The sequence below is a fragment of the Scardinius erythrophthalmus genome, assembly GCF_964197995.2.
Source record: "Scardinius erythrophthalmus genome assembly, chromosome: 7".
NCBI lineage: Eukaryota > Metazoa > Chordata > Actinopteri > Cypriniformes > Leuciscidae > Scardinius > Scardinius erythrophthalmus.
Window position 1 is genome coordinate 19,835,371 of NC_138227.1, and position 144,179 is coordinate 19,979,549.

The 144,179-nt window shown below is 38.8% G+C and overlaps 5 protein-coding genes across 6 annotated transcripts; 1 reads left to right on the forward strand and 4 right to left on the reverse strand.

Moving 5' to 3' along the window:
• Window positions 1-8,058: 8,058 nt before the first annotated feature.
• rpa1 (replication protein A1) lies at window positions 8,059-57,032 on the reverse strand. The gene is made up of 17 exons (XM_081371185.1): window positions 56,832-57,032; window positions 56,343-56,390; window positions 55,800-55,878; window positions 55,313-55,421; window positions 54,586-54,674; window positions 53,193-53,273; window positions 51,740-51,857; window positions 51,527-51,629; window positions 51,384-51,452; window positions 51,073-51,265; window positions 50,369-50,505; window positions 49,222-49,370; window positions 36,203-36,332; window positions 26,508-26,684; window positions 25,813-25,920; window positions 25,420-25,506; window positions 8,059-8,704 (listed from the first exon to the last, which is right to left on the reverse strand). Exons 1-17 carry the CDS (start codon window positions 56,862-56,864, stop codon window positions 8,600-8,602), a joined length of 1,815 nt encoding a protein of 604 aa, XP_081227311.1. The 5' UTR covers window positions 56,865-57,032; the 3' UTR covers window positions 8,059-8,599.
• A 632-nt stretch (window positions 57,033-57,664) lies between these two features.
• serpinf2b (serpin peptidase inhibitor, clade F (alpha-2 antiplasmin, pigment epithelium derived factor), member 2b) lies at window positions 57,665-62,050 on the reverse strand. Of its 2 annotated transcripts, XM_081371723.1 has the most exons (10): window positions 61,990-62,037; window positions 61,212-61,310; window positions 60,959-61,030; window positions 60,790-60,867; window positions 60,405-60,705; window positions 60,134-60,277; window positions 59,339-59,527; window positions 59,022-59,164; window positions 58,733-58,937; window positions 57,996-58,536 (listed from the first exon to the last, which is right to left on the reverse strand). In XM_081371723.1, exons 3-10 carry the CDS (start codon window positions 61,013-61,015, stop codon window positions 58,205-58,207), a joined length of 1,449 nt encoding a protein of 482 aa, XP_081227849.1. In that variant the 5' UTR covers window positions 61,016-61,030; window positions 61,212-61,310; window positions 61,990-62,037; the 3' UTR covers window positions 57,996-58,204. The 2 variants fall into 2 exon arrangements, with proteins under 2 accessions (XP_081227848.1, XP_081227849.1); XM_081371722.1 differs by lacking the exon at window positions 61,212-61,310 and having other exon boundaries at window positions 57,665-58,536; window positions 61,990-62,050.
• A 645-nt stretch (window positions 62,051-62,695) lies between these two features.
• Window positions 62,696-76,966, reverse strand: wdr81 (WD repeat domain 81). The gene is made up of 12 exons (XM_081370132.1): window positions 76,832-76,966; window positions 75,400-75,808; window positions 71,408-74,943; window positions 71,161-71,268; window positions 70,847-71,040; window positions 70,471-70,652; window positions 70,206-70,371; window positions 67,956-68,121; window positions 67,042-67,869; window positions 66,213-66,358; window positions 65,895-66,077; window positions 62,696-64,632 (listed from the first exon to the last, which is right to left on the reverse strand). The coding sequence occupies exons 2-12, from the start codon at window positions 75,756-75,758 to the stop codon at window positions 64,306-64,308; spliced, it is 6,195 nt and encodes a 2,064-aa protein (XP_081226258.1). The 5' UTR covers window positions 75,759-75,808; window positions 76,832-76,966; the 3' UTR covers window positions 62,696-64,305.
• Window positions 76,967-81,108: 4,142 nt separating this feature from the next.
• slc13a5b (solute carrier family 13 member 5b) lies at window positions 81,109-85,694 on the forward strand (the record flags this gene model as incomplete). The annotated part of the gene is made up of 11 exons (XM_081371385.1): window positions 81,109-81,222; window positions 81,311-81,447; window positions 81,563-81,774; window positions 82,459-82,630; window positions 82,710-82,832; window positions 82,913-83,125; window positions 83,357-83,463; window positions 83,588-83,709; window positions 84,354-84,515; window positions 85,100-85,237; window positions 85,569-85,694. The coding sequence occupies exons 1-11, from the start codon at window positions 81,124-81,126 to the stop codon at window positions 85,692-85,694; spliced, it is 1,611 nt and encodes a 536-aa protein (XP_081227511.1). The 5' UTR covers window positions 81,109-81,123.
• A 7,497-nt stretch (window positions 85,695-93,191) lies between these two features.
• LOC308693216 (zinc finger MYM-type protein 1-like) lies at window positions 93,192-95,602 on the reverse strand (the record flags this gene model as incomplete). The annotated part of the gene is made up of 2 exons (XM_081370008.1): window positions 95,509-95,602; window positions 93,192-95,433 (listed from the first exon to the last, which is right to left on the reverse strand). The coding sequence occupies exon 2, from the start codon at window positions 95,322-95,324 to the stop codon at window positions 93,192-93,194; it is 2,133 nt and encodes a 710-aa protein (XP_081226134.1). The 5' UTR covers window positions 95,325-95,433; window positions 95,509-95,602.
• Between the last annotated feature and the right edge of the window lie 48,577 nt (window positions 95,603-144,179).

The following is a 144,179-nucleotide window of genomic DNA, read 5'->3' on the forward strand; positions in this document are numbered from 1 at the left end:
CTTTGTTTTACTCTCAAATATTCCAGCTTCCCCTTTTGAAAACCCTTGTCTTTTGATAATATTGTTTCTTCTTATTCCACCAGCAAGATTATGTCTGAACAAAACTCTTATATTTGTTTTATTTCAAAAGCATACTGTTGATCTTGTACAATGATATTACCTTTCATTCAACATTCATGAAAAAAGAAAAGCTCAGGTAAACTCAAATAAAAGTTAAACACACATTATCTACAACATCTGCATACATCTAAAAATATTTTTTGAGATTATCAAAAGTTGGACTATATGACTTCAAAGTTAGGTTTTAAGGAGAATGTAGACGCGCCGGTGATGTGACACAACTTTGATGTTCTGCCTTTGTGTTATGTTTCTTTTATGATTTATCTGACTTTCCAAACCCTTCACCTGCTCAGCGCCAAGAAACAAAACCTCTAGACAAACACATTTTTGACAAACACAAATCAGTCTACATTCTCCAGACACAATAAATAACAACAGAATATGGTGTTTTATCATAATGTCTCTATTAGTCTCCATCTCATAAACTGCACCCTGTGTCAATTTATCTCTGTTCAGGACAAGGCAGTTTAGCTCGGTTAACTGAATTGCAATTTGAGTCACATGGTCTAGTGCTGGAGGACCAGAACAAAAATGATCAGTCTTGGACTGATCTCATAACTCATACTCTGGCCTGTCAGATAATTTTGTAACCATTTAGCGGATATTAAATATTCATTCATTACAGCGGCACACTTTAAATTGCTCACTGCAGTCTCCTCATCCATACATTACAGTGATATATGCATGCTAATAGTCCTGCAAGGGTTTAAGACAGCTGAACATATGTTAAGTCCTCAAAGCCTTTTTGTTTGAATTGCATGAGCCTATTGTATGATAATGCATGCAGACTTTTACAACATTTTGTGACAAAATATAAACAGCTAAATTTAAATAGTAATTTTGTATTACAGTTTTAAGCAATGCACAGCATTGCATCTATCTTGCCTGTGTGTTTAGGGGCAATTGTAGCACTATTTAAATTCAACTGTATAACTGAATTAAAAATTGAGTCTGTAAAATATGTAATGAACATTATTTAAAGCTGAAAAATCATGAATAAATTACATTTTAAAATGGTGAATGATTTTCAGTGTCTTCAAATGCACGGTTTTGAAAATTTTGTGTCTCTGTTGCTACAAAATTCCATCCACGTTCAAATTATTGTCACAAGGGTTGTGCGGATGGGAAGGATGCTCTGCGAAATTGTATTTATTTTCACAGACTGACACTTACACAAGGATTTACAGACTAAAGCTGAATAAAAAGGAATGATCCACATTTGGAGTAAAAAAGCTCCTGTGTGGCAGATATAGATGCTGCACGGGGAAATAACAACGCTCACCCCTATTGCTGCCAAAATGTATTATTTATTGGCATGAAAGAAGACATCTGAGTAATCCGGTGTCTGACAATAGAAAACAAAAACACTATCTAGAGCCTAATCCAATTACAGAAGAGAACAGGAGAGGAGTCACAATGTCATTTGTATCTACAAATTCAATCTCAGCCACTTTTCCGCAGGATACGCAGCCGGTTTTCTTTTTATCTCAACAATTATAAAAAGTATCTGCCCTGCACCTGCCAACCATGTAACTGTCTGTGGAATTTTCAAAATCTAATTGAAAGGACAGGACAATTTAACTAACTTACTCTAACAACAGAATGTTTTGTCTGGCAATGTTAATGTGTGCATCTCAAACCCTGCTCAGACTATAAGGCCTTGGTTAAGTCTTACTGACACCCGCTTTCTCTCTCTCTCTGATTCCTCTTCTCCAAGCCTCCGCATCTGCAGCGGGCCCATGAATCTTAAGTGAGACGCCCACATACTGTTCTCCCCTCTCCATTCATTACAATTATGGTCTCCCATCTGAAGCCTATCTCTGCATTTGTCTCGGGCATGCTTCCATCATCAGTACTGCTGCTTTACAGTCTGTTTAAGAGTCAAATCACATGAACGCACAAACAGAGACAACCACTTCCAAAACACCTGTGTGATGCTATTTGCATCATTTTTATGCCACTAGTGACACCAAACTATGGAAGCCAGTTTCCACCTCAGGGTAAAAAATAGAAGAGGAAAGTTATATATTTAAATATATATTTCTTAAAATAAAATAAAATAAAATAAAATAAAATAAAATTCAGTTTTGCCTTTAAAAATAAAATAGGAAGGTTAAATAAAATAATAAATAAATTAAAACAACAACAACAACAACAACAACAACAACAGACCAAAGTAATAATAAAATGAAAATGCCACTAGTGGCACCAAACTATGGAAGCCAGTTTCCACCTCAGGGTAAAAAATAGAAGAGGAAAGTTAATAATAATATATATATTTCTTTAAATAAAATATATGTTTCTTTAAATAAATAAAATAAAATAAAATAAAATAAAATAAAATAAATTTAGTTTTGCCTTTAAAAATAAAAGAGGAAGGTTAAATAAAATAATAAATAAATTAAAACAACAACAACAACAACAACAACAAAACAAAGTAATAATAAAATGAAAATGCCGCTAGTGGCACCAAACTATGGAAGCCAGTTTCAACTCAAGAATAAAAAATAGTAAAATAAATAAATAAATAAAATAAAAACAAAAATAAATGAAAAAGTAAATAAATAAAATAAAATAAAATAAAATTCAGTTTTGCCTTTAAAAATAAAAGAGGAAGGTTAAATAAAATAATAAATAAATTAAAACAACAACAACAACAACAAAACAAAGTAATAATAAAATGAAAATGCCACTAGTGGCACCAAACTATGCAGCCACCTCAGGGTAAAAAATAGAAGAGGAAAGTTAATAAAATAACTTTTTTTAAATAAAATAAAATAAAATAAAATAAAATAAAATAAAATAAAATAAAATAAAATAAAATAAAATAAAATAAAATAAAATAAAATAAAATAAAATAAAATAAAATAAAATAATTAAATTTCAGTTTTGCCTTTAAAAATAAAAGAGGAAGGTTAAATAAAATAATAAATAAATTAAAACAACAACAAAACAAAGTAATAAAAAAATGAAAATGCCGCTAGTGGCACCAAACTTTGGAAGCCAGTTTCAACTCAAGAATAAAAAATAGTAAAATAAATAAATACATAAATTTATTTACATAAATTTACATAATACATAATAAAATAAAAACAAAAATAAATGAAAAAGTAAATAAATAAATGAAAAGTAAATTAATAAATTACTACAAGTAAATAAATTATAACATTAATTAATAAAAATAAATACAAGAAACAGTCACTCGGTGAGATATAAATTCATTTTCAAGAAATAGCCACATTGTGAAAAGTAATTATGAGAAATAAATTTGTAATTTATGAGATGTAAAGTCACTTTAAAAAAAGTTGCAGTAATGATATACAAAGTTGCAATTACCTTTAGTATCCTTTTTAACCTGGTTTATAGGATTACTTACTAGTCCGCACATTAAACTGGGATGGGAGAATATATTTTAACAGTACAAAAACACAAAATTCACCTTTAAGGGAAGGCAAGTGGAAAAGATGAATTCCCACAACGCCCTTCACAGTTAAAGGTATAGTCATCAATTACTCGCCCTCAAATTGTTCCAAACCTGTATGAATTTCTTTCTTGAACTATCCCTTTAAAGTCAAAGTTTGGTGCAGAGGGTGTGTGCATCAACTTCATTTGATAGAATGAAAACACTTGGTGCACTATCTGTGCTTCTCAGCCTTGTCACAATAAGCAGGGCTAGACCAGTGCAAGCCTAAAAGATATCTTCATCGCTCCCCTGAGCCAAATCACTGTTTACGGTCTTAATCAGGGCGGAAGGCTGAGCGCAATGCAAAAACACAACTGCAAGCAACCAGGCAACGGGCATCTTCATTATCACACTCATCTTCCTTTATCTGCCGTTCTGAGACCTGCCAAGAGCACTTTCGTAGTCTGGGTAATAGCAGAGTGCATCTCCCTCCAAGGAGTCTACGATAATCCTCCTGCAGAAACTTCTTCACTACTCTCTTCTCAGCTGTTATCACTTCAGTGGATTTATAAGACTTTTCATGGTGTTTAGATTTTGTTAAGTGCAGCTGACAAACCGTTTATCTGTTTGGCTTCATCAGGAGATGTCACCGAAGAATACAAACATGAAAGAACAATATAATGACGCAATATAGAGCGCAAAATGGTTCGGGATTCTGCCAAAAATGTTCAAATATAATGTAAACAAATGTAGACTGATATAGAAGAATAAAAATGTTTATTATTTCATTTTATTTATTAATTATATCAAGTAATGAATAATTATTTTTACGTTTTATTTGTTTATATTGAGGTAATGTGCCTTTCTTTACTGTTTTTCCCCTTTACAATTGAATTGTCATTATATATGAACTACTGTACACAATCAGAAATTTTCAAATATAAATGTAGAGAAAGGTAGATTGATGTAGAAGAAGTTGTTCTATTTATTCATTTTATTTATTATTTTTTTCATAATGAGGTTTTTCAATTGTCATATTTGAACAATTTATTGTGCACATTTAAAAAATAAATGCTTTTATCTACACCACGCTTGAATACAAATTAGACCCAGAGAAATACAAACAATGCCAATTTTCCATTTTAAATTATTGTTTGATGTTCATACTAATGTTTATGCATGTTAAGTTCATAGCCTAATGAGTCAATTAAATAAAATACTCCGAAAGCATAATGGTCTTAAGGCAAGACACTACAGGGAAAAACACTGTTTTGTTTTCAAGCATCTGTATATTATGAGATTTTGGGCTTTTCATCAAGTTTTTTTTAGACTAGTGGAAAGAAAACATCCAAAATACACTTTTAAGTATATCTTTTATAGCACTTTAGCTATTTGCGTCTGCAGATTTCATTTACAGTACATATCTTTAAAGGCTGTTTTCTCAAAATGAGTTTTTTTTTCTCCTGCACTGAGTCAGAAATCTCCACTCCAGTAGCATTTACATACACCAAACTTTACAGTTGTATGCATATCTATATTCTGAAGGCTTTTACAGAGGGGTTTGTTCATATATTTGCCTGGTTTTATACATTTTATTCCTAAAAGAAAATGTGAAAATGTCCAAAAATCCCCTCAGTAAAATCTTTGACTCTAATGTCAACACAATGAAATAAGAATTTTTAACTTGGCTTTATCCAATGTTCAAATATTTGTTCAAGAAATGTATGCAAATTAGTGTATATTTAATTAGATAATGCCTAATTTGCATATTTAAACAGAACATTTCAGAAAACTTGTAATGCATTTTTTTTGTTGCAATTATTAATGTAATCAATCAACTGGGGTAGTATGGTGATATCTATTAGTTTATTTATTTGTTTTACCCTATTCGCCTGGGGTGTCTTGCCTTAATTATTTCCACAATTGCACTATCTAGTGATTAACAGTAGCATAGATCACTAAGGCATTGAATTATTTTGACAATAACGCTTAAATGCATGAATGTTTCGCCAATTATTATTACATATTCTGGTCTTAAGCGAACCAGACCTATATCTAACATGGATGGATGAGTCTCTACCTGTCGCGATAATATAAGTCTTCTGATATTAGAGTAACAATTACAGAAGAACAAAATAAAGCATATTTTGTTACCTTTTGGAGCTTGGAAGGGTTCAGATTGAGCAGATGTTTTATACCATCATCACTTTCCTCGTCAGAGGTTATTTCACAGTTCATTCAGCATTTGGCTCATATTCGCCATCTCAAACATATTCACTTATTTTCAGCATCTTCACCTGATCCACACAGTGACAGTGACATTAATATCTGACTGTGTTCAGTACTTGCTCTGCAGTGAAACGTTGAGCCATTTCAAGTTTTGCTGATGATACTTCCTCTTCTTTTATTTTCTGCTTTCGGTAACTATGAGTGAAACGTCACTTCATCATTGTGTATGACATTGCCACCTTGTGGAATAAAGGTAAATTGCACTTATTCTGTCATTGTATAACTTGTATTAGATACCTTTTGATGTCTAATGAGTTATTATTAATTTATTTGTTATATTATTTATTATAAAAAAATTTAAAAGAAAAGAAATAAAGCCCAATTCCAAAAGGATATATTAGTTCTTGCTCCACACTTTAGTTGAGGTGGGACGAATAATTGATAAAACAATACATTGCAATGTGGTTTCTTGCAATACATTATCAGTATCCTGGCACTAATGCAGATTGCAGCTTGCTTTACTGTATACCAAAACAAGCATTTCAGTTCTTGAACAGCTAAGAGTCAGTTTAATCAACTCTAATATGTTCAGTTTACAATTTTTGCAAAAAACGAATGGGAAAATGGGCATTTAGAATTTTATCCTTTTTTTTCTTGTTATATTGTTTATAATTAATTGATTGAGGAATACTAATAAGGTTGGTGTCAAAATTGTGGGGGAAGTAGTAGTGAATGACATCCAGGGTCACTGAAGACCTGAGGGTAAGCGTTTAAGGGTTAAAGCAGTTTGTGTGAAACAGGGATATAACCGCAACTGGGAATTGAATCCTTAAATTGTAATGTGAAGAAACACAAGCTCAGTACCACTTTACCAGTACAAAGTTATTGGATTTGAATGGAATATACAGACTTCAGATGGAAATATTCATAATATTGACTAAAGTGAGTTCAATATCACATTAAAAAAAAAGAGAAAATAAGCCATATTTTAATGCTGTTCTTAATAGCCAGGGGCAAACTTAGAGGCGCAGACTTGCACTGTGTGCGCCTGCCTCCATCCCAAGCCTGGACTTGCCCTGAGGCTTAAACAAAATACATATCACTCATTATGTCTCTATAACTCACGAAAACTACGTTGCATTAATAAGAAGCATTAAGCTATGGATGCAGTTTTCACTCAAACGTCTTTAAATAGTGCGCAAGTCACCGTGACACTTGCTACTCTCCTTGCACAGTTATGTGTGAATAATAGGAATGAATATGAGCGGGCCTTCGTATTCACAAACAGATTTGTCAACTAGATCTTAAGAACAGAAATATAATACCACTAAAAACCATAAATCACAGCAGGCTGGTGAAGGATGTGCCAAGGTGAGGTGACAAAGAAAAAAATAAAGGATAAAAGGAAAACAGGTTGTTTGGCCTTCACGTAGGATACAACACAGTACCTCTGATGTTAACAGTGTGCCAGAACGATGTTTATGTTGTGTTGTTTGCTGCTGGGGGATTTCACCAGAGCAGGTTATCATCAGACAGCTATAGACAGAAACAGTTTTAAGGGGCCTTTTTAGAGATGTCTTGTCACCAAATAAGAGATTTTGTATTCATCAGATGTAATGGGAGGGAAAAAACAAGTCCAGAGTACCAGACTTTAAGAGATACACCATGACACACAATCTTTAAACATTAAACTTCCAACAATACAGGTGAATGGCAGCCAAATTTAGAAGGCAACACTTTATAAAGCGGTGTAGAGGAAGCATTATAGCTTAGAAGGTCTGCATTTTAAACCATAAACTTGAAATGTAACAGTGTTGTTTTCTACAAGGTAAAAAAATAAAATAAAAAATGCATCAAAATGTATAGATTTAACTCATCACCATGATGCCAGGGCGTTTCAATCCAGCAAATAGGGTGTTATGATTTTGGTTCGTATATATGGCTCTCTTCTTTAATCAATAAGTATCACAAGTGTGACACTACTCAAGGTGCATATAATATGGTGTTTAATACTTAAGTGTTTGTGCTGTAAAGTCTGTCATATACCTTCAAGGTTACATTAGTAACAATTTTGTGTGTGTGTGGGGGGGGGTTGTATAAAGTGCAGATCATATAGAAGCCACTTTCAAAACAACTGGCTTTCTGTTGACAAATGCATGGGAAGATAGTTAGCCTGTACGCAAAATTCACAATAGCATGGATACCCTGAAAATTCACAAACGGTAAATGTGACAGCACATTTAAGCTCCCAACCCATTTTATGAAGCAGAAAATTCAGAACGTAAAATAAAGCCAAAAAAATAGACTCGAGAACACAAACAGCTTTATTACTTGTACAACAGAATTAGAAGAGACATACAGTGTCTCTATATAAATACAGTGTGTGCATTGCAAGCACACGAGTGGAGTGAGTATGAATAGGCTTATCAAGGTTCTGCAGGTTTGGTCCAGGCATTCTTACACAAAAACAGGGTTTGTACTTTCCTCTAGCCAACCTAAGATCACAGCAGCTGACCTCTGAATGTACACTGATCTATAATTCTCCAAACTCCAAGTCCCCTAGAGTCCCGCCTCTACTTTATCACAAACCGCATCAGCATTTAAACTTAGAGCCTTTTCAATCAGTCAATTCTGGGGGACAACTGCACAAACTAATCTGGTCCTGCAGCATTTAAAAAAAATGAATTAAGTTTTTTTGTGAAATTAATGGCAGAAATACAAAATGGGGAAAAACAGCAACAGAAAAGAAAAAAGAAAGAAAAAAATTAGTACACAAGATACTGTAAGAAACTCAAAAAAGCCACACAATGGCTGTGGAATTTGTTCTATGTAACTATGGCAGTTCTTCTACTGTGCAGCCATCTTCCTTATGTTGATGATCAGCCGTTTGCTGTATTCTCGGTGGTCCACAGGCTTGGCATCCACCACTGTCACTTTAATGCGAGATTCATCCTATGAAGACAAAACAAAAGGGATTACAATCCATGTCCAACTCCAACTCAATCCCATCCAAGAGTAGTTGTAAGTAGGGATGTCTTGATCGAGTTTTTCAAGCAATTTAAAACCATCATGTTGAACAGTGTGCATCTGAAGTGTCTCAGCTTTAATATATAGGCCAAATTTTCTTATCGGGCCGATAACATTAACATTAAAAATTAACATATATCGGCCAATACCGATATGGTGGCCGATATATTGTGCATCCCTAATATTGAGTATCTGCAAATACAGAGTCCCGATCCGATACTTGTATTTTCTGAGTGCTTGGTGTACACTTCAATTATACACAAGGATGTGCAGAGTTTCTCAGGGGCAGGGGCTCAAATATAAAAAAGGGCCATCTATCACTATGGAGTCATTTCAATATAACAATTATTACTACAGTAATTATATTTAAAGGTCTATATTATATTATTCTAATAATAAGATACTATATATATATATATATATATATATATATATATATATATATATATATATATATATATATATATATATAGACACACACACACACACTGTAATTGGTAGATGGTAAACATTTTACGATGTAGACATTGTAAACACACCGTGTGGTCACAATTGTGGATAACATGAGACCACTGATATAAACTTAAAGTAATTTATTGGAACAATAAGCAAAATTGCTAATAGGATAAAAAAAAAAGTGGATTTAAAGTTAGAAAGCATGAAGCTCGCGTTGCCAGAATGCCAGTCTGTCAGCCACTGGATGATTTATGAAGCAAGTAAAAAAGCTGAGTTTTACGTGTAAATAGACTACACTTTTGCAAGAATGATGAGCATCTTCTAACAACCCCTGTGGAAATTCCTATCACCATTTGTTTAACCTAAAAACCTATTTAGCCACAGCTGCAGGCATTAAACATCTTTAAATGTGATATTGGCTCAGGGACAGATAGGGCAGACTAAAAGCAAATCTGCCATACATTAATAAGCTTTAATAAACTCATTCTCATTAAAATCCATAAGATACAAATTAAAAACCCATAGGATACAAAAATAATCAAATTACATGAACCTGAATAAGAAGCATTTAAAAGATTTTGTTGTTTTGGCTTTGCAGAACTAGGGTTAGCACAAGCATTATTGCTGAAAGCAGATGATGGGCAAAAATACAATCCACTGCCTGTATTTTAGCAATCTGAAAGTAGTCAATTGTAGATTTAAACTTCCTTCTTGAGTCCTTGATTACATGAAACCCAACCAACGATATTAGGGCTGGGTATTTGCAAGGGTCTCACGATTCGATACATATCGCAATACATGTGTCACAATGTATTGCGATACAATACATATTATAAATACTTTTTTTTTTATGTCAAAAAATAATAGAGCTGAAAATACAACTTGCTGTGTATTCTGTTATGTGTATCACATTATATTTATAACTCAGCAGGAAAATAAAAACTTCCATTCCAATTTATTAGCAAAGCTATTTGCATTGCACAGTGTCACTGCACAGTGAACACACTGAAATGTATGATGTACACTGAAAAGTGCATAATGTGTCACTGAACACTTAACTAAAAATGTGGATGCCACAATATTTGTAAAACTGAAGTAGTATGTTGTAAATAAATTAAGTGCATTAAGTAAACATTCATAAAACTGAAATAGTCAGTATGCTTAATATTAAACAATATTATTGATCTGCCTGCATTGACACCATTGTATGAGAATTGAGCTGATCGATGACACTGTTTTCTCCAGAGCTGCTGTATAGATAAATTAACTAAATTAATAACGAATGATTTTTACAACCTAAATGAATCAAGTACTTCAAGAGCTAACGTTACTGTAAAGCCTAAACAAATGTTTCATTAATTTCTGCAAGCTGGAGGCACTCTTACATCGCCATGCTCGCTCCCGCTTACTTCTGAGACATTGGCCGTATGAATGTATATGACGGGCAACTGTTAGCGTTTTTAGACAGCGAGTCAGCGATCTACAGGAAGAGGAGGTTGTTTAACAGAGAGATTTCATGAAATGTTAACGTAATTTTAAATCCGTTTAAAACAGGATTTTGTTATTAAAGTAAAGTATCGATACTATAGGTTGGAATATCGATACACTATAGTGAAAAAAAATATTGCAATAGTAAGCTGTATCAATATTTTTGCTCAGCTCTAAACCATATACACTCCTGCCTCAAGCCACTGACTGAATATTTTTCAGAGATGAACTCTGAAATATCTTCCCAGAAACCTTCATATCTCATATCTTCCCAGAAACCTTACCAGACAGACATTCCTATGCAAATCCACATGATGAAGACTGGATCCAGAGGCAGGAAAATACTAAATACTATTTTGGGGTCATGTGGGTTCACTGGTTTCATTTACTAATTCCATAATAACAACAACAAGAATTATCATCATCATCACCATCCACCCCACACAAGAGTAATTTTTATATAATTTTTTGGTAACACTTTACAATAAGGGTCATTAGATAACATTAGTTAATGTATTTCGTAACATGAACTAACCATGAGCAATGCATTTGTTACTGTATTTGTTCATCTTTGTTAACGTTAGTTAATAAAAATACAGCTGTTCATTGTTAGTTCATGTTAGTTCACAGTGCATTAACTAATGTTGACAAGATTTTAATCAAGTAGTAGTAAATGATGAAATTATCATTAAAGATTAATAAAGACTTGATACGTGCAGTTAACTAATGAAGTTAAACAAACTAACCTTATTGTAGTGTTACCAATTTTATTTATTTATTTATTTATTTATATATACTTATAAATTATCCTTTGATATTGATTAATAATAATTTCCACAAATTTTCCAGGTTTGATAGTTCAATCCAGGTTATTAATACTCCAAACAAACTCATGTCTGTATCTGGAGAAACTCCTAAATTGGATAAAATCCATATTTTTTATACACCCAAGTTAAAGGTGACCTTCACAAGTGCTGACTTTGGCCTTGTATTCTGATTTTATTACCTGAACATGCAATTTTACGATCTCCAGCAATGTGATGGCTGGAAATTTGGATACTGATACAGCATTTCAGACGCATACTAATTTCCCTGCAGAATAATAAATCGCATTACACAAAGATCGACTGCAGCTCCGCTATATGTCTAACTCAATTAAAGAAATAAGCTAGCCAATTTAAGGCTATACATTATATGTAGTGAATATGGAATGTTAAAATTAAGTTGCTTTGAAATTTGAAAAGTAACATCAATATCAACTCAAGGAAAAAAAGGTGATGGCAAAGAAAATAGCCCTGAGATGTTCTTTGCATTGGGTTTTGTGACCAGGTGTGTTTGAGGAAGGCAAATGAAGTAGGTGGGGGTTTTGGCTTCAGGTTCACAGAAACACAAACATCCTTAATATTCACAGCTAATCTATCGATGGAGTTCTTACACAAATCTTGTGTAGCACGTCAAGCAGAGAAAGAACAAGGCACGGAGCAATTTTCATCAGCAGTGCTGTGATGGACGGGGTGGCAGAGATGCTGTGTCAATTTCCATAAATCTCAATCACATCAAAGGTGCGAAAAACATGGTGATATACACATTTTGTTGAACTTCAAAAAGATTCCTTCCACCCTGATCACTCTGCAATTTTAGCAAATATTTTGGCTTGAAAAATAACAACAATGAAAATAGAAAGAGATACAGCATGGGTCTTCAAAATTGTTCAGGCCAAGGACCCCATTGGTGAAGAGAGATGGAGCAGTTTGTAACAGTATGCACCAATATGAACATTTTGGCCGATATCAAAAATGATTTATAGTTGAAAGCCGATATCCGATATATTGGCTGATAAATCTAAATTTTGGTATAATTTTTTGAGAGCCTGATAACGAAAACAAAAGGCTTACCATTAAAAGCCATGTCCCAAGCACTTCAATAAATTAAACATATACAATACAGTTGCCTAGTTTGAACCAGTGTAAGATTCCTTAACTTAAAAGTTGAAATTTTTTTTTTAAATAAATAATAATAATAATAATAATAATAATAAAAAAATGAACTTTTTTAAAAATGAAATAATGCCTAAATAATGCAAACACGTGATAGGAAAACACATATAAAGAATAAAAATGCATTTGCCATGGATAAATAAAATGGAATAGCCAAGGCACGGACAATAATGACATTATTTTAATTAAACTATATTGATGATAGGGGTTGCACGACTACTGATTTCTGCTAGTCGATTTCTTATCAAAACAATACTCGAGTTACTCGACTACTCGTCGTTCATGCTACTGTAAATGAAATAGCTAGATCTTATCAATAAACATTTATTAATTCATAGCCTAATGCAACAATTACATAAGTAAACTCTCAAAACATTATAATTATGACATTTCATTTTTAAATTTTCATGTAACAGTCTAAAGCCAAATAAATAGCCGTTCTTGCCTTTCATTTCAGACGTCTGCTTCTAGGGGCCGTTCACATATCGCGTCTTTTCCGCGCTCAAGGTCGTTATTTCAAATGTAGGCGCGCGGTGAGCGCGCTCATAATGAAAGAAACATGGTGCGCTAGTTTTTCCAGGCGGGTTTTTCCTTCTCATCTCCAGAAATAGATCTAGTAGTAAAGCTAATGCAAGGGCTAGAAATAAATGAATCCTTTGCTGAATGATAACTTCTTCGTCGTCATCATGGAGAGCGCAGTTTGGTTGCATAGCGACGACAGACGCCACGGGAGCGCAAGCGCTTGTAGGAGACAGCGGCACAGCCACGCGCGCTTTCCACACGTTTTAGACGCAATATGTGAACGGCCTCTTGCAGAGTTGGCCAATTACAATATTTTTGTCATCCTTGATGAAATACTTCCACACATCTGACGCGTGGTGTCTGTTGGTGACGTTCGCAATTTTTAATTCATTTATGGTTAATGGACGCTCGAGTAGTCGATTGTTTCCGACAGCGTCGACTAGTGGTTGAAGTAGTCGATCTATCGACTACTCGACTAGTCTATGCAAGCCCTAATTGATGATGAAAATAATATGAGAAAAAAAAGTGTTAATTAATAATGCATCAATATTTCTTGAAAAAGAAACATCTAAAATTAATATTACCGTTTTAAATAACAGCACTGCTGTTTGAGCTGCGCTGAAGTACTGAAGTGCTGTTAGCGGGTTAATTAACTCAAAACGCATCAGATATTTATAAAACAAACATAAAATCTTAAGACACATGCTAGTCAGAAAGTGTAATTCTTGATGTGGATGCACTCTTCCTGTAACAACCCACTGTATGCAAACTAAACCCAAATAATTTACGTTGTGATGTTTAAGCTGCATTCGCTGAAGCTAAAGATGGTCATGCTTTACTACTGCATGAATTAACCTTACCAAACGCATCCTATATGAGATCAGATATAATTTATCGTCGCTGTCGGGCGGAATCCTCGCATCTCCAAAATCGTTATTTTTCAGGCATATTAAAAAAAACAGCATATTTTTTGAGTTATTAAACATTGTATCGTTAAAGTTGGTATTTTACCTTATATTGCTACCATATACTGTAATTGTACCAACATTAACACAACATTTCCCCAAAATTATGTTTAATCGGAGATACAAGATTTATGACTTGGGAGCAGGGAGATACAAGGTTACGCTGTCGTTGATAAGAATGGTACGGACAAAAACGTCGCTGCTGCCAGCAGTGTTCATCAAAGTCTGCGGTCGCGTTGAGTCTTTTGACAAGAGACAAGGCTTTAAGAGTTAATCAAAGCTAATGATTGTGGTTACATACATCTTTCTAAACTCTATTTTAAACGTTTAAGAGCTATGAGTGATGCAATAAAACGATAAACCGACTAGGCTGTCTAAAGCCTAGTTCACACTACATGACTTTAAAACGTCAGGCTGAACTGTGCGGTTCACACTACATGACTTGCTCTCTGTGAAATCAGGAGTGTTCAAGTTGTTGAGCTGTTCACACCACACGACACAACGTGATTGATCCGCAACAGGAGGTAAAACACTACAGGAGTTGACAACAACTCTGTCACCCAACCATAGGCGTAATTTGCGGGTGGGATGGGTGGGACATGTCCCCACCACTATTTTCTAAGGTCGATATTGTCCCCACCACTATTGAAACATCTCATGGCACGAATGTACCAATACAAATAAACAAAACATCTTCAGTTAACTAGCAGAGCATTCATTTTGTTCGTTTTGGGTAAAGAAGACGTCTTTCTTAAATAAGACGCGATCTAGCGCTGAAATATGTGGGTTTTTTTAAATCAACTGATCAAAGTGCTCGTTGCCGCTGCGATCAGTGGCATGGATACTGTGTTTGTTTCTGGCTCGCGCACAGCCTTCACTCAGACGTGCACTTCAATCCGTTGTGGAGAGACTCGGTTCCGGTGCAATTAGAAAACAAAAAACACACAAAAAAAGTGTCCCTGCCTGATATACAACCACTGAAAAACATAATCGGTTTTGATGAGAAAAAAAAAAAAACTTTTGCCTTTTGACAACCGAAAAGGCTTCAATAGTTAACCAAAGCTAATGACTGTGGTTACATACATCTTCCTAAACTCCATTTTAAAGGTTTAAGAGCTCTAAGTAATGTGTTACGACCTCAGTGTGGGTCATATTGTGTGGGTTTGGTTGTCCTCTGTCATTTGTTTTGTAGGTTGGAGTTGGAGTGAGTGACGTCATGATGACTGATGGTTTACACCTGTGTTAGAGCTGATGCCGGCAGACAAAAGCAGCTTCCTTCAGTCGTGACAAGAGTGCTCTCCCCTCGTGCCATTCCGTTGTTGTCCTAGTTGTTGTTTTGTTCCCGTTTTGGTCTATTGTATTACTTTATTACTTTTACTTTAATAAATGTTATTTCTTTCGTATATCACTTCAACGTGTCATCTCCTTCTTTGTCGCGGCTTGCGAGCCGGCCGTGACAAATGGGGGCTCGTCCGCTTGTTTGCTAACTTTTGAAAATTCCTGTTATTTGTCGACATGATTTGGAAGCGTTTTTGTTGCGTTCGGTTATTTTGTAATGAACTTGCCCCGTCCATTAACTGAACGTAAAACCGGAAGAATGTTGTTTGGGTAAACGCTATTGTTTGGGAGCTTATTCGTCGTTTGGAAGGAAATGCGCGTTGAATTTATTTGTTTTGAGGACACATGTTGCTGTATCATCAGTTAGCTGTTCTGTGTTGTTTCTAAGAGGTAAGTGATTTTGCAAATCATTTCGTGGTGAGAATATTGTTGATGTTCCCTTGTTAGGTGTAGCTGCTTGGTCCCTTTTGGAACAAGTAGGTAATGTAATTTTTGTTATTTTTGTGTGGCGACCGTGAGAAGAGCAGTTGTCTCGGGAGCATGGCCGTGGTATGAGATAGTCGCCAGCGTGCTGGTTGCTTTTCTTGTACCAGCGGGAGTTGGTGCTTAAATACCCCTCGCCAGTAACCACACGAAGATTAGGGGTGAGTTAGTTAGTTTATTTTTTTTATTTTTTTTCCTATAGATAGGGAAAGGGAACTTTTTATTCCTACCACGTGAGGTTTGTGAATCACACTATATTAATTGTAACGTATATTCTAGAGGAAGTATGTCTAATCTCGTAGAAGATTTTATTATTTCTCCCTCTGAAGCGTTACTTGAGTTGTTTACAAAAGATCAGTTGTTTAAGATTGCGGATCATTATGAAATCGAACTTGAAGATAAGAGATTAAAAGAGAGTACAATTAGAGAAACAATTAAAACAAAATTGATAGAACAAGCTATATTGATTGAAATGTCTGATACAGCTACTGCTAGTCAAATTAAACCACCAGTGGCCTTTTAACTTTTGAACAGCAAGAAAGGTTATTGCTCTTACAGCTTGAACAGGAGCGTGTAAAGTTAGAAATGGAGCGTGAGAGAAATAGAACTAAACAGACAGATATAGAGCTGCAAAGATGTCGCTTGGATATGATTAGAGAAGGCAGAGTCGATGATGGTTCAGATGATGCTTTTCAGGGTGCTTCTAAAATGTTTGACACTGCGGGAAACTTGCGTTTGATGCCTAAGTTTAGTGAACGAGATCCGGATACATTTTTTACCTTGTTTGAACGGATTGCGGAAGCGAGAGGTTGGCCTAGTAGGGAACGTACTCTACTTTTACAGTGCGTGTTTACCGGCAGGGCTCAGGAAGTCTATTCTTCTCTTTCAGTCTCAGACTGTAACGATTATGACATCGTAAAAGCAGCCGTTCTGAAATCGTACGAGTTAGTACCAGAAGCGTATAGACAAAAATTTAGAACTTTGTCTAGAGGTGTTAATGTTGCTCATGTTGAGTTTGCTAGAGAGCTCAGTACTGCATTTAATCGCTGGTGTACGGCATCTGAGGTAACCACGTTTGAGGAGTTGACTGACTTAATCGTGCTGGAACAGTTTAAGAATTCTGTACCCGCTCGTATTGCCACGTATATAAATGAGCAGAAAGCGGACACAGCTGCTAAAGCTGCTGAATTAGCTGATGATTATGTGTTAACACACAAGAGCTTTGAGTTTCGGAGAAGGGATGAATTTTTCGAAGATAAGGGAGATCGTATGTTCAAGAATTCGTCTCTTATCTGTAACTACTGCCATGGTAAAGGCCACTGGAAAAATGAGTGCCCTGTGCTTAAAGCCAAGAGTAAAGGGGGAAAGGCTCCTCGCATTAAACCAGCTGCTCTTGTGGCACCCGTGTTAAGTCCTGTTAGTTCATTGGGTGAAGGATTTCCTAAATTGGGTAGTCTTTTGGAAAATGGTGATTATGCGCCTTTTATCACCTATGGACATGTGTCGATGATTGGTACAGAGATAAAGATTCCAGTAACAATATTAAGAGATACAGGAGCCTCTGAATCTTTTATATTGGAGGATGTGTTGCCATTTTCAGTTTTGAGCGACACTGGCACTAGTGTTCTTGTTAGAGGAATTGGGTTGGATGTTATGTCTGTTCCTTTACATAGAGTAATGTTGTCATCTGAGCTTGTGAATGGGGAAGTGGTGATTGGGGTGCGTCCATCATTGCCCTTGGATGGGGTGGATATAATCATGGGGAATAATTTGGCAGGGGGTAGGGTGTGGCCTGATACCTTTTCACCTCCTGTGGTTTTATCTGTTCCTCTTCCAGGTTCTGACGAGAGTTACAAGAATTATCCGGAAGTGTTCACTGCATGTGCGGTAACTCGTTCCATGACCTCTGCTCAGCCAAGGGTAACCCCTGATTCTGCTGTAGTCAAACCATTCTCCTTCCCTGATGGCTTTTCTGTTTCACCTTCTGAGTTACTCCAGGAGCAGCGACTTGATTCTTCTCTCCATCAATTGTTTGAGAGTGTGATGTCTTCTGATGAAATTTGAAATGTTGCTCATGGTTATTTTTTGCAGGATGGAATGTTGGTGAGAAAGTGGATTCCTCATGGTACGGATTTTGCTGGGGATCCTATCATGCAGGTGGTAGTTCCAGAAAAGTATCGCTCACTGGTATTACAGATTGCTCATGATAAACTTGCAGGTCATTTAGGGGTGAAAAAGACCTATCACCGGATCCTCTGTAATTTTTTTTGGCCAAAATTGAAGAAGGATGTGTCACAGTATATCAGGACATGTCATACCTGTCAACTAACAGGCAAACCAAATCAGAAGATCAAACCTGCTCCATTGTTTCCTATTCCTGCTGTCAGCCCGCCATTTGAGCACCTGATTATTGATTGTGTAGGCCCGTTGCCTAGATCAAAGTCGGGTAGCATTTATTTGCTCACGGTGATGTGTGCCTCTACTCGATATCCTGCAGCATATCCTCTTCGTACGATCACTTCCAAGTCAGTGGTGAAAGCCTTGACTCAGTTCATTTCCATTTTTGGTATTCCAAAGATTGTGCAAAGTGATCAAGGTTCCAATTTCACTTCTCATTTATTTTCTCAGGTTTTGAAACTGCTGCACATTAAACACAATAAAGCCAGTGCTTATCACGCCCAAAGCCAAGGGGCTTTGGAGCGTTTCCATCAGACGCTGAAGTCTTTACTGCGTTCTTATTGTACAGAGATGGAAGGAGATTGGGAACAAGGTTTGCCGTGGTTGATGCTGTCAGCACGTGAGGCATGTCAGGAAAGTACTGGGTTCAGTCCCAATGATTTGGTGTTTGGGCACACAGTTCGGGGACCGCTGGCTGTACTCAGAGACCAGTGGGTTGAAAGTGCACCACCAAAAAACTTGATAAGTTATGTGAATGACTTTAAGCGTAGGTTATATGAAGCAGGTAAAGTGGCAAAGGAACAATTGCATTCGTCGCAAAAGCGTATGAAGACTATTTTCGATCGACGAACTGAGGAACGGAAATTCATGCCTGGCGATCAGGTGTTGGCTCTGTTACCTGTGGAAGGCTCACCATTTCAAGCTCAGTTTACAGGTCCGTATGTGGTAGAAAAACAAGTTACTGACTTAAACTATCTGATTGCCACTCCAGAGAGGAGAAAGTCCACCCAGTTGTGTCATGTTAATTTATTGAAGCCCTATTATTGCCGTTCTCACAAAATGTCAGACGATGAGGTGAAACCTGCGTTAATGGTCGAGAGAATTTCGCTTGTGGGGGAAGGAATAGATGAGGGAGTTTCTTTTCCAGAGGATACAGTACTACTGGGACGTCTAAAAAATTCAGAGACTCTTAAAAATCTGTATAACATGTTGGCTCATTTGCCTGATGATAAATGTGGTGATTTGATTGAAATTATTAATCATCATGTTTCTTTATTTGGTGATGTACCTTCGCGTACACATTGGTTGGAGCATGATATTGATGTTGGGGAATCGGAGCCCATTCGCCAGAATTTTTATCGGGTGTCCCCAAATAAACTCCTGCATCTTAAAGCTGAAGTTCAGTATATGCTGGATCATGATATTGCACGACCTTCATTTTCCAGTTGGGCATCTCCCTGTTTGCTTGTAAATAAATCCGATGGTACTTATCGGTTTTGCACCGACTATCGTAAAATAAATAGAGTAACAAAACCAGACTCATTTCCACTGCCTCGTATTGAGGATTGTGTTGATCGGGTTGGGGCGGCAAAATTTGTAAGCAAGTTCGATCTGCTTAAAGGCTATTGGCAAGTTCCGTTGACCAAAAGAGCTCAAGAGATTTCCACTTTTATTACATCGGAGGGGTTATTCTCTTATAACGTTATGAGTTTTGGCCTTAGAAATGCGCCTGCAACTTTTCAGCGACTTATGAATAGGGTTGTTTCTGGGTTAGAGGGAGTGGCCGTCTATCTGGACGATGTAGTAGTTTTCAGTGATTCATGGGAGCAGCACTTGAAGCATATCGCAGACCTGCTCTCTCATTTTGAAGAGGCTGGCCTGACCGTCAATCTGGCTAAATGCGAGTTTGCCAAGGCCACTGTGACTTACTTAGGTAAGGTAGTTGGACAAGGATGTGTGCGACCAGTTCGGGCCAAGGTTGAGGCCATTGATCGATTTCCTTCTCCTACTACTAAGAAGGAGTTGATGCGGTTTTTGGGGTTAGTAGGGTACTACCGGGGATTTTGCAGGAATTTTTCTACGGTGGTAGCCCCCCTTACTGATCTGTTGAAAGCAAAAGCAGCTTTTGTTTGGACAGCTGCCTGTCAGGTTGCTTTTGAGGCAGCAAAATCACTTCTTACTTCCACTCCTGTATTGGCAGCGCCTCGCTTTGATCGTTCTTTTCAGGTATGTGTGGATGCTAGCAATGTGGGTGCTGGAGCTGTGTTATTACAGGCTGATGAGGAAGGAATCCACCGTCCAGTTAGCTACTTCTCAAAGAAGTTTAACTCTTATCAGTTGAATTACTCTGTGGTTGAGAAGGAGACATTAGCCTTGATTTGGGCTTTGCAACACTTTGAGGTGTATGTGGGATCCGTGTCAGACCCATTGGTTGTGTACACGGACCACAACCCGCTTGTCTATTTACATTCTTTGCGTTGCCCAAACCAACGATTGACTCGTTGGTGTCTTTTCTTGCAATCGTATGCACTTGACATCCGGCATATTAGGGGGACTGACAATGTGGTAGCTGACGCATTGTCTAGAGCTCCTTATTCCTTTTAACTGATTGACTAACTATGTTTTGTTTTGCTCTACTTGTCTTTCTTAAATTGCTTCCACAGGGCCCGTGGTTGCTGAGGATATTGGAGAGTATTACAGAGTGGTGGGTTTTTTCCAGTTTTTGGAGGTGACGGGTTTCATAGATGTCCACCCCTCTTTTTTTTATGGGGGGGGGTGTTACGACCTCAGTGTGGGTCATATTGTGTGGGTTTGGTTGTCCTCTGTCATTTGTTTTGTAGGTTGGAGTTGGAGTGAGTGACGTCATGATGACTGATGGTTTACACCTGTGTTAGAGCTGATGCCGGCAGACAAAAGCAGCTTCCTTCAGTCGTGACAAGAGTGCTCTCCCCTCGTGCCATTCCGTTGTTGTCCTAGTTGTTGTTTTGTTCCCGTTTTGGTCTATTGTATTACTTTATTACTTTTACTTTAATAAATGTTATTTCTTTCGTATATCACTTCAACGTGTCATCTCCTTCTTTGTCGCGGCTTGCGAGCCGGCCGTGACAAATGCAAAACAAAAAACTATGAGCTGACTAGGCTGTCTAATAGGCGGAAATTAGCCTAATCTGCACGCAAACTTACCTTCGTGGTTCAAGGGCTTCATTCTGCACCGAAGCATTACAGCTATCGATTTTTAACAAAACAGGCCTACTCAAATGTATGTAACCTAACTTTTTTCACTCGTTACTGTCTAAAAAACAGACAGAGTTATCCAAAGATAGGCTTAATTGGCACCAGTAGACAGCCCTTTTTTCTCCCATAAATAAAAACCTTGCTACTTGGGGTATTTTACATGCACAGTGCCAACTTCGAGTCAGTAAAATAATAATAAAAAACAATAATTTAATGGTGGTATCCAAAACATTTAATTCAACTCAAGTATTATATTAGATACATTTTAAAACTTCAATGCACATGTATAATAAGCCTAGTAATAATAAGCCTAGTAATAAGTAGATATTTAAAATGCATCAATAACTGATATCATAGTTTAACAAAGATAAAATCATAGTTAAGGCTTGCTTTACGTTTTGCTCGACGAGGATCTTAATCTTAATCGACTTTCAATCTTGAGGAGACAAAATGCCGCAGAGGTGAAGAAGAGGTGGAGTTACGAGACTTCAGACAGTTGAAGTGTCCAATGGAGTAAAGAGATTTGCTCTCAAGCTTTTTTCAACACTTTAGATTGGTTACTAATTTGTAAAAATAACAGACCCACGTGGGGACTGACCAATAGCATCGATTTGTGAAAAAATATGATATTGACAAAATTTGGACATAGGAGGTTTCCGCCTGACAGCGACGTTATGTAACTTATATGGCAGACTTGTGCTGCAGGTGTTGCACTTAACTGTATTATCCTTTTCAGAGTGATTCCAATAATATTTTAAGCAATTCAGAACAGTGCGTATATGAAATGAATCAGCTGAAGAAAATAATTCATTATTTATCGTTTTAATACATCATCCTAGTTTTCTTATAGGGTTGTTAACATTAATAATTAACATGTATCGGCCAATACCCATATGGTGGCCGATCTATTGTGCATCCCTAAATAACATGCATATATTTATGTGCATTACTTTTCGAAAGTTTTAAAAGAAGTCTCTTATGCTCACCAAGGCATTCATTTGATTAGAAATATAGTAGTATTTTGTCAAGTAAAACTATTTTTATATAAAAATGTAAGTCCTTCAGAAATCATTTTAATATGCAGATTTGGTGTAATAGAAACAATTCTTATTATCAATGTTTTTGCAGGATTCTCTGAATAGAAAGTTTTTCTTAAAAAAAACTGTTAAAAAAAAACAGGCTAAAAAATAGAAATATTTTCAAAAAAATTATGAAAGTACGATACTACTGTCACTAAATGCGTCTTTTTTATATACAATGATGACTTCATATTGAAATAGTTATATTTATTTTTACTTAATACATTTTAAAGTTTGAGGGACAATGAAACATGTGACAACTTTTTTGGTTATTTTTTTCCTTAAAATATTAGTATTAGGTCAAACTGTAATTGGCCAACACTAGAGCTGGGTACCGAGTTCGATACTTTTTAGGTACCGACCGAATTGCCTCGATACTATCGAGTATCGAAAAATGACTTGTTTTCGGTACCAGGTTTCGATACCTAAGGGGTTAACTCGTCAACGTCAGTGCTCAAACAAATACATATGAAATGCACAATGACACACCTAAAGTCGCTCACGCACATACACGCAAACTCTACGCACACGAGACGCACGGAACTCTCCGCGCACACACTCATATGAGACGTGCGCGCACACAATCTGTCCACGCACATACTCAATTGAGACGCGAGCACACACAAACTCTCCGCGCACCGCGATGCATTATTTGCGGTAAAATAATTGCTGCAAAGACCAGTACCACGACAAATACGATGAAGACCTTGACAGTGCACGGAGTAAACATAAGAGCAGAAAGTTGCTCCGTCTTCGACTGGTAAATGAAGAGATACTGACCTGTTGATCACTCTGACAGTGTTTATATTGCAATAATGACCTACTGAATATACACTGCCGTTCAAAAATGAAATTTTTATTCAAAGAATCATGAAAAAATGTGACCCGTCACGGAAACCAGGGACACAAGTTGGCAGCACAGCTTTCGAGCAAAATGAGAAAGAAGCGTGTTTTTTTTTTTCAAAATTGGTGATTTTCGTTTTTTTTTTGCAGAATCTGTTAGTTGAGATCACGAAGAAGCCTCTCCATGCTTGAGATAGCAGTATTGGTATATTTAAAAGCGTACATTTTGAGGTTGAAATCGGCTTGTTTTTCGGAGATTCTAGCACGCAGTAGGGGCGTGTCATTGTCGGTGCGTATTTCCATACTGAATAAGCCAGCTTTTGTTTCTTTTGTTATTGCCCCCGCCCTCCAAGGGAACAGCGTGGCTACTTAGGCTATTATGCAGCGCTCTGGCCGGCTCTATCTGATTTCAAAATTCAATGAAGATGGACGCCAATAACATTACGATGTCCAGCAATCGATTTAAATAGTAGGTTACATGGGGTTTAGTTTGTCATTTAATGAGATGTAGCCTAATACATGTTGTCCGCCTTAAGTAATGTGTATCTTAATGGTCTAGTGGTAGAGCTTTCGCCAGCCGTGTCAGTGGGTCGGAGTTCGAACCCGCCCTCGTATAGGTTTTTTTTTTTCTCGTAGAGTTTTTTTCTCTCATCAAAATGATTATGTTCATCAGTGGTTGTATATCAAGCAGGGACACGCAAACGTTTGCATTATGTTTTGTGGTTTCACCAGAACGAATAGATAGTATCCGCAACGGATTGATGCGCGCGTCCGAGTGAAGACAGTGCGGTGTGTGCGCAAGCCACACGAGAAAACACTGTATCCGCGCCACTGATCGCTACGGCAACGAGCACTTTGATCACTTGATTTAAAAAAACACATTTCAGCGCTAGTCTCTTATTTAAAAAAACGAACGAAATGAATGCTCTGCCAGTTAACTGGAGATGTTTTATTTATTTGTAGAATTGCATGAGTACACCGAAGAAAATTCCTAGTCTGTGAAACCTTTCATTGACAATGGCAATAAAATCTATTCTGATTCATACTTGGATTCATACTCATACTTATATATATATATATATATATATCACATAGCACATCCTGTTTTTGATTTGAACATTGTCTAGAGTTTATCTTATTTTTTATTCAGTGTACATAAGAGTTGCCTATACAGTTTTATCGGTAGATGCTAAGAGACATTTATTTATATATTACCTGTTTGCAAACTTTTTCACATTTTCCTGACCTTTTTGCTCCCCCATGTGCTTTACAGCTTTACAGGGGGTATGGCTTATCTAAATGATATGTAAATGAGCCCTATTGTCACTCCCAGCAGGAGAGAGAGGTGAGAACTGAACAATCTTTAGAGGGGTTTTCTCCCCTTTGAGCTTTTTTGAGTGCCTACCTTCAAATGGCCACAACTTCTCCAAATATTATCAGATTTCCATGTGTTACACATCATTGGAAAGCTTGGAAACTACACTTTCAGAATCTGTGAATAACTCAAAAAAACCCAGAACCGACTTGTGTCCCTACTTTCCGTGACTGGTCACAAATGTATCAATTTCCAAAATATTAAGCAGCAAACTGTTTTCATATTTCTGTAGGATCATGTGACACTGAAGTAATATTTTGAAAAATCAGCTTTGACATCACAGGAATAAATTACAATTTGAAATATATTCAAATAAGATTTTAAACTGTAATACTATTTCACAATGTTACAAGTTTTACTGTATTTTTGATCAAACTAATTCAGCTTTGGTGAGCATGAGCTCTTTATAAAAAAAATGTGTTCCGTTGTGCACTGGCTAAGGAGCATGAGTCAAACTGAAAAAATAAAACCAAAGTTTTTCTGAGGTAATGTGTTATGTAATCTTGTTAAAATGGATTTCATAAAATTGGTATCGAAAAAAAGTATCGTTTGGAACCGGTATCGAAATCAAGGTATCGGTATCGAAATTTTTTTAACAATACCCAGCCCTAGCCAACACCCAGCTGTACTATATAGACCACATGCTGAAGGCCCCTGAGATGTTTTTATCAGCTAAACTTACATTGTAGGTCTCCAGCTTCACTCGGTTCCGGAAGACAAAAGTATTGAAGTTTGCATGCTGAAAGACCTCGTCAAATGCAGCTTCGTTCTATAAAAGCAAGGCAAGACAATATTACAAGAGGCTTATAACAAAACATTTTAAAAGAAAAATTTTTGTCTCTTAATATTGAGCACTCTATGAGAGATTGGATAAACCTCTCGAGTAAGATCTCGTTAAAAATCCTTGCCTATCCTAAACCACAAAAAGAACTCCAAATTGATACAGAATGTGGTGCTCTTCAGTGTCTCAAGGCCAATCCTCAAGGCCACACTTTCATGTACCACACGGATGGAAAACATGGGAAGAAAAAAAAAAAAAAAAAGAGTGAGAAGCAGCCAGAAAGAAGAAACTCACCGAGTCCTTGAGCTGGCCGAGATAACTTGAGTTTTGGCCCAGAAGGGTCTCAGCAGTTTCCTGAAAGCAAGTCACCCATTGGTTGTCTCCAAAATCAGCGACATTGGCCTGACAAAGAATGAGAGGACAATTAATAAAAAGCACAAAAGAATGAATTCACGCCTAATTCCTTAGAAAGTCATTCAACATTCAACAGCAAATCAGTAGATTTGGCAGTGAGATTCAGTAAAGTGAGACAGGCCCTTAACATCAGATAATGGCAACAACAACAGAAAAATGACTTTTCAACATGTCTGGATGCTGGAACCAAATAGAGCTTAAATGGAGTTTTGACATTAAAATTCTATTTTTAAAACATTTTTGGTTGCAGACCAGTAGTAAGGATTTATTTATTTGCCCATTCCTGCCCTGTCCCAGAATTCAAGATGCAGCTTTAAATACAAAAAGGAGCAATTAACAAAACACTCTGAGCTGATTAACAGCAAAACAGAAATAAAGTGGGCTCAAATGAGCGATGCATTTAGAGCAGGAAAATAGCAAACTCTGCTACCATTCATTTCAGAAATTACTATTTTCAGAGAGCATAAAGAGGATGGCAGAGATATTTATTTTATAGGAAAACCAGAGAATACTGACTGGAGGAGCTCCATGTATTTTTTCAGAAGGGGCAAAAGAGCAAAGGGCAAGTCCCTTACCGAGAGCATGAGGCGATATTTGAAGTCTGGAAACTCTTTGTCGCATTTCTCACAGCGGTACATGCCATTCTGCTGGTCCACCACCTTCTTGTTGCAGTCTTTACTGGGACAGGCCTGATACAAGCAGTTCTCTTTTCGGATGTAGACTATGGTGGCGATGCAAGAGAAATAATCAGCCTGGGAAAAGACAGTAGACATCACAATTTAAGTTCAGGGTTCTTGCAGGTTTCAGTAAGTCAAATTTAAAACCTTTTTAATACATTTTAAGACCATAAAGATTGAAATTTAAGACCTACATCTTAAAAAAAGCATTGCCAAAAAAATATTCAAATCAAAGAACTCATTTTATTTCAATGAATTCAGTAATTGAAAAAGCATTAATTTAATTTACAGATAAAGCAATCACATTAGTGACCTTCCACACCCAACAACGTGTCAGAGAAAAAAAACAGAATCAGATATAATTTTTTTTTTATAGAAAATTGTACTTTGCATATTACACTGTAAAAAACACATAATTAGTTGATATTAGTTGATTTTAGTTGATCATAGTTGATCATAACTAGAGATGAAATGGCATGAACATTTCATTTCATGATTATAGTGAAAAAAATAATCACGGTTATCACAGAATCCTGTTCAGAAAGTACTAATACTACACAATGAAATCAATTCAATTTTATGTCGAAAACCAGCAAATAACAAATAAAATTAGCATCAATATGCACTTTTTGTTTCAATAAACATTAAAATAATACCATTAAAAATGATAGCCAGATTTTAAAAGTGTCTTGCAACATGTTATATACGAACATGTACAAGTTCAAATAAAGTTGACAAAAAAAGGTTTTTATAAAAAAAGAATGAGTCAAAAAAGATAAATTACTGACATTTACAATGCACTTTAGCTTATCTTTTATTATTAATAGTAAAATTCGGCCTACATTTGAACGAACTTTGGCATTTGAACGGCCTGTTGGCAAGCTACCTCAAATGAGGCCACGAGCTACTGGTAGCTCGCGAGCAACGTGTTGGAGAACCCTGCTCTAGAGCTCTGCTTTGTAGGCTACGACTCGATACTTTTTTGCTACTTTGTAATAACTTTCTGCGGCCAGCGTTTCTGGAAAAGAACGAGGGTAAACCTTTTTTAGACCTGATTAAATGAAATTTGAGACCGCGGATGAAAATCTGGCCGTTTTTTAAGACGTTTTAAGGCCTTAAATTTAAAAGTTCAGAATTTTAGACTTAAGACCCCGCGGGAACCCTGAAGTTTATAGGATTTTTTTTTATAGAAGCATAAAAGGAGACATTAGTACTGTTTCTGCAACAAAGCTGATTCTATAAAACACAGTAGCAATTTAATACTATTTTGCACATAACGAATAGTAAAGACAGAGAAGGTATGTCTAAACGTTTGACTGGTAATGTATTAAATCGTTAAAGTTGTAGTGATACATGCAGGACTTGCATAAGATATATAGAGTTTAAAAAAGAAAAACAAAATGCAACCTAGTTGCAAAATGGGCCAAGTAGAAAGGCATATAAAACACTAGTTACATTAATATATAGACTTTTAAAAGTGGGATATGTAAAGCAGAGCATAATGCATAAACATAAAAAGGGCTTCTGAACAGGACTGGAGGCAGAAAGAAAAGAGCAGCCGTAGAGCACCTGGAGGGGAGGTCAAAGGCTTTGCGCTAAATGTATGCAGAAGAGACAATAGGAGGACAGGAAGTTCAGAGCCATTGGGGCTGGAGATGAAATTGGAGAAAGCAATACTAGGAATTATTTTGTGCAGTTGGCACTTTCACTGAATACGGTACACTTTGGTGTCCCAATGACTTTTCTGAAAGCCTTAGAGGCAAAAAACACCATGTTTCTGTTGTGACAACTATTAGATGAGCCACATAAACTATTATCTAACAAAAATAACAGCATAAGAGTTTTGCATAAAACGATTTGTAATGTTTTCAAACATTTAGTCATTGTAAGAAAAAAAAAAAAATTCAAATACTTGCTCTCTTTAATATTTGTGAAATATGCTTATCAACTACAAACCAACATTTGGTCCTGATAACCCCCTACTGATAGCTTAACGGGTAAAATAAAATGGTTAGAAAATTTGTACACCGAAAATAAAATCGCCATATTAGGCCCTTCTGTAGCCTTTTCATGGAAAGTACCTCATCTAGCACAGTAGATGGAGGGTGAAAAGAGAAAGGAGGTGAAACTAAAAGTCTTAAAGAATCAGCTAAGGGCACCTTACTATTTTATACACATCGCACATTAAGAAAAAAAGATGGAGGACAGGGACAGGAGACTGCAGATTACAAGTTGAAAAAGGGGTCAGCGTCTGGACCTGAGCATGACTCTGCTCATCACAAGGCTCTGGAGAAACACATTAAATCAATTTTCCTACACACACAGCACCCATGTTTACCCTGGTGACAACGGTGCTGATGAGAGCATTAAGATAAAATCCCCCTGCAATGACCTACAAAGAGCTCAAGAAACATTGCTCAGAAACTCAGGTCTTGATTCATATTTCTGCAGTAAAACTGACTCTTTAATGAAATGCAAAAAAAGGGCACTTTGCCTTTCCGCGGACTGAGAATTCAGCTCGCAGTGGATTTATCATCTCTCTTTAGACCATAATCTATACAGAGCCTCTGGCAAAGTCTTAACCCCATATTTTCTAAGGAAATGGGATACAAAAGCAACAACAAATGGCAAAAACGTGTTGCTACTGTAATTGATTTCTCTTCTAACAGGTTTAAAGCTGACCACCCAGTTGTTTCGCTTTGAGAATTCAACCCCAATTAACTGCTCACAGGGCTAGAATTGATATTCCATGTCACGTCAAATAAATAAAAAGCCTCTCAGAAAATATGAACGACAAAGGCAGAAAGCATAGAGAAAAAAGGCTTGAAATTCAATAAGTGAAATATCATCGTAAATTACTGTCATGTCACTTAGTGACAAAAAAATACCTCAAACATTTCTGCCTCTCTGAAATACAATAATTAATCCACTAAATTCCTATGTAATTATTGTCACATTTGTTTGGTAGATGAATAGGTCCTCACAGAGGGTGCAGAGAAGAACATTATTTCTAGTTTGCTGTCAATGTGGCTGACAATTTCACTTATTTTATACAAGATAGAGTTGCTGTTTGTGAAGTCAGAGCAAAAAGAAAATTGTTTCATCTATCAGCATAGAAGGAAAAATGCACATGTACCATTAACTAGGGCTGGGTACCGAGTTCAATACTTTTTAGGTACCGACCGAATTGCCTCGATACTATCGAGTATCGAAAAATTACTTGTTTTTCGGTACCAGATTTCGATAGCTAAGGGGTTAACTCGTCAACGTCAGTGCTCAAACAAATACATATGAAATGCACAACGACACGCCTAAAGTTGCTCACGCACATAAATGCAAACTCTACACACACGAGACGCGCGGAACTCTCTGCGCACATAGCCTACTCATATGAGACGCGCGCGCACAAACTGTCCATGCACATTCTCATATGAGACGCGAGCACACACACACACACAATACCCTTAAGATGTGGAAAAGTCGATCAAAAGTGTGGCTACATTTCTCCAGGCTCGATGCCAACAGTGCGCGATGAAGTAGCCTATTTGCGGTAAAATAATTGCTGCAAAGACCGGTACCACGACAGATATGATGAAGCCCTTGACAGAGCACGGAGTAAACATAAGAGCAGACAGTTGCTCCGTCTTTGACTGGTAAATGAAGAGATACCTTGTTGATCACTCTGACAGTGTTTATATTGCAATAATGACCTACTGAATGTACACTGCCGTTCAAAAATTTTTTTTTGTAAGGATGCATTAAAAATGACCTTAAAACATGTGTAATGTTACAAACGATTTCTGTTTCAAATAAATGCTGTTCTTTTGAAATTTTTATTCATCAAAGAATCATGAAAAAAATGTATCATAGTTTCCAAAAACTGTCTTTCATATTTCTGAAGGATCATGTGACACTGAAGTAATGATTTTGAAAAATCAGCTTTGACATCACAGGAATAAATTACATTGTGAAATATATTCAAATAAGATTTTAAATTGTAATACTATTCCACAATATTACAAGTTTTACTGTATTTTTGATCAAACAAATTCAGCTTTGGTGAGCATGAGCTCTTTATAAAAAAATATTTTGTTCCTTATGTATATGTATAAGGAATATTTTGTTCCTTTGTGGTTTTTTTTGTTCCTTTGTGCACTGACTAAGGAGCATGAGTCAAACTGAAAAAATAAAACCAAAGTTTTTCTGAGGTAATGAGTTATGTAATCTTGTTAAAATGGATTTAATAAAATTGGTATCGGAAAAAGTTTCGTTCAGGAACCGGTATCGAAATCAAGGTATCGGTATTGGTATCGAAATTTTTTGAACGATACCCAGCCCTACCATTAACTGAATCAAACATCATGAAAACCTCTTGCTTCCTATATATATAAAAAAAAAAAAAATGCAGTATTTTCAGTAAGAACCTGTTTTAAAGCTGCAGTCCACAACTTTTTTTGTGTTCAAAATGTACAAAATTTATTTTAAATCCATTTTCCAAACCGTGTTTTTTTTCACTACGGTACACTAATAATAAGTGTTTATATTCTGACTTTATGTTTTAGACTGGTACGGGTAGTACCACAGCGGAGTAGCCCAGTACCTGCATGACTCGTCATAGACATAAACAGAGAGAAGTAACTCCGGCTACAATGTTTTTCTGTAAGACGCATGCAGTTCTGTTTATTTACCGCTAGAGTGACAAAAGTTACGGACTGCAGCTTTAAATTCCCAATGTGATTTCCATACCTTTTAAACATTTTATTTCCACTATTTTTCCTGATTTTAGTTGATACTGGATAAGAACGAAAAGGACAATATCTTCATAAAGATTTCTCAAAGTACAATTCCTTGCTGATATATGAAATATTTTAAAAATGAATATGAAATAACCATGACTTCTCCAGAACTGGAAATCTATTTTAAAATTCTTTTCAAATAACTTTGACAAGGAGTTGCATTATGGCAGCATGGGACAGAAAAATAGGACAAACTTTTTTCGAGGAATGTAGTTAATTACAAAGAACTGGCTGTGAGCTTTTAGCAACTTGACCTTGTGTCCCAACAGAGCAGAAAGGATGAGATCAGGGTGAAAACATGAGTGCATCTTATCTCCGAGAAGAAACTTTTAGAAACTTCTCAGAGAAGAAGAAGGTTAACGCACGGGCCAGTGGTCCATCACAGCCAGGTATTTAAGTATAGACTTAAAAAACATCCAGTGTCTCTGTGCTAAATCAAATACTTTTTCACAGTACAGAAAGCATACATCAGAGATTTACAATGATGAGAACACAGTCCTCCCATTTTTCACTCTCATCTGATTTCGAGACTTCATTCTGCGTATGACACCCCCTTCCCCTTTTCATTGATGTACTCTCTCTCTATAAGATAGTAATTTCTCCTTTTCTGGACATCCCCTCTTTAATATTGCCACTCAAACACAGATTAGAATCTCCCATCATCCATGACTAAATAAAAAACAACCTGTTTGGTTTAACTCTTGTCTCAGGTATAAAAGAAATAGATCCTTGAAAACAAAACAATTGAGTCGACATGGCAATTGCCATCTCTTACAAAAAAAAAAGTCATAGATATTAACTTAACATTACAATAATAAACTCTCTCAAACCAAACAAGACCAAGTTAGGTAGATACACAAATTAATATTTATTTAGTTTTAATAATTTAATTTAGAAAAATACGTTCAATTATATCTAAATTAAAATTATTTTGCTGCGATATTCAAATTGGCATTTACAATTGTGAAATTTCTCTGGTACTGGTCTCATCCCAAACGTTGGTATCGTGACAACCATACTCCCACAAAAAAATTTAAATAGGCAGCAGACAAGGTCAGACTTATTATGCAGCTTATCTAGTATAATCTCTTAATTATTAGGCTCAGTAAATGGAGTCCTGCTAATCTCCATTCTCTATCTCCAGCGCTGAATGAGAGTAATGCTTAAGCACACACCTTGGGAAGATGTGAAGGGCATTACAATGTGTGATTAATGGGCAAAGAAAAAAGTAACAGTGTAACTAAATGACTGCATCCCCATGTCTTTTGTTTCAGAACATGCACCACGCAAGAACATGCATTCCAACCAATCACCGACAGGGGTGGGTGTTGTGAGGTTTCCGCATTTTACTGAAGACTGCTTCTCAAATCTCAGAGTTCAATGCAGGATTCACAAACCGCTTGCTCTTGAAAGATGTTCAAAAAATGTTGTTTTGAGTTGTATATTGTGTAGGTCTCCCGCTAACTGGCTAACTCACGTTATCACTGTCTTACTTAAATACTTCTTCTAATCAGTTGTGGGCCACGATTACCTAAAACTGTGTCTATTAATGCAGATTGTCTGTCGTTCTCACTACTTTGAGGAAATAATTGTTTTACCAACGTTTATGTTACATCAGATCATTAACTCTAGAGCTCGGCTATGCACTGTTATTGATACAGTTTACACGTATTCACCGCAATATATTAGAAAAATACTCAGTAAATAAATTAGTACAAGTAAAATAATCGGTTTGTTGATGGACATGCACTTGTTAATGCTGATGGTGAGGAATTACAGTTGCAACATCTCATATAATGTACCTCAAAATGAGTAGTGCATCACTGAGAAACACTGAGTCCTGCTCGAGTCGTCCTTGCGATGGAGGTTTGGGTTGAATAACAGTTTTTCCAATGTTTCATCATCAGACTCGCGCTAGCATTGATATGGTAAAATCGACGTCATTGTTCGTTACTGTGTTAAGTTTACGGTGTAGGAAGCCTCAGGACAAGCAGAGTTGACGTTGTTATGGCAATGGGCGGTTTTGTTTTCGACGCGCTGTACACGGTAGACCAATCACAACAGACTGAGCTGTCTGGCCAATCAGAGCAGAGTATATCGCGGAAAGGAGGGATTTAGAGAGATTGATTCATTTGACGAGTCGTTTGAGAGTCATTGAAAATGTGATGATGTGCAAATGTATATTATGAGGAAATTAAACAGTTTATTTTTTTACCTTTGATGCATATAAACATGCTGTAGGAGAATTAAAAACAACATTAGGAAACTTTAAAATAGCATAATAGGGGCCCCTTGAAGGTGATGCTCTACAATACACTTTAGAGGAATTCCTAAATAGGGTCATATTTGTGTCTCAACTATTTCATTTTTTGTTTTTGGCACCAAAAATAAATAAATTGTGTTTTAATATGGCCATTTTGCAGCCTCTAACTCAGTGGTTCTTAAAATGTGTGGTGCGGATGCTGCAGGGGGGGCGCGGGAGATCAGCAGAAAAAAAAAACTACTATTAATTATTATTCTCTCTTACTGTTATATGAAATAATGACATTACAAAAGTGAAATGCCATTTTTTTAAAGGTTTAAAGGGGTGCGACGAAAAAAGTTTGACAACCACTGCTATAACTGAACCCTACAATTAAACCTGCTGTGCAGTTTTATAGTTAATATAATTAAAAAGTGAATTATGTTATTATTAAAACTTTGTTGTGTCATTTAAATGTTTGTAGCATATACAATTTGAACCTTTAATATTATAGTAATGTACCAACTGGGGCACCCAGTATAGTTTACAGCATTAGTTAGAAAATTTGTCATGCACTGTAACCAATATATACTCATTGAATCAAAATCGGAATTGAATTAAATCACAAGCTTGTGAATCGAAATCGAATCGTAAAATGTGTATACCCAGCCCTGAATGCTTTATCTAGCTCAGCACTGTTTTGAATATTGTCAAGTCAAGTCAAGTCACCTTTATTTATATAGCGCTTTTTACAATACAGATTGTATCATATTGTGACAAAATAAGGTATTATAAAAGAGGAAATGTTGTGAATTAAAAAATGAATAGGCTAGTTTATCCAAAAAATAAAATGTCTTGTACTTATATGAAACAACATACGTTTACCTTCTGATGTTCATTTAGGTTTATTTCATGTTATAGCCAGTAGGAAGAGATGATTGTTCAAGTGCCGCTTGAACTGAGGCGCTACAGTGATCTGTCAGTAACCTGCTCTGTCTTGTCTGTCGATGCGTTGTCAGTGTCCTCTTTGTTCTGCAATGTATTTTTCATGGCGTGAGAACATGTGTGCCTTGAGAGCGCCATAGCTTGTAGGACGTAGCAACACTAACTAAGCAAGGGCGGATCTTTGCAAAGGGTCGATAAGACGATTAATCATTCTAATAATTGTTAGATTAATCCAGTGGTTCTCAAAGTGTGGGGCGCGCCCCCCAGGAGGGGCGCAAGGTTACTGCAGGGGGGGCGCGGGAGATCAGCGAAAAATAAATAAATAAAAATACAGCCGTTAAGTTACTACGGCATTCAAGTGCGTGAAAGCGGTAGTGAAAGCGCTCTTCTTTTATAAAGCGGCAACGAACGGCAATGAATCGTTCTTCTTCAGACCGTTGGAACAAGCCCAACATAGAAGTTGCTCGCCAAAGAAAAAAAACCTCTTCAGCGGACCGAATCACGAGCTGCTATTGTGAACGCGGCACTCCGCTGCTGTGCGCGCTCTGGTGAGAAAACCAACCAGAAGCTGAGCTCGTGAGGCACTCTCCAAAGCTGCTATATATTAACTTTTAATTATAAATTAAAATTTTAAGTTCTGGTTTATTATTCTCTCTTACTGTTGATTCAATGACATGACAAATTAAAACTATTCCTGTTTTTCATTGCACGTTTTTATTTTATTTTGTAATTTTTTATTTTTTAAGGAGAAATACAGAAAGCAGGCCTTCAATAATTTCCTAAATCAGAGACACTTGTAAGTTTATCATTGCACGTTTTTCATTGTAAAAAAACTTTCTGCTTTTATATATATACATATATATTTATTATTAAATTTTTTTGGGAGGGGGGGCTCAGATTTTTTTAAAGGTTTAAAGGGGGGCGTGACCAAAAAAGTTTGAGAACCACTGGATTAATCAATTATCAAAATAAGCTGTTGCAGCCCTAATTTATTTGATTAAAAACTGCTTTCAACATTAATAATAAGAAATGTTTTTGAGCACCAAATCAGCATATTAGAATGAATACTGAAGGTTCATGTGACACTGAAGACTGGAGTAATGGCTGCTGAAATAGGAATAAATTACATTTTAAAATAGAAAACAGTTTTTTTTTTATATATTTCACATCATTACTGTTTTACTGTATTTTTGATGCAGCCTTGGTGAGCATTAAAAACTTCAACATTTAACAAAAAAATCGTAATTATTCTAAGCTTCTGACGCACGTATGCACGTATACAAGTTTGTTATGTGCTACATAATGACCTTTAATACATTTTATAGTAAGATTTGGTTATGTATAAATGTGTGCAACCAAGTGTTTGGGGTTTCTGATGATAATAAATCAAGATGATTTCAGAATTAGCCGCTTTCAAATTATTAAAAAATATAAAATAAATTAAATATACATTTTAAATAAATAAAATATATAATCTTAAAAGTTATGTCAATAAATAAATAAATAAAAACATAATAAAATAATTTTTTGGAAATGTATTCCAATGTATTCTCTACACAGACAACAAAATAGATCTCTTTGAGAGTCAACTAAATGTTTGGGCAACATACTTTGTCTCCATGGCCTAAGTGCTCATTCTTGACTTCCGCCAGGGTCTTCCAGTTTGTGTTTCCACCACCACCAGGTCCTCTCAATTCAGTCATCGACTGTCCATCCAAAGCATGTCCTTCCTTATCATACCTGTTAAAAAATAAAAATAAAAATAGCTTTTAATGCTGTCAATTAGGGCTGCACGATTATGACAAAAATCATAATTGTCGATTATTCCCTTGAAATTGTAATTGTGATTATTAATTACGATTATCACAATTCACATTTAATGATGTTTTGAATAGTTTGGCCATGGGACCCACATTTGGCCATGGGACCCACATTTCCCCATGGTCATCAAGCTGCGACCCACTTTTTTAGGAATTATATAGGCCCATTATAATACATTTGTTTACAAAAAAATTGTTGACACACACAAGCACTGTCCCCCTTTACTTAACATAATAAAATATAAGAATATGACTAATACAGATAAATAAACAGTATAAGCCTACGAGGTTAAGCTATTAAATAGCAGTCCCAAACTAATTTTTGTTAATACAATCTTGGTATGAGCCACCACAGTCATATAAAAATATAGAAATAAGTGGCACTTTGGGGTTATGGAAACAACAGTTAGGCTACCATGGTGATACACAATACTTACAAGAACTGTTAAAGAAACATGGAAACTGCTCCTGACAAATAGAATGAACATCATACCTGCATGCAAAACACATGACGTACCAATAACCTGATTTATTGGTATTTTACTTTTATTTCGTTACTTACTAATTTACGACGTTGCATGCTCGTATTTCTTTTGTGCTTTAGTGAAGTGATACAGCGCGCACCGGCGCATTTGCGCGTGCAATTAAAGAGTGCACGCTACGAGCACAGTATAACGATGACGGGACATGAAATTTAGTTTTTCTGAGGTGAGATTTTTTTTCGTAACAAGTTATGAAAATAACAATAGAATAATGACACTGACATATAGCCTGACACCATCTCATCTGACCGCAGATACTGAATCTGGACAACGTGTTTTTTTTTTTCTAATTTAAAACGTAACGACGTTGCATGCTTGTTTATTTTGTGCATTATATAGTGAAGCGATATACAGCGCGCTCCGCCGCATTTGCGCGTGCAATTGAATAGTGCGCGCTACTGCAGTATAGTGGCTGAGAAGACAGGAAAGTCCATTTTTCTGAGGTGAAAGACTTTTTATTTCAGTGTACACTTACGTCTCTGGTAGTTCCTATTGTGCTGCGTTCTCTGAAGGAGTCGTATTCGCCTCTCACAACGTAACATGCTCTAAACACACAACGGAGAATATTGCAAGCGGCTTTTTTTTGTGTAATCGCTGCTTTGAACGATTACGTAATCGTGGCATCTGTAATCGTAATCAGAAATTCGATTAATTGTGCAGCCCTACTGTCAATCATCAAAAAAATAAATCAGTCAGACATCTGTTCGTCTCTACATACAAGGCAATACCTCATCTGTTCAGGCAGATAAGTAGCTGATATCTTAACTAGATCTACAGAGACTGAAAGAGGCATTGACTAGCTAGGGAGATACAAGCAAAAAACAGCAGCTGTGGATGCTGAGGTGCTGGGGGCTACTTGTGAAACGAATCAAGTGTAGGAATGGTTCAGGGAGATGGGGTCAGGGCTGAAATGGTGAAATCAGAAACCCATTTTCACTGACGCTCCAGAGTGGCTGGAAAGGAAGAGAGAGGAAAAAAAAACAAAGCTCTCTCAGGATGAAGCCGTGTGTCTGAGGAATCGATATAGCATTATAATCTAGAGACCGTAGGACTGGGTACCAGAGGGGTAGGACGGGGTGGATCGGTAAATACAAGGGTTCAGGGCTTGTTCTGGGATGCACAACTAATTGAAAATATCCACATTAATAGACAAGCGTGTGGCCCTGGATGAATGGGCTGTGTATTTTTTCCAACTGAAAAATGGCCTTAATTCTAATGGGTCTCTAACCTACGCTTTCAGCTTCTTTGTTATATCGCCACACTAGCGAAATTCCCAAAAATAATTCCCTTAAATATAGCGCTAGTTGTGCGTTGCAAAAAGGACCAGCCTACTTATGATTAAAAAAAAAAAAATTGTCCCCACCATTTCCTGCACAATTCAATGAATAGCAGATATTCAGAAAACTCAGGCCTGTTGTCAAGTGTATTCATACAGTGTGAAAAGTGATACTATGCTGGAATAAAGAAAAACTAATTGCCAGTCATAAAAATAAACAATACAGCAAAATAGAACAAATGCTTCACATAGACAAGACCTGATGGTGTGTGGTAATTGGCTGACTGAGTTCAAATGTATGTATGACGGGCAGTGCCATCGAGGAAGGCAGAATGAACACCAGAGGAGCAAATTGGAAATGGCATGTGCTTTAGAGCAGTGGAGTGACAGGCTGGCACTCAGTGCAGCGTGTCTGAACTGAGCCGAGCAGACAACAAGAGGAAAGCAGCGAGATTGAGCACTGAACGGAGTGTCACATGTCAGAGGACATGAAATACTTGTGACTGGAATAGTAAGAGGAAAAAAAATAAATACAGTTTTTTTTAAATAAAATAATAATAATATTAATAATAAGCATGCATCTCATGTGGGGGGGGGGGGGGGGGGAACAAATAAAAAATGGTTATTCTTTAGAATAAAACTTTACTTTAGCTTTCATTGTAATAATTTCCAATTATAATTCCAGAATATTAAGAATATTAGGAGAAATAAATCCTGCATCGACTCAGTCTTACATGTATTTTGTAGCTTATAGAAACAAACAAATTTAAAGCATAAGCACTGACACCGCAAGGCAAATTATGGTTTTGCATGAATTATCTAGGATGTGTGACATACGGCCTTCAAAACTACGAAATTCGAACACTTTGGGGTATTATTATTTTTGTACCACCTACAATATTAAGTTTAAAGTAAAGTTTCCAATGTGTATATTTGCTATCAGTGTATATTTTACAAACTATAAATGCTTTTTTCTAGTTACTTATCTGTATTTAAATGTCAAAAACAAAAAAATGAACATTACATGGTTGAAAACACTGAACAGTTGTGATATATAACGAGACTTGAGCGTGTCCGTCTCTGGCTCAGCCAAAGCGTGAACCCCTTCGGTCGGAATGGGCACGACACCTCTGCATGAGACAATTTTGTTTTCCTTCAATTGAGTCAAACCTGACATTACAATCCAAAGCCATAATTTCAATTGAACATTAGTGACGTTTTAAATAAGATAACAGTAAAAAAAAAAAAAAACTAAAAAAAAACTTGATTCTCACACAAAGACTTCAGAAGAGAATATTAACACTAGGGCTGTCACTTTTGTGAAAAAATCCTGTTCGATTTTTGAGACATAAGTGTTCATTGAATCGATTGTAAAATCGAAAATTGAAAAATAAAACGCCATATATGGGCAAATCCACGGACAACTAACAGGCATTAGGACGAACGTAAAGAGGGCGCGCCGCGCCTGACGTGCACAAGTCAGCAATATTTCTTATGATTTATTGGTGTGAAGTTTCGCGCACAATGACTAGTGCAACATTCTCGAAAAACAATAAGCAGAGTGGACTGCCATAGCAGCATATATGAAAAACATTACTTCATTCTTCAACATGGCTGTGTTTACGATTAGAAATGTCAAACAAATTTCGCCTACGTAGGCGATTGTAGACCGTAGCCCGAATCTGTATCTGAATGCATGAGACTGTCTGAATACCGGGAAAATTCACAGTTTTGTAGTAAAAAGAGACACATTATGCAGAAGGATCATTGCTGTTATGTGTGTTTGTCAGAGCCTGCAGTTGCAAATGACGCGCGTTCGCTGCGGGCATAACATGACGAGCTGGACGCGCTCCGAGAAAAGACCGTTAAAATCGATTCCCTATTTTCGTTTTCGAAACTTGCGTTGGTTGGTCCGATCGATTGTGCAATCGATTTTCGAACATAAAGTGACAGCCCTAATTAACACACTAGACATATGGACTGCTTTCATGGAGCTTGGCAGTATAAATCCTCTACTGCTGTATGGAAAAGCATAAACATTCTGCCTCAGATCTCCTTTTGTGTTTCACAGAAGAAAACAACACTAGGTTGGAACAACATGGGGGTGAGTAAACGATAACGTTTTCATTTTATGGTAAACTATTCCTTTGACCTGGAAACAGCACGGCAGCCAACGTTCTCTTAAAGCTTATTGTACAGTACAATAGCGTTCCCCAGGGAGAACTTTGGTCATGACAATGAGCCAAGTGGGCAAAACCCAAAATTCCTTTAAGCAAAACGGACTCACTGAGACTCATGACCCTCGCTTAATATTTCACATCGAGTTTGATGGAGATATCTAGCGCAGTGTTTCCCAACCTTTTTTCAGTCAAGGCACCCTTTGAAAAAAAAAAAAAAAAAAAAAAAAAAAAAATGTGTGGCACCCTACACTAGTGTTGTCACGATACTACTTTGATACTATACCTTGACATGTATAAATTTTCAATACCACAGGGAAGAACTGCCGTATAGGCCTACTGTCATATAGATATTTTTAATATCAAATTTTTTTGTCCATCCATTTAAAGTCTAGGAAATCATTAATTTCTTCTGAAGAGATCACTTTACATGATAACATTTAATTAAGGCTTTTAATCATATATAAATATTGCTCAATTACCATAAAGAAGAATGTGATTATATAAATGTAACGCTAGCCAAAGGATGACAGAAAAAAACGGATGCTTTAATTGGGTTAAATATTAACGCGTTAAAGGGATAGTTCACTTTGAAATAAATTTTTGATATGTTTTAGATTACCTCAAGGGCATCCAAGATGTAGGTGTCTTTGTTTCCGCAGTAGTTTCAATTTAGATATTTTTAGGTCAAACCGTTCTTGTCTGTCAGTCGTATAATGCAGGTCTATGGTCACTGGCTCAAAACACAAGCACAGAGTCCAAATTAAAACAATTCCCCATCGTCCAAATGAAACAATTCCCCATCATAAGTACACATTGATGGCCTAAGACACGAAACGAGCGGTTTGTGTGAGAAAACGAACAGTATTTATATCGTTGTTATCTCTTGAAAACAGCACACGTCCAAATGATCTGACGGCGCGGGCGGGTATAGATATATACATAGATGTCGGCTACGGTTTCGTTCCAATGAACTGCAGTAGCGAAGGCGACATCTAGTGTATACATCTATACCCGCCCGCGCCGTCAGATCATTTGGACGTGTGCTGTTTTCAAGAGAAAACAACGATATAAATACTGTTCGTTTTCTCACACAAACCGCTCGTTTCGTGTCTTAGGCCATCAATGTGTACTTATGATGGGGAATTTTCATTTGGACGATGGGGAATTGTTTTAATTTGGACTCTGTGCTTGTGTTTTGAGCCAGTGACCATAGACCTGCATTATACGACTGACAGACAAGAACGGTTTGACCTAAAAATATCTAAATTGAAACTACTGCGGAAACAAAGACACCTACATCTTGGATGCCCTTGAGGTAAGCTAAAACATATCAAAAATTAATTTCAAAGTGAACTATCCCTTTAAACTGAAAAACATTAAATCGCACGCGTTACCGTTGACAGCATCATGGACATGACCGATGTGTTTATGTGAATACGCGGCAAGACGGACGTGTGTATTTGACCGTAAGCGCAACAATGAAAAATAGGCAGCTTTATGTGGACGCACTGGGAATGAGGCACGGGAATAAAAATAAATAAATCACGTGCAAGCGCAACCTCCACAATTCAACGCCGAAAACTTATGATTTGCATTTTTATTATAAATTTGTGCGCATTATTTGTTGTTATTAGAGACTTCTGATGATCCGAGATTGATGGTAAAATTTTTTTACACATTTTAGCAATTTTTAAATGTTTGATGGAGTTTACACGGCACCCCTGCTCTCGCCAGAAGGCACCCCAGGGTGCCGCGGCACCCCGGTTGGGAAACGCTGATCTAGTGTAGGTACAGCAAGTGCAAGCACAGACAGACTTCCTGGCTGTGCGTTGCTTTATTCCACATGCTGGTTTGAAGGCTCTGACAGGTGGGGTGGAGGCAGGAGAGGTTTCACTGCCTCTGAGAAGACTGTCGAAAATGAGCCAGTCAGAGTAATTGGCAACCTATGAGTAAGAGTGCATCAGTGAACGAGAAAGAATGATAATGAACAGGGCGAGAGTGACAGGGTGAGGAACGACGGGAGGCATGACCGATGGTGGAGTGTGAAGTCCACTCTGCAGGAAGAGCAGCTCTGACGCCATCTATTGGACAAAAGAATGCTTGCATCATATGCTGAGATATCCATTACTAGCAGCATTAAGGGTTAGTTTATATGCTTATGGAAGCTTTGACCAAATGTGTAAACTGACTGCTAGACTAAAACCAACCGAGGCAAGCAGTAGTGACCAACATGGGTTTTTCCCAATTACCGATATCTAAAGAACTGGGTCCAATGTGTATATTAAGACAGACACCATTTTAACTATGAAGTTCCATGTATTTTTCTGCCATTACCGATGACAAAGAGCAATTGCTTGACAATGAAATATTTTAGAGCTGAGCAAAAAAATAAAAATATATATTGACTAAAGTAATGACTATGACTTTCCCAGGCTCGGAAACCACAAATGTAAAATTTCTTGATATATTTGGGGCTGTCTAGAAGTGAATTACACAAAACTGATATTTATTTACTAAAAACCATATTTACACACATGTGTGTAAACAAAACCATGTGTCTCAACAGACATTCGATCATTAATGGATTTTTAACATGAAATAAAAATCACAGAAGTAGACAGGGACATGCATTAAACTACATATTCCTTCAATTTCTACACTATAACTTTTGAAGAAATAAAAAACATTGTCTTGAGTGTCAAATTACACAATGACAGAAATTCTGACAGTAAAGCAACACAGCGACGACAACTCCCCCTACACTGAGCTCCAGAGCGTGAGAACGAAGGATCCTCAATCAATGTGATTAATTGGATTGACTTTAAAATGGCAGGCAACATCTGAGTGCCCCAACATGTTCAACTCCACGAGGAACAGACTTCAAGGGTAAATCCCACTGGGACTCTTAACAGATCAAAGATGGACACGTCATTTAGAATCAAAATGAAAGTGTTAGTAACACATTTCACTTAAAGGTGTGATGCATTTCCAAGTAAAACAGGAGACGCAACTGAATAAAATTCAAGAGGAAAAGAAAAAAAGAACAAAGAAAACCAAGGATGTGTGACAGATGGTTGGAGGGGAGGGGCTAAAAAACAAAAGTACTTGGTGATGCTCAGTCACAGGAAATAAAAAAATTCAAAGCAAAGTATTAAACACTTTCCTTTGGACTACCGTTCACAATAAGACTGGGAATGTGTATAAGGAAAACAGAATTTGGATCATAAGCTGAACAATTACAGAAGCATTAACAGTAAATACTGTAAAAGACATATTTAAGTACAGTAATAGTTTGGTTATCCAGCAAGTGACCTTAACAGATGAATATTATTTATGGACTTAAAAACAACAACAGTCTTTATCTTCTTAGCGCATTATTTTAACCACTGGTAGCAGTAAAATGGATCGTTACAACAGCTGCAAATTAAAGTTACAACTTCGAGAGGTCTCAGAAGTAGAGAACTGGCACAGTGTATCAAGTGGCTGAATGAGACCTTGTACGGCAGAACTCAACACCTACAGGTTCAAAACACCACTTACTGCAGCTCTGCTAATTGAAGGACATCTATTGATTCCACGGTGGCCCGCTGGACCTTCAGAAATTTGGCCAAGAGGCGGTGCACTGCACATTGGCCCATGATTTGAAAGCTCATTATCACTGGCTTTCCAAGTGAGAAGAGGACAGACGTGAGCCTGGAGACTAAGCGGTTGAACTTACCTACGACTGAATCAGCAAAATTTAAGTTCTGAAACGTCGCTGACAGAGCCTTTTTAGTCCTACAAACAATGCAAGGAAATACACAGTCCAAGTCCTACGCAATGCCATGCAGAGGAACCAGATGCTTTGAGCTGACACTCCAAAACTGTAAGGAAAGCTGCTCTACCTCACCCTGTGTTCAGTCACATTCCACTACACACATTATGTAAATTAAGCCTTCAGATCCCCCCCAAAATAATTACCCTCTCAAAATGGTAGAATGGTAGACTAGAGGCTGGCGAAACAAGTTTTAATCGCTTGTCAAAAAGTCCAAAAATGGATGGTAGAAAAAGTGAATTTCAATTCTGCATTCCCTCTTATGCACCACTTTCATCTTATTTCCCTTCAAGGCAGGGGGTCTGTGTTACTGGTAGGTAAATAAATGGAGGACACAGAGAGAAATTGATTGAAACCTGCAGGGAAAATGAAGAGAGACACTCGTGGACAGCTTCAGCCAGGTGGGCTGTTAGGTGGCGAGTATGGATCATAAACACAGGTGGGAAGCAATTAGTCAGTGTGGCCCTATAAAAAAAAAAAAAAAAAAACAGGGATAGGTGAGGTTCGAGGCTGAGTAATACTTCATAGGTAGCATACCAGGGCTCCAGACTGCGACCAAATCTCGATCACGTGACAATACTACATAGCGCTGGGTGATCTACTGAGAGGCATTTAAATTCAGCATAGATAAAGAATTCTCTGTTACAGACCAGACATCAGATCAAACAGCGCTGATGTGGAAACCAGGAGAAACATTAAACCATGAACGAACAAGTTATAGAAAGCTTTTCAATCCACAAATCACTAGGAATGGGTATCATTAAGGTGCTCTTAACAATACTGCTTATTGATCTGGGCCCGGTTTCCCAAAGCGTTCTTATCTCTAAGTAGTTCTTAACCTATTCCTTAACCTCTCTCTTAACCTTATGGCACGATTCCCGAAACATTCGTTCGCTAAGTATATCTTCTGTAAGTCACACTTTCGTAAGGTTGGTCTGGACCACTCTTAGCTTTAGCTTATCACTGTTGCAGGTCTATATGAATATAATTCTGAAGTTTTAATACACCCAGACAGTATTAAATTAGGCTAATTCAAGTGTTTTCATGCAAAGAATAAAATTGTCATTACACTGATTGTTTTTAGATTTTTAATTATATTATTATACAATATTATTAATTTAATTAAAACGCTCTTTTAAAGGCCAGTGAAAGCATAGGCTACTGTCAGTTAAGTCCTATTCGGACGCTAATATTGTTTCTCATGGGCTCGTCCGGTATTTTAAACATTTACAGGGGTAAGTCGGTGATTTTAGTGCCGTCCGAATCCATAATCTCAGTGTTTTTCTCACCCAACCCGCGTAAAAATCCCTGGCCAAATTAGTACCTTCTGTTTTTTGTCAAACAGGTCGTGTGGTAATTTAATTGCCGTCTGAATCCACATCTCTGAGTTTACAAGAGATTCAAAATTCACGGTTTAAATCCTTTTTGATCACTGCCGAGCACCGTACGCAAGATGTAAACTTTTATTACTGAAATGCTGGAAAGTATTTACAAGAACAATATTTCATCGCAGCTCCACCTCAGCGAACAAAAATGGGAAAGAGAAGGCACGTAAATTTTTGAAAAGGTTATTGTGGCAGCAATATATGTTACAATTTTAAAATATGTAGGCTAGGCTATTATAGGCTATTATAGTTTGGATTATTTTTTATAATATCCAATAATCATAATAAATTGCAATTTCAACTATTTCTGAAGTGCTTCATTTATAAAGATCACCGCTTTCTCACATAAACAGCCCCTGCACGAGAGAATAATTGATTCTCGAGCCATCGATATCAAACAATTCAGCACCATCGCCACGGACAGCGCCGGGTAACGTCGCACGTAAGAAGGTTATCTTAAGCAGCTTCCTAAGGTTTGGTTCGGGGAACAAACTTAGGAACATAAACAACTTTGGTAAGATATATCTTTCGAGCTTTCTTAGCGCGCTAAGAGTGAGCGTTATCGGGAAACCGGGCCCAGGTACTTTAACAGTATTCTTATCGGTTCAATTTGTTATATTTTTTTATATACAAATAAAAACAAAAAACTAATTAAGAACATAATGTAAAATATCTATAGCAAAAGAAACCGCATTGTTTGAAAAAAACAAATCCAAAACATATATTTGTAATATATATATATATATCGACCAGTACAGGCATTTTTTGTGTTTTATATGCATAAGATAAGATACAATACAATAAGAACAAAAAAACAAAAACAAAGTACAAACAAATGGTCAAATAAATACAATAAATATACAATAAAACAAAGATACAGATGAAATGCAGTGCTTTAATTTCAGAAAAGGTCTACTAACATTACTGTTCATGTAAGTAATATGGCCTACAAAAGAAATTTAATAAAGTAATAAATGTTAAATAACACTGCATAATTCTCACTGTATAAATGGATATATTAATGCTTATTAAAGCTTACGTTATTCATTCAAGAACTGAGTAATTTCTCTTTGTTTAATTCACAATCACATTAATGGCGCAATCGTCAGTGGGTTTATTATGGCGCTTTTCCACTGCATTGTACGGCTCGCTTCGGTTTGCTTCAAATGGTATGACCTCTGTTGAGGTTCCAAGTGTACCATACAGATACTAAAATGTGGCGTGAAAACACTACAGATCATTGATTGGTCAGAGAGAATTGTCACTACCAGTGTAATTAGATTTGCAACACGAGACACCAAACCCGCTAGATTTAAACAATCAGCAACAGCCACCACAGTATTTTTTGTTCCCACAATTTTTATTAAATGACTTAAATGATGAAAAAAGAAATCGCGTTCCTCTCGTTTGTAGCCGAGGAGCCGATCCAGCGAGAGCTGGATATTGCGACCAGGAATGAAAAAGTTTTTCAGCAACTTCAACGAGCAGTCTACAATCCCACCCACAAACCGAGCCAAAGCGAGCTGAGCCGAATCATACCACGCAGTGGAAAAGCAAAGCGTAAAGTAAGCCAAAAGTATAATGTGCTTGTCTATATTGCAGTCCATTTTGGAGCGCACACACACAAAGCCTTAAAGTTGGAAACCGCATCTCTTGCGCAGTTATTGTGCTTTTATAAGCTCTTTTTATTGTCAAACACGTCCCGTAATTTAGCAACCGTAGAGACTGCATTTTATAGGAATCACCGATTGTGCGAATTCTGATGTAAAGTTTGGGTTTTAGAGAGAAATGACAGCGCACCGCCGTGAAGGGAAGGAAGTTGTGCTAGACGGAACACAGCTAGTTTTTAATAGTTTTATCTTTTTTATAATCATTGGAACCCAAAATCAAAAATAAAATTAGATTAATATCAAAGCACTAAAGTGTGACCAGACTAAACTTTTGTTAAAGTCATCACATACAAATGGTTTATCGCATATAGAAACAGCTGGCCATACCGATCCTGCTGTCTTTCCCTAAAAATCAACATTCACTATGGATTTAATGTAGTAAGGCTCTAAATATTATCCCATTTTAATGTTATTTTTATTGTGATGATTTGTAAAACTAAAAAAGTTTAAAGATGTAGGAAAACTAACACCATGGCCATCAAGTACTTTAAAAAAAAAGACATGAAATTACCACTATAACCAGTAGATGGAGCACTTATTGTCTTTTCCATATAGGGAGTGGAAATGGCCAAGTAGGAAATGTCAGTCTCATGAAAAACAAAAGCTTTTTCAAATTGCGAATGACTTAGACAGAAAGCAAGAGCGTTTCTTTTATAAATCACTGAAGCTGTCAGTGATTCCGAATGGTACATTTAATAAGAGTATAATTTTTTTTGCACTTTACTGTAGTTAATAAAAACTTTCTTATCTGCATCTCAATTTAAGCTCTGTGTTTTGCAGTCAAATTTCCAGTAAACAAACATGTAATATTTTTAGTGACTGCACTTATTAATGCAAAACATTAGTAATGAGCCCTGCATACAGACCACTTAAATGGATAGCTCACCCAAAATTGTTCATTTTCATTTACTCACCCTCATTTTGTTTCAAAAAACCTGTACGATTTAATTCTATTTTGATGAACGTTAAGGTTAAAACAACACTGAATTACTATTTGCAGGTAATAAATTATTATATACAAATAGTTAAAATTAACTACCTAGTCAAAATATTACACTTCTACCTAGTTTATATTTAAAAGTGGAGCTGTAAAAAAAGATGATCCCAGTTCATCTGCTGAATTCACATAAAAACTACAAAAAAGGGAAAAGCACATTATTACATGGATTTCAATATTTAGATGACAATTTATGTTTGCCACTGAAAGTGCACAATGATTATGGCTTACTCAAATCATCACAATCTGGTGATTATGTAATAACTGTGACAGGTCTATTCAAGATATTTTAAGATGCATAATTATAAATTTGGCAGCCCCAACACAAACCTAAATTGGCACGAGAAAGCAGAAGAAAACATACGAATAATTGAGTCATAACAGTTTTTTAATTCCTTCAATAACCAATAAGAATCCATGATTAGGGCAGCCATGTGCTCCAAAAACACAGGAAGCCATCATATACTCATTGCTGCTTCCTTGTATGCACGTATTTATAACATCATCTCTCAACAAGGCATTCGGCGCAGTCGTTTCCCCATCTTCCTTGTTTCACATCCCCAGAGCAGAAATAAACATTCCTGTTCTCAAAGGACCCGAGTCACACGAGTTCACCAAGGAAATTGAACATCTTGGCAGGGGATTAGCCATAATTTGCATTCCTATATCAGCCTGAATGCAAAGCCCACCAGAGTGCCGCTGATAGAGCTAATCTTGATATCAAAGGCATGAGCATGCTCACCCTCTCTGAGTTCTGGAGTGTGCATTTTAGTGTCTGCTCTATGCTCGTCCCAATTCTCACAAGTGGAGAAATAAAAACAGGGACGGACGGCATCAGAACGCATCTGTTTCATCTAGGACAGACACTTAACAACAGATGCAGCGTATATTCTGTATTGTATGATTTGAGAGAAACCGAGGGAAAAAAATAATATCATCACTCACCAGCCCCGTAGTTTGTATGCCTCAGGAATATCGGGGTTGATCATGACTGTGCTGCTGTAGAGAGTTGAGAGAGAACGCCCACCAAAGTCAGATAATCTCGCCCCCTTAATGGCCAAGATTGGCTGCCCACTGCCATCAAATGTCTCTGCCTGCAGAGTGAGGAAAGAAAAGGCGAATAGTGAAGTACTGAAAAATTGTGGTTTTATGCAATTTGGTCTTTCATGGCAAATCCTGATGAGATGAGAATAGCTGAAATGTTCGAGAACCTCATCTGGTACAAAATCACAGTGTTTAAGGCTGAATATCACTGTTTGCATGAGAATTACAGTCAGCTACCATTACACTACCGTTCAAATGTCTGCGGTCCATACTCTTTTTAAAGAAATTAATACTTTTATTCAGCAAGGATGAATTAAATTGATCAATGGTTTCAGTAAAGACATTTATAATGTTACAAAATATTTATTTTTACTTGAAATAAATGCTGATGTTTTGAACTTACTACTCAAATCACAAAAATATATCACAGTTTCCAAAAAAACATTTTTATCAGCATTGATAAAATAAAATAAATAATTGTTTTTGGGCACCAAATTGGTGCATATTTATAACATATTATAGCATATTATAATGATTTCTGAAGGAGCATGTGACACTGAAAACTGCTGAAAATTTAGCTTTGCAATCACAGGAATAAATAACATTGAAAATAGAAAACATCTGAACTGTGCTCACATTTCACAACATTACTTTTTTTTTTTTTTTACTGTTTTTGATCAAATGCAGCTTTGGTGAACAAGAGATTTCTTTCAAAAACGACCCCAAACTTTTCTGCAGTAGTGTACATCATTCAGGCAATGCAATCTGTCATCCATATACATACATATGGTAGAGCTTGGCAATTAATCTAGCGTTTAAAAATGAAACATTAAAAATCTATTGTAAAATACAGTTTTACACTTTTACACAAGTATTCTGACAGAGTCGTATGAAACTTTATGGTCCAAAAAACAAAAGGTAATGACAAAAATAATATCGATTACAAAATTCTAATTTATATTGAGAATATTTGACATTTTACTGTACTATAAGGCACTGAATAATAATGTAAAATTATTAAAGATTAATTAATTAATTAATTACGTACATCATTGCCCCACATGGTAAGCTGGATGACTCTGCCGGACATGTCCATCAATTGGATGTTTCTCTTGGAAACCTCACGACTGTTCTTGGTCGTGATGCGCATCACATCTTCTGTGTTTTTACATACTCCGATCACATCTGTAAACACATGCGCCACACAGGTTTACAACACCGCTACTCCCACAAATTTACCAACAGCAAATAGGTATGGGATGACTATAACACTCATCCAGAATGTAATTCCACAACACCCGTCAATGCTCCATTGCAGCGCGCCATCTTAATCCTCTCATATCAGACGCCGTTATGAATCATTTAGCTGCCATTAGGAGCGTTTCACAAATCACTGCCAGCACCTGACTCAAATCTCGGATAAGAAATATGCCTGCCGCACCTCAACATGCTCAGACTGCTATTACCATAATTAGAGGCATGCTTATTGACTCTTCAGTCTACCAGAGACAGCATCTTTCTCCTCCGGTTCTGCTAGAACCCGACAGGGACACAAAGTCAATCTGCGCCACAGGCCATTACTGTCATAAGCATTATTAATATTGCGTTCATCATCAACGTTATAATTACCACAACCTCCTGGGCCTCAACACATTTGTTACGCAGAGCCATGCTACTGTCTCCACAGCGGTTAATTATTAAAATGCTGGTTATTGATGATGCCAATCGGACAGGCCAGGGGGAGATTCTCACCTACGATGGTGTCTTTCTCCCGGGACTCCAGGTCAGCAATGGAAACAAACTCACACTGCACCATGGGGACATCATGGCTGTCCTCACAAGGGATGATGCTTGTCTCTCCGTTGAGAGTCATCTCATAGTCATTCTTAAGTGAAGAAAACTGTTTGTTAGCGATCTTCAGGGTGCCTTTGGAGATGTAGTAGACCTGAGGACAACAAGAGAGAAACAATCTGGTCACGTGATCAACAGCTGTTGCTACCTTACATTACTTAGCCCTACATTATTTGATAACAGCAAACAATTGAGAAGGAAGTAGGCCTCACTTTTCCCTGCTCGATGAGCGAGTAGAATTTATCCACCTCGTTATTAAACCCAGTTGCTCTGATCTCCCCCTATAATAAACAAAGCGAGATGTCATTGCAAATTAATACTCTTACAAGTTTCTGATCTGCTGATAAATGCTTACGCTTTCATCCACTAGCTCCATGGAGAAAAGCTTCCCGTCGCCCCTGGAGTTACTCCATGTGCGGATGGCACTCTTGTTGGTGACTCGAGCTCTAACAGTCCACCTAAAGAAAACACACTCTTATCATCCATGCACAACACAATGTGATATGCAAAGGTCGATCGGACTGGAAAGAGGGAAGTTCAGGAGTGTGGATGTGAAATTTAGACTGACTTTGACTGGTATGGATTGAGACTGGCAATAGGCACAACTTTAGAGCTCCCTCCAGGAGTGTTGGGGGCAGCCATGGGCTTTTTCCCGAAGCTCTGAGCGGGAGGTCTGTTCATTGAACCTAATGAGCGAAGAGGAGAAAACAACAGATCACCACAAAGAACTTAAACAGAGTCACAAAGATATTCAAGATAAAAGAGACACCAATTTTGCATTTATGACATGTTGTCGTGAAAAACACCTCTAAAACAATCTTCGGTGACAATCTTTTAAGTGTGAATTAAAACGGCTGTTTAACACAGCTTGAAAATCCTCAATGAAGTTAAAAATCTCAGCAAGAAGATTAAACACTGTGCTGAAAATACATGAAATTAAGAAGCCTTCAAAAGCTTAAAAAAAGGGTATATACACGGTAAAGGGAATGAAATAATGACTTTCTATTAGAGATGCAACAATACTAAATTTCTCAGCCGATACTGACAGTTTGATTTTCTCAAGGAGAAAAAAAAAATCTCTCCTAACTAATGTTGTAGTGTAAACTATACAGGGAACCCTCTCACTTGAAACATTACTTTATAAGAGGTTAAAATTAACAACAGAACCCAAACTGTTATATTCTGCTAACTGCTTTAATCATTTATTTTCAGATATAATCATACTCAAATAAAAACCAAAATGTTTGTATACAACTCAGTTGCACATGTAGTTTTTATAAACACTTGTCTTAATGACAATTTCAAAACAAACATACATATTTAACATGCATAATTAGCAGTAAATAAGCTCCTCTATAGTGCTTTTTATAGCTAACTGAACATTGGAAAACTTTCCTGCGGTAAATGCAACATCAAGCGACATTGTTCACAAGCTGTTTTATTGAGATCTTTCCACAGTTGAAACACAGATTGAAGAATTACATGATACAGATTTTGGTAAGTTATACTGTATCTTTTAATATACCTTCTGATGTTCAAACATATTTTTTTGTGTTTAATTTGTATTAAAGGGGAAGAAATATTTGGTGTAAGGAAAAAACTTGGCAACCCTGGCTTGAACTACAGGTGATTCAAAGGTTTAATATGGCATCTACTTTACTTTTTTTTTTTTTTTTTTTTATTAACAGTTTGTTTGTCAGTTCACCTTAGAAAGCCGTTGGTCAGTGTTTATTTTCAAATCATTTATCATAGTGAATTTTAAGACATCACTACATGCACTGCACTGTGTACAGCTATGTGTATCTTGAAAATGTGTCAGCTTTCAACTAAAATATTTTTGTTATTTTAGTAACTATATGGCTATAATCTATAATAATTTAGCAATTCAGAACTTCATAACACAGCAGTCAGCTAATGCATTACAGCTCAGTAGCATTGTATGTTAATGTAAACATTTGAGGGTTTTTAAACAACCACCTACACTAAATAAATTAAATATATATTAGTGTTCATTTCTTTACCATCACTTCCATTCTTAGACTGTAATGGACGTACAGTTGGAGCTGGAGCTGGAGCTGTACTCTGTGGTGCCTTTGACTGACCTACAAAAAAAAAAAAAACATGAAACATTTGATCAAATTAAATCCCTCTTGACAAGGTGACAGACATGCATCAATGCTCAAATGAAACTGTTTACCAGACATCCCACCCTGCAAAAATTTAAGGGAGATATATACAGACCAAAATTAAATGTATAAAATAGTCTCAAACATCCATTTCATTACAAACATACTTGTTTATTTTAGCACTTCTGTCAGTGAAACAACACACTACAGACACTACACTAATGGGAACATAAATAATCAAATAAAAGTTAACTATTACATTAAAAAACATTTGTTTTTTATTTCCCCACAAAGATAACTGCGTCGTCAATCATATATAGCACTCTGTGCTTTGAGAAGGATGTGGGACATGAGCAGGACAGAAATCATCTTGTCTAATATCTTCATGTCTTTGGAACCAGATATTCTAAAGCAAATGACACTTGCTGTAAAAGGTCTGAAAAGAAAATGTCATTTTCCGCATGTGCAAGACATTTAGGCTATATTCGATGCAGCACTGTCAGAGAAAGCAAAACCAAATCAGCATCGTATAAAATGCGCTATACAAATAAACTTGAGCTTGTTATCAAGTCTAACAAGCACAATCAGTGCTATATAGATTTTACATCCAAGAAAAAGGGAATCTGTCCAACAGCCTTTTTCTACAGTAAAGGATGTGAATATAGTAATTAAATGTAAATGAAAGGAAGAAACTGTTATAATCCACCGCGGAAATGGGAGATTTGAGAGTGAGGATTTGAGAAAAGAAACAAGAGATTTCATGTTCAGTGGATTAACTAATGAGTTAAATAAATTTGTGGAAAATCAGGTGACCAGATTGCAAAACAGTACAAAGCCGACAAATGGCTTAAATTTAGGGGCTCATGTACCTCTCTCACTAAGCACAAATCCAGATGTTTACATGGTTGGGATGTAACATTTAATTTCATGAAGTAAAAGAGCATTTAAAATAAAAAATAAAACATTTTGGCTTTCTACCACCATGGTGGGGCAGTTGTGAAGTTAACCGGTATAGCCCTAGTCACAGGAGACGCAAATGAAATGCATGATAATATACCAGGTGTAAACGGTAATGCTTCTTGACTGACCACCTGTGATTAGATTACTGAAAAAGCACATTAATACCAGGTTGAAACCACCTCACTCAATTTCTGGGATATTGTACATAATTTGAGAGCATCAGGGAGCTGCTATCAATTTGCGGGACTCCAGGATGTCTGCTTTATATGAGCAAAAAAAGAAAAGTAGTTTCCATTCAATTTGACATGGGTCAAATGTACTCTCTCACCCTCTACATAAGGAGTTGGGTCTCCAATTTTTCCTGGCATCTGGTCGGCAGACTTGAGTATTTCCATGTCCAGTATAACCACCACACGTCTGTGTAGAATAAACACAATAGATCAATAATATGCATGAATGAAAATATACCACTGTGTCAAATGTTTGAGGTTAGTACGATTTTTTGATAGAAATTAATACTTTTAGTCAGCAAGAATGCATTAAATTTCCCAAAGGTATTCATAATGCTACAAAAGATTTCCATTTCACATCAATACGGTTTCTTTCTATTCTTCAAAATATCCTGAAAAAAATGCATCCAGATTTCCACAAAATATTATGCAGCAAAACTGTTTTCAACATTGATAGTAATAAGAAATGTTTCTTGAGCAGCAAATCATCATATTAGAATGATTTCTGAAGGATCATGTGACACTGAAGACTGGAGTAATGATGCTGAAAATTCAGCTATAAGGAATAAATTACATTTTTAAATATTTTTAAATAGTAAACAGATATTACTATATTTCATTATATTGTTTTACTGTATTTTTGATCAAATAAATGCTGCCTTGGTGAGCATTAGAGACTACCTACAAAAACATTAAACGAATCAAACTGCCCCCAAACTTTTAAATAGTAGTATAAACAAAGCAAAGCCACAGAGAAATTTGCTAATAATAACAACTGTAAGAAACAAAAAAAAAACAGATCAAGACCCGGAGACAAATGCTTACCGTCCATCCTTGAGAACATTAGTGACGCTCCTTTTCAGCATACACACACAGTTAGAGGCCAACTGGTTTTGCTCAGCCATGGGATTGAGCTGTGTGGAGAGCATGAATGCTGCATGCAGGGGACAAACAATATTAAAAAAGACATGGTTTTAGAAAGCCTGGGGTTTACATCCCAATGACATGAGCAAAAGACTACTTTCAACAAATATCACTCACTCCTAACTTTAAAGTCACGCTGCTTATCCAAATTCTCTCAAATAGACTATTCAACTTTCAAACACATAAGCACCGAACATGGACATTTAAATGCTTATGCAACAAAAGTACTAGAGAAATATATGGCTTTGGTGCTGATGATCAATAAGCAAAAAGCCGTTTCAGAACAACATCCAAAAAAACATCCTTCTGCACATGAAAATTACAATGTATTTTAAGGACAGACACCAAATTAAATACACAAAGTCATCTGAAAATTGATCAAACTTACAGGACATAGTGTGCAGCCCATCACTCATCATGAGACGGAAACGGGATAGGCCATTTCCCCCATCAATCTTGCGGATGTTCTGGAGAGAATATTCAACATTTTATAGTCGAAGACTAAAGATAACTAGAATGGAAATAAATGGTCTGGTGAAATGAAAAATTATTTTACAGCATTTATTAATCTTAGTTAATGTTAAAAACATTTTTTAAGACTAAAAGTTGTGTCTGTTAACATTTGTTAATGCACTGAACTAACATAAACATTTTTATTAACTAAAATTAACAACGGTTACTAAATGCTGTTGCTCATTGTTACATGCATTAACTAATGTTAAAAAATTAGACCATAATAAAATACATTATTTTATGCATTCATTTACTTAATTGTATACATTAACATTTTATTCCCCTCGGAAATCACATAATCTGATAATTGTCATTGTCTACAATATTGGTCCTCACATCACCATCCCTAGAATACAAGGTGATGTAACAAAATAACTTTAATAACTTGCAAACAGTGTGCAATGAATCTAATAGTTACCACACATTGAAGAACAGGGTTGCTGACTTCAACTCCTTTAGTCAGGGACTGGGAGAAAAAAAAAAGTACATAATCCAACACTTTCACTAATATAAATCAGATCAACATTATTACTGAATTCAGATATCTGCCTTATTCCACACACATTCAAAACTCGGGGAAGAAAACCGACCACATGATGAACCATTTTCCATCTACAATGACTGAGACTGTTTTTATATGTTCTGCTCAGTATCCGCTGCTGCAATTGCACTGAGCGGACCATATAAAAACTATTGCGTTGACAAGTTTCATCCTCGATTTTAACCTTGTTACAGTTCACACACATGTAATTATCGAAAAGGGTAAGTGCAATAAACAAAAGGCAATGGTAAAAGTTTGATTTTATCTCACTGTCACAGTCCGAACCCGTAGAAAATCTTGCTGGCTAACTCGCTTAGCAAGCTTTGGTCTGCAACGGTTGAAATAATGCTGCGGTCTTATTCTTACCTCAATTGCCCCTTCTGACAGTCTAACAGTCATGTTTTCACAAAAATATGGCGAACGAAAGATTAAATGTTGTATTGACAAAAGATCACAACCGTCTCTGGTCCTCAGCACTTTCCTGTATCCTCGCGCCAACTTACACCAAACGCGCGAAAGTGCGACTCGCGATGACGCGTTTCCCGTTTCGATCTACTTCCGCTGAACGTCAAATAACGGAAGAGCCTTCTTGAAGCGGACTAGTTTTTATTCTTTTTTTTTATTCAGTAAGTTTTGCGAGTCTAAAAAATATTTTTAATAAATTTGTTGTGAGGTTGTAAACGATTTAATGTGTCTAATGTCTGTTTTATTTAAAACAAATGTTGTAACAAACAGTTGCATTCAATGCCACAAGAGCAATTCACAGTCACATTATTGACAAAATTAGCTGCCAGACATTAGCTCCCTCTTTTTGTTATTTCAAAATATTTATGTTTAATTTCATTTAAAAATAAGAGCTATGTGCAGTATATGGTATTTTCTTAAACTAAATAATTGCATAATTTTTACATTCCAAAATGTCTTTCTGAAAATAAAAAAGCATATCAAATACATACATTTCATACACCCGTTTTATGTTAAAATAGGTTTCTAAATCCTTTCAAAATAATTATATAACAAATGCACAATTGTTTCTTTTTTCCCGGTCCACAATGTGTTCTGTTTAAAATGGATCACTGTAATAAATCATATGATGTATTAGCCTATAATAAAATATTTGTTTCATTTGAATTTAAAACAAAGTTGTTTCCCCTGCAGCATATACTATAAGAAAAACTGACACTCAACAAACCTACTTTGTGTTCAGTCATGTGACAAATACAATTTAATTTATCAAAAACAGCTGATTATTGAATTGTGTGCTGTACATTTTTACCAGTATTTATAAAAAATAGTAATAATCTGAAGCACGTTTGTAAAATCGCATAAACTGCTGCACAATTGATTTATCTGTTAGTAGAACTGCAGATTGTTATGTTATCATACCTGAAGCAAGGCAATATTTCACTAAACTAAAATAAAATAAAAATGATAAGGTTTTCAATAACAAAAGAGTGAGCAAACAATTTTCGTTTTTGGGAGAACTATTAACTCTTTAAATAAATACACTTATGAGGCACTTAGGAATTTCTGTTCAAATTTCTTTAATTAAAAAAAATTATGACTTTTTAACAAGATTAGCAAGGACATTTAGAAAAACATTAATCCACATAGGGGGAGTAATTTCAAATTATCTTATAGACCTCAATGTACGTTTACAAAATATGTCCTTAATTTGCCTCCCAGTGGGGACCAACTATGCAGTCGACAATCACTTACAGACTCTAAAAGTATGAAAACTACTTTGGAAGAACTTCAAAAGATACTGGCTTGTCATCAGTTTTATCTGAATTTCCAGGGGTTGTGACCACAGTGGATGCTCCAGGGTTTGGGTTGGAAATTACTCCCAGAAATAGTGGCGTTTGACTCAAGTCATCCATTAGGGCAAAGAAAAAAGGCTGATTGACAGTAAATGAAGGGTTGGAACGTGAGATGACCACACTTGTTGCAGCCGCTGCCTCTGCCCCTTCTTCGTTTATCTCAATACTGGACATATGCTGCACTCTGGACACATACAAGGGGCTCTCTGAGATGCGGCCCAGCTTCGGGTGACTAAATAGCATTCCTAGACCTGGATTACAGTAGAATTATATATTTGTTAGCATACATAAATAGAAGAAATAGTCAAATGACAGTGAATCCAAAGTGATCTCGTTGGATTATCATGGGGCAACTGGAAATACAGTAGATAGTATAGATGCACATATTAAACTATATTTGCCACCAACGAGTCATAATGTGCATGCACTGGATGAAAGACATCTTACCCATGCTTGTCATGGCCTCTTGGAGGTCCTGGTTGAAATCAAGTTTCAATTTAGGGAGTTTGACTTGCATGCTTCTTTCTCGTGGTAATCGAATATACAGATCTGAGATATTGAGCTTAGCTGAAATGGCTGACACATTCACATGTCCAGATGTTGGCATTACCACTAGTAGACTCCTGTCGCCTTTAAAGGGGAATCGAGCAACCTGTAGAGGTCAAAGTGGAAGAAAAGGTGAGGTAAGGAGATTTAATCAGTGCTATTTATGAAGTAGCATCTTAAAGGCAGTAACCTGGGCATCCAGCTCATGGTGGGTGAAAACGCTGAGAGGATACTTTGGCCCAAGCATCATGTCCACATTAACAATCTTGTTTTCATCTATGTAGAAGAGCTCAGTTGAGGTGAAATGAGGGTCAAAGCGGGTGAGCCACTCTCCTGTCAGAGAGAAAATAAGACTTGGATTCTATGGTCCTTTTCTTATTTACACTTGTGAAATAACAAGGGAACAATAATGCAACGGATCTGAGTAATGCGAAATCTCTGATGTGACTCACTGAAGCTCAAGAGGAAATTGCTAAATACTTGCTGGTAACAGGTGTTTGTTCTGACCTTTGTAGTGCATAGCATTGATCAGCATCATAACAGTGCTGGAAGGGAGACTGGACAGAAACTCTGCGATCTGCCCATTTGTGGCTTTCTTAACCCATGCATTGATCTCATTAACATCAGTCAAAGTGGCCGGCTCTGAGTCATACAGTTTCTGAGAATCTTCCATGAACTCCTGTTTTGCTTTAAAATCTGAGGGGAAAAAAGAAAACCATTCATAGCTTTGCATAGTACGGTAATTCACTGTTCATAAAATATCAACTAAGATTTAGTCCCCCCAAAAAATGCCCAATCCTATTTCAAACAAATGAATGAAAAAAAAAAAAACTATATTTGCTAAGATTTGACAAGCTAAGATGAAAAATTATGACATCGGGCTGCTCAGGACTAGGCTTCAAGTTTTCCATATGTCCATGGTTGATAATATGATTTTTTATATATATATATATATATACTAACCAAATAAAGGTTAAAAAAAATCTATCTATCTTTTTAGCTTTTAAAACTACTAAACTAAAACTTAAAACTATTTCAAACTTAAAACCTTCAAACTTAAAGCTGTTAAAACTACTTTAAACTTTCTGGCTTTCTCAAGCCAAAATCAAAAATTTTCTACAAACTTTTTAATCTAGTTTAAAATAAAAAATTACTTCATAAATGCACTAATGCATAATACACATGATTTTAAGTGACCTAAATATACACACAAAAAAAACTTTGGGGGGCCACTGTATAGACCTGCATGCAATTGCTGACAATGTATATGTTTGGTGTAAGCTTAATGTGCATGTCTCTCACCAGTTTGCAGATAGATGCGGCTGGCGAATGACAGGCTCCTTTTGCGAAAGTTGCGCAGGAGGCTGCTGAGGGCAGTATGGTAGCAGGGCAGTGCGTCTGCATGCAGGTGGTGTAGGAGCAGCTCTTCCGTCTCATTTGTTGCTCCTGAGATTCAGATAAACAACAAGATTGTCTCAGTGTTTTTAATATGTATGCATGCAGAAACAGAACAGAAACCAAAACATTTGCTATTCTCTGAGTCTTTTGTTTTTATTGTAGATTCCAGACTTACCCAGCGCTAGCTGTGAGAGTGCAACGGACAAGCTAAGAGGGGAAATGATGAGATTGGGCTGCTCACGACTAGGCTTCAAGTTTTCCAGGAACCAAAGGCCAAGCTTCATAATGCCATTGCCTATGGTCCGTTTAATCTGTTGGCTAGACATTTCCCCATCACAGAGCGAATCAAGGTCCTCCTCAGAGGAGCCCTCTTTCTTCCCAGGAGAGGGAACCGTGGCTGAAGGATCTGCTTCCAGGCCATCTGGAGAACCCGTGTGTGCTTCTGTTACGGTGGGGTCAAGAGTGCCCTTCATATCCTGAGAGGGACAATGCGATTGGAGCGTCAAATGTCTAAACGTGTATACCCTTAAGGATGAGCACTGAGCATTGTGGGTTCTTACTGATATGGGTTTACTTGGCATCAGTGGGATGAGAGGAACTACAGGATCCCTTCCATCTTCTGGTTCAATCGCATCTTCCTGCAGTGAAAAAGAGCAATTCATGGAATTTCAATGGAATAAAATCATTTGAAAATAAAAAAACCAATATAAGATCTGTTGAGTGCTTTACCGTCCAGCCTTGCTTGGCATAACAGAGGAGGAGGAATGCCAGAAAACACAAGTTCATGTTCTAAAAGAGTGTCTAAAAAACAAAGAACAGAACAACTTATAAAGTATTTGGAATTATTTGGTTGATTTTTTTCACTGGTCACTGGAAGGCACTCTTCCATTTTATATATTATTATGGATAAAATACATATTACATCCTTAAATACAAATTTTGAGATTTATTGTTAAGATGTTAACACAAGAAGCACCCTCACACATATAATTTATTGATGACCGAAAATATTTTCAAATTAATTCCTGTAGGTCTCCCTCACTTCCACAGAAATCCATAATCCAGCAACTGGCATTAAAATCTGGGAATAAATTACAAATATAGACGTGAACTGATTAACAGCCAAAATTTCAGGTGGATTATTTTTAAATTCACAGATTGTCGAATAATCAATAAATGCTTAACATGGCTAAAGGTCTGTCAGCTATTGCATAATTCCAGGGTTAAGCCTTTTAAAATTGTTTAAAGCTACAGGTTAAAATAAATTGAAATCACAGGACATTTATATATATATATACCGTATATATATATATATATATATACCGTATATATATATATATATATATATATATATATATATATATATATATATATATATATATATATATATATATATATATATATATATATATAGATAGATAGATAGATAGATAGATAGATAGATAGATAGATAGATGACTTTCATAATACATATATATGAAATTTAATCAAATAAAAATAGATATGGAAATGTTACAGCGTTTTACTACTGATACTCTTCTTGCACACAAAATTTGTATTTTCAAAAACATTTTTTATCAAAACTTTCTTATGGGAATTAAATGATTATTAATTTACTATACTTCAAATATACACAAAGATGAAATGTATATTTACTAACCCAAACAATAGAATCAACTTCTATATTCCAACACAATATCTTGCTAATATATTGCTAACAACTATTTAATACAAGACAACAAACAAAACTGTGTGCTTACCGTGCAAATCTCCAGTTGTGGGATCCAGCCCTGCTTTAGGAAAGAAACGCACAAAATAGGCAATGGGAAAATTCTTGGCTTGGGGGTTGGCACTCTCAGAGCAGGCAGTTACATTTCAACTTTCATTGATCTTTACCTCATGTAGTCTTAGTACATACCTCTTCATAGATGTAAATTTTGAGAGACCTTGGGGTCAAACATCAAACTCGAGTGTGTAGATTTGTGGATCTGTGAAGTATGGAGTAGGGTATAAACTGGTACTGTATAGTTTGCTGAGCTGCTGACAGTGAATGTCAGACACTGAGTTCGAGTAAACATGCTGCATAAGAAAAACTGCACATAAATGAGGAGGAGATGACAAGTCAACTCTGCCAATGCTGATATTAATATAGACTGTTATTGGATAGAGAGGGCTTTTTATATTGCTTTCTTATATGCCACACAAACAAACCAGTGGCATCTGCCAAGATCTCCAAATTGAGAGGAGTTGAAAAGCAGTGCGTTGCAAACAATCAAATGGACTTTGTCCTATCAGAATAACCTCTCCGGTGGGTGCTCTGGTTCTAAGCACGAAAATCTACAGAGCGAACCAGACAACTGATCATCCCACCCATTCATCAATGAGGAGGTCATTCAATCGCCCCATCCGAATTGTTTTTCAGTTGACAAAAGAAAATACAAGACACGTTTATTATCTATTTCTTTTACTTTAAATCATTGAAAAGGTTCATTTTAGTGAGAATATAGAAAAAGGTCACATTTTAAAAAAGAAAAAAGAACTTTACTCACAATGGAATACAAAAGAGCAATGGCCAATGTGGTTTCAGACAATGTGTTGCTTGTGTTATATCAGGCAGATGTTTGTCAAATCTCAAATGGACAAGATATTTAGCATGAATTATAGGAGCATCAAGCTGTTTGTGTAAAATACAACCAATTGTATTTTTAAATACTTATAAGGAGTCAGATATAAAGCAATATCCACTTTTCCTGTCTGACTGTACAGGATTCACTGAAAACCTCTACTTAGTAACATAAAATAATGTGCTTTACAAAATGAAAACTTGAACACTAATCAGTCTATTTCAACACATTATAATAAAGGCCTGAACTTCTATCAGAACACATAATTCTCAAGCCAAATTTCTAAACTTGGCAGCTAGCGGGTTTCATAAAATATAGAGTGGTGGATTAGTCAGTAACGCTTGTTTTAGAAATCTGAATAAATTCTCACTACATATTCTAAAGTTATATATGGAATGTCAAGAGACAATAATGTTTTATATAAAGCATTCCAGTAATAAATTAAATAGGTTCAATTCTAGTTCATATCTATTCAAGGATGTTGCAAAAAAGTATTCTTTTAGATAAGCATTAGGCTCAACAAAGATATATATCTTATATATCATTAATATATAAATGTGTATGTATCTACAAGCATACACACAGTATGTTGTGTGTAAAATGTAACATGTCACTTGACCTGGGTTTGATGTGACAAACAACTGAATGAATACATCATCAAGGTTAATAAAGCATCAAATTGATCTAAATAGTAGAGATACATTTTAAATGTCAGAGGGCCCAAATTCAGGATTTAGGACCACCCCATTGCATATTAGGTGTTTACACTCTTAGTCAGTGTACAGTAACAGAACGAAGAGTTATATTAAACTCGACCAAGGTCACATTTTGATCACATTTGTTTTGTTAATTATGCTCCAATGACGTGGATGTAAAAACGTACTGCGTAGTATAGAAAAGAGTGCCAAACATGGTGCACCATAAACGTCTACCATGAATACTGCATAGTTGCTGAGCAAGTCTGGTGAATCGAATCATGATATGATCAACATAGTCTAACCTGTGATTCTCACAGTGTTGTTTTTGGTGATTTCACTCGTCTAATGGAAAGTGTAAATGCTACACTAGAACCACACTTGAACTTTCCTGAGCAGCTCATCTCATGCATGCATCTAAGAGTCCATTCATTTGACTTATTGAAGAGAATTTACAGAGTCGATTCTTACATACAAAGCAGCTAGTGCAGTTATATCACATGAACCCTAAAAATCATAAAAAAAGACAATTCTTATGATTGTATGAATCAGAGGCAATATTCAGTTTTGGTCACTTACTAAAGAGCAAAGTTGCAAGTTATTTTTCAGCGAGGTTAATATGGAAAAATCAGGCTTGCTCCTTCTACGACTAAAAACCGATTTCTTTGTGCATGGTTGGCAAGATTGTTTCATTCTGGGGAAGGAGCCAAAAGTGGCACAAGGAATATATTAAAAAAGCAACACAACACTAGTTAGTTTAAGCCAGCAGCCTGATGGCACCGTTGTCAGAGCCGAGCAGCAGAAGCCTCTTGGTGGGCAGCACAGACAGACTTGTGAGAGTCCCACGAAAGTTCTCTGAGCTGAGCTTGGTGGATCCCCCCAGGTTGGCTGTGCTGTCCAGAATGGAGTACACCCCGATCTTGTTGGCAACAGTTCCTGCCACAATCTCAGCACCGTAAAGATCAAATGCATGTATGGGGTCGGAGGGAGTCCTGTACTGGTGTAGTGGCTTGTGCTCCACATCTTTCCAAACTGTCAATGTGTGGTCAGATGAAGAAGTAATGAGCAAATTTCCATCTGTTGCCTACAAAATAAAAAAAATCACTGTCAAGTAACAAACAGGTGGGGAAGTGTCAGCATTTATTAAACGACCCAGAACTTGATCTTTACTTGCCCTGTCAACATTTTCACTGGCCCAACTATTAAAGAATGATCAAAAGTTTGGGGTCAATTAGATTTGTAAATGTTTTTGAAAGAAGTCTCTTTCCAAGGCTGCATTTATTTGATCTAAAATATACCTTTTTTTCAGTATTCTTTGTAAGTTTAAAAGAACAGCATTTATTTGAAATTGAAATCTTTTGTAACATTATAAATGTCTTTACTGACACTTTTGATAAATTGAATGTATCCTTGCGGATTATTTAATATTATTAATTACAATCTTACTGACCCCAAACTTTCCAAAGACCATCCCAAGTCATTTTTTTTGCAAAAATCTGGTATCCAGCCAGACAACATTATCTTGTTGAATAATCAGCAGAAATTCTGAAAATTTTGAGAGTCTGAAAATTCTAAGAATTATAAGAGTGTCAGAAGATGTGTCAGAAAAACAAACTTTTAAATTCATAAAGGCATAAAAAAAATGGATGTACCAGATCCATAAATGTGAGATTATCAGTAGCAAAACAGCAGCAGCCCAAAACTCCCTCACACTTGCCCTGGGGCAGCAGGAACCCTGCTAAATATTGTTGAACCCTGCTAAGGTTCATCCATTTCCTAATAGAGTCATGAATAATAAAGTAATTGTGCGACAATCTGCAAGGCTCATAGATTTTGTCCTAATGAGTAACTCATGTCTATATTTGCCCAAACATGGGCCTCTGGTGGCAGAGACAGACCTTTGACCCCACAAATCAGGGTTAAATAAAGTTTGCCTAGTTCTAGTCGCTTGTTGACTGCATCTGAACAAACCAACACAGTACACGTTTTACTCATCATACTGAAATTCTAAATATTGATGTGAATCAAGACACTGAAACCAAAGAAAAAACAGGAATGTAGTCCATTTCCCATAATCCACTCGACCCTCAGGATTTCTGTTTCATACAGTAGATGTAATCCTGTACATTTGGATTAATAACTCATGATGTGTGCTAGAAATGTAAACAATATGATTCACAGTTTTTATGAACAGTCTGTATCCTTATTACATAAAATTCCCTAATATCAATACAGGCGCAATAATTGTTTACAAGCACTTGAACTGCAAAAACATCAAAGGACATTAGAGCATGTAGTCGTATGCACATCTTACATTACACATTAACCAAGGACATGCATACTCACTTTCATTTGCAGTATATCTCCCTCATGACCAGTCCAGCCTCTTAGCACCAGACCTGTTCTTGCATCCAGCAGCACTATGAATCCAGTGGAGAAACCTGCCGCCACAGTGCGTCCCCCCGGACTGACAGCCAGGCAGCGGATCAGCCCAGCACTCATGTTACTGTAGGCTAGACGGAACTCATGCTGTCAATAGAGAAATAACAGAGTCCTAACTGGTAATCATGAGCATTGCAGGAAGGAAAAAAACAACAGCCTGGCCACTATAATGACTGATAATAATAATCTAAAATGACTGGATGACAGAGGACTGAGCAGTACCTGCAAGCCAGGTTTGCGCGGGTCTATGAAACGCAGCACAGAATCAGCGCTAGCAAACACTACACTGCAGTGAGGAGCAGGCATAGTGGTGACAGCTGTGATAGGGTTCTTCCCATCCAGAGGTTCATTACAGCGTATATTCGTACCTAGTCATATGAAAGAGAGAGAGCCAAACAAGGAATCATATTAAATCTGTTGGTCTGACAGACACAGTCAAAACACACAATCTGTACAAGGAATGTAAACTTCTCTGTAATGGAAGTTGTAATGTATACATTTAGTAAATTTAATGATTATATCAATAATAGCATTCTGTGATGGAAATGACAGTTGTCTGTAATAAAATGGCATACTCCTTTGTCTTCCTATGGCTAATTTAACAGCTATCATTTTATGTATGCGACATGCGCAAAAATGTTCATACTTTTTGCAAAATTACAGCTTAATTGGAATTTTTGCAAAACATATATCACATCTCATATTTCACTGTTGACACTAGAACAGTTGTAATTAAAACAAAATTGGTATAAAACTATTTCACACAGTAAATATTTGAAATAATTAATTAATGAAAAAAATATTAAAATATTAATAGATGTATTGTAAATTAAATGTTTGTGGATTTTTTTTATTGTTAAATTAATCATTCATATTTTAATGATGGATCTACCTCAAAAGTAGCAAAAACTAATTACTGAAGGCATGAGAAACACAACATGTTACGCTCATATGAATGAAAAAAACAAAAATGAACTATTAACATACAGTATGCCACAAAAGGTTAGTAATACTACAGATGCTCAAATTAACAGTATTATTACTTCCTCACCTGTGAATTGATCCCACAGATGCACAGTGCCATCACAGCTCACCACTTCCTGTAAGGCCTCTAGCTGGCCAACATAAAATACAGATTTGCGGTGCTCTGCATACGTAAGTCGGGGTTCAACCTCTCGTGTGCCATCACCGTGGTTATAAAGCGGCCACAGCCTTACAGTTTTGTCTTTACTCCCAGACAGGAAGTAGTCCTCCCCTGCTAGTGGAGCCAGACATTTTGCAGTGCCGGAGTGACCCAAGAAACTCTGAAGACGGATCTGGTGGAAGTGGAAGTGCTTGTCCTGCTGGTTAAGGCCGATCTCATACTGCCAGTATGCAAGCCAGTTACCCTGCAGGGAGCGGCTGCTGCGAGGGAGGTCCTGTTTCAGTGCGCTGTCCTCAGGAGTGGGTCCCAGGACCCAAGAGTATGAGGAGTGTGAGAAAGAAGGTCCAGCTGAGGAAAGTGCATTGCTGGCTAGACTCGTCTGGGGAGCACTGCTACCGTAAGGTCGTGTCCATGTTTCCAAAGAGGACAAGTTTGGACTCCCACAGGCTTCGGTGTCCCGGAGTACCTGGATACGGTTTCCAACCAGATGACTGCCAAAGGTTCCTGACTCAGGCAGGATGTCTCCACCTAGTGGTGTGGAAGTGGACGAGGGAGCAGGGAAGGGACTGCGACCCATATGGCGGCTCATACTAGGAGAGAGGCCTGTAGCAGATGTTCTTTGTCCTCCAACTAAGTTGGCTTCTGGGCTACCTGGACTTGCTCGTTCATGATATGATTGGGCAAGACTCCAAACTAGCTCATGATTAAGAACCAGTTTGCGAATCGCTGCATCACCTTAAAAAAAAAACAAGTGAATAGAACACCTTTTTCAATGCTTACAAGATGTGCTTGTCAAGCTAACCAGTAGAAACATGTTTTACCAACGAGACAGTAGAAAGGAATGTAAGATGCATAAGCCATTTCAGGATTAAACACAGCCTGAAGTTCCTCCAAAACCCCAAGCTCACAAGTAACCTCTGTTCCATCTGGAATGCACACGTCTAGGTATGTGCAGTCTCCAACCTCCCTACGTGGGGCACTTCCCATCTGCACATAAAGAATATTCATTTATATCACTATATATATTTTTAGTTGTTTATGAATCAGACCACAAATTGCAATGGCCAAGTATTAAAGGGATAGTTCACCCAAAAATTAAAATTCTGTCATCATTTACTCACCCTCAAGTTCCAAACATTTATGAATTTTCTTTAATTTAGAAAAATATGGTTAACCAAACACTTGATGCACCCAATTGACGTCCATAATATAAAAAAAAAATTATATATATATATATATATATATATATATATATATATATATATATATATGAAGAGTTCAGATGCAAAAGCCTCTAAATGCCATCTGAAATTTTCTTATTGAATGATCATTTTTATCAAGCTTGTATAGTTAAGTTCAGTAATTTCACTTAAATTACAATTAATAGGTAATCTTCATTGCCATTTAAGTGAAATTATTGAATTTAAATATACGAGCTTGGTAAAAATGATCATTCTGTAAGAAAATTTCAGATGGCACTTCATATATATATATATATATATATATATATATATATATATATATATATATATACACACACTATGGAAATTAATGGGGTCCATCAACTGTTTAATTTCGGACATTCTTCAAAATATCTTTTGTGTTCAGCAGAAGAAAGAAAGAGGCCTTCTCTGCTTGCTTAAACACTATCAGAATCACTGACTTGTGCTTTAATATTTTTTTTTCCATGAACGAGTATTGAATTATTCCCGATAGTCCATTATCTTAATTTCATAGCTTTTCTCTTGGTTGCGCTGCTTCCAGTAGTATATGTTTATATTAGAGCTTTTATCCAAACATATTTCAGCCATCATGTGTTGCCAGGGTCTAACAAATCTGCCTTGCGGCCTTCAGAATCAAAAGTGCGGGTGCCTGTAGCTTAAAATGAAAGGCAATGAAACTGTTGCTTTAAACGATCAGATAATCAATCAGATTTATTCAGCCAATCAGATTTCGATTAGACTACAACGGGGCCATCTAGCAGGCATACAATAACGTTGGCATTTTCACGTCCTTTGATTGGATGGTCAGAGCGCTTAGTCAGTGTCATAACTAGTAGTCAGAGTGAGCAAACTGCATCTGTTGCGAACTGCATAAAATAAAATGTATTCCTGTAGATTTAATAGTTTTTCTCACCCTCCTCGACCCCCAGCAGTTTCAAACTTACCGGGAAAAAATCCTTTATTTAGCCTTCTCCAGCTTAATGCAGAGTCACGGAACTCTATTCGATCTGTCTCGGGTAAAAACAGAACTTACTGTAATGTATGCCATGACTGATTTTGAAGGCAAAAGTTAAAAAATCTGGGTAAGAGCATGGTGCAGCTGTACACATCGTCATGTTTGGCGGAGACTGTCCTGCCCTGTGTCCAGTGCTTCTGTCGAGCGGACATTCTCAGCCCTAAAGCGAATTAAACCTTATGCCAGAAATATGTCTGGACAGACTCGACTTTCAGCATTAGCCTCCATGGCGATAGAAAAGGTTGTTAGGACTGAAATGCACAGATAACCTGTACAACAGAGTAATTGAAGTCTTCTTGAGGAAAGAAATTAGGATGGATTTTGTGTAAAAAATAATCAGTAGTTTTGGTGAGTATAATGCTTTTTTTGTCCCCGTTTTTTCTATGCTGAATATGATTTTCTTCTTAATATTTCTAGTAAATTTATAATCGAAATTTCATTTATTTTATTTTTTTCAAACATTCATACTATTGTAACGTCTGAGGAACGCCAGACAGGGGAGGCTCCATTTCTGAACTTAATTGGAACGCAAGAACAACTGTACACAAACGCATTAGCCTAACTAACTCACTCGCTCGTTTCTCCCTACCCGGCCTTTTCCGAATCACCGCCTACACCCTATAACTGCCGGTGCAAAATAAAACAGCAATTTCACAACAATTATAAAGAGTCTGTGCGCTACAATATTAAAAGTTATTAATTCAGGTAGGACACCACTGAAGGCCTAGGTGTGAAATGCACTGCCCTCTACTGATATATATATATATTCATTGTGACTTGCTTGGTTAAAAAAAGGTTAAATAAAATAAAAATTGTAAATTGTCTTTGGTTACCTGATTTTGCAGACAGTTCAGGAAGGAGAAAACTTGGAAGAACCTACGGAGAGTTTCTGCCATGTGCTGCTGTACCATCTCTCGGCCAATACGCAGGCAGATCAGTGCCATAAGGCTCAGAGTCTTCAGACACAATGCGGAACGAGTCTGCACACCACTAGGAAAGCTGAACACAGAGAATAAGCCATTTTTGTCCATGTGGAGCACTCTCATGGGAAGTTTTAACTTCCTGACCCTGACTGATGCACTACAAGTAAGCTTTTACCCCATCTTAGTTGATGTTAACAAATCCAGCAGAGGCAGCAGAACCTCCTGGTTAATCTTCATCAGCATATCCATTAGAGTGGTATCTGACAGGAACACTATAATCTTCTGAGTGAGTACTGCAGCACCCAAAAGCCCAGCCTCCTTTCGAGTGTTCAAACGGCAAGAAGAAGGTGGAGAGACCTGCAAGTTTCAAGGGAGCAGAAATTTAAATAAAAACTATGAAGAAAAAAATTACCAGCCAACTCTTTACTATTAATCAGTTCAAGCTAATTATTGAAAAATAATTTCTCAATTACAATGAATTCTTCAAGACATCAATATAGTTTGCCAGGCTACTTTTTTCATAGAAATTTAGATTCAAAAACTTCAGTTACCAGGTAACCAATGTAAGGTAGATATTGGTATGTCAACACTGGTTCTCCGTAAAGATGCGCTATGTAAATAAGACACTCGAGAACTGGTCGTGCAGTCTGGTCACCAACAACTGGTTTCTTTTCATACACACTTCCTATGCTCTCAAGGCTATTTTCCTCATTCGTAGAGAGAATGAACTGGTGTTTGTCAAGACCTTAAAACACAAAAAGATTATTTTTAATGGAGACCATTATGACAAATGTTCAAAGCCAAAACCACCAAGAATCTTAGAATACAGAGATAAAGTTAGTCAGTTAAGAAATTGTAGATGTACCTATGTAGCATGAAGTAAGTAATCGCAACAGGTTCCTAGCGATGAATCGAGATGTCAGTGTCGGACCAAGTTTTGCAGACAGCCATCTGACAGTTTTGCAAACAGTGTCTGGAAAAGATCATGTATTTATGTATTGCATAATTCAGGTGTACTGTTGAATACTGTAAAATATTGTCTGAATATTAAAGATGTACAAATAAATCAAATGCATAAAAATGACCAAAAAGATACATCTGTTTTAACTAACCTAACAATATTTTGTGTTCTTTTTCCTCAGAGTCCTCTAAAGTGTCATGTTCAGTCTCTTCTTCATCCATGTTTTTCTCTGCATCTTCTTGCACAATTCCATTCATGATGTCTCCCTCAAGTGTGGCCACGGTTGCCTCAGACTCCTCTGTGCAGACTGAAAGAGACATCTCTAGACTGGGCACCCTTTGCACTGTAATCTCTCGATCTTCCACTGTCTCCTCCTCATCCTCAAGTTCTCCACCATCCTCACCATCACTAGCTTGCTTCAGGTCCTGACAGCTATCAGCTGATTTTAAACTTGCCCGGTCTCCAATGGACACCTCACTAGCGCTGCTCTTGTCGCTTAGTTTCCCCACACTGAGAGATTCCTGGTCTTGGTCTTTATTTGATGGGCTTTGGTTCTGCTGTTTGGCGGCAAGCATCATTGTTGCTCCAGATGCACTATTATTCACATAAAAGCCATTCTGAAAGTCCTCACCTTCAGTCAGAAAAACCTGGTCATTGAGACTGATGCCTGAGGAGTAATCCACAAGTCCTTGGTCTCCAACAACCCCAACGCCTCCACTACCACCTCCACTGCCTCCTCCTACTTTGCCAGAAGATGTGGCAGTAGACGACCTTCCATCCTCACACTCATAGTCCTCCTCTTCTTCATCTAAGGCACCAGCAGCTCCCCTTAAAACTTTTAAGCCCCCCCATTCAGTCCCTCCAGCTGTATTGCAGCTTTCGAAGCCAGTGATGACCTGCAGAACATGTGGAAGAAGGCTGGAAAGAAAGGCCTGCAAACCAAGCCTTACAATAAGCTGCAACACAAAGCAATCTGTGTAGAGGTAGAAGCGGCCTCGAAGGCATCGGGGATTCTCGTACACCTCTACCAGAGGCTTTAGTAGGTACTTGGAGGCATTGCGAGGCCCAAGAACCCTGGACACAGGCTCAAATAAGTACCAGGCTGCATAAACAGCAGTGGACTCCTCTAACATCAAAGAAAGCACAAAGGGTAGAAGAATTTCAAGCCCCTCTGCAGTTATGCCACCCTTTAGAAGTGTCTCCAACTGTTGCCATAAGTTGAAGACAATGTCACGGCCCTGAGCACTGTTAATGGACTCCATCTTGGAGTGGTAGGAGAATATAAATCTATGCAGTGTTGGGAAATATGCTGGAAAGGGTAGAGGGGACAGAACAGGACTAAGCAGTTGCCAAGGGTTTGGTGGTGGAAGACCTTCACAAATAGGGTCATATTTGAACAGAAACGGCAGGCCTTGTTGGTGTATTGTGATCATTTCTGTCTTGGAACAATGCTTGTGGACCTGCAGAAGAGTCTCCAGTGCATGATGGAGTGGTAGTGGAATATCTCGAAGGTTTGTAAAGCATAGCTTCAATACTGCTTGAAACCGATCACTCAGATGTGTTCCAGGACTCAGTCCTCGCAGTTTGGAGGAATAAAAGATCTCAGCGATGAGAACACCCAAGGCTTGCATATCTCTCTGAAAAAGATCTGTGAATGACAGAGGAACTTTCAGTACAGGTCTCAGGTCTTTCTTGTTCATGTCAAGACCTATTGTATGATGGACTTGGGAATGTAGACCTTTCACCAAGAAGTTGTTGAGCTTTTCTAACTCTTCTAAAGGCTGCAGAGGTTTGAATCCCTCTGGCAGGCTTATCTTGAAATTCTCAAAATTAGAAGCTTCTGGCTTTTTACTAATAGAGGCTGCTCTGTGAAGCATAGATGCTCTAATTCCTGATCCTAGGGTATTCGTGACATTTCCAGGTGTTTCACCAGGGAGAGAACCATGAGAAGGAGACACAACCAAAGAAACACTCTCCCCACTGGTCTTTCCACCACCAGAACCAACCAAAGGGATTGGAACAGAAGATGATGACGATGAGCCACTTAAGTCAAGGGCTTCCATTGCTTGTTCAAGCTCCTCATCCCTGCCTACCACTGACCAGCCACTGGATTCACATCCTGTTGCCTCTGGTACCAATCCATCCACACCATCCAGCGTGGTTTCAAGTGGTGGAATCTGCCATGTTGTTACATTCACAGGACCAAAATGAGGAGGTTCTGGAGTTGAATACTGGTAAGGTGCAAGACGAGGTGGGTGAGGGTGTTCAAACAGTTGCACAACTCCGTAGCTGGTGAGATGGGTGTGGTTATCCACCAAGTGCAAGCACACGTTCTTAGCTTTGACAGCTTCTTTACCCGATAGCTTATAGCCAAATGTTAGGTCGATCCAGTGATGCAACTGTTGAGACACTTCTCGACTCTCTAACAGTTGTCTATGCACAGCAATAAACTCTTCGTAGGAGTTACACCATGGAGGTACATCAAGGTCTGGCATGTCTGGATGAATGGAGTGGAATATAGAAGGATCGGTGTAAAATTCTGGGATGCATTCATCTGGGGTCCAACTCTGAATACGTTCCATACTAGCTGGATATTCATTGGGCTCCCACTGGGAACGAACATGGCTACACAGTACAGATTTGGGCGTCTGTCTAGCTTTGTAGACATAATAAGTGATGTCTGACAGAACATCTGAGATATGATGGGGAACATGGAGGTGATCCGACTGTCCTGAGCCACCAGGTACAACAAGTCCACCAATATCTGAGGCAAAATTGCTTCCACCACTTCCATTAGCTGCTGCTAGTGCTTCTTTGGTCATTTCATATGTGAAGTCCAGTTGTTTATCGCCCTTATTCAGACGAAATTTTGACTTCCTGAGATCCCGAAACCTTCCATATGGCACAGTAAAATCGACCACCCAAGGTAAAACCGGGTGATAGTTTGGGTCTCCCTCACGCCTCCCAGCCAGTCGATTTAATTCCATCAAATATTGGAAGTTGCTGACTCGACCGTTGACCCAGTCTAGGACCAGAGATTTGAGCTCATCCAGACAATTTTGACAAAGCTGTTCACTCACACCACTGTTATGACTCTGATTGTCTTTTGCTGTAACACTTGTTGGCACTCTACTTCCTAATGTATACGGCACATCACCCCTGTATTCTCCAAACTTTTCATAATGTGCCAGTGAGATCTTTAGGCGACTGCAGAGCTGCTCATCGACTGCAATGTCAAGTAAGGAGAGTTCACCACACAATAGTCCTGAGGCATGACATTCGCGCATTGCTATGAGTAGTTGGTACAAAATGAACAATATCTTAGCGTGGCTGTTAGCCAGCTTAGCTGGACTGTAGGTGACAATATCATGAACAGTGTACTGTGTGTATGGGAAAACTACATAAAGAACCTCATCTGACTCCAACAAGCATTCTACAGGAAGCACATTTGGACACACACTGTCAGTACTTTGTTTGGGGGATGAGCTGCTGGATGGGAATGAGCAGTCTTTCTCCTTCTCTTTGGCTGGAGAGAGGGACGGTGACACTCGATCAGTAGAGATAAAGGCGGAGCAAAACAGTTTCTGCAAGGCTTGGCGAACAGCATCTATGGCCAAAACAGGTGTCTGCTCAATCAAATCTGCATATGGTTGCACATGATTCATGTAAGCTTCACGCCACAGATTTCTGAAGAAAAGAAATGCAGAGAAAAAAACTCAACATAGGATATGACAAGTAAACACTAATTCACCAAATGCTTATTGCTTGGCAAATAGTATAAAAATGAACACCACAATATATCTCACGACATCATAATATACAGCATGAAATATGGATATTATGCAATTTGATACTTACTTAAGATTACACTGAACAGTGTTATTAAATTATTACTGCTTTTAAAGAATAACTTGAATTGAGCATTAGATATGGCAAAGACAATCTAAATGTAAAAATAGTACAGATGAGCCAGCAAAATTAAAAATCCAATTCTAATATCAGCAACAACAAAAAAGACAGTTTGATATACATCACAATAGAAGATGATTTTTAACAGATTGATTTAATAAACAGAATTAAATACAACAATTATGCAAGCATATTATTCTCATAAAAAAACATAGGAAAGACAGAGTACTGTACCTTAAATTAGACTGGGATACCCCCCGCATCAGAGTCATGAAAGAGTCCTGAGAGAGTCCCTCCCCATGGCAGCCTGGCTCCCTGGCTAATCGGTATCCTAGTTTACGCTTTCTAAGGCCTTGGATACAAACTCGTGTCCAACCAGATGGCAATTTCATCTGAGAGCGCTGGAGAAGAGTGCATATTTCCCCCTCACTAAAGCACTCATATCTTGCACAGCGAGTAACTCTCCTGTTTCTCAAGGCCATTACCCAGCGAGTTGGGACCAGGACCACCAGTTCATTGGGTCGCTGACTGGGTCCAGTCTGCCGCTGATCAATACCCAGGTCCCTCTCCAAGGCTGGTGCTATCCACTCCATGATCTCTTTCAGTTAACCAGACTGTGGCCTTTGTACACCCCTATAAGAAGCTAAGAAAATGTCAGGAATTACAGAAAGTAAAATAAAAAGCATTAAAGATACTATTTTTGTAGACATGCACTCACTGTATACCGCATATGCTCAATCTCATGGCATAAAATAATAACAAAAATAACTTTATAGGAGACACAAGGAAATGTGTATTATATCCACTGCAAAAGACTGCAAACTTGAGTAATATACTTTGGTAAACTTACTTACGTAATGCACGATGTGCAAGTCCGGTGACACATAATAAATAAGTTACAGTAGACCACTCTAGGTGATCTTAATAAGAATATTTTAAGTGGCATAATTTCTATAGCACCATTTTACATTTCAGAAGTAATCCACTCAACACCATATGACAATAATGCATAGTACTCAAATAAACAAAAAATATTAAAACATTTAAATGTAACGCTTATGACGTACAGATGTAAATTATTGTAAAATAAAACTGTAAAATATTGTGACTTCGTTTAAAATATTTTACAAACTTGAATCATTTTATAATTATTTTATTATACAAATAATGTTATGCATATAACAATTTAAAATGTGATATTTAATAAATGTGGGTGTCCATATGTTTGCACTGTAGACGCTTGCAGATCAAACCATCTTCACTCTAGCAACAACTAATGATTTGTCGAGGGCAGTACTGATGTCATCACACAAAATGTCATGCATTACCCCGTGACTGTTCTACAATACTTCAGCAGAATAACTACAATTATAATCACAACATAATAATCCATAACATAATCAACTGGAAAGATCGAGCAATAAAATGCATTACATAAATTCTGTAACATTTTCAGTTCCTCTTTATACTGCCCAGAGCCAGAAGATAAGGAACTAGCAAGTGCACTTCTGTCAGTTCTCGTCTGTAAAGTTACATATTCAGAGGAGCACTACTCTATACATTAAATCAAAAGGCAACCTGTTTGGCTGATGTAAATACACAAGCACTACCGTTAAGCAAACATTTGGAAAGGAGACCAGTGCATCTAGCTGTTGTTGTTGCTCACCTCTGCACTGTTTGCTGCTTGTCAGCAACTGAGCTCTGGAACAGCTGCCGTTACGATGCCAAGTCCCATGTTCGCTGGATGTATAAATTGTATTTCCAGTACTTTAAGAACCACCATAACCGCACAATAATTTCCTAAGAAGTCGAGAATATGTTGTTGTCCTCAGAAGCCATAGTGTTGAGTTCAGAGCCTCACGTGACTCTCATCTCTGTGCGTGTGTGCGCTCCCAGACCGTGTGATTCTCAACCCTTAGAACTGTGTCATAATACAAGTCCCCCTAACATTACAGGAAAAAAAAAAAAAATGCTAAAAAATGAAATGACCATATTTACATGGTTTAGTATTATATATATATACTATAGCAATAAAAAAAAAACGAAGAGAGGTTAAAGTTTTAGAGAGAAATTCTCAACTCAACTGATCTGCTTGTAGCTAAACAATCTTTTAGTGTACTTGGTGCAGTGGAACATAACTTGTATATAAAATAACAGTTATTAAGGAGATTAATGCAAAATAAGAATGGTTAATCTTATATTTAAATAATTTTGAGTCATCTTGGCTAAGGTACCCTGGTCCATGACCCATAGATTGAGAAGCATTGTTCTATGGCCATGTGAACAGCTTATGAATTTTAATAATAATAATAATAATAATAATTTCATTCCAGATGTTTAACTTGTTAATGAGAAGAAACCTTTTGGTTAATTAACCAATCGATTTTAATAATAACAATCCAATACAAATGAAATAATACTCTGGAATAGTAAAAATAAAAATAAAAAATGCAATTATAATACAATAATACAATTCAAATCTCTCTAGTATAGGCCTATATGATTTATCATTTCTTATTATCTTATTATTTCTGTTTTTGTATATTTGTATTAATAAATATTTTTAGAGTCTGCATGCTCCTTATGTCCCTAAGTTCGTTGTTGCTGCTGCTGGAACTGTACCTTGTAAAATCTCCAAAAGAGACTAAAAATCTAGCTCATTCAATTTCCATTTAGATCATCTTAATTTTTTGCAGAGCTGTTAAAGTTTCAACTTCAGAGATTAACACATCTTTCTCACTGCAGTAATTCTGCTTGTTTCATAAATTAGGCCAATTGAAGTAGTTCAGTGAAGTAGAAAACAGTCAACTATAATGTAAAAACAAGCTCTTTTTGACACTGATGTAATATGTGAGAAACACAGTGTTAATGAGACACTGTTATTATCACTTTAACACTGTCACATTTTTTCACATATTTTGAGAAATATTTTCATGCAGTGATTTAAATGTGCAATTCATACCACCCCCTTCCAAAAAATAATAAATAAAAAATAAATAAAAATAAACATCGAAATCATTGTTTGTGATTTTATCTGACAGATAAAAATCCAGTGTTTGTCATTCCTGCTCATGGGCGCCCCCTAACGTTACACATGTTTGGTGTCGTACTAATTTGACATGACGTTTCCCCGCGGTTTCACAGACAAGGAAGCCAATGTTTTTTAACTGTTTTACCTGAAAGCAACTTGACATAATAAAATATGTCAGTGCCATTGTTTTGTCTCAAGATGCACACCAGTGGGCCTAATGTGTTTTTCTAAGGCATAGGGATAAAAGCTACTTAATTGAACTAAGGCCAAATCCTGTCGGTGAAACCAGGCCTTCAGGTCCCAGAGTCTAATAAATCTGAGGTGAAGCGTTCAAAATGTGCAGTGTTGGGCGCACAAGAGCAGGAGAAAATTAAAATTCATAATTGTTAGTTATAAAAATATATATAGGCTATATTTTTTCATTTACTGAGCAGCTAATGAGATATGTATGCCTCTAATCTAATGATAAGGCGATCTAATGCTCAACCTTCCCGGATAAACCTGCTGCCTATAGAAATCCACTAGAGGGCGTCATGCTATTGTTTCTGGTGTGGATCAAGAAGACCTATGATCAAGACTTCTAACTGACAGTGAGCTGTTCTAATGTTCAAAGACAAAAATAAATAAATAAATAAATAAATAAATAATAATCAAAGGACAAATTAAAATGTCTGTAGCCTCAATCAATAAATGACGCACAAACATTTATTCAGCAACTAATTTCTCATAACTTCAGATTTTCTTAGGCTAAACTACTTAAAACTCTTTATGGAAATTATGGGATGTCGGGCCTATTTGTCACATGGGAAATTTGTCACAAACATTTTTTTTTTATAAGAATCCTGTCCTCCCAATCCACAATGTCAGTGTCATATTTTATAGCTGTCACATTCATAGCTGCCAGGAGCAAGATGTCACATGTTATTTAAACATTATACAATTTAATGTCGCAATAGCTGATGGATATTTTGTGTTGCCTTTCAAAATTTTTATTTCAATTATGTGATGTTTTTAATTCATCTACAAATCTAATGAATGAATGAATGAGGCATTTATTTAGCGCTTTCATATTTGTATACTTTACAAGCGCTGTACACCCATAAGGCTTAATGGCAGATTGAATTGTGACATGCATATACCAGAAATTTACATTCAATAATACACCTACACACTGATAAATATTCACTCACTGTAAAAAGTGATCAGTTCACTTAACTTTAAAAAGTGAGGAAAACCATTGCTTTAAAATGATTAAATAAATGTAATGCATAATTGAAAAAAATAAGTTATGTGGAATTGTCAAATTCTCACAACTTAACTTTTCAATGCATGAAGTTTATTCCTTAATAACTTTAAGGCAACGGGTTTCCTCACTTTTTTAAGTTAAGTCAACTAAGGTCTCAGAACGTGGTGTCCCTTACTTTGATTATAACAAAAATTCATCAATGCACATCCAGTAAACACTTGACTACATGAGTTCATTCCATCTAAAACAATGCAGAACAATTTTTTTGATTTTGGCCATTTGGCAATGCTGTTAATATAGCTTCTAAACAGTCTGTAACTGTGTTAAATAGCATCCACTTTTCTTCTAAATCTCATCAGCCCAGAAATAGCAGCTGATTCCCCAGAGTATCATCAAGTTCTAAAGATAAAAAATATATGATTTCAAATCTGGCTGTGTGCTGAGTGGAGTCTGTAATAATAATTGCTTTTTCTCTCTCACTCTCCCTGTCCCTCACTCACACACTCACTCACTCACTCACTCACTCTCTCTCACTCCACCCCATTGAGCAGGTTAAAAGGACGAGTACAACAGTGTTAAACTTACTTTATATGCAAAAACTGTCTTTATTTTGAGATGTTCCCAACACTAAAATCCATATGGAACTTGAAGAATGGGATAGTCCTTTTCTTCACTCCTTTGATTCTTCTCCCACTTCCAGTAGTCATCAACACAAGGGTATGTAAATTAAAGCTTTTATCTGAATAAAACAAAATTTTGCCAACTTTTTACTTCAAGCTTATAGAATTACTTCTATAGTGTAGATATTGCATGCTTTTGTCTGAGGTTATGCTTGTTAGTGTTTATGCACCTGTCAAATGCTTTAGTAACGTAAATGTAAGTGTTTAGTACATAGGGACCACATTCGTACCCTGAGGCCTCCATGTACAATAATTCATTGTGCCTCAAAATTGTTTTTTTAACCCTTTGTCATTGTGTATGTTCAAGCGTGGGAACACATAGTATAGTCTAAATTCCTGACTCAGAGTCAATGTGTTTTGCGGTCATGACTATCATGTGCACGAGACAAAGTTCATATCAATTGCTCCCAATGATAGTAAATGGAATGTGTATTTTTGCCTCATCCTCTGCATTGCCAGGCCCACTGAAGCTATTTTGAAGATTTTTAACAAGATATTTAACATATTTGAAAAGGCAATGCTATTACAGTGGGGTCCAAAAGTCTGAGATCACATTCAAAATCTGGGATTCATCACTTTTTGATTACGATATAAAATAATCAACAAAACAAAGATCACATCACTATTTGTTACTAATCAAACAAGTAAGCGTGTGATCTTCAACATTAGAACTTCTTTTTACAGATGATCTTACGTCACAAGATGCTCTTTAGATGATTCTCAAATTATGCTGTACAGCATTGCTGCTGTCATTAAAGCGATAGACGGACATACCAAATGCTAAGGCATTTTAAATTTATTTTAATTAGGGGGAAAAAAAACAATTAAACTTTTCAATAAGATTGATTTGTAAAATAATAAAATTGTATTGCATTTAGTAACTGCATAACTGCATTCATTTAGTAAAATGACTAATATATGCCTATCTAATATAGCATGTAGTTTTTAAAGAGCATGTTTCCATCTTCCAGGAGGCCAGCTGTGCGTATGTAATCATTCTGATGGCAGTATACTGGTGTACTGAGGCTCTTCCTTTAGCTGTCACATCACTGCTACCTGCTGTTCTCTTTCCCATGCTTGGTCTCATGCAGTCCAAAATGGTAAGTTGTTCCGGTTAAAGGTATGAATGAAGAGAAGAATAGCCCAAAAGCACACATCAAAAGCTAAAGCTTTTATGTCGTTCTCTAGGTGTGTATGCAGTACCTGAAGGACACTAACATGCTGTTTGTGGGTGGACTGATGGTCGCTGTGGCAGTTGAACACTGGAACCTGCACAAACGTATCGCCCTGAGAGTGCTGCTCATTGTTGGCGTGCGCCCAGCGCTGTAGGTTAAACCCTGTACCGGGCACAATCGTTGGTAGATTGTTAAATCCAATCTTTATTCATGAGGATTTCACGCTTGTATTCGCATTCTGACTGCTTCCTCTGTATTAATACAGCCTGATGCTGGGTTTCATGGGGGTGACAGCTTTCCTCTCCATGTGGATCAGTAACACGGCTACCACGGCCATGATGGTCCCTATAGTGCAGGCTGTGCTGGAACAGCTGAACAAACAGGAGACAGAGCCTTCACAGATGACCTGCGGTGAGGAGCGGCCCCAGGCCCCTGAGGCGGAGTACAAACAGACGGCAAAAGACAGAGACAAAGAAGGTCAGGCGGAGAATAAGATGTAGTGCATACACTACAGTTCAAAAGTTTGGGTTAATGACTTTTGAAAGAAATTAGTACTTTTGATAACACTTCAGTTTGGGGTTATATGTATGACCATGTTCTACATCCTTAATCCTACCCAACAGCGAAACAACATCTACCTTACTAACTATTAATATAGTAATTAGGAGTTTGTTGAGGCAAAAGTCGTAGTTAATAGTAAGTTAATAGTGAGAGCTGGACTCTAAACTAAAGTGTGACCGTACTTTTATTCAGCAAGAATCCATTAAACTGATCAGAAGTGACAGGAAAGTCATTTATAGCTTAATGTTTCAAAAGTTTTCTATTTCAGATAAATGAGTTTAATACATCAAAGAATCCTGGAAAAACAAAATTCCACTAAAATCAACTGTTTTCAACATTGATAATAATAATAAAAAAGTTTCTTGAGCACCAAATAGCCTAAGCATATTAGAAAAAACAGTTATTTTAAATTCTAATAACATTCCACAATATAACTTTTGCTGCATTTCTGATTAAATAAATGCACACTTCTTGAACATGAGGGACTACTTTTAAAACATTACAAAGTCTTACCAATCCCAAACTTTAGAATTCAAGACCGAACTATCTCAGCTATTTTTGAACGAACTATCGCTTTTAAGTATATTCCCTATTTCTTAGTGGTGCTGCGCATGTTGGATGTCTCAGCAGAGGCCAAGCAAAAGGAGTCAGCAGAAAAGCGGCTCATGGCTAAAGGCATGACTCTGTGTGTGTGCTATGCTGCCAGCATTGGGGGAACGGCCACACTCACAGGCACTGGACCTAACCTAGTATTTAAGGGTCAGATGAACCAGTGAGTATTAAAAAACAAACACTTTACTACAACCATTCGTGTTTCAAGTAACTGAACCCTTTGCTTTATTTTCATCCAGATTATTTCCTGAGAATGGTGATGTTATCAATTTCGCTTCATGGTTTGGGTTTGCGTTCCCCAACATGATCATCATGCTGACGATAGCATGGCTCTATCTTCAGTTCGTTTTCATGGGATTCAAGTATGATATATAATCACTTTGGTAGATTTCACCTTTGCTTTTAACATTCCTTTCATGAAGCTCTTTGTTCATGTCTCCAGCATTAGGAAGACATGGGGATGTGGGGTGGTAAAGTCCGAAAAGGATATAGCCGCCTATAATGTGATACGGGAGCAGCATCTTCTGCTGGGACCAATGTGTTTTGGTGAACTCAGCGTTCTGGCTCTCTTCAGTTTGCTTGTGGCGCTGTGGTTTAGTCGAGATCCGGGATTTGTGGCAGGCTGGGCAACACACACCTTCAACATTGAAGCAGAGTATGATTTAGTCTTGAATCATTGAATTTATTGCAAATTTGCAATTAATTGAAGTCACTAACCATGTTTGATATCCATCTAAATGTAAATGATTTAAGCCATTTTTTCATAGACTAAACTCAAAATAGAAAATAAAAAATATTTATTTTTGTCATATTGTATTAAAAATATATTTAGGACATTTTGGAATAATAATATAACTTTTTGATGTTTAAAATTCCATACATTCAGATATGTGACAGATGCTACAGTTGCAGTCTTCATTGCCATGTTGCTCTTTATTCTTCCATCAAAACCACCTCGGCTTTGCTTCTGGTCATCAACTGGCTCTGAAACAGGTAAGACATATTTTACACAACAAAAAGGTCTACACTGAAAACACTGGAGCCTTTTAGAGTTATATGTCAGATGGCTGAGAGTTTGGATACTGTTTGCTATGACCCTCTATATATTCATTCACAGAGCCTCAGCTTTCTTCTGAACCCAGTACAGCCCTGCTGTCCTGGAAAGTAGCTCAAAAGAAGTTACCCTGGAACATAGTTTTGCTTCTAGGTGGAGGATTTGCCCTGGCCAAAGGTAGTGAGGTGAGAGTTTTATGCACTCAATGAAAACGTTATTTGACAATTAGTGATTTTCTCCAAACCGCTGTCAAGATAAATGGCGGCTGTCATAAAACTGGTCTCTAAACATTTGCAAACATTTTTTTTGATAAGAGATTTATTGAAACATACAATAATTAAGACATAAATAACAGAATAAATAAAAACATAATGTGTTTATAGCATATAGAGCATATATTTAACAATGTATTTAGAATTGTGGCAATATGCTCTATAAACATCAGCCAAATTTTGTAGACAAAAAGGGTTGGTTGTCTATATAGCACAGCAATGCATGAAGTATGGCTCACATATAGAGGCTCGCAGCCAATTCGCTTGACCAACTTGATCCCTGCAATGCGAAATCTATGTAGGGAAATGTTTTGCCCCACACAAATTCTTATTAAAATTACTAGATGATTTCGAACACAAATTTCACCAAGCAACGGTAAATATGACCTTTAGGTCTCATATTGATATCGTGCATCACATGTCCAAAACCTCAGAATTTACTCTGATTAGCTTGATCACATAATGATGGATAAATGTAATCATCATTATGATTATAAAAGTGAACAAGTTCCATATTTTTGACCTGCATTTGACTTCATATATCTCTTTTATCTCAGGAGTCAGGTCTATCCAGATGGATTGGAAACCAGTTGACTCCCCTACACAGTATCCCTCCCTGGGCCATTGTTATCATCCTGTGCCTCGTGATTGCCGTTTTCACTGAATGCACCAGCAATGTGGCCACAGCAACCCTTTTCCTCCCTGTTCTTGCTACTATGGTAAGAACTGAATGTAAACCCAGGAGCAAAACTGAAAGCCTTAGGAAGGTTTTCTCATTCTTATCAGGGAATAGGTGCTGGAAAAGCCTTCAATGCAAGTAGAACATGAGAAAATGAAATACATACTGTATTGTGTGTGTGTGTGTGTGTGTGTGTGTGTGTGTGTGTGTGTGTGTGTGTGTGTGTGTGTGTGTGTGTGTGTGTGTGTGTGTGTGTGTGTGTGTGTGTGTGTGTGTGTGTGTGTGTGTGTGTGTGTGTGTGTGTGTGTGTGTGTGTGTGTGTGTGTGTGTCTGTGTGTGCATATATGTATAAGTGCCCAAAAGGCACTTGAAATTCTTGAAATAGTATCCAACATCAAGTTGTATTGCTCACCAGCTGTGCAATGTTTCAATGAAATGGCGGCCTCTGTGCAGACATGACTCACAGTTTGTTCTAATCTCTAAGAATTACAGCCCAATTACAGACACTTAGAGACAGCTTAGAAAACACGCACTTAGATCAGAGACACATGAGTCAGCACTATCCACAATTAAATCTTGTTTTCTGCTTTATAATCATGTCAGACATTTCTAATTGTTTCACAGTCTCAATCTGTTGGAATCAACCCTCTGTACGTCATGGTGCCATGCACACTTAGCGCATCCTTCGCGTTCATGTTACCTGTGGCAACTCCTCCAAATGCTATAGTCTTTTCCTACGGATACCTCAAGGTTTCAGACATGGTGAGTTTCAAAATTGGTTTTATTCTAGAAAAAAAAATCACTTTCCCTGGTTTGCTCTGCCCAAATGACAATTTCAGCTCATTTTCATATTCAAAATGTCTTTAAAAGCTCATCATAACACAAAGGAACTGGTTTACAAGACCAGTTACAAGACGTGATGGTAACTGGTTTACAAGACGTGTATGTTAAAACAGAGAATTGTTCAAACAAATGTGGCCCTATATATAGACAAACCATAAGTTGTTTGACCACTTCTAAAAGATGTTCCTTCCCAGCTGCTCCAGTGACCAATAAACTCACTCAGTGACATTTAACTTTTTGTTTTTCTCAGGCAAAAACTGGCATGATGATGAATGTCATAGGGATTTTCTGCATCACCTTAGCCATCAACACCTGGGGAAAGGCCATGTTCAACCTAGATTCTTTCCCTGCATGGGCCAACCAAACAGTAATATGATGGACAGTACGAGGCCAAATGCAAACCAACAAGCTGCTCGTTTTCTTCCCATTATTCTCATAAACTTCATGGATCCAAGCTGTAGCACAGAGAAACTGAAACCTGCCATGTCTTGCAGAACTATTTTGCACATTGATAACCTCTTTCACTTAAGGGTCTGACTAAATAAGCAGCCACATATGTTATGTTCAAATATTTGGGGTCAGTAAGTTTTTTTGAAAGAAGTCTCTTATGCTCACCAAGAGTGCATTTATAAGATCAAAAATACAATAAGAACAAAAATATTGAGAAATATTATTATAAATTAAAATAACTGTTTTCTATTTTAAAGTATTTAAAATGTTTGTTTTTTTTTTAGATGGGAAAGCTGAAATTTTAGCAGGCAATACTGCAGTATTTGTGTCCTTATTGAATAAAAGCATTATTTAAAAATGAAAAACTGACTCTTACTGACCCCAAACTTTGAACAGTATGCAGTATCATCACATAAGTTCATCTAACAAATGATATGTTGACTCAAAATAAGAAAGCATAGAACAAACAAGGAATGGAACCAATTTAAGCAGCAGGTTAGAAACATTATTTTCAAGCATATCTTTCACATATTGTTTACAAGGCATGCTAATCTGTCAGAACCACAACTAGTTGAGCAATCCTTTCGTCAACTAAATAATAAGGCAGCATTGTTGACATTAACTTAAATTATAATTACCCATTTGAATTGCTCATGACTGAGATATGAAAGCCTCATCCACGACCACAACTGCCTTAAATCTCGGGCAACTCCTACATTAAATAAAACAAATACCTCATAGTTCATAACAGGTGTACTGAAACATTTGAACATTTATAAATTTTGGCAATCAGATTATTAAAATCTATCTATGTTGTTGTGTTTTAACAGAGTTTACAGTATGTAAAAATGCTAATTGAATACTGTGTGTACATCTACGTTTCAAGTTTTTAATAATTCCACTAAATCCACCAATCAGTGATTACTGTACCTATAGCATCAAAATGACTTGAATATTTGAAGTACTGCAGAATTGTAAAACATATGACCTTAGTGTGAATGAAAGACGGTCTTCCAGAGTTTAATGCACCTATACTGTATATTCCAGTGTGATGTGTGAGTTCATTGATACACTGTATCTCATTTTGTTTGAATGAATACTACAATGCTTTCTGAATATTTCTTTTGGAATTTTGGAGCAATTATTAGAATAAATCTGTTTATGAAAATAAAGTAAATGTTTATGACTGTTTATGACTGTAAATGGAATATGCCCTCAAACTGCTGTTCTGTTATGTTAAAGAGATAAAACTAAATAAAACCTTTCCCTACAACAATATGCTTGATCCTAAATTACACATTCTACTCAGTGTCTATGGTGGTTATGTTATACACTCACCTAAAGGATTATTAGGAACACATGTTCAATTTCTCATTTATGCAATTATCTAATCAACCAATCAAATGGCAGTTGCTTCAATGCATTTAGGGGTGTGGTCCTGGTCAAGACAATCTCCTGAACTCCAAACTGAATGTCAGAATGGGAAAGAAAGGTGATTTAAGCAATTTTGAGCGTGGCATGGTTGTTGGTGCCAGACGGGCTGGTCTGAGTATTTCACAATTTGCTCAGTTACTGGGATTTTCACGCACAACCATTTCTAGGGTTTACAAAGAATGGTGTGAAAAGGCAAAAAACATCCAGTATGCGGCAGTCCTGTGGGCGAAAATGCCTTGTTGATGCTAGAGGTCAGAGGAGAATGGGCCGACTGATTCAAGCTGATAGAAGAGCAACTTTGACTGAAATAACCACTCGTTACAACCGAGGTATGCAGCAAAGCATTTGTGAAGCCACAACACGCACAACCTTGAGGCGGATGGGATACAACAGCAGAAGACCCCACCGGGTACCATTCATCTCCACTACAAATAGGAAAAAGAGGCTACAATTTGCACGAGCTCACCAAAATTGGACAGTTGAAGACTGGAAAAATGTTGCCTGGTCTGATGAGTCTTGATTTCTGTTGAGACATTCAGATGGTAGAGTCAGATTTTGGCGTAAACAGAATGAGAACATGCCTTGTTACCACTGTGCAGCCTGGTGGTGGTGGTGTAATGGTGTGGGGGATGTTTTCTTGGCACACTTTAGGCCCCTTAGTGCCAATTGGGCATCGTTTAAATGCCACGGCCTACCTGAGCATTGTTTCTGACCATGTCCATCCCTTTATGACCACCATGTACCCTTCCTCTGATGGCTACTTCCAGCAGGATAATGCACCATGTCACAAAGCTCGAATCATTTCAAATTGGTTTCTTGAACATGACAATGAGTTAAAATGGCCCCCACAGTCACCAGATCTCACCCCAATAGAGCATCTTTGGGATGTGGTGGAACGGGAGCTTCGTGCCCTGGATGTGCATCCCACAAATCTCCATCAACTGCAAGATGCTATCCTATCAATATGGGCCAACATTTCTAAAGAATGCTTTCAGCACCTTGTTGAATCAATGCCACGTAGAATTAAGGCAGTTCTGAAGGTGAAAGGCGGTCAAACACAGTATTAGTATCGTGTTCCTAATAATCCTTTAGGTGAGTGTATATGCTTCTGGTAACATGCCCAATGTTAAAGGGCACCTATTATGCCCCTTTTTACTAAATGTAATATTGATCTTGGGTGTCCCCAGAATGTATTTGTGAAGTTTTAGCACAAAATACCCCACAGTTAATTTATTATAACCATTTGAAAATGTCATTTTTGGGGCCTGTTTTAAAAAGAGCTGTTTTGGTGTGTACCACCTTAAATGTAAATGAGCTGCATATCCCCGCCCTGCTGGACCCAGATGATGAAGAGACTCCGGCAGAAGAAACACGAAATGAGAATGGAGCAAGACGTCTCGGAATGGTTATTTGATACATTTATGTACTTACAAAGTTTTAATCGCGTCCCCTTTGCAATTATGGATGTGCAACACACACACACACACACACACACACAAATTGTGATAACGTTCGCGCAATTTTTTTAAACTACATACACACAAATACTGTGATAACCTTTGCTAAGTACAAACGAATTATTTTTTTATTTTTTTAGTACAAACGAAATTATATTTATGCGAGGGGTGCTGTTGCGTCATGTTGACATTACTTGTCGTACAGGTGCTTATGTGGCAAATGTGAGAAGATGGCTATACAGAACCAGAAAACACATGCTGCAGGGAGATAGACATTTATATAACGTTACTGTCTATATGGAGATAGAGCATGTATTAATTTATTTACATTTGTAATTGCTGCAAAAAATAATACTTGACATAAAACTGTCTGACGTTGTTTGTTGAGACATCCTATGACGACGACAATAAATAGCTTTAGACGCAGATTTGTTGTTGAACTGGCTGACATCTATTGAAATGACTATTTGCTCAAAAATCATAAAATACACTTACTTCTTCTGGAGGTGACGTTGTATCGCGAACAGTAGGCAACGATCCACACTTGAGGATTAACTTTGACCCTCGTTCACTAAACAGTCAGTCAGAAAATGATTTGCGCAAACATAAACCTATTTAGGAAGTTTAAGTGGCGCCTTTTCTTCATAAATAAAATCCATCCGCTGTGTTTTCAGTGGCTCTGATGTCAGTGAAGACTACTATGTCCATTCTTACATCCCACAACAGAACACCTCTTAGGAGACATTGCCGGCTGTCGTTGAAACAATGGCGATGGTGTACAGATCACCGAGGGCGGGGTAACCACAGTGTCAATCAAACACGTCGGTGGGGCTTAGCGCAATTCTACGTCACAGTGAGGGAAATCTAGAACAGGGTGTTCTGAGACAGTGCTTATGATTTATTGAGATTGTAAAAAAAACACTGGGTGGATTTTTATCATTCTAGGGCGGTTTTGCTCACACACTGCCAACACACATTTATGTTCAAACACCATGTAAAAGTGAATTTTGCATAATAGGTGCCCTTTAAGTTTAGAGTTGATATATTCTGTTAGCCTATATTCTAATAGCATAAGCATAAAAATAAAATAAAAAATGACACCAGCTGCTGTTTAAAATAACTATAATTATGCAACTTAAACTTTGCACACCAAGTACACTAAAAGGAAGACTTTCATTAAGTTCAAAGTGATCCCGCCAGTACAAATTAAATGTGAAGCAGGGACTATTTGGGGAAAAGGCATGGCACAGAAACAATGACAGCAATGACAGTGTTCTATAAACATTGAGCCCTATAAAATTGCTCAGCTGACTCTCTCATGCAAGCACAACCAGATTTGGTTCACTTCAAAATAAAGAACCAGTCTGTAATATAGAAAGAAAGCTAACAGATTTTCTGCACAAAAAAAATGCAGTTTTCTATATGATGGATCAGAAAAAAAAAAAAAAAAAAAAAAAAAAAAACTCTGAGACTGACAATTCAATATATTTTTTTCTACTTAGGTTTCCTAACAGAACATTAGCATATGGGTCCCAGTTGGTTACTTTAAACAATGAATGAATTAATAAATCAATAAGTAATTCTAAGAACTTTTTCGGTAGGTTTAACCAAAAACATACCTTGTTACACTGAGTTTTTACTGACAGCCTAAAGAGAACGTTTACAGAACATTCTCTAATAGTTATTTTTACATTCACAGAACTAAAAATTGTTAGCTGGGCTCAGAGCCTTTCTTTGAGAAGAAAGTGTGGGAAAGTTCTGGTTTCAAGCAGGAACATGAAGTATGCTTACAATTAATGTCAACAGAAAGCAGGGGGTTCCACACAAAAAGACTGTGACTTTAAAAGTCAATGTTTGGTTGTGACTGTGACTCAATCACAATCTCTAAGGTCAAGTTAAATCCTAAGGGTAGACAGTGCTGCACCACTGCAAATCCACCTGATGATTTCACAAACCTTCCAAGGTTAGAAGCACTGGATTAATGATAGCTCATGGTCTTGTGGAGACAAAAGACTAGACTTCACAACCATGTGTTTATAGTCTCCATGCAGCCAGCAGCCACACTGCAACACCACAGTGCATAATAATCCTCAATTGCTGAGGTATGACCAGGTTGAAACCTCATGATAATTTCTTGCAATTGTTGCAATTTTGGTCAGGTTTAGATCACATGCACGCGGCCGAATGGGCAGCAGAACGAAAAAAGTGTGCCAAACAAAGAAATCCTTTTTAAAAATAGCAGTCACATATAACACACAAAAATCTTTGGCATAAAACAAAGCGATGAAATTGAATTACAGAAAGTGATTCTCAAAAAAGGTTTGCCTTTCACCACAGAATGCATTTTTTTCTATTTAAGAAATTAAATTGTTATAGGGCTAACAAGTAAGCAGCTAACAAGCGGTTGGGTGTTCTGTGACACTGTGATCACTATGATCCTAGATCTTTGAGGGAAGGAACAGATTTAATTACAGTGCCCTTTTCTGCTTTTCGGCATCTCCAACACCCACTCATTATCCATCTGAACCAAAAGCGCATATGCCTCAGCCTCCAATTTGGCTGTATATACATATAAGAGCCCCCAAAAAACAGTAAGCAGAAGTTCATTTTTGCTTGGATGTTATTCTTGTCTAAGACTTTTTGTTGAACTAAGTGAATACGGTTAACTCTTTACTTTCTGGTAAGTAATGTGTTGGATAAAAGGCTAATTCATTTTCTAGTACCCTGTATTAGTGACACAAAGAAATATGCTACTTTGGGAGAGAGCGGGGAGAGTTTTCTCTAGCAAAGGTTTTGTAGGTTAAAAATCCTCTTCAATTAAAACATTAAAATATTATATTATTAGATAAATTATTAATCATTAGACTGTCTCTGTGCTTTCTTCTCGTAGGCTATATTCATTGTAATAAAAAGTGTAGGCTATCCAAGACTCAATCTATTATAATTTTAAGACAAATAGCTCCACCAAATGGCGACACAAGTAGTAGTGCACACAGAAAATCTGTTTCACTAAACATAGCATAGCAACCAATTAGAAACATCAAATGTCAGTTTTGCCATTGTGAGGATAGCGTTCAAAAATGTCATGGGTTTTTCAGTACTTATACTAGTTATGAAAGGTACAGCAAGCAGTTGCTTTGTGGTCTCTCCCAAAATAGAGCAGTCTCCGTTTACTCCAATAGTATGCAGCTGCACACCCGCAGCACCAGCAGTTTCAGAACCATAGTTTCAAAACCGCAGTCACAGAACTGGAAGGGAGGGGAGGGGCGGGGCTTAAACAGTCATAGTTGCGCTACCCATATCATTATGTATATTGGCGGATTAAGACTCTTATTACTAATATCAAATATTACATATTACATACTATACTAATATTACATGGCTTCAGGGGCGTAGCAAGCTTTTTAAAAGTGGGGGGGATGGATGTGGTTTGTTTATTAACAATAAAAACGATGAATACAATGACAGAAGGGTACAAAAGGTATAGCATACAAGATATAAAAAGCTATTTTAGAAATAAGATTAAAGAAGTTTCTTATAAACTTATTCACAGATTTTATCCAGCAAGTCATTACTTACAAAATTTTTAAAAAAGGAATAAATGTAAATTGTACTTTTTGTAATGAATATGAGGAGACTGCCTTGCACTTATTTTGGCACTGTGCACTCAGTTACACTATGGGGTAAGGTCCAAAGGTTTATTAGGGAGAATATTCAGTGTTTAAAACATTTTTCACTCTTATGGGAAGATGTACTTTTTGGCTTAACTGACTATCCTGACCAAAAAGAACAGTACTTTTACTTAATTAATTTACTTATTCTGTTGACCAAATTTCACATTCATAAGTGTAAATTTAGCAATAAAAAAAAAAAACAATTTTATGGTTTTGTTAACTGAAATATGTATTTATATTGACAGTATCAGAGACTCAGAATAAGAAAGCAGTAAGAACTTTAAAAATTTGTAAATTTTGCAATTTATTTATTTGATTTTATGCGTGTATAATACTTTCCTCCCCCTGGCAATTGTTTTGTTTGTTGTAATTTGTATTTCCATCTTTTTCTGTTTCTTTTTTTACTTTTTTGTTTCTTGATAACATTTTGTATGGTATAGTTCTTCGAAAAAAAAAAAAAAGATATAAAAAGCTTCCCATTTAAATTAGTGATTCTAGAAAAGTATAAAAACACACTCGGAACACGGAAAATAATAAAATAAGTGAAAATACGCAACAGTAGACTTGCTAAAGAATCAGAATCAGAAATACTTTAATAATCAGAGGGGGAAACTATTTTTGTTACAGCAAACTCCAGATATACAATATATAATATATATATATATATATATTAAGAACAATATAAATATATATATATATATATATATATATATATATATATATATATATATTAAGAACAATATATATATATATATATATATATATATATATATATATATATATATATATATATATATATATATATATATGCAAAGAACAACAACCAAACTGACCAATGAACATATGACCAACTACCTCTCATTTAAAAGAACCAAAAGTGCTCTTTCTGCCCTCCTTACAGGAGACAAACTGTTCAGCAATCTTTTTTCTGTTTACCCTGTCCAGCTTGTCTTTATGTACATGGCACACAGCAACACTGTTGAGGCGGGTTTGGGTCATGGTGCTGCGTAGCCATGTTTTCAGCCTCCGGAGGCTGCTGAAACTCCTTTCTGACTCTGCTGATGACACAGGCACAACTAGGAGGAGTCGGGCAACTGTTTCGACTTGGTCAAAGAGACCACGGACCTCTGGGGTCATCCGTTGAAGAACAGCAACAATTTCAGTACTAGACTGGAAGCTGTACTTCATTCTGAACAACGCAAGCTGAACTTTGAGGATGTCTGGGTTGATTTCTGGGTACTGTTGGACAACATCATGTATCTTTCCAGTTAAGAGAATTTGTTCCAGGTGCCTTAACATTTGCATTCCCTCCTGCTCAAATCTTTCTCTAAACTGCATGTCAGCAACATCCAGAACTTTGTAGAATTCAGTCCTGTAGTAGTCAGAAGGGGACACATGTACATGTGCAGGAGCACTACCTGTGAAGCGCTGAGGTGGGATACGGACACGAGGAGAGGCAATTGGAGTGAGATGGAGTGTCTCACACATCCTTGTTGCTTTTGTGTAAAGAGCCTGAAAACTCTCTGTGTTTCTCTTTTTGCTGAAACTTTCCTTAACACAGGCAACAGCTGAAAGCATACCATCTAGGGTCTGTGTTCTTCTCTGGAGGGACATATTCAAAACCTCCAACTCCCCTGTGATCTCCAAAGCACACACAAGACCAAGGACAACATTTCCCTGCTGAAATGTCTCATACAGCCCCTGTGCCTTACTAGCCGCATCAGACTCACTCATTGCCATCTCAGCCAAAGCCTTGTTTATGCACTCGTACTGGTTTAGCACACTTCGGATGGCACTAGTGCGGACCGTCCACCTTGTTGGACACAGAGGTCTTATAGTGTGACATGGACCCTCACCCTCCTCAGACCTTGCAATTCCCTTAAATATGCCCTTCAGTTTCCCTGACTGCCCAAACAACACTCCCAACTCATTGACCCAATCCAGAGAATTCCGTATAAATATTGAGGCAGTACAGGACCTCTGTGTAATTAGGTTAACACAGTGGGCAGCACAATGAACATAGGGAGCCAGAGGTTGTGTTTTTCTTACAATGGCCTGTGCTCCATTGTATTTGCCAGCCATATTTGCGGCCCCATCGTATGCTTGGCCACGCAACCCAGTGATAGGCAAGTTTAGGCGCTGCAAAACATCCATGACTACTTTTGCTAGATTTTCTCCTGTTGTCAAAGAAACCTCATAAAGACCAATAAATTCTTCACGAGGGACTAAATCCTTGTCAACATATCTCAAACACACTGCCTCTTGCTCTTTTCCAGACACGTCTCGTGTCCCATCCATCATCACAGAGAACTGAAGGTGTGGAAGTGATCTGATGTTTTCAACTACTTCGCGTATGATCACGCTGCTGAACAAAGTTAGAATTTCATTTTGAACCATAGCTGAAGTATATACATCCTTTCTACCACCTGTCAACCACTTGGTTAGAGAGGGGTCATCCTCTGATTTGTACTTCAGAACCTGTTCAAAATTTCCCTCACCACATTCATGGCCCCTAAAAGGTAAGCCCTGCCTAGCCAACATCTGCACAGCACCAATGATTTTGAGAAGACATCCCCTTGCTTCCTCTTGCTGTTTCACACTCGCACTAGATAGCTGAACCTGTACTGATTGATCTTCATAGATGTGCGTTGTCATGGCTGTCTTATGACTATCAGATCTCTCATGCACAGTAAATCGCTCAAGGGCTTTTTTCCAATTTTTAAACCCAGATGAAATGAATGCTGAATCAGCATTCTTGGCAAGAGGTGATGTCTCAGAGTTAAAGGCTTTGGAGCAGTAAAAGCACAATACACCCTCAACACCAGGACTGACATGGAGCCATGGAAATTTCTGGTACCACTGAGTTTGAAAACTCAGAGTATATTTGGGCAAGGACTGTTTTGCAATTAATTTTGGATCTGGTTGATTGGGCTTACTGAACTGATGGCGAGTAACAGCCACGTCTGAGTTCTCTGCTCCTCTCTCAACCATTTCATCTTCATCCTTATCCTCTCTGACCTCTCCCTCACTCTGTTCTTCTGGCCTGCCTGCTTCGGACCTGCCTGCTTCGGACCTGCCTTCGTGCCTGCCTGCTTCGGGCCTGCCTGCTTCGTGCCTGCCTGCTTCGGACCTGCCTGCTTCGGACCTGCCTGCTTCGGACCTGCCTGCTTCGGACCTGCCTGCTTCGGACCTGCCTGCTTCGGACCTGCCTGCTTCGGACCTGCCTGCTTCGGACCTGCCTTCGTGCCTGCCTGCTTCGGGCCTGCCTGCTTCGGACCTGCCTGCTTCGGACCTGCCTGCTTCGGACCTGCCTGCTTCGGACCTGCCTGCTTCGGACCTGCCTTCGTGCCTGCCTGCTTCGTGCCTGCCTGCTTCGGACCTGCCTGCTTCGTGCCTGCCTGCTTCGGACCTGCCTGCTTCGTGCCTGCCTGCTTCGTGCCTGCCTGCTTCGTGCCTGCCTGCTTCGGACCTGCCTGCTTCGTGCCTGCCTGCTTCGTGCCTGCCTGCTTCGTGCCTGCCTGCTTCGGACCTGCCTGCTTCGGGCCTGCCTGCTTCGTGCCTGCCTGCTTCGGGTCTGCTTTTTCCTCCCTCTTCATCTCTGTCTTCCTCACTCCTGGCCACATCCTCACATACACCCTAATCAAAACGTTTGAAATGAAATTGTGAATTTGATATAAACACACCAGACACACGCATGCACCTGGGATGGAAATAAGCACCAAACATTACACAAACACACGCATGGCCTCTCTTCCTTCATATAACTCTTTCAGAAACTGTAATATTCATTTCATTGCTCACCTGTGAACCTTCCTGTGCTCTATCTGAAACTGATGGCTCCAGCAACTTTCTCTCCTAAACAAGGGTGCAGTGGTAAAGGAATAGGGTCAAACAGTTACAGCTGTGGCACTAGCAAACCTCAGTGGATACTGAAAAGTAATATCATGAAATAAATGCAAACAATATCTAATGATAATAGGCTACTGTTGTTTAATGTCAACATTTTTCAACTTTCAGCTTTCAACTTCACTTACAGGATTTCTCTTGAAAAAGATGTCAATCTTCTCCTGCCTCTTTCTTTTCTGCATCTTAATGATACTGCGTGACAAAAAGACAGTGGTAAGCTTGATAGTGACATGGGTCTGACAGGACTGTGACTGAGACTGCTAAATTTTGCTTACTTGCGCCCTGAAGAGGGGAGATATATTTATAAAAAAAAAAAAAAAAAGGCCACCCAAAGCTTTTTCTCAGGTGGTATAAATAATGTAACAATTTACTGTTTTTAAACATTAAAATAATATACACTTTTCTTTCATAGTTCTTCAACAGATATGCAAACAATGGGTCTCATTCATGAAACACGAGCAGAACAAATTTTTGTGTAAATCGTGTGTAAAGTGGTTCTGGCGTAAATTTTCGGATTCATTAAAATGTTCGTATTTTCCAAATGTTAGTTGGTACGAAAGAAATCTACACCCAGATAAATCTGCTCCCAGCCACACGTAAATAGTGCGCTTAACATCCGAACGTTTTGCTCATTAATAAGGCTGCATTTTAATTCACCTTAATCGGGTAGGCTACATATTTACACAGCATTTTGAAAAAATATTATAGGCCTATATAGTAATTACATACGGTTTTTCTTTTGACTTTTATTACGAGAGGCAGTAATAGCATCTGCAAACGGCACACAAGTCCGCAAGTTTTTTTATTTTTATTTTTTTTATTTATTTTTTTATTTTATATTCAAGCTGTTTATTCATTTTTTTTTTTTTTTACAAGTCCGCAAGTCACAAGTGTTGCAGTCAAGCTTCATGTCGAACCATTTTCTTTTCACTTCTGGGATTGTTCGATTAACAGATGAAACTCCATTAACTGCATCTGTAATATGCTGCCAAGCATTTTTACCTAAAGCACCTAAAAAATCCTTTTTTTTTAGGACCTGATACGCCACTATGTAGGCCTATGCTTGAAAATAAAATGTGGCGTTTTGAATGAACTTCTGATAATAAAACTTCAATTTCTGCATCTGAGAAATTTCTCTTCTTCATTCGCTTTTGAGAAGACATGTTGAAATCCTTCGTTTCGTGTCATAAGATGATGCCCATATATAGTTGTCAGTTGGTTTTAATGGGCGGGATTTATGGTAATTGAGAGAATGAGCGTGCACGCGCGTCCCATTTACGACTGATTGGAATTCATTAACCCACACACACATTTCACTATCAAATCTGACGTTTACGAAGTATTTGTGAATCAGGAGAAGAATTTTCGGGAATGTCTCGCAAATCACTCACATATTTACTCGTATATTTACGAATGTTTCATGAATGAGACCCAAGGTCATGATTTCTCACTTTTTTCTCCTCAAAAGGTACAATCAAACACAACAGGTAAGTATCCACTAAAGTATTCAGCTAATCAACAAACAACGCTCAAAACATCAAAATCAATTGCACTGGCAACAAACCCATAAATACACTGCTTAATAATGGCTATTTGTCCCTCTTCCTCGTCAATCCCCTGCCTTCTTCATCACAGTTACTTTATACACTACATACCACATACATAACTGAATTTAGCTAGCTGCTGAACAATATCCAAATTAGCATTAGTCTAAAAAACGAAATATAATACAGAAAACACTCGACATGTCAACAAAACATAAAAAGAACATCTTCCCAAACACATATCAAGCTTATTTAAAAACCTCCAAAGCATAAACACTCATTCAAAGTACCTGGAAAGGGGAGACGTAAATAACGATAAACATTCAAGTAACTTTAATCAAGTTCCCGCCTCAGCACGAGCTGGCGATACATCTAACACACCAAGAGAGGCGGGACTTAAGGCAGAACAGCCAATCATCAGCCGGTCACACTCAAAGCCGGTGTCACGTTTGAGAGGGAGGGGGAGAGGAGGCAGCCTCTTCTCCGGCAGAAACGGAGGAACGACTGTAGTAAGGCGTTTGTGCAAAACTGCGGAAAACCTGCAGAAAAAGTGTGGGTGTTGAACCCTCTCATCGGGAAAAGTGTGGGTGTTAAAACACCCACATCCCCCACGGGTGCGACGCCCCTGCATGGCTTGGTTGAATTCCACTGTAGAATGCGGTCTGTTATCAAGAAATAAGCTATAACACACCGTTGCCATGAAAAATTGGCAAAACATTTTTTTATTGCTTCTGCTATTTCTTTAGCGGAAGCAATACAATAATTTTTAAATCAATAAACTCCTTTTTAAATCAATAATTTGTGTCAAATTATTTATTTATTTTGTAGTTAGCCATGTAATAAGCGGGATAATGTATAGTGAGGCGCGGTAATTATAGCGAATAACCCCTTCAGGCTGATTAAAACTTTCGCCGTGGCGTGGCAACCGGAAAAGTGAAATTCCTGGATCCGTTGCCACGACGTAACTTTGTAACGTTGCCAGTAAGTAACTGCGACGTCGTGGATCAACAGTCGTGTGTTGGTAACCAGTTGGTCATACTAGTTTTTAATTAATAGAATATGGGCGGACATGCAGTGGTCTAATTTAACTTGTCCTCGTTTGCCCAAAACTATTTTAGAGACTTTTTCAACGACATATGAAAGATACAGACTCAGAATTTGGTTAATTCAGTTCATTTACTAGAGAACAAAGCACAAACAGCAAAAACAGTATGCAAACAGGTTTATTAACTTTTAAATGAACAAGGTTTTCCCCAGAAACTTGAACAAACTACTCCATCTTCATTTTGGTGGCCCTAATAACAAAGCAATAATAAGAAAAGAAAAATGAAAAAAAAAAAATGAAAAAAAGGTGAGTGTTTTCCCATTTAGCACACAAAGCAATTTGCACTGAGAGATAGAATCTGTATAAGCAGACAGTTTTGTTTAAAAATCGCTCATATATTTTTTAGAAACATTGTCACAAAGTTATGTTGTGGCAACGAATACGGGAATGGGTCAATGTGATGCGTATATTTTTGTGTCCAAGTGCATTATTTCCTTTTAAAATAATTTGATAAATTCATGACATGTATCATACTTCTATAAAACCAGCATTAAACCCCCAAAATGTCAGGTGGTGGTGCAACTGTCCGAACAAATGAACAGACTAAGAAAGTTCTTAACTTCCGTTAATTTTGTATATAATCATTTATAAGTAATATTTAATTGTTAATGAGGACACCTTTATTCAGGTGTGCATAATTAATAAGCAGGTTTTCTTTGACAGATAAACTGGGCCAAAAAAAAAGAGATTTATACTGACAAGTCATTATTAAATGCCCATGAGAAGGATGAAATTAGAAAATTAAACTGACCGACCATTGGATGAGAAATTCTTATTGGTTCAACAGGGTCCAGCCCTTGTTAATTATTAAATATCACTTGATTATACAGTACAAGTCAGAAGTTTAGAAACTTAACTATTATTAATGTTTTTGAAAGAAGTCTCTTCTGCTCATCAATGCTGTATTTATTTTGATCAAAAATACAGGAAAAAAACAGTAATATTGTGAAATATAAATTACAATTTAAAATAATGGTTTTCTATTTGAATATACTTTAAAATATAATTTAATCCTGTGATGCAAAGCTGAATTTTCTGCATTATTACTCCAGTCTTCAGTGTCACATGATATAATATACACAGGAATAAATTACACTTTACTATAAATTCACATAGAAAACAGCTGTTTTACATTATAATATTTCACAATATTGAGTTTTTTAAAATAAATCAAATAAGCTTGATGAGCAGAAGAGACTTTTTTCAAAAAATATTGAAAATAGTAATGTTTCCAAACTTTTGACCGGTACTGTATATTGCTTAAATACAAAATAAATAGAAGTTAAGATTGATGTGGTTTGGCATTGATAAAATGTGCTTAAAAAAACACGATCAGAATATCGACTCAAATTAGGCATACACTGTATTATATAGTATTGTTGAAGCAAAACAAAGTCCCTATAACAGTGCAATTTGTAGATGTTAAGTCTTCGAGAAAATGTTTAAAACTTATAGTTTTTTTCCTTTCTCTCTCTCAAACACATCAGTTACACCTTTTTAAATTCTTTGCAGGTGCACAAATCCTATTATACAAATTACTTAACTCATAGGGTCATATTTTTGTTAAGAACAGTAAGATTTTGGTCAATCATGCACATTTCTGTATTATGATTTTGTGAATCATCTATACTGCACTGTTAGACTTTTCTGTAATTTCTACAGTTATTTACTTTAAATCCCCCAGTATTATACTGCTATTTCTCTTTACAGTAAATAACTGTGATTCCCATTGCATCATGGGAATTTTCTGTGACGTCTAACACCACATACAGAGACTTACTGTATTTTTTAAATTTGCTGTTTACTACTGTATTTGACCCAACGGCCTCTGGCGACCCTGACTGGCACCATTCTATTGTGCTTTTCATTTCCTAATTTTTGCCTTACACCACGTGTCTACAACGCAATAACAGTCAGAGGCTGTCTACAGGGCTCTAGAGTGCGACCAAATTTTGTAAGTGTGCGACTAACATTTTTCCTAGGTCGCACCGGTGCACCTAACGTCCTCGCATCCGCTGCCTCTCCACGAACGTTTGTTGGCATTTGTTCTCCTTTGACGGAACTCACACTCTTCTCTCACGCGATGCCACAGCTCGCACAACACGACAGCCCTTCAAACGTAGCCTGGTTACGCTTAAGGTCTGTTATATTAGTCTGATTTTATTTTAAATTTCGGCTTCCAAAGATTATAAAAAATAATATATTGAGGTAAAAACATTAAAAACTATCTTACTATCGCAACTTCTTCCCTTCGCAGCATTACGCTGTCATTTCTCCCTAAAACTCAGAATCAGAATCAGCACGATCGGTGATTGTTGTAAATGCAGTCTAGCTACTGTTGTTAAATTGCGGTACGCGTTTAATAATTGAAAGAGCTATTAAAAACACAAAAATCTGCGCAAGAGATGTTGTTCGCATGCGAGACAAGCAAATTATACTTTCGGTTCTCTTACGAGAGGTTCTCTCGTATTGCGTAAGTAGCTTACGCATCGGGGAAAGTCTTCTTTCTTCGAGATCTGAAGCCAAAAAATTATCCTTAATTTTGTATTCATTGTCAACGCAGTGCAGCAGCCGACAGACCTAGGCAGGCTGTATAAGCGTGCTCATTGGCTGCTCGGCTGCAACTGCTTAAGCCTATCGGTGAGCGCTATGAACGCGGCAACCAATGAGGGCGCTTCGCGCCCTCCGCGCCCTTCTAACCGTCAGAATGGGCGTGGCCAGCGTGTATATATTCAGCGCTCACAGGCTAAAATTCTGATTTTCTTGTCTTCAGCGACGCTCTTCGCATCGCTGGATCTTGAGAGCCGCCGCCGTTGAAACCAGCGACCAGCAAGCTTAGGACAGCGCCTGAGGAAGCCGGCCGTCTTCGCCGCCTTCAGCCATCCGTGCCTGCTACGCTATCCGGCGACATATCCTTTACATTATTACTGTTTCTGTGTGTACTCTAAAAGAGCACGAGGCGTTTTTGTAAAAACGCCTCGTTTTTGCGGCTCGTGCCGCGCCCCGCTCAGCAACAGAGACCGCCACCTCTCTGCGCTCTCCGACTGGGCCGCGGGCACGCCGCCACCGCACTCTCCGAGTGCGAAGAGCTTTCAATGTCGACCCTGCGGGCTCGACTTGAAGCTTTCGACCAAGCTGTCGCTCCGCCTGTCCCTGCCGGGCCGCGCAATAAGAAGCGCCGCTCGCAGCGACCACCGGAGACTGTTGTGACTGAGGAGCTCGCCGGAACCTCTCCCTCGAGCTCTCTCTCGCCCTCTCCCTCCCGGCCGCTCAACCGCCGGCTCTGCCCGCGCCGCCGCCGCGTCAGGAGATGAGGTGAATGTGATAGATACCCGTACTCTCCCTCTGTTCGAGCCGTGCAATACACCGCTCACAAGGGATGGCAGAAGCGGACGGTCTCGGAGCGAGTTTCCTCTCCCTCTGTTCGAGCCGCGCAAACTGAGCCGCTCACGAGGGATGGCAGAAGCGGACGGTCTCGGAGCGAGTTTCCTCTCCCTCTGTTCGAGCCGTGCAATACGCCGCTCACAAGGGATGGCAGAAGCGGACGGTCTCGGAGCGAGTTTCCTCTCCCTCTGTTCGAGCCGTGCAATACGCCGCTCACGAGGGATGGCAGGAGCGGACGGTCTCGGAGCGAGTTTCCTCTCCCTCTGTTCGAGCCGCGCAAACTGCGCCGCTCACAAGGGATGGCAGGAGCGGACGGTCTGAGCTTTCTTTACGTTACAAGAAAGCTATCCGTCCTCGCGCGTCACTGGTGAAAGGGGAACAGAGTGTTTTCGTCCCACCGTGGCCTGGACTATAACCTCCATCCTCACACATTTCTCAGTCCCCTCTTAAGTTCAGGCGACTGGAATTGTTACTATTGCAGTATACGAGCCTGTTATAAATACACGCTCGCCTGCAGGCAAACGCTGTCACAAGACATGATGACGCTAACCGCGTACTAATGTATTCTCCCCTGTGGCTCAGTGGCGGAATCCTAGACTGTCAAGCTAGAGCCCCGGGTTCGATCCCCGCTCTCGCGGCAGTTAAAGTTTATGCTGTTCGCTTCTCCGAGCTCGCGGCCAGTTTTTCTTACATACAGAAAACAAGCCCGCTCTCTCCCTCGTTGGGCCGTGCAGATTGCGCCGTTCAAGGGATGACAAAGCGGACGGTCACGAGCAGCGTTCAGCGTGCGCGCCTCACTCACCGGCGAAAAGAGAAGAGAGTGTGTTAGTCTCGCTACGGCTGGACAACCGCCAATCCTCACACATTTCTCAGTCCCCTCTTAAGTTCAGGCGACTGGAAATATTACTATTGCAGTAAACGAGCCTGTTTTAAACACACGCTCGCCTGCAAACGAACGCCGACGCGACACAAGAGGTCAATGCTCTTTATATGCTCGCGCTAACTGAAAGCCTATGTGATTCCCCTGTGGCTCAGTGGCAGAATCATACGCTTTCATGCGAGAGACCCGCGTTCGATCCCAGCTCTCGGGGAAAATAAAATTTTATGCTGCTTGCTTCTCCGAGCTCGCGGCCAGTCTTTCTTACTTACAGAAAGCGAACCCGCCCCTCGCACCACACCTTCTCAGGGTGCTCGAGTATTTTTTGAGCGTCTAAACACGAGAGAAGAAAAGACGTTTAAATCCCGCAGCCCTGCGGCTGGACCACCGTCGAAGCTTAACGCTCTGTCAGTCCCCGTTGCCACGGCTACTGCAGCTGTTTACCCCGCAGTCAACGAGCCGGTATCTACTCGCTCGCCTGCGCGCATCCGCCGTTCTCACGGCAACCCAGAAAATGTCAAAAGAGCATAATGTCTGGTTGCACGGCTGACGCCGTATGTGTTTCTAGTACAGTGAATGTGCCCACGTTCTGTGCTCACCCCTGTACACAAGCACTATACATCCCGTGTCTCTCACAGAGCCCACTCTCATGAAGCAGGCAAAAGCCGCTTTAGTGTTAAAAGTAGGTCACGTGTCCACTTCTCCGTGCCCACACCTACTCACTGCCCGCTCTGTCACACGGCCTTGCACGACCGGTCATGTTTTAAATGTGAGTCCTGTGCCCGCCCTCGAGCGCTCACACATACATTTTCGCGCCTCACACTATATGTTCCCCGTCCAAAGCCACCGGGACACTGTGTGTAAAACGGCCAGCTATCGCTACGTGCGATCCGCCGTATCTAACCACCAAGAGCGCGCGCGCCGCGCCCACCCCTGAATGTAACTCCTGTGCCCGCCCTCGAGCGCTCACACATACTAACGAACATTTTCGCCCCGACGCCGCCATCGCGCGTCGCGCCTCACACTTTATGTTCCCCGTCTAAAGCCACCGGGACACTGTGTGTAAAACGGCCAGCTATCGCTGCGTGCGATCTGCCGTATCTAAGCACCAAGAGCGCCCGCGCCGCGCCCGCCCCTCCGTTTCGAGCTCTCGAGCCCGCGATGCGCGGCGATCGGAGCCCGGAGGCCATTCTGCCCCTGGCTGCACACGCAAAAGCGTGGGAAACTATTCCAGGCGCATCAGAACGGGTGCTAAGCACAGTAAAACAGGGCTATACTCTGCAGTTCGCTCGCCGCCCTCCGCGCTTTCAAGCGCGTATCGAGACCAGAGTGAATGGGGAAGTAGCACATCTACTTCGAGCAGAAATACACTTTCTGAACCGGTTTCCCCTTCCATGAGCGAGTCGGGCTTTTACAGCCGTTATTTCCTCGTTCCCAAGAAGGACGGAGCACTCAGACCAATTTTGGATCTGAGACGTTTGAATGAGGCTCTTATGAGAAGACCGTTCAAAATGCTCACAACCAGACAAATTCTCGCGCAAATTCGCCCGAGGGACTGGTTTATATCTCTCGATCTAAAAGATGCGTGCTTTTCAGATCCTGATAATACCCCGTCACAGGCCATTCTTGAGATTCGCCTTCGACGGTCAGGTATATCAGTACACGGCCCGCCTGTCGACACAGCGCGCGCGCTGCATTCGACGCCTGGCCGCGTCTCCCCGGCCGGGCAGCACCGTACCTCTCAAAACATTTCAGAGGCTACTGGGTTGCATGGCCTCAGCCGCAGCAGTGCTTCGGCTGGGTCTTTTACGAATGCGCCCGCTACAACGTTGGCTGAATGCCCGAGTGCCTCACAGAGCATGGGCTTCCGGCGGTATTCGCATCAGAGTGACTCAGAGCTGCGTTTCAGCTCTGAAGCCCTGGTTAGCGGCCGACTGGTACCAGCGGGGAGTGACAATGGGAGCTATCTCACACCGCATAGTTATCTCGACGGACGCTTCCACCTCAGGCTGGGGCGCTCTGTTCGAGGGCAAACCGGCTTTTGGCCTATGGTCAGACCGGGAAAGATGCCTCCACATAAACTGTTTGGAGATGATAGCGGTCGAGAACGCGCTCAGGCGCTTCCTCCCATTCATACGGGATCACCATGTGCTAGTCCGCTCGGACAACATGTCCGTGGTATCCTATGCGAACCGACAGGGCGGTGTCAGATCCAGGAACCTGTGCAGGCTGACAGAACGCCTCCTCGTGTGGGCTTACCGCTCGCTGCGCTCGCTGAGAGCCGCGCACGTGCCGGGCCACCTGAATGTCGGTCCAGACAGACTGTCCAGGGACAACATTCCCCCGGGAGAATGGTCTCTGCACCCCCAGACAGTCCAGTTTCTCTGGCGCCTATTCGGCAGAGCGGAAATCGACCTCTTTGCGTCGAAAGACTATGCTCAATGCCCGAAGTTTTACTCGAAGAGCGAGGACGCGCTGTCCCAGACATGGCCCAGCCTCCCGCTGTATGCTTTTCCTCCAATCTCCCTGTTGCCACAGGTCATTTCGAGGATCAGAGAAACGCACCACTCAGTGCTGCTTATAGCCCCGCGATGGGAAAACCAAACTTGGTACCCAGAGCTAGTGAGGCTGTCGCACTCACCCCCATGGCCGATCCCGGTGAGAAAGGATCTCCTCTCCCAAGCCGCTGGATCGATCTGGCATCCCCATCCAGAGCGCTGGTCGCTGCATGCATGGGTGATCAACGGATACCCGTTGACCTGTCAGAAGGGGTCGTGAACACGATCACGCAGTCTAGAGCCCCCTCCACGAGACGGCTCTACGCGTCTAAATGGTCGGTGTTTTCTAAATGGTGCGCTACTCAAAACCTGGATCCGCGCGCATGCGGGGTTCCGCGGGTGCTCTCCTTCTTGCAAGAGCTTTCGGAAAAGGGCAGATCCCCTTCCACGCTCAAAGTATATGTGGCCGCTATTACAGCGTTCGCTGAGACGACGCTCGGCCGGGCAATGGGAAGGAATGAGCTCATTGTCCGCTTCCTCAGTGGAGCTAAACGGATGAACCCCCCGCGGCCCCCCTCGGTTCCCTCGTGGGATCTGTCCTTGGTCCTGGCGGCCCTAAAGGCTTTTCCCTTTGAACCGCTTGAATCCGCGGATCTAAGGTATCTGTCGCTTAAAACCGTTTTTCTGATAGCTTTGTCTTCAGTCAAACGAGTGGGTGATTTGCACGCGCTATCTGTTAGCCCTGCATGTCTCGAGTTCGGGCCGAATGACTCGAAAGTCATTCTCAGACCGAGGCACGGTTACATCCCCAAAGCGATTGGAACCCCGTTTAGGGCACAAGTTATTTCCCTCTCGGCTCTGCCAGCATCCGATGGTGGGGACAGCGATAACCTCCTATGCCCTGTCCGGGCGCTGAGAGTTTACATCACGCGCTCCGCCGCTTTCAGGCGTTCAGAGCAGCTCTTTGTTTCCTTCGGCGGACGCACCAAGGGTCTTGCCGCCTCGAAGCAGAGCTTGTCCAGGTGGATAGTGGACGCGATAGCAGCAGCTTATGCCTCCAAACACCTGCAGTGCCCTCTGGGCATCAGAGCCCATTCCACTAGAGGCATGGCCTCGTCGTGGGCCTGGTCCAGCGGAATTTCTATCCACGACATTTGTATGGCGGCGGGCTGGGCCTCCCCGTCTACATTCGTGAGGTTTTATAACCTGGAAGTTCCTGCCCTACAGGCAAAAATATTGTCAGTATAAGTGACATGTATGCTCTGCCCAGCTCCCGTGTGCAGACTACGTTCATATGCTGGCGCTATTCTGGTAACTACTCAGGGTGAAGTGTTTGACTCAGACCGGCTGATCCGTTCTGTTTCCTATTTCCCGTTACGCGCTGTTATCGGTGCTGGCCCGCGCTGCTGGCCGCCCCCATTATTCTCTGCCGCGTGGGAATTTTTATCTTCATGTGAGACCGACTATGTCGTTTTCTCCTACCCTTATGAGTGCTTATGTACTGTTTGGGCTCGCTCCGCCGGCCCTACTGTTGTACTGCTATGTTTATAGACCGGCCGCGCCGCTCTATTTCATATGCTGCATGAAGTGCATGTACTACGCTGGCCCGTCTCTCGACCGGCCACATTTTCCAGCAGAGTGTTTTCCCCGGTTCCCCTGGGATTCATGGGCTGGATGCTCGGCGCACACGGCGTTGACAAAGGGTTCCCGATGCGTAAGTGTTGTAGCAAATTCTAAGTCCTCAAATCGGGTCTCGAAGAAATCTCTCAAGAGTCAAATTTCCAGGTGTCAGAAGAAGTAACTTTATTGACAAGCAACAAAGTGAGATGCAGCTGTTCATCTGATCTACAATGGTCAGAACCTCAGGTTTTATACCTTTTCTTATCACTAGGTAGCCAATCAGCTATCGAGATCTCGCTACCGTTAGCGTCACCTTTCCGGAGACATTATTCTATTGGTGGAAAAATCTTTGGTCATACCCATTTTCTAGAACATCTTTGGTCACATGATTCAATGCACCTGCAGTGTTGTCATACCATCCATCATTTTTAATTGACGTTTTTAGTACCATCTTATCAGCTACCCATACACATCTTCTCTCTGAGCTTGTTAGGTACTCTTTCATCCTCACAGACCACTTGACCTAATTTGACCTGATGTATCCTGATTTAACCTGGGTTCTGACTGAGACACAGAAATACAGACTTTTTACATGAGGCAAAGGAAAATCTCCAACACATCCCCCCTTTGGGACTTATTTAAGTCCCACCTTCATGTTTATCCCAGAATGTATCTTCATGCGCAAGCCTCCTTCCTTTATCTATCAATCATGGCCAAAAATAAACCATCCGTCTTTCTTATCAATAGGCTTTTGTCACAAAGGTACACTCTGGAGGAATAGTGAGACCAAACATCTCCGCCCCCCTTTGACTAGAGCGGAGTAAAAGATCTCACCTTCCTTTTCTATTATCATTCTTGAGGGAGAGATGAGCATCTGTTATCCAGTTTTAATCAACATTTCTTGTACAGGCTTGAGGGTAGAGTTGTCCCACGGTGCCAGAGGAACTGCACAGGCGCTTCCGGTGGCCTGGAGTGCTATCTGGGTTGCTCCATCGTTGCCAGAGGTGCCCTGGTCCTGCCTAGGGCGCTATCTGGTGTTGGAGCAGACAGCGGGTTTTTAAACCACCAGTTGAGTCTGCCCTTGCTGGTCCGGCAATCGGTGACCGCGCTTGTAATTTATTCCTCTTTTGCCCCGTAAAAACATTTTCCAGTTGCCTAAGGCATTTACTTCACATTTATTTCATAAAGAAAACTTTAAAATATTAAAAATAACTTTTTAATAAAGTGATTAAAAAGTGATAAGAGTGATTAAAAGTAATAAAAACATTCTGATCTTTTCCCTTTATATCTGGTTGCATTACCTCGTACCACGTGCAATGACCTGCTTTAAACCTTGTATCGTCCCCTCTCATTCACATATTCATATTTTGTGAACAATTAGTGTGATTATATAAAATATACTCAGTAGGATTATATGTAAAAATATATGAAGGATTATATGTAAGAATATATGTAGGAATATATGTAAGAATATACTCTGGAAGGAGCCCTTGTTTCAAAACAAAACAAAAACAAAAAATAAAAATAACCCCTCTAACTAACTCCCTACTCTACCCATTTCCTAATGATCTACCTAATTTTACCCCAAAAATAAAATACACAGTGGGGCTACCTCCCTTTCTATCAAAAACAGTGTCAAATTGTGAAAACCAATATTCAGAAAATAAAAGTAACAAGGCACTTTCTTCTTTACTCCTTCATCAGTACTGTTCACAGGAAGTCATCCAACTCATCCAGACCTGACCCAATAGGGTACACTCCTGAGTTTGTGCACCCGATGTCAATTCCCGAACGTTTGACTGACACATTAATCATCTGTTTGGCAGCTGCGTTGGCTATCATAGATCTGAGGAAAGGCACAACACAACAGAACAGCAAAAAGAAAACAACAACAACCACAACTATTATCATTCCCACCTTAATGAACCATTCCTTCCAGGAACCAAACAAAGAGTCTAACCAGTATCCAATGTTTCTGTCTCTTCCCGCATTTTCCGTAACCTCTTGTCTTAGCTGCTTCAGTTTCTTCATGGCTCTAGTAAAAGCTCCATCAGGGGCTGTATTATTTGGAATAAAGGTACAACAATCAGTTCCAAACATCACACATACTCCTCCTTTTTCTGCCAATAGCCAATCCAGAGCTTGTCTGTTTTGCCATGTCATTTTGCTAGTATACCTTAATTGATGGCCTAAGGCATCAAGTGCGTCGTCTGTGTAATTAATGAATCTCTGTTGGTTATAATAAATGTAATTAATCCATTCTTGATTCTTGTTTGGTAATATCCACACAAATATGGATTCCCAGCCTGCTGCTACCTCATCTCTGGCTTTAAATTCATGAGGTATCCCTCTTGGTTGTCCTATGGAATCTATTGTTACTTTAGGGTCTGGGGTATACGCTCTTTTAACTCTGCGTTTTTGTTTGTTGATGCTCTCCAGGTCTTTTGTTTCATTTAGATCCCAGTCTATAATCCCAACTTCCTGAGCCAGTCTTACTCTGACACAGAGTCCTTTCCAATCGACTAAGGTGGCTCTCAGTCTTCCGCCTCCACACAACCAAAAGTAATCAGCAATTGCTTCATTTTGACTTTCAAAGGGTTCTATTAAAGGAAAAGTCAATGAAGCGTTCTTACAATTGTTTTTAACAGTCGTTATCGTCATGTTGTTGTTCACTGTTGCTGTGGCATATATTATGCTGAAAGATTTATACACATCTGGGTCATAATACATTTCTCGGTCTAGATGCCATATTATTGAACACTTGCCTTGGAATTTCCCCATATCGTGCCGCCCCTTAGTCTTATTAAAACATTCATATTCAAATGATGTATCTAGTACATAGTTCTTTGGAGTTTCTCGTTTGGCTGGGTCTATTCTTACATCAAGTTTTTTGCATTCACTTCCCCACCCTTTCTGATTATAAAATTTATGGTAATATTGGCTGCCCAACATTCCGCTGGGCAATATGGAGTTATTTGACCAGTTTGGTTGTCACAATACTGCGAATAGAATCTGGCACAGTCTACGTTGTCATACTGGTTTGGCACGATTGTTAACTTTTTCAAAGGCGAGGGTGAGCACAACACACAAGTACTCTTTGTCGTCTGTTTTACTGTGTATTCTGCCCACCTGTACCATTCATTGTGATAGGCTGTATCTAATAGTTTCTCCTTTCTTAGTTCCAATTCAAAGTCATATTCAATTTTGGTATAGTTCTCATCAGTGGCCCAAGTCCATTTCAAATCTCTTTTTACATTGTGTCTGCTTCTCTTATTACCTTGAGTTGGTTCAGTCATGTTATGGTAACTCATCCCATTCAACATCGGAGAAGTCGATGTCGGGGAGATTGATGTCGGGGAAATCAATGTTGGGGAGATCAATGTCCTGAAGGTTGAGGTTAGCAAGCTCTTGCTGCTGGTGTGGTTCTCTGGTGGAGGGCCCGGATTCAGGTGACTGTTCCTCTGGAGGCCTTGAGCTTGAGGCAACTGCTGCAGCAGATGTATCAATACTAGGATCAGTGTTAAGAGCTCTCTCACCTTCATGCTCTGGATCCTCTGGAAGGAGTGCATCATTCTGTATTGGCATTTCATCTCTTGGTCCAGTGTGCTCAGTTTCCCTAGAATGAGGTTCAGCAGCATTATTACCTTCTCCTTCAGCTCTTTGATCTTCTTGGGCATTTTGCTCTGTTTCCTCACTGCTTCCCTCTGAGCTATCTAGTTCCTCCCCCTGCTTTCTAGGCCTCAGTCTTGGGACCCTGGTGCAGTGGTTCAAGTGATACCATGTTGTGCTACCCTCTACCTGCACTGCTGTTGGTGTTGCTCTTACTACAGTATACGGTCCTTCTCTCCTGGGCTCATTCCACTTCCTCCTAAAGACCCTTAAATATACTTGGTCCCCAGGAACTACTGGACATGGAGTTTCCTCTTCTTCCCTGGGCCCCCTGTTTTGTTCCTGTGAATGAATAGCTCCATGTATAGCAGTCAGTTGTCTCATATATGTCCTTAATTCCATCTGCAATTGTTCTAACGGCGGCCCTTCATACGGACCTCTCAGGTGGGGCACAGGCATGGGTCTGCCTGTTAACATTTCATGTGGAGTCAAGTTGGTGATTCTATTAGTTTGCATACGGTAGCTCATCAGGGCAAGAGGTAACGCATCTACCCAGTTGAGTTTAGTGTCTGCACAGATTTTGTTGATTTTAGCCTTAAGCGTCCCATTAACCCTCTCAACCATCCCTTGCGCTTGCGGCCTGTAAATACAGCCGAGTCTTTGTTTTATTCTTAACTGTTGTATTACTGCTTTCACTGTCTTTTGGATAAATGCAGATCCATTGTCAGAACTAATCTGGGATGGGATACCAAATCTTGGAATGACTTCTCTGGTTAGGAACTTGATCACTGTCTGCGCTCCTTGTTCTGCCGAGGGTTCTGCTTCGACCCATCTACTAAATCGGTCTATTATAACTAACATATATCTTTTTCCCCTTACTGATTTTATCATGTCCACATAGTCCATCACCAAGTGTTTGAACGGTCCTTCAGGTACTGGGATAGAGCCTATTGGGGTCGCCGTTCCTTTTCTGACATTGTTTTGTGCACAGATTTCACATTCGCTTAGAAATTCATCTACTCTTGCTTGCAGATATGGTGACCAGAATCCTTGTCTTTTAATCTTTTTCAGAATCTCCCCCCTTGCGCAGTGGTCAAAACTATGCCATCTGGAATTAGAATATTAAGTAAAGGGGTTGGGGCTATCAAATGGCCTTCGTGTGATCTCCAGATATTATTAGCATCTCTCGTTGCCCCTCGTTGCTGCCATAGGTGTAGTTCAGCTGGAGAGGCTCTAGATTGCATTTGGGCAATGCTATCTACAGTGGGGAGGGGCTGGATGAGGACAGACGGGGCCATGACTGCCAATTTACACCCTGACGCCTTTTTAGCTAGGATGTCAGCTTCATTATTTCCTTTAATCACAAAGTCATTACCTTTTTTATGAGCCTGACATTTGATGATGGCTAACTTGGTAGGAAACATCATAGAGGCAATCAATTTAGCAATTTGGTTCCCATGTTGGATTGGGGTTCCATCACTTTTTTTAAATCCTCTTTGTTTCCATACTGCACCAAAGAGGTGACATACACCATGGGCATAAGCAGAGTCTGTATAAATGTTGGCGACTCTGTTTTTGGCCAGTATACAGGCTTCAGTAAGTGCCTTTAGTTCGGCCAATTGTGCCGAGCAAGGTTGTTCACAATGCTGCGTCACAACAGGTTTGAAATTTTCCCCATCCTTTTGTACAACAGCAAAGCCAGCATGATTGCCTAAGTGGTCTCTAAAACAAGAGCCATCTACAAAGTAGACTACATCTGCATCAGCAATTGGTGTTGATTCCAAGTCTGGTCTCAGACGAGTAAAAGCCAGAGAGGCAGAAACACATTCATGAGGCGTTCCCTCTCCTTCTAACAAGACAAAATTTGCTGGGTTTGTTGTGGTGCATCTTTTGATTGTGATATCAGGATAAGTCAGTAGGGTGGAGTATTCTAAACATCTAGCTTGAGTTAAAACAAATCTTCCTTGCTCAAGTAATTCAACAATCTTATGATGGGTGTAAATTATGACTGGATAGCCCATTGTAATGGCAGAAGCTTTATCATATGCGAAATAAACAGCAGCTAAGCCTTGTTGATAACATGGTGGGTAGCCTTGAGCAACATTATCCAACTTTGTACTATAGTATGCGATAGGTTGTTTTTTCCTACCGCTACATGTTTCCTGCATAAGTACAGCAGAAGCAAATCCATCTTTTCTATTCGCCACGTATAGATAAAAATCCTTATCATAATTAGGTGTGGCTAATGCTGGGGCAGATTGCAATTCCTTTTTTAAAGACTCAAACGCCAACAGTGCCCCAGAATCCCATGTCAGGGATTCTCTAAGATTCTGCTGTCCTGCCTGTTTCATTAAAGCTCGCAGTGGGGCTGTTTTAACAGTATAGTCCTCTATCCAATCAGCACTAAACCCTGTCATTCCCAGAAACGTCATCATCTGTCCCACAGTTTGCGGTTGTGGTGCTTTGCTGATTCCCTCCAATTGATTGGGTGATATTGCTCTTGTTTGATGTGCAATAATTCGACCCAGGTATTCTACCTGAGACAAGCAATATTGTAATTTTTCTTTTGAAGCCTTGTGACCGCCTTCTGCTAATTTAGTGAGCACTTTGATTGAATCCTGATGGCACTGTTCAAGCGTTGGTGAGCATATTAATAAGTCATCTACATACTGAATCAATGTGCTATCCATTCTCAGATCCTCCAAATCCTGCTTCAGGACTTGATTAAATATATGGGGTGAGTGTTTTAGCCCTTGGGGAATTCTCGTGTATGTATATTGTTTACCTTGGTATCTGAATGAAAAAAGGTGTCTGCTTTCTTCCGCTAGAGGGACTGAGAAAAAAGCAGAGGTAAGATCAATCACAGTGAAATAATTAGCAGCAGGTGGAACATTTGTCAACAGCGTATGTGGATTTGGGACTTCTGCTGGCCAATCTTCAACTACTTCATTTACTGCTCTTAAGTCATGCACTAGCCTCCACTTTGACTTGTTGGCTTTTTCAACTGGCAAGATCGGGGTGTTACAATAACTAGTAGTTTCAATCAATACTCCAGCTTTCACTAATCCCTCAATTGTTTTTCTTATTCCCTCTACTGCTTCACGTTTTAATGGATACTGTTGTTTTCTTGGCAACTGCATTCCTGATTTTACTCTAATTCTAATAGGATTTGCTGATTTTACCAGTCCTACATCTGTATCATGTTTGGACCATAATTGCATGGGTACTTTCTGTTCCATCTCTAACATTAATTCCTCAATTTTTGACCTTGATTCCTGTCTTTCTTTCATATCTACTATTAATTTGGGAGTCCCTATCATGTTAGCTGTGCACAAGATTTTAAGGTGTGTCCTATCTGCTGTTTGAAAAATGTAAGGGTTTTCAGTAGCTTCCCATTGTTTTCCTTTGACTCTTAACATCATTGGTCCTAAGTCTTTTGCTTGATATCCCTCATTTAGGTACAGAGTAACATGTGGGGTTGAGCCTTCTATCTTAAACCATTTCTTGGTGAAATCACACTCTTCAATGTGCAATGCTGCTCCTGCTGATCCTACAATCAAATAATCTGAGGTCAATTGTACAGTTTGTCCCTGTGTCTTTTCTAACCAGTCTTTTTCCAGTTCTGGGCTTCTAAGGGGATCACACCTCATAGTACAATGAAACTCAGTTTCTGGTAGGCGTGGTTTTCTAAGCTGTTCTTTTATGTACTTTCCCCATTTCTCAAGTATTTCCTTCACTCCACTATCTAGATTCCCTATCCAAAATATACTGGCTTGTGGTTCCTGTAGGGAGCTATTTCCTGCGACTGCCATTTGTTTTATGCCAGTGTTGTCTATATATATTCCATCTGGGGAGCACCATATTTGTAGATTCAGCTTGCATATGGCGTCCCTACCCAAAAGATTAATTGGGGTTTGTTCGGAAATCAGTACAGGAATTTTTATTTCTGAGTCCTTGATTTTTATGCTGACTGGGGTCGTCATTGGAATTAGCTGCGTTAGTCCCGAGAATCCTACTGTCTTGACATATTTTCCAGACCTAGGGAGGTGAGAGGCGTAATTTGAGCTCAAGCTCGTGAACGTTGCCCCCGTGTCCAGCATCATGGGTATTATTTTGTCCTCTATTTTGACCCGCAGCATAGGTTCTTGATCAGCATTAGATGATAGCATTGGAAGCTGACCCCTCCCTGTAGGATTCTCTGGGCATCCCTAGAAGCCTTGATCAGGGCCACGCCATGGATTGACAGGCCCTGATATTTGATGTTGCTGGTTCTGGTGAATCTGCTGCCATGGCTGATGCATCTGATCCTGTGGGGGCCCATTTTGTGGCCATGGGTTTGTGGGGCAGATTCTCTTGGTATGTCCAGGCTGGTTGCATCCCCAGCATACCAGGCCTTGTTGGTAAGTAATCTTTTGTTGATTGTTGTATTGTCTTCCTCTTCCTCTTACTCTTCCTGGCATTGTTCCACTTCTATTGTCCTGTTGTTCAGGAAGGTATATCACAATTGGTGCGTTTTGCTGCTGCGGTGGTCCTGCAGTGTTAAGTGCAGTCTGGCCCACAGGTGTTGGTACCGGCTGTGCGGCCTGTGTGGCTGGGTGTGGTATATTTACAGCTGCCATGACTGCAGATTGATCTTCAACGTCCTTTACTGCAGCTTGGACTTTTTTCTTTTTGTTGGTTAATTCATCCAGCTGCAGCTGAGTCAGTCTTCTTTGAAGTTCTCTTTCTTGATTCTTCAACTTTTGTTCGTTCTTTCTGTATTGTTCTACTGCATGAGTCACATGGTCACAGAATTCCTTTGTTGTCTTTGAGTTCAGTCCCACCACATCTTCCAATTTGGTTTTCACGGCAGAAGGCATGGCTTCCAGTATGGCAGTCCTGAACAGTGTTGCTATCACTGGATCCCGCTCAGGATCTCTTTCCAGGTCTTGTTTCCATCTTCTTGATTGTCTCTGGACATAAGTAGTTGGGTTTTCTGCTTCTCCCATTGGTTCACCTCTTAACAGTTTTAAATCCATTTGAGTTGGATAATGTTCCCTTAGGGCCTGCCACATTGTGGTTCTGTTATGGTCGAGTGGTATGGCGTCCATTGTTATGGAGTCAATTGCTCGGTTAAGTCCTGCATCGGCAAGGATTTCATTCGTTTTTGCACCTCCCACGCATTTCGCCAGCAGGGCTTTGATATCTCCGATGGCCAGGATCTTGCCCATCGTCTCCTCCTCTAACAGTCGAATCCATTTGCCAGCCCCCTCATGTATGTCAGGGAGGCGGGCTATCAGTCCGTCCAGATCCTGTCCCGCCCATGGCACATATTGTCCTTGATGTCCTTTTATCAGGATGGGGCATTGTTTCTGTTCTTCTTTTTGTTGATTCCCTTCTTCTTTGTGCAGGCATAATCCGCTCACTGACCTGTTCCTCAAATTATGCCCTCTTCTCCAATGTGGCTGGTTGTGGGAGGGGTCCTCCAGAAGGAGAGTTCCTGATACATTCTTGTAGTAAGGGCTGACTGAGCGGGATCTGCTCCTTGAGCGACTTTGAAGTCTCTGACGATCTCTCTGTGAGGCTTCTTTCAGGGCTCGTCGCATGGAGTCAGCTTCTTGTCGAATCGCTTCTTCAGTTCTGTGAATGTCTCTTTCTAGCTGTTCTTGTTCAGCTGTGATCCGTAGGCTGTCTTCTTCCTTCTCCTTTTCCAGGTGTTCTTTGAGTTCTCGGAGGGCTTGGTCTGCATGGTGATAGGGATTTTTTAGGGTGGGGTCTGTGTTTGCCCTGGCCCGATGTCTCATACTTGGTCTACTGTCTTGGTGTCTTTCAAAACTTGGGATGTCTTGATTCATTAGAGTCGGAGTGTCAAAGATTGAGCCAGTTGTCTCCCTGTGGCCAGGACCCCCTCGTCTTTCTCCTCCATCTCCTTCTTCATCTGGGTCATCTTCAAAGTCCACCTTGCCCTGTACTGTTACTTTGGCATTTATAAGTGGCAGTTGTTTACCAGTTAAATCATAGGGTGGTGCATAAGGGGGTGGGGTTTCTATTGTTTCATTTTTCTCCTCTATCTTTCCATTAGCTTGTTTTTCCTTTAACAATTTTGCTCCCTGACTTCTAAATAAATTCAACACCTCCTGCTCTTTTTCCCTTTTCTCATCTCTTTTCTTACTTTTATCGTGTGCTTTGTGGTTTTTTATTATCGCTCCCATTTCCCTGCACATAGCCAAATCAAATGTTCCCTCTGCTGGCCACTTAGTATTTAATTTTTTGGTCCTCTTTTCCCATTTTCTAGACAGGTTTTTAATAGTATCTTTGCATATCGGATACTGTGATATGAGCTGCTCTACAGGGGTCTCTTGTTGAGGTGACGTCGAAGCCATTGCCCTAAATCCAATTGTCGATATCCCCACTCAATTAGCTAAAAAATTATGATTTTTTTTTTTTTTTTTTACTTTTCTTTTATGTTGAGAAATTCAGGTACCTGTTTAGTTTTTTGGAGATACTTCAAAATGGCTCGTATTTGTACCTCAGTCAATGGCTTCGGCGTCACGTCTCCTAGCCAATCGTGTATATTGCGTTTCCAAATTATGTCTTCCCCCAGGCACATCAGTTCAAAACTCCAGATTATGCTCTCCTTCACCCACCGGCCTCGTGCAGTTACACTTCCTGCCCTATATAGATAAGTGAGAGATGGGGTCAATTTCACTTCATGGCCTCCCCACATGGTGATTGAAATGTTTAATTCCTCTCTAGTGCAGGTTTCTAATTGTAATGGCTCAAATAAATTAATCAAATGTTTTCTTTCGTTTTTGTTTAAAATTTTTCTCCCCCTGTTTCCTCTCCTGCCCCTCCTAGTTGTCCATTGTTGCGACATCCTCAGTTGTTACTGACTGCTCTTCTTCGGCAGCTGACTGCTCTTCTGTCTCTTCTTCGTTGTCATAGATTTCTACCAACATATGACTGGCTTGGTTGAGGTTGCTCCTCAAAAATACCTCTACCTCTAGCCTTTCCAGTGTCCAATTGTCTACCAGTGCTGGTCTGATTTCCCCTCCATTTCTAACTTCAACGACTATGTCACTTTCCCACTGTACTGGTCTTAGACATGAGCTCACTACCATATGCATGTTCCTCAGAATTGTGGCTCCTCCCAAACCCCGAGGCCAAGTGTACCACACATCTCTTTTTAGGTATGGGACATACAATGGACTCAGCTTTATTTTTGATTTAATCAGCAATGATTCCAAAAGGGTAGTTTTGGGAAGGTCAAATCTGTCCAAGTGTGGTCTTAAGACCTCAGAGGTTATCTGTCTTTTGATCACTTTAACCCAATCCACTAAGGGCCACTCATCCTCAAGATGATTCAGATTTGTGATTTTTGTCAATTTTTGTAAGAATTCATTTTTCTTCTGAGTCGTCAATTCTTGTCTCTGTCCTTCATCATCTATGAATTCTTTTTCTAACCAAAAATGATTTTTGATGCCTTTGGTTTGTCTTAATGCCTGTTTAAAGTCATTTTCTTCTTTTCTTTCTCTCGATTTCCTCCTATTCTCTTCATCATAATGATCTCGTGCCCTGGTCAACATGTGTTTTCTTCCTCAAGCTTCAAAAAATATAATCAGTTGTTTAATTGTTATCACCTTCCTCCCTCCCTACTTCTTTATCTCAATCCAAATATACTTAGTTTGTTAGTATATTCATTCATACACCCGGGATTTCATTCACACACACACATACATACATGCATACACACACACACACAGTTATTTTCCCTTATAACAAATGGAGAGACAAAGTTAATTCATTCAATTTCTGGTCAGTATGGGCTGTGTTTCACCATCTGGATCACAGAATCTGCAATCTGGAACGTGACCAAACAGTCTACAAACCCAGTATCTGGGAGTGTTTTTATGAATTCTATATTTTCTTATATTCTTTATATTAATTTGCTTTTCATTGTCCATAGAATTTTATCAGTCTTGTCTCTCCATTTTTATAGATTTAACATAATATTCTCATACACTTTCACTGTCTCAGCTTCTCTCAGTCACTTATCTCAGTCTTATCTCAAAAATGACTTCTCTTCTCTTAATTAGGGCAGTTCAAAGCAGCGTGGTCAGTGCCAGCACAAAACAGCTCAAAGCAACACGGTTAATTTATCAGGCAGAGCAGTTAGTAGCAAAGCAAAAGAGTTTAACACAGCGCGATTAGTGTTAAAGCAGAGCAGTTTACAGCAGCGCAATCTGTGATCACAGCACAACCAAAAGAAACTTTATCTCTGGATCCTGGCCTTTTATAAATTTTCCTTAAAGCCAATTTTATACTCCGGAATTTATTAAGCGCTTTATCTTATCTAACTGACGCACTTCTTGCGTTTTTAAGCACTTCTTGCTTTATTTCGCACTTCCTGCGTTTCGCACTTCCTGCGTTTAGGCACTTCTTGCCTCTTAAGCACTTCTTGCTTTATTTCGCACTTCCTGCGTTTAGGCACTTCCTGCCTTTTAAGCACTTCTTGCTTTATTTCGCACTTCCTGCGTTTAGGCACTTCCTGCCTTTTAAGCACTTCTTGCTTTATTTCGCACTTCCTGCGTTTAGGCACTTCCTGCCTTTTAAGCACTTCCTGCTTTATTTCGCACTTCCTGCGTTTCGCACTTCCTGCGTTTAGGCACTTCTTGCCTTAGGCCTACTTACGCATGCGCTCCTTCTTGAGACCTGGAAACTACCCTCCTTTTGATTCCTTATCAATTTTAGGTTCTTTTTGGTGGGGTCTTTTATTTAAAGCCGTTATCAACCAGGCGCTAGCTTACCAGGAGCCACACAAAACAAATATAAGCAAAAATTGCTTACCTGATTTTATGGCGCGCCTTTGTTTTGTGAGGCCTCTGCCAGCGAGCTCCCCTGGTCACTCCTCGACCCCTTCGCCACTCCTGGCTTCGCTCGCCAATTATGTTGTAGCAAATTCTAAGTCCTCAAATCGGGTCTCGAAGAAATCTCTCAAGAGTCAAATTTCCAGGTGTCAGAAGAAGTAACTTTATTGACAAGCAACAAAGTGAGATGCAGCTGTTCATCTGATCTACAATGGTCAGAACCTCAGGTTTTATACCTTTTCTTATCACTAGGTAGCCAATCAGCTATCGAGATCTCGCTACCGTTAGCGTCACCTTTCCGGAGACATTATTCTATTGGTGGAAAAATCTTTGGTCATACCCATTTTCTAGAACATCTTTGGTCACATGATTCAATGCACCTGCAGTGTTGTCATACCATCCATCATTTTTAATTGACGTTTTTAGTACCATCTTATCAGCTACCCATACACATCTTCTCTCTGAGCTTGTTAGGTACTCTTTCATCCTCACAGACCACTTGACCTAATTTGACCTGATGTATCCTGATTTAACCTGGGTTCTGACTGAGACACAGAAATACAGACTTTTTACATGAGGCAAAGGAAAATCTCCAACATAAGCTACTTACGCAATACGAGAGAACCTCTCGTAAGAGAACGTACTCGGTTACTAACGTAACCTCGGTTCTCTCTAGAAGAGGGAACGAGTATTGCGTAACCTGCCGTGTCGCGCCACGAGCTTTTGCGCTTCAGACTGCGAAAACCAGAATTTTAGCCTGTGAGCGCTGAATATATACACGCTGGCCACGCCCATTCTGACGGTTAGAAGGGCGCGGAGGGCGCGAAGCGCCCTCATTGGTTGCCGCGTTCATAGCGCTCACCGATAGGCTTAAGCAGTTGCAGCCGAGCAGCCAATGAGCACGCTTATACAGCCTGCCTAGGTCTGTCGGCTGCTGCACTGCGTTGACAATGAATACAAAATTAAGGATAATTTTTTGGCTTCAGATCTCGAAGAAAGAAGACTTTCCCCGATGCGTAAGCTACTTACGCAATACTCGTTCCCTCTTCTAGAGAGAACCGAGGTTACGTTAGTAACCGAGTACGTTTCATGTGCAGATTGTGCGCGTCTAAACGATCAATTGTACACAAAAGCGTGTCAAAATTACCGGCTTTGAGATTCACTAAAAACAGTTTATGGGCCCTATCTTGCACCCAGCGCAATTGACTTTGTACACTGACACATGTATCATTCCTATTTTGCACGGTCCGTGTAACGCCTCACAATTCACTTTTCAGACCATGCAAAAATGAAAAATTGAAACCAGACATTCATTTTTCTTGTTTTTCCAGTTACATTATCAATGGATATTTGCCTTTTTCTCCCCTTTTTTCAATTTTACTTTTGCTAAATTGTGACTTCAGAAACAAACATTTGAATAAATGAAATAAACCGATTTTCTATTTTTCCATTTTTCGTCTTGTAATTTGTGCCGTGGGCGGTACCATTAGCACAGGGGTGTGGCCGTGGACTAACTTAGTCTTTACTATCATTTCATTGATGTAACTGCTTTATTTACTGCATGCACGTTTGAGGAGAAGTTTAAAAGACGGAACACGGGACGACATTTTTCACCCGAAGTGCCATCATTTTTATTATTAATAGTCTGTGCTAAATTATAAGGCAGTCTCGGAACGGCCATCGGGAGCAGCCGGGAAAAGTGAAATTCCGGTGGCCTGGGTTTGGCACATTGCCCTTGTTTGTATTTACCTATTCATTCTTATTTTATTTTATTAATATATAGCTATGTCCTTGTTGTTGTTCATTTTACATGGTACAGTAGCCGAGGCAGCCACAACCACGAGATCCCAGACAGTTCATTTTCAGTGCAGCAGAACGGGTGGCTCGCGAGCAGCAGCGCTTTTCAAGATACTTCACGAGAATCTAGAATAACGATAAAAATTATAGCCTACTAAGCAAAAAATATAGAAAAAAATAAGCATATTTCCCCCCCCCCCACAATTTTTTAAAGGTTTTTAGCTCTCGTTTGTAGGCTAATACAATAGGCTATTTAATGTCTATAGTGCTGATTCATTATCGAATGGCGAATTTAATGTGCTCGGATAAAAAAATAAAAAACAAGCTGGGCAATGTGCCAAACGTAGCAAGGTATTTATGTTTATTTATTGAAAATAAATAAATATTATTGCTTTTGATTTGCAGCACATAGCTATAGCATATAGGCTATCGCCTCATGCTCATATCCCGGCGAACTGCTTCTATTGTAATGAACAGACTATATAGTCTACAACTGTGATTTAAGATAGATTTAGATAGATTTAAGGGCATTTTACGGGAACGAGAAGCAGTGTAGAGCTAAAGCACACAGAAGCTCAAGCGGATGCCTTGGTAACGAACAATGCCCGCTATAGTGAAAACATCTGCATCTTTATTGTATTGTAGACTATTACAAACGAGAGCTAAAAACCTAACAAAAAAAAGAAACTTTTTTTTTCTATATTTTCGCTTGGTAGTATTTTTTATTAGGTCAATACAAACAGGTCGGGCAATGTGCCAAATCATACCCAGGCCACCGGGATTTCACTTTTCCCGGCTGCTCCCGATGGCCGGTCCGAGACTGCCTTATAATTTAGTAGCCTACACGTAGACTATTAGCCTAATAATACAAGTTATGGCACTTCGGGTGAAAAAATGTTGTCCTGTGTTCCGTCTTTTAAACTTCCCCTCAAACGTGCATGCAGTGTAAATAAAGCAGTTACATAAATGAAATGATAGTAAAGACTAAGTTAGTCCACGGCCACACCCCCGTGCTAATGGTACCGCCCACGGCACAAATTACAAGACGAAAAAATGGAAAAATAGAAAATTGGTTTATTTCATTTATTCAAATGTTTGTTTCTGAAGTCACAATTTAGCAAAAGTAAAATTGAAAAAAGGGGGGAAAAAGGCAAATATCCATTGATAATGTACTGGAAAAACAAGAAAAAAAGAATGTCTGGTTTCACTTTTTCATTTTTGCATTTGCATGGTATGGTCTGAAAACTGAATTGTGAAGCGTTACACGGACCTTGCACCCGCGCAAAGCGGACTTTTCCCTCCAAAGACGCACGTCGGTTAACTATAGCAAATACACTTGTGCTCCCCGGGGCGGTTCAGCGCAAAGAGGAGGCGTGTTCCGGCGCAAACGTTCCCTCATGCTATTTTGCAGGTTTAGAAACCAATTCCGCCAGTGACCAGGAAAAACCTAGTCTAAAGTCAGTGGCGCGTTGCGCATGTTATTCATGCTATTTTAAGGGCGCATGCTTGGCGATAATCAATGTAGCGTGTGCACAACCCGCATTACAATTTGATGCTCTCATCTACACAGAAGCAGCCGTTTTCATTTTTGCAAATCATACATTATTACTAAGAAAAATATTAGGTCTTGTAGGTCTTGATAAGCCTAGGGCTTCTACGTATCCCTTTTCGAACAGTGTGATTATTATGCAAAAAAAAAAAAAAAAAAGGTTTTGTTTTTCTTGATTTTGTTTTATTTTTATTGATGGATATTTAATGTGTTGCTGTCTTTGGTTTAATTTATTTTTTAATTGTTCGAAATAAAGATTTCATTCATTTATTCATATTAATACACGAAGGAAATCATTGTTGTGTCCATGAAGATGTGAAAATAAAATAGGCATAAATCCAGCTTACACATTTAATCATACGCCCAAATTATCATACGCCTGTTTCACCGAAGCTAATTTGGGTGTGTTTGTTTCTCCATCCCCAGTGTCACTTCTCTGTGTTTTACGGCCGTGACGAGGACGTCGGTCTCCTTGGCTGTGAACCGCTCCTGGTGCGCGCCTGGCAAATCCGCCGTTATAATAGGAATCCGCTTAGAAAAAGCGCGCCTGCTCTTAAAGGGAATGTGAGATGTCGCTCTGATTGGTTTATTTCACGTTACGCCCAAACCACACCTATGAATAATGAAGCTACTTCAGACCAACCCCTTTTAGATTTGCGTCGGGCGCAAGAGTCATTTATCCCGCCGGGAAAATAGCAACAGCGCCAAGACCCGCCCACAAAGTTACTTGCGCTTTGCGCTTTGACACTTGCGTTTCAGATCGTTAAAATAGGGCCCTATGTCTTAAATGGACGTAGATATGGAAATAGTTGGGAGAATATGGTGCATCAGTAGCCTATTAGCAGAGGTGGAAAGTAACGAATTACATTTACTCGCGTTACTGTAATTGAGTAGTTTTTTTGTGTATTTCTACTTTTTAAGTAGTTTTTAAAATCTGTAATTTTACTTTTACTTAAGTATGTTTTGTTTAAAGTATTGTAATTCGCTACATTTTAAAACATATCCGTTACTGAGTAAAAAAAAAAAAAAAAAAAAACACATTATTAAAAAAATGAACTAGCCTACTATGGGTAAAACAGCGCGCGCGCTCGTGCTCAGCATTGATTGATTGAAGGGCGGGAGAACAGACACGCAAAAACCACAAAAAATATGGAGACGGACAACACAGATTCTTTACACACACACGTGAGGCAAACCCCTGGTAAGTATGGGGATACTTTGGATATAGAAAAACGAACGCGTGGTTGTCCTCGAGGCTCGAGCATAGCCTATTCATTTTGCAAAAATTGTGGACGCAAATTGGCTGCAAAAGAAGGAAACACATAGAACGTGTTCGGGAACACCATCCCTCCGTGCAGATTAAGATATGTCCCGTAACCGTTTATAAGTTAAGGCCGAATGATTTCTGTGATGCAGAGGGAATCCCGGAGTTTCATTATCATGAAAATGGAATTTAGCCTACAGTAACGCAGACGTCACGTAAAACACATGAAAGTAAAGCTGTACAATAAATAAATCAAATTGCGACATGGTCTGTAGTCTATATATTAAAGCACAAGAGACTGCTATATAAATGTATAATCTGCGTGTCTGTGTGAATCAGTGCGAATGAGACGAGCCGTTTCGTCTACTACATACTCAAGTACGCGACGTGCTAAGTGTTTTCAGCATCTCACAAACAATATGAGAACATGAAAACATTAACATCTCCAGAGCTGCTCTGAGAGAATGACCTTTGAGAAAAACCTTGTCAAATAGCCTACACTCTGAAACAGGACTTCATTACAACCCATCAAAATTTTGGTTTAACTACGAAGAAATGATGACATAGCCTAACTGTTGTGGGCCTACAATAGAATGTACTTCTCATAATAATATTAACAACAACAATAATAATACAGATTATTTAAACATTATTTAAGGATTTTTGTCCATGGTTTAATTGAGTAAATCTGTTTTGCAGCACTTTGCCAAAAAATAAAAGGATAAAAAAATGTGTTAAACTTTTATTTGATTACCACCGTTTTGGATAATATATTTGTTTTAAATCATAAAAACAAAAAGGATTTTTCTGAATTAAATACATTTCATAGAAGTCTATTGTTTTTAAACATTTTAATAAATTATTAATGATAAAAAATAAGTTGTTAAATGAGTAGTTAAAATGAAAATGAAAATTACCCCATGATTTATCAGCCCTGAAATCATCCTAGGTGTAGGCTATATTTCTTTCAGACGAATACAATCGGAGTTATATTATTAATAAACACTCTGATGCTTCTGAGCTTTATAATGGCAGTGGATTGCAACCATCAGTTTAAAGCTCAAAAAAGTACACCATACGCAGTCTACTTACACCTTAAACGCAACTTATGCAACTCATGACGTCAGAAGTAGTGTAGTGCGTCCTGGCGTAGCGTAAATATCAGCAGTACGTCGCATTACTCGCATAAGTTGCGCTTTAGATTTAAGTCGAATACATATGTTCGTTTGGCCGGAAGCTAGTTATTTTACTTTAGAAAGTTTTAAATATGAATATCTTTCTTCACAAACTCAACGTTTTGTTTCAGAAGGCCTTTATTAACCCCCCGTTGCCGTGTGGAGCACTTTTATGATGGATGGATGCACTTTTATGATGGATAGATGCACTTTTATGAGCTTCAAACTGATGGTTGCAATCCACACCCCCGCTGTTAAAAAAGTAACTCAGTTACTTTTACTCTGAGTACATTTTAAATGAGCTACTTTTTACTTTTACTTGAGTAGATTTTTCGACCGGTACTTTTACTTGTACTTAAGTAAAAACAAATTGTAGTAATAGTACTTTTACTTGAGTAGAATATTTTATTACTCTTTCCACCTCTGCCTATTAGATCTGCACCCGGTCTTAAAGGGGCCGCAGTCTAATAAACATGCTGACGATTGCGCCATTACTGCAAATCAAACAACAAGAGAAAAATCACTCACAGCTCTTGAAAGAATAACTTCAGCTTTAATAAGCATGAATCTATTTATGATAAATTTTACAGTGTTATTTTACATTTTATTACTTTATTAGATTTCTTTTTAGACCATGCCTGAACAGTAGGCCTTCCTGAAATTAAAGCACTGTGTAGTGCCTATATAAAGTGTATCTTTGTTTAATTGTTTATCTTTTGTTTATCTATTGTTTATCTTTGTTTATTATATATAAAACAAAAAGAACCATAAGAATACAGTTAAAGTACTGTATCGATAAGCAGTATCGGTAAGAGTAGGAATACCGTTAATAATTGTGCTTCAAAAAATATTTTTTTTACCTACACCTTCTTGTTTAAATTCATTGACATAATATATATGAATGTGTATAGAGCGTGATAAAAAGGTGACCTTAAAATTGTGGCGTTAAAGGTGATACAGCCGAGGAAAAATTTGGGTGCACCCAAATTTTGTGCTGGTGCACCTAAATAAAAAAGTTAGGCGCACCAGTGCAACCAAGGCAAAAAGTTAGTCTGGAGCCCTGTGTCTATATTGGACACATTGAAGCGACCGGACCATTAATACAAAATGCAAACCTTGTTTGTCCCTTGTCAGAAATAGCACGAGCGCTTGGACTCGGAGTACCGTACGTCAGAAATATAACGGCGCATCACTATACACTGTCTGGGATTTATCGTGTCTCGCCGGAGCATCCAGTGTAATATCACTGGGGTCTGACTGTCTTTTGTTGGATCGCGCCGTTCGTGTCTGGCCCGGGGTAGAGACGGAATTCACTTCACCGAGAGAGAGAGACCAGTACGGAGCTACGGAGCCCCCCTAGTCCCACTTTGTCAAAAAAATTAATTATAACTATCTCGTGGCCTCAAGATACTATCTCGTGGCCTCAAGATAGTAACTCGTGGCCTCAAGATAGTAACTCGTGGCCTCAAGATACTAACTTGTGGCCTCAAGATACTATCTCGTGGCCTCAAGATAGTAACTCGGGGCCTCAAGATACTAACTCGTGGCCTCAAGATACTAACTCGTGGCCTCAAGATACTAACTCGTGGCCTCAAGATACTAACTCGTGGCCTCAAGATAGTAACTCGTGACCTCAAGATACTAACTCGTGGCCTCAAGATAGTAACTCGTGACCTCAAGATAGTAACTCGTGGCCTCAAGATACTAACTCGTGGCCTCAAGATACTATCTCGTGGCCTCAAGATAGTAACTCGTGGCCTAGAGATAGTAACTCGTGGCCTCAAGATACTAACTCGTGGCCTCAAGATAGTAACTCGTGGCCTCAGGATAGTAACTCGTGGCCTCAAGATACTATCTCGTGGCCTCAAGATAGTAACTTGTGGCCTCAAGATACTAACTCGTGGCCTCAAGATAGTAACTCGTGGCCTCAGGATAGTAACTCGTGGCCTCAAGATAGTAACTCGTGGCCTCAAGATAGTAACTCGTGGCCTCAAGATAGTAACTCGTGGCCTCAAGATAGTAACTCGTGGCCTCAAGATAGTAAAGTGTCTGACACATGGACCCTTTGTTATTAAACTGGACCCTGTAATGCAATACTTCACATTCTGTGCAATATTCTGTTTTAATATTCAGTGTGCAATATAGTTTGCTGCAGTTCTGCTTCTATTTATTTACTAGTACTGTAAATCTTGTAGGCTGCATATCCATAGTCCTTTATAATTCTTCTTCATATTTTATAGCCTATATTTATACTTTTTACATGTATATACTTGTTTATTTACCAACTTCTATTATTATTTATATTCCTTTAAATGTCTGGATGTGCACATCAACTGTGACACAAGAATTGTCCCCCAGGTTATCAATATCATCAATAAAGATCAATAAAGTATTTCTGATTCTGATTTTAAGTTAGCCTATAGTGGAGTGTGCAGACTGGTTCATTAATTATTGAAGTGTTTCACATTTTGGTAGTTTTGAATGTAAGAAAAGCATGTGTCCGTGTAGACTGCGAAAAAACGTCAGCAGAGGGCGTTCTAGGCTTAGGTCACGGTACCTCCGTCTAGCTGTATTTCCACATGTGTATTTCCTGGTTTTTCCCAGTTGATGGCAAGGAGCTGTAGAAGAACAGCAGTTGATCATATGAATCATTGTGACTGCTTTACAGAGGTAAGAGTGTTTTAATTAGCACGGTGAACATTTAGTTAGATGGCAAATTATTTTATTACTTGAATAACAAAGGGTCCATGTGTCAGACACTTTACTATCTTGAGGCCACGAGTTACTATCTTGAGGCCACGAGATAGTATCTTGAGGCCACGAGTTACTATCTTGAGGCCACGAGTTACTATCTTGAGGCCATGAGATAGTATCTTGAGGCCACAAGTTAGTATCTAGAGGCCACAAGTTAGTATCTTGAGGCCACGAGTTACTATCTTGAGGCCACGAGATAGTATCTTGAGGCCACATATTAGTATCTTGAGGCCACAAGTTAGTATCTTGATGCCACAAGTTACTATCTTGAGGCCACAAGATAGTTATAATATTTTTTTTGACAAAGTGGGACTAGGGGGGCTCTGTACATTTGTGATATATTTTGAGATAAGTTTGCTGAAATGATTAGCAATATGTGAAAAGTGCTTTGAAGCCACTGGTGCAGACTAGGTAGCTTACAATATCTTATAGAATCTCTAATTGGCTAACTTTATATCAAATAAGTGACCTTTGCATCATGTCTAATTTTATATTTAGTACACAGCAAATGAACCAATCAGAAGATGGACCATTTTCTGTGTTCAGTCTAACCAGATTAAACGTATCCAGGTAGGCTAAGCACTGCAGTAAAACTCTCACTAATTCATTCATACCAAATCTAGCATTCTAAACAACTTAGGTTTATATTTTTGCATTATTTTGATATTTTATTAGGCAGAAGACTCTCTACCATTGCAGTCCCACCTGAACAGGAAGGTCCTAATATCAGCGCACAGGTGAGTTAACTACTGTAGGAAGGAGAACAATCATCACACAGTGATTTCTTGCATGTGTCTTACTGTGTATTTGTCTCAAACAGGTACCCCTTCACTGCAGACAAGCTGAAATGGGCTAAAATCATCGATTTCAGTCTTTCTCTCTATGGATCTCAGCGTTTTTGGGCAGAATTTAGGATTTGTAAGTATTAAAATTTAATCTGCCATAATTTAATTTAGTTCTTTTGTATGCTATTTATTGACAAAAGCTGTTAACAAATATATATTCTTAAGTTTTTGTGGAAATAATAAAATGTAAAAAAAGGAGGTTTAAAATAATTTAACACTAATATTTTCTCTCTCTCTCTGTGTGTTTTATATAATGTTGGAACCAGGATCTCCTCTGAAAGACAGAGTACATTTGTGTTTGTGGACACGCATGCAGACCAGGGAACATTCTGATGTTGTCAATCAAGTTCTGAACTGGAACCAATCTTTGGAGAAGTTCATTTATTCGCAAAGGTGGACAAAAACATTGTGTTGGCTTTTTAAAGATTATTTTGATGATGACTTTTACTCCTATGCTGTAGAAAAGATAGAGTAGACAGTCAGACATTGATAATAATAAGAAATGTTTCTTGAGCATCAAAGAGACTTCTTTCAAAAACATTAAGACACTTAAATACTTCTTTTGGCCACCAGTGTACATGAATCCAACAAATCTTTGGAAATTAGTGAAATTATTTTTTATTTCATTATAATATAAGCTAAACAACCAATGACTCTACATTCATTTTGTCAAATGCTAACGTTTTATTTATGGTTTTATGTATGTTTTTAACAATGTGTGCAGTGAAGGACATCACATAATGTGTTAATTTAACACGTTTACACATCTTTGTGCTAACCCATAAACACAATGAATGAGTTAAAATTAACACAAAAAACTTTAACCCTAAACTCACCCATTCATGTGTAAAAATTTCAAACATCATTTCCAGCATTGGCAGACTGTTTATTTTGTGGTATATATGAAATGTTTTAAATAAAAAAAATTTATTTTGTGATAACTTTGTCTAATTGGTTTGTATGTCAGTAGTACTTATGTAGGATAAAAATAAAATTAATCATATATCAAAATTATGAAATCTAATTTAGGTTTAGTACAAATAAAAAAATTATTACAGTAGTGTATTGATTAGCTTCGTTTTTACAGTAATGCACTGTATTACACAATTACAGTACCATGTACTGTAAAACTGAAATACGGTTTGGTACTGTAAATCTTAATTACAGTAACTTACTGGCAACAGTAAGTTACTGTTTAATTACTGTTTAATTATTTAATTACCATGGCTGCGTTTCCCGAAACCTTCTTAACGCTTTGTCGTTCTTAAGTTACACCTTTAGCTGTACCTTATCTACGTGTTTCCCGAAACGTTCTTAGTTAAGTATACCTTCTGTAAGTCATACGTTCGGAAGGATGGTCTGGACCACTCTTAGCTTTACCTCATCACTGTTGCAGGGCTATATGAATATAATTCTGAAGTTGTAATACACCCAAGCAGTGTTCAATTAGGCTAATTCAAGTGTTTTCATGCAAATAATAAAATTGAAGGTCAATAAGCAGCGAAAAAGAACTCAATTTAGAACTGAGAGGCGGCTTTATCTGCGATCACTTTAGGTGTGAACGCAGAATCTGCGGGAAATGCCAAAACTCGAGCCCTGTAATGGCAACTATATTTATCCGGAGCAAATGAAACAAGTGAGTGAGGTGGGTTTGTGTGCCACAAGCTGTCTGAGAGATGAGAGCGCGAGAAAGCGATATAAAAATTCTATTTTTGTTGTAAAGTCAAGTAGATTGTATATTTTTGAATATATATTTATATATAACTATTTGTTATATGTTGAATTCGTGTTTATAAAAAAGACGCTGCAGAGCGTGACGTCATATTTTGCCGTCAACACTGCCGACGTTGTCTTTGCTGCTATATATTTATCATGAAGTATAGGCCTTCCACAACTCTCTCCCCATATGTCAAATATATCACCAATGAGGCTTATCATGTCACCTAGCAGCAGCAGCACCGCGTCAGACACTTTTCTGGTGTGCAAAGACATGGAAAACGCCACGCAAACGCCACGCAGCTGACACGCAACAGAAACGCCACGCAGCAGTGTGTTGCTGGCCTAAGAACATGTGAACCACCCAAACTGGCAGATTGATTTTCTGTGTACTTAATTGTTTACCTAAAGTAAACTTCTTTGACTTTTATGCACATCATGTCTTTTTTAAAATATTACTTTTTCTAAAATTATAGTCCTACTTTAAAAAAAATCCCAATATATCACCTTATGCACAGTATCGAAATATATTGCAATATATTGAATCGTGGCCCATGTATCGTGATGCGTATCGTATCGCCAGATTCTTGCCAATACACAGCCCTACTTCTGACCAATCTCCCCATGCTAGCTCGAATACATTTGATTACACATCCAATCACGATTGCTACAACGAGCATGGTGACAATTACTGGCAATAAGAGCTTAAGAATGGGTCCGAAGATATTACCAAAAGCACTATGGAAGGCATCAGCAATCCAATCTAAACCCCATCCTATTGCTTTGTTCTTTGCCTGTTCATCCTGATCATTCCGCACCTTCGACATATCGTCTAGCACCTTTGAAATGGTACTACCATCTGCATCAATCTGGAATGTAAGTACAGCATTCTTTGCCAATTTTAACACAAGTTACTTGTCTGATAGCCCCCACCTTGCTTTTCAAGAGTGCCAGAGCCAATTGGGTGTCGTTTGCGAATCAGAATAGTTCATAATGGATTCTATTAATCCAGTTCATTGAGTCAGTTACAGCATTATGGATCAGAAAAGCCTTCCAAAACTGTGAAGTTTTGACAATTACAAGGTTTTCTTCGGCGATGTCAGAAATGTCATGTCTCCACCAAGTGTCTCCATCCCTTCTCTTTAAGGCCCTTTTCTCTCTCTGAGGTTTTCTCAGAGAGAACATTGGTGCCGGAATAGTAACATTATCACATTCAGGTGGAAGTCTCTTACAGAAGATTTTTCGGGAACATTCTGACCCCGGTCCGGCTATGTAAGATAAAATAAACTTCAATTTGTAACCCTCAACTGGCTCTGGCAACAGAGGATATGAAAACGTGGCGGAGAAGGAGGCATGAGCACAGACATAACAATCTTTGTTATGTGCACATTTTTTTAGCTGTATAAGCAGTATATTTCCAGAACAAATTTAACCCATATTGGTTTGGGTCGGTGTCGGATGACTAGTCATGATGAACAAGCACTTCCCTTTTCTTTCTACCCTGATTACTTCCTGGAGAAAATCCAAACAGAAACAGTAACATGATCAAAAGCAACACACTTATTAATACAACAACACATACCATACTTAACCCTCTGGGGTCTGGGCTGTTTTTGGGGCCCTTGAGATGTTCTGACATGCCCTGACATTTGTGCTTTTTTCAGTTGCTTATAAACATATTAATGGCAAAAAATAATATGTGAGCCACAAGAATGTACATGTCTGCATTTTTGAGAGAATAATGTTTATGCATGGTTATTGAAAAAACTAAAAACTAAAGTTTCTGAAATAAGGCCACAAAACACATTCTATATATGTGCCAATAAGACTTTTGTCTAATGGATGTCATCACCTAGTGTTTTTTCTTCAAAATGATGTGAAAATCACCCTGCCTTATCATTCACATAACACAATACATTGATTTGAATTTTGCAAAGCACTTTCTGTTTGGAAAGGCAATATGCGGAGTGGGCGTCAACGATCATGCATATTTAGTGGTTCACACCTGAGGAGACAGTGGGGCCCGCATACTTAATTAGCTATTCATTCAGGTGAGTCACTGAGCCACAAGAATGCAAGAGCAACAGTTGGAAGCATCTCAATTCTTTTTTATTTTTCCACATATTGTGCTTGCAATTTGGCCTATAATATCCAAGGAAAACATGTCTAGTAATTGTGCAGTTAATTCTCATGCTGTATTTTCAGTTTTGGAATATTTATCATCTCCCCAAATTTGTCACTAATAAAACACAATAAAAATTATTTAAAGAAAAGGCTTATATTTACCTTTTAATAGTTTGTTTACATCTACCTTGTAAATATATTTTTTTATTAAAAAGGTTACAATTACAACAACAATTCAAGTGTAATCTTTCTTTGTAAAAACTAAAGTATACATTTTATCATACATATTTCAAAGTTAAGGATTTGATTGATTATTTGATAACTTTATTCTTGACAAAACATACAATATTTAACATGAGCAAATATTGGCAAACAAAAGCTTATTTGAGGTGGCAGATATTTAACAGTAAAAATGTATAATCTATCCAAAACTAATCAACGAAATGTTGTCTTTCATATGTCTGTAACATAGGTCTTTCATTTTTATTAGAAGAAATATAAATGTTAATTTGCAGTTTAATACGTTGCTTATACAAATACATTTTATTTCAACATATTTCAGTCGATTTTTACTCAGTATAGCAATACAGTTTGCTAAAACCGAAACATTCATTCACAAACAGAAATGCCTGACTGTAACGTTGTTTTTATGAAATATTAGGGCATATAAATGTTAATTTTCAGTTTAATACGTTGCTTATACAAATAGCCTACATTTTATTTCAACATATTTCTGTCGATTTATACTCAACTCAGTATAGCAATACAGTTTGCTAAAACATCATCATTCATTCACACAGAGACGCAATTTAAATTTAAACTGTCTTTTTGCGAGCTGTGGTAAACAGCGCGCATCTCTGCGGCTGCCGTTCATTCATTCACAGAAACGCGATTAACTTGAGAAGGAAAAAAAAACTTACTACATATTCGGATCCTCTCTCCTGCAATACCCGCACTCTGAGGTAGATTTTCCATTATTATTATTTCTCACAGCGCTGACAGATGGTGTAAACACGTAGTAGGCTACAATGATATGATTAAACTTGTGTTTTCTCAAGCTGATATGGGGGCGTTCACAGGTTTGCGTGGATTGCCTCAGACATTTGCGTTTGAATAGCATGCGCTCTCCGTGGGCGGAGTCACATTACATTTGAATTAGCTCTAATTAGCTCGACTGGAATCGCTCTCTTTTAATACAGATTTCACAAAATGAGAATATTTGTTTTTTATATAAATTACTTCATTTAAAAGAAGATAATTCAAGCTTCATGCCTGTGTGTCTGTATGCCTGTTTGACTGATTATCGCTGAGTTACAGTTCATTTTCGGACGCGTTTCAGAATGGTCTTCACTGACAGAGAGAAGGCAGAACTCGCATCACGTTTATTTTTCTTTATTTGGCAAAAAGCACAACACTTTGTTTTTATTGTGAGTATACACAAAATAATACACATTTAACAGAATCGATTGATGTATGAAACTTGCTTGTAATATCAAAGTCCACAGAGCAAAATTAATTTCTTTTGAACTGAACTGAAAAAAGCGAGCTGGTATCGCCGGCGATACCGTCGACCCCAGGGGGTTAAACATTCTGTCAGACCACATTTGCTCCCATGTGCGCTGGACGTCCCGTTGGCCCCACAGACGCCTGCATCGCTCCATCTTCACCCTGATGACTCTTTGCGAGCCGTAGCAAGGTCTTTCCCACGCTGGTAGAGGAGGTACGTTACTAGCACGCCCTTTTTTCCCCTACTTTCCAATTGCTGGGGGTTGGTGGGGCTTGCAATGCGACATGTGAACCCAGGTGTCACGCTCAGCAACCTTGATTGCTGTATTTGTTGTTAGAATGATCTCGTATGGACCGTCTAAATCGCTCCATCTTCACCTTAATGACTCTTTGCGAGCCGTAGCAAGGTCTTTCCCTCGCTGGTAAAGGAGGTACGTTACTAGCACGCCCTTTTTTCCCCTACTTTCCGCTTGCTGGGGGTTGGTGGGGCTTGCAATGCAACACGTGAACCCGGGTGTCATGCTCAGCAACCTTGATTGCTGTATTTGTTGTTAGAATGATCTCGTATGGACCGTCTGAATCGCTCCATCTTCACCTTGATGACTCTCTGCGAGCCGTAGCAAGGTCTTTCCCTCGCTGGTAGAGGAGGTACGTTACTAGCACGCCCTTTTTTCCCCTACTTTCCGCTTGCTGGGGGTTGGTGGGGCTTGCAATGCAACACGTGAACCCGGGTGTCATGCTCAGCAACCTTGATTGCTGTATTTGTTGTTAGAATGATCTCGTATGGACCGTCTGAATCACTCCATCTTCACCTTGATGACTCTTTGCGAGCCGTAGCAAGGTCTTTCCCACGCTGGTAGAGGAGGCACGTTACTAGCACGCCCTTTTTTTCCCTACTTTCCACTTGCTGGGGGTTGGTGGGGCTTGCAATGCAACACATGAACCCAGGTGTCACGCTCAGCAACCTTGATTGCTGTATTTGTTGTTAGAATGATCTCGTATGGACCGTCTGAATCGCTCCATCTTCACCTTGATGACTCTTTGCGAGCCGTAGCAAGGTCTTTCCCTCGCTGGTAGAGGAGGTACGTTACTAGCACGCCCTTTTTTCCCCTACTTTCCGCTTGCTGGGGGTTGGTGGGGCTTGCAATTCAACACATGAACCCAGGTGTCACGCTCAGCAACCTTGATTGCTGTATTTGTTGTTAGAGTGATCTCGTATGGACCGTCTGAATCACTCCATCTTCACCTTGATGACTCTTTGCGAGCCGTAGCAAGGTCTTTCCCACGCTGGTAGAGGAGGCACGTTACTAGCACGCCCTTTTTTCCCCTACTTTCCACTTGCTGGGGGTTGGTGGGGCTTGCAATGCAACACGTGAACCCAGGTATCACGCTCAGCAACCTTGATTGCTGTATTTGTTGTTAGAATGATCTCGTATAGACCGTCTGAATCGCTCCATCTTCACCTTGATGACTCTCTGCGAGCCGTAGCAAGGTCTTTCCCTCGCTGGTAGAGGAGGTACGTTACTAGCACGCCCTTTTTTCCCCTACTTTCCGCTTGCTGGGGGTTGGTGGGGCTTGCAATTCAACACATGAACCCAGGTGTCACGCTCAGCAACCTTGATTGCTGTATTTGTTGTTAGAGTGATCTCGTATGGACCGTCTGAATCACTCCATCTTCACCTTGATGACTCTTTGAGAGCCGTAGCAAGGTCTTTCCCACGCTGGTAGAGGAGGCACGTTACTAGCACGCCCTTTTTTCCCCTACTTTCCACTTGCTGGGGGTTGGTGGGGCTTGCAATGCAACACATGAACCCAGGTGTCACGCTCAGCAACCTTGATTGCTGTATTTGTTGTTAGAATGATCTCGTATGGACCGTCTGAATCGCTCCATCTTCACCTTGATGACTCTTTGCGAGCCATAGCAAGGTCTTTCCCTCGCTGGTAGAGGAGGCACGTTACTAGCACGCCCTTTCTTCCCCTACTTTCCACTTGCTGGGGGTTGGTGGGGCTTGCAATGCAACACATGAACCCAGGTGTCACGCTCAGCAACCTTGATTGCTGTATTTGTTGTTAGAGTGATCTCGTATGGACCGTCTGAATCACTCCATCTTCACCTTGATGACTCTTTGCGAGCCGTAGCAAGGTCTTTCCCACGCTGGTAGAGGAGGCACGTTACTAGCACGCCCTTTCTTCCCCTACTTTCCACTTGCTGGGGGTTGGTGGGGCTTGCAATGCAACACATGAACCCAGGTGTCACGCTCAGCAACCTTGATTGCTGTATTTGTTGTTAGAGTGATCTCGTATGGACCGTCTGAATCACTCCATCTTCACCTTGATGACTCTCTGCGAGCCGTAGCAAGGTCTTTCCCTCGCTGGTAGAGGAGGCACGTTACTAGCACGCCCTCTTTTCCCCTACTTTCCACTTGCTGGGGGTTGGTGGGGCTTGCAATGCGACACGTGAACCCAGGTGTCACACTCAGCAACCTTGATTGCTGTATTTGTTGTTAGAATGATCTCGTATGGACCGTCTGAATCGCTCCATCTTCACCTTGATGACTCTTTGCGAGCCATAGCAAGGTCTTTCCCTCGCTGGTAGAGGAGGCACGTTACTAGCACGCCCTTTTTTCCCCTACTTTCCACTTGCTGGGGGTTGGTGGGGCTTGCAATGCGACACGTGAACCCAGGTGTCACGCTCGGCAACCTTGATTGCTGTATTTGTTGTTAGAATGATCTCGTATGGACCGTCTGAATCGCTCCATCTTCACCTTGATGACTCTTTGCGAGCCGTAGAAAGGTCTTTCCCTCGCTGGTAGAGGAGGCACGTTACTAGCACGCCCTTTTTTCCCCTACTTTCCACTTGCTGGGGGTTGGTGGGGCTTGCAATGCGACACGTGAACCCAGGTGTCACGCTCAGCAACCTTGATTGCTGTATTTGTTGTTAGAATGATCTCGTATGGACCGTCTGAATCGCTCCATCTTCACCTTGATGACTCTTTGCGAGCCGTAGAAAGGTCTTTCCCTCGCTGGTAGAGGAGGCACGTTACTAGCACGCCCCTTTTTTCCCCTACTTTCCACTTGCTGGGGGCTGGGGGTTGCTGGGGGTTGGTCAACACGTGACCCAGGTGTCACGCTCAGCAACCTTGATTGCTGTATTTGTTGTTAGAATGATCTCGTATGGACCCAGCCACCTCGGGTTGTTCCATGCCTTGCGTCTGTGGTCCTTGATCCAGACCCACTGTCCTGGTTCGTAAGAGTGCTGCGGTTCTGTACCTAGAAACCGGCAAGGCAGCTTTTACCTGCGAATGAATTGTTTTAATAGTTCTGGTCAGTGACAGTATATATTTTCTCATTTGCTCGTCTACCCCCGCCAAACCCTCCTGGGGAGGAGGTTCGATTCCTACTTGCATGGGCCGACCTGTAAGAATTTCATGTGGGCTGAGGGTTGTTCTTGCCCCTTTTCAGGCTCTTATGGCCATTAAAACAATGGGCAGGGCTTGAACCCACGTAATTTCAGTTTCGGCTACAACCTTACACAATCTGTTCTTTATTGTCTGGTTAAGTCTCTCTACTTTTATTTTATTGTTTGCCATCTCATCCAGTAGCAGGCGCTCTAAACGTATTGTTGCGTAGGGCAGGCAAATGACCAAATCAAGCGAATAATAGCCAACAGCCACCCTGTTTTGAAAATGGAAGATAACGCAGAACGGCCAGCCTGAGCGGACAATTACGACCCCAACTCATCTAAAAAGTAGTGTCTGGAAATATTTTGGGTTCTACACCGTAGATGGTAAAGTAACCGTTAAAGATAAGGTAGTTTGCCGAATTTGCAAAAAACGGTTTACCTACGCATCCTCGACATCCAATCTCCGCGCTCACGGTCGGCATCTTTTTTCCATGTAGCCTAATTTTGTGATTGGCTATGCATACTGGCATTTCATATAGATTAAGTTGATAACCTGCTGTTTCTTTTTCAGAGACCTGTTTATGACGTTACGGTGGGTATTTTTTCGTAGATATTCGAATACATATCTTGATATTTGATATCTGTTCGAATTTGATTTTTCTCAAAAGTGACAGCCCTATTACCTTATTTACAAAATGAGTTCCATTGTCACTAGACAATTTTTCAGGTATTCCCCATCTGGGAATTACCTCTTTAATAAGAGCTTTTGCTACAGCCGCAGCATTAGCTTTTCTGCATGGGAAACACTCAACCCACTTTGAAAACATAATCACAAGACAATACTTATATCATTGGCATGGTGTCAGCTCAATAAAATCCATCTGCAGATGCTGGAAAGGAGATTAGGTGTGGGGTGGGCAGAGTAAATAGCTTTTTTACTCTGTCTTCCCACATTATTCGCTGCACAGATGTGGCAATTTAGGCAGAATTTCTCTGCTACTGATGTAAATCCTGGAGCCACCCAGAATGCATATCATGAGTCTGTATATATAGTGACTGAGTTACCTCTGGCCAATTAACATGCGCGTGCGAGTGCTGCAAGTTCTGCTGCCTGAGCCGAATGATTGTGTGGTAAACATTCGGTCTCAACTAGTGTTGCACGATATACCGGTACTAGAAAGGTATCGCGATACCCTGCTATTAAAAACGATACGATATTAACTTTTATTAGTACCGGTACTTTAAGAGTGACAGTAGGCCTACTCTAAATAATAAGAGCAGTATTTCTTAATTTGCGTAGCTGTAGGCCTGTCGCGATAGTCAATAAATCAATTAATCGCACGATAAAAAAAATGAGCTCGATAATTTTTCCGGCCGTGATAATTCCATTTGCATGCTTGTTTGTGTTCCTCGTCTCTCTCTCTCTCTCTACCAAAGGGGCTGTTTACACCTGGCCACTTCATGCGTTTTCTCAGATCGGATAGCTATCCGATCGTGAAAAGACCAGGTGTAAATGCCCTCCGAAACGCATTCGAGACGGATTTGAATCCGATCGCTCAAACCACTTCAGGAGGTGGTCTGGGCCGCATTCCAGATGAAACTGGACAAGTGTAAATGCATCTGGTTGTTGAAACCACATATGTAAAGTGTACTCTTCCCATAAATGCAAAAAAAATAAAAGTGTGAGAGCGTGTTATAGGCTATATGCAATGTTATACCCAGATATGACGACGCTACTGGAACACGCATCACCGCAGATGAGCAGCTGAGCATCTATTCAACGTGCAAACTAATCGCAAATCAAAGTGAAAGTAAGTCGCAGACGCTTATCACACAAACATCATCATTAAAAGTAAATTCTTAAGAAACGAAATTATCTTACCAGGGCTGTTGCCGCTTCTCTCTTATTGCAGTCTTTGATTTTGAAATTTTAGCTGATGATCAAAAAAATGCAGCTCATATGTGTTGCTTTCGGTGACGTGCACTCCATTAAATCTGCATATAGTGCGGGAATTGAAGATCGGATTTAAATCCGTTTCGCAAAAACACATTTATGTGACCAGGTGTAAATGGAATCGTTTTGAGAAATCAGATAACTATCCGATCTGAGAAAACGCATGAAGTGGGCAGGTGTAAACAGCCCCGCGTGTAATAGGCTACGCACGTATTTTCAGTGCGTAACATATACATGCAATAAAGTGCGTCTCCGTCTTCCCGACAGTACACAATCACTCGGGCGTTTAGTCGACAAAGTAACAGGAAGGAGGACAGTGCAAAATGGTGTGATATGGCCTGTTGAGGCTTTTTTTATTTGTTTACAAAAGTCCTAACTGGCAGTTTTGCCTGTTATGGAATGTATCACTATTTATGTCTGAGCCTAAAGGCCCTTTCACACCGGATGCGTAACGAAAAAGCGAAACGAAAAAGCGAATAGTTCGTGTGCGAATAGCAAAACCATTCACATCAGCCGCGACGTGAATTTGCGACGTCTGTGACGTTCAGAGAGCTTCAACATTCCAAAACTTTCGCGCGAATCCCGCCGACAGTTGAGAAAACATGGACACTTCATCATCATCATCATCCAGTGAAGACGAGCTTTTTCATTTTCTTTAAAAGACAGAAAAGAAGGTTTTGGGTGCACCCAATCTTAAAGAACAGAAAGTCTGAAAGGTAGTATGCTAATGTGCATAGTTTTTTTTTTTTTTTGCATCTTCAACTAAACAGTGGGTTTTGTAATGTCACTACACATTACATGTAACACACTAAGTAAGTAAGTTAAAATCATTCAACTAGAAACTGTAGATATCACAAAGAATGTATAGTAACGTTACTAAGCAGCCCTAAATAGTCTCACTACATTTTGTTACATGTTCAAAGTAAACACGGTCTCTGTCTCTATCTTTGACGATAGTAGTGTTAGCTTTCTATCCCAAATGTAGTTTGGCCTGCTAGCATACACAGCACAGGACTATACAACGACTAAAACTATCACACTACATACTCACAGTCGTGATAACCGAGTTGGTTGGCAATGCTACGCCACACATTATCTTTCAAAACGTTGTCCTTGTAGTATATGATTGGCTGAAGCCATTTCTGTCACCGCAAAATAAAAAAAATAAAAATCGACATCGAAGCGGAAAAAATAAAAGTCGTTTTTTCGCCGCAGCTCATTCGCGTTCGGTGTGGAAGCACTCATTACACAAACAGCTGATCAAAAAATAAAACCATCGCACGAATTATTCATGCGTCAAAATCGCGTCCAGTGTGAAAGGGCCTTAATGTTTAATATTTTTGAAGTGCAATTTTGTTTACATCCATTTTATTTATTGGTTTTGGAATTTATTCAAGTGAATTTTGTTGTTAACAGACACAGAGTCCATTGCTTTTATTGTTTTTTGCTGTTTTGTTCATTTTTTGTGGATATTTAAAATGTTTTCCATTTTCAATGTTTAATATTCTTAAGAAATATAAGTTTATAGATCTTTGAAAAGGTGTACCTGCATTATTATGCCATTATCATTATATTAGATGAAAATGGTCTCAGAACGACAATATTATCGTTTATCACAATAATTTCTTGGACAATTTATTGTCCAGCAAAATTTGTTATCGTGACAGGCCTACATAGCTGTGTGACAGCAGGAGTCAGGATGTGTACATTCACTAAACAACGGAAGCATAACAGTAAAATATATACGCGCGGCACTTGACAAAGAAACTTGCATGCATGAGAAAATAAAGCGCGGGATAAGCCGTTCAGACAGCATACGATCGCGACTTCAGTTCTCTTTCGCGGATTATTAGGTTTGAATAGTCAAAATGATATGTAAAAATGCACGTCCTGGCGAGTATTCACGTAAACAGTCAGGTATGTCTTTAGTGAACGTTAGGGCTGGGCGATAAAACGATAACGATAATTATCGCAATATAATTTTTCTCGATAAAACGATATCAAGAGTTCGATAAATGTTCGATAATGTTTATGCGCCAAAAGCGGAACGAAACTCATTTGAACCGCGCGCCACACAGACCATTTATCCGCTCGGCTCAAAGTCCAAACGGCAGCGCGAGCCATAGACAGTATAGGCGCAAGCTCACTAGAGCCGATGCGTTTACTCTGATCGCTCTCATCACGAGATCCAGTGAGAAGCGCTTGAATTCAGCGAAGAACAATGTCTCCGTGATTTAAAGCAGTTTAAAGGCAGATGAAACAGCGCTGACAAACAGGAGAAACACTGCGCAACGATACAGTCAGAAGGCTTTTCCGTCTACAAATTCCCATCATTTACCATGGATTTACTGTAACGTTAGCCTAGTAATATTAACTGCACCATGAAATGTGGGATATACATATTGAATTGTATTATATTATTAATGTAGATGATGTATTAAAGGACTGATGGAATATAATTACAGTATTTAATAATGTATTTAGGCTACTGTTTTTCATACAAATACCATAGAAACCATAAAGTTGCATTTTGCCATGATAGTGAGGTTATCATGATCTAAATGCATGATACTGGATGACCAATGGTTAAGTTTAAAGGGGTGGTTGATTGCTATTTCACTTTTTTCATTTTAAATACTGTGTAATGTTGCTGTTGGTGCATGAACAGTATCTGCAAAGTTGCTGCGCTGAAAGTTCAACGTAAGCAGAGATATTGTCTTTTAAAAATCAGGAAGTTTAATGCCTACAAAAACGACTCGAATGGGACTACAACGAGATACTTCCCGGGTTTTATACGTAACTAACCCATACATTTACATCAACCCTCCCTCCGGAACATGTTCTGCTGTCGAAGAGGAGGAGTTATAGTGGAGAGCTGTAGCTGTCAGGTCTTCTGTGTTCAGGCTTCCTACAGACGCTGTAGTTCGTCAACAATGGTTAAAATTTAAGTTTGATTATGTTCCTGACAATTACAATCGTAGTTTAGCTCTCTGTGCTGCGCATTTTACCGAAGACAGCTTCCAGAATCTACACGAGTTCAATGTCGGATTCAACAAGAAACTATTACTCCAACATGAAGCAGTTACAGCTTTAAAACCAGAGGCCACAACCTGCAAGTAAGATTTAATCATTTTAAATGTATTTGCCTGTATAATTTAAGACGTACGTTTTAGTTTTATCAAGGATGTAAAAAAATGCCAGCGCTGGCTTTAGTATATGACAGATGCGTATAAACATTTTGGACCCGAATTTGTATATGTACAAATTTTGTAAACGTATTTTCCATGTATACTTTATGACGTAATTTTTTGATTTGATCAAGAACGCAAACCAATGCCAAAGCTGTTTGGTTATAGTAGCTAGTTAGTTCGATGTTATTTTGTGTGTATAAGAAACGTGTACAAACTTCAAAAAATTATCGCAACAGCGAACTTCAGCTGCTGTTATCACATGTACACCTAAAGAAAACGACAAACTGAGTAAACTACCGGTAAGTGTTGTGAATAGTTAAACGGTTGTTCATTCTATCAATAAAACAATATCTTTAAAAAACGGTATTACTCAGTCATGTATTCAGTTATATTAAATGTTTAATCAGGGGGAAAGCGTATCTCAAAAGCTAACAAACAGCAGTAGCATTTTCAAGTAACAGCGTATGGGAATTCTTTGAGAAAATAATAATAATTAAAAAAAATTACCATTCAGAAACGTTTAGTAAGAGCCGTGTTTGCGGAGGTTCTGCTTGACTCTCTTCATCACCGCTCTCTGGGTCTGATTCTGGCTCAAACTGATGAGGCAATATTGACACCATTACATTTGACCGGGTCCGGAGCACATGCAACTGTCGCCCGTAAAGGTAATGGGCGTGAAGATTCCGGACACAGTTTAGCCAATTACAACACACTGGCCGAACTAACCAATCTGAGCTCATTGCCTCTTTCTGAGGGAGTGGTTTCATAGAATCAGGAAGTCAACCGGTCGTTCAAATGACAGAGGAGGAAGCGGCTTACAATAAAGGTGAAATTTATGAAAAATAAGGCGTTTTTTAACAAACGAAACACGAAGACATGTTATATTGCAGCCCATAAACATAATCAAGCTAAGAAAAAAGGCAGTAAACCACCCCTTTAATAAAACTCAAACAGTCAGAATATTATATTTTACCAAATAAAAATAAGCACATGCAGAAACTAAGAAATTAATTGTCCGATAAAGATATTTATTCTGTTAAGGAAAAATGACAAATGTTTGAATGTTCTACCTCAGATTTTTGAAATGTTCACCTGTTTGGCAAGTGTTTGTCCTGATATGTTCTGACAATAAAGAGTAGTTTAAAACCACAATTAACGCTCTGGTTTCTACAACTTTCA

Excerpts from the sequence above, each read along its gene's own strand:
- rpa1 (XM_081371185.1), bottom strand. The coding sequence starts at position 56,864 with ATGACTGTTAGACTGTCAGAAGGGGCAATTGAG. Across the intron at positions 55,422-55,799 it reads TGGGCTGCACACTATGTCCT|CATTCATGCTCTCCACACAG; the intron begins GTAAGTTTGATC and ends CCCTGCATGCAG. Across the intron at positions 25,507-25,812 it reads TCGGCCAGCTCAAGGACTCG|AACGAAGCTGCATTTGACGA; the intron begins GTGAGTTTCTTC and ends TTGCTTTTATAG.
- serpinf2b (XM_081371722.1), bottom strand. The coding sequence starts at position 61,015 with ATGAACTTGTGTTTTCTGGCATTCCTCCTCCTCTGTTATGCCAAGCAA. Across the intron at positions 60,868-60,958 it reads ATGCCAAGCAAGGCTGGACG|GAAGATGCGATTGAACCAGA; the intron begins GTAAAGCACTCA and ends TTTTCACTGCAG. Across the intron at positions 59,528-60,133 it reads CCGCATCTATCTGCAAACTG|ATTTTAAAGCAAAACAGGAG; the intron begins GTGAGAGACATG and ends TTTTCCCCTCAG.
- wdr81 (XM_081370132.1), bottom strand. The coding sequence starts at position 75,758 with ATGGAGTGGATAGCACCAGCCTTGGAGAGGGACCTGGGTATTGATCAG. Across the intron at positions 74,944-75,399 it reads GTATCCCAGTCTAATTTAAG|AAATCTGTGGCGTGAAGCTT; the intron begins GTACAGTACTCT and ends TCTTTTCTTCAG. Across the intron at positions 66,078-66,212 it reads CGCGCAAACCTGGCTTGCAG|CATGAGTTCCGTCTAGCCTA; the intron begins GTACTGCTCAGT and ends CTCTATTGACAG.